General features: G+C 37.7%; 6 protein-coding genes, 1 long non-coding RNA gene and 1 pseudogene across 11 annotated transcripts; 2 read left to right on the forward strand and 6 right to left on the reverse strand.

Moving 5' to 3' along the window:
• The first annotated feature begins 3,385 nt into the window (after window positions 1-3,385).
• Window positions 3,386-6,772, forward strand: LOC138843625 (uncharacterized). Its single transcript, XR_011378578.1, has 3 exons — window positions 3,386-3,526; window positions 4,332-4,445; window positions 6,537-6,772. It is a non-coding gene; the product is annotated as an uncharacterized lncRNA (long non-coding RNA).
• A 12,283-nt stretch (window positions 6,773-19,055) lies between these two features.
• On the forward strand, window positions 19,056-30,083 carry LOC103349040 (natural killer cells antigen CD94). 2 transcript variants are annotated; one of them, XM_017343376.3, is made up of 7 exons: window positions 19,056-19,349; window positions 20,850-20,930; window positions 22,559-22,654; window positions 23,380-23,451; window positions 24,113-24,264; window positions 26,165-26,292; window positions 29,676-30,083. In XM_017343376.3, the coding sequence occupies exons 2-7, from the start codon at window positions 20,852-20,854 to the stop codon at window positions 29,818-29,820; spliced, it is 672 nt and encodes a 223-aa protein (XP_017198865.2). In that variant the 5' UTR covers window positions 19,056-19,349; window positions 20,850-20,851; the 3' UTR covers window positions 29,821-30,083. The 2 variants fall into 2 exon arrangements, with proteins under 2 accessions (XP_017198865.2, XP_069904553.1); XM_070048452.1 differs by lacking the exon at window positions 26,165-26,292 and having other exon boundaries at window positions 19,215-19,349; window positions 29,676-29,864.
• A 3,997-nt stretch (window positions 30,084-34,080) lies between these two features.
• Window positions 34,081-44,890, reverse strand: KLRK1 (killer cell lectin like receptor K1). Of its 2 annotated transcripts, none has more exons than XM_051850262.2 (8): window positions 44,766-44,856; window positions 43,714-43,817; window positions 42,359-42,466; window positions 40,309-40,401; window positions 40,062-40,097; window positions 38,970-39,121; window positions 37,973-38,076; window positions 34,081-35,204 (listed from the first exon to the last, which is right to left on the reverse strand). In XM_051850262.2, exons 2-8 carry the CDS (start codon window positions 43,754-43,756, stop codon window positions 35,054-35,056), a joined length of 687 nt encoding a protein of 228 aa, XP_051706222.2. In that variant the 5' UTR covers window positions 43,757-43,817; window positions 44,766-44,856; the 3' UTR covers window positions 34,081-35,053. The 2 variants fall into 2 exon arrangements, with proteins under 2 accessions (XP_051706222.2, XP_051706221.2); XM_051850261.2 differs by having other exon boundaries at window positions 34,906-35,204; window positions 43,714-43,916; window positions 44,766-44,890.
• Window positions 44,891-51,940: 7,050 nt separating this feature from the next.
• Window positions 51,941-60,824, reverse strand: SRPRB (SRP receptor subunit beta). Its single transcript, XM_017343603.3, is given in 2 exon segments — window positions 51,941-52,856; window positions 60,777-60,824. Coding segments are annotated over 2 exon segments (870 nt in total). The 3' UTR covers window positions 51,941-52,034.
• Window positions 60,825-60,960: 136 nt separating this feature from the next.
• On the reverse strand, window positions 60,961-72,474 carry LOC100337728 (NKG2-A/NKG2-B type II integral membrane protein). Of its 3 annotated transcripts, XM_008259642.4 has the most exons (8): window positions 72,318-72,454; window positions 70,091-70,360; window positions 69,261-69,362; window positions 68,596-68,649; window positions 67,918-68,069; window positions 65,879-65,979; window positions 65,056-65,198; window positions 60,961-61,346 (listed from the first exon to the last, which is right to left on the reverse strand). In XM_008259642.4, the coding sequence occupies exons 2-7, from the start codon at window positions 70,275-70,277 to the stop codon at window positions 65,087-65,089; spliced, it is 708 nt and encodes a 235-aa protein (XP_008257864.2). In that variant the 5' UTR covers window positions 70,278-70,360; window positions 72,318-72,454; the 3' UTR covers window positions 60,961-61,346; window positions 65,056-65,086. The 3 variants fall into 3 exon arrangements, with proteins under 3 accessions (XP_008257864.2, XP_017198864.2, XP_051706223.2); XM_017343375.3 differs by lacking the exon at window positions 65,056-65,198 and having other exon boundaries at window positions 72,318-72,474; XM_051850263.2 differs by lacking the exons at window positions 65,056-65,198; window positions 65,879-65,979.
• Window positions 72,475-80,330: 7,856 nt separating this feature from the next.
• LOC127491978 (PWWP domain-containing protein 2A pseudogene) lies at window positions 80,331-93,626 on the reverse strand (annotated as a pseudogene).
• LOC103349039 (killer cell lectin-like receptor subfamily I member 1) lies at window positions 93,033-102,717 on the reverse strand. Its single transcript, XM_070048346.1, has 5 exons — window positions 102,432-102,717; window positions 100,208-100,400; window positions 99,965-100,033; window positions 94,129-94,280; window positions 93,033-93,794 (listed from the first exon to the last, which is right to left on the reverse strand). Exons 1-5 carry the CDS (start codon window positions 102,651-102,653, stop codon window positions 93,687-93,689), a joined length of 744 nt encoding a protein of 247 aa, XP_069904447.1. The 5' UTR covers window positions 102,654-102,717; the 3' UTR covers window positions 93,033-93,686.
• An 18,837-nt stretch (window positions 102,718-121,554) lies between these two features.
• LOC103349038 (C-type lectin domain family 9 member A-like) lies at window positions 121,555-130,779 on the reverse strand. The gene is made up of 8 exons (XM_017343601.3): window positions 130,657-130,779; window positions 130,138-130,260; window positions 127,305-127,400; window positions 126,105-126,206; window positions 125,254-125,325; window positions 124,675-124,826; window positions 123,005-123,111; window positions 121,555-121,675 (listed from the first exon to the last, which is right to left on the reverse strand). Exons 1-8 carry the CDS (start codon window positions 130,688-130,690, stop codon window positions 121,555-121,557), a joined length of 807 nt encoding a protein of 268 aa, XP_017199090.3. The 5' UTR covers window positions 130,691-130,779.
• Window positions 130,780-144,179: the final 13,400 nt, after the last annotated feature.

The raw sequence follows: 144,179 nt of genomic DNA on the forward strand, positions 1-144,179 counted from the left end.
ACAACAAAAACAAAGCTGGAGGCATCACAATACCAGATTTCAGGACATACTACAGGGCAGTTGTAATCAAAACAGCATGGTACTGGTACAGAAACAGATGGATAGACCAATGGAACAGAATTGAAACACCAGAAATCAACCCAAACATCTACAGCCAACTTATATTTGACCAAGGATCTAAAACCAATTCCTGGAACAAGGACAGTCTATTCAATAAATGGTGCTGGGAAAACTGGATTTCCACGTGCAGAAGCATGAAGCAAGACCCCTACCTTACACCTTACACAAAAATCCACTCAACGTGGATTAAAGACCTAAATCTACGTCCTGACACCATCAAGTTATTAGAGAACATTGGAGAAACCCTTCAAGATATTGGCACAGGCAAAGAATTTCTGGAAAAGACCCGGGAGGCACAGGCAGTCAAAACCAAAATCAACTATTGGGATTGCATCAAACTGAGAAGTTTCTGTACTGCAAAAGAAACAGTCAGGAGAGTGAAGAGACAACCGACAGAATGGGAAAAAATATTTGCAAACTATGCAACAGATAAAGGGTTAATAACCAGAATCTACAAAGAGATCAAGAAACTCCACAAAAACAAAACCAACAACCCACTTAAGAGATGGGCCAAGGACCTCAATAGACATTTTTCAAAACAGGAAATCCAAATGGCCAACAGGCACATGAAAAAATGTTCAAGGTCACTAGCAATCAGGGAAATGCAAATCAAAACCACAATGAGGTTTCACCTCATCCCGGTTAGAATGGCTCACATTCAGAAATCTACCAACAACAGATGCTGGCGAGGATGTGGGGAAAAAGGGACACTAACCCACTGTTGGTGGGAATGCAAACTGGTCAAGCCACTATGGAAGTCAGTCTGGAGATTCCTCAGAAACCTGAATATAACCCTACCGTTCGACCCAGCCATCCCACTCCTTGGAATTTACCCAAAGGAGTTTAAATTGATAAAGAAAAAAGCGGTCTGCACCCTAATGTTTATTGCAGCACAATTCACAATAGCCAAGACCTGGAACCAACCTAAATGCCCATCAACGGTAGACTGGATAAAGAAATTATGGGATATGTATTCTTTAGAATACTATACCGCAGTAAGAAACAACGAAATCCAGTCATTTGCAACAAAATGGAGGAATCTGGAACACATCATGATGAGTGAAGTAAGCCAGTCCCAAAGGGACAAATACCATATGTTCTCCCTGATTGGTGACAACTGACTGAATACCAAAAAGGAAACCTGTTGAAGTGAAATGGACACTATGAGAAACGGTGACTTGATCAGCATAGCCCTGACTGTTAATGAACAACTTAATACATTATCCCTCTTAGTATTTTTTTTTGTCTGTTCTACTTAATATGACTGGTTTAATTCTGTAATTAATACACAGTTATTCTTAAGTGTTAAAAATTAACTGAAATGTGATCCCTGTTAAACATAAGAGTGGGAATAAGAGAGGGAAGAGATGTATAATTTGGGACATGCTCAAGCTGACTTGCCCCAAATGGTAGAGTTAGAAACATACCAGGGGATTCCATTCAATCCCATCAAGGTGGCATGTACCAATGCCATCTCACCAGTCCAAGTGATCAATTTCAGTTCACAATTGATCATAATGAAAGGACTAAGAGTCAAAGGGAGCACATAAACAAGTCTAGTACCTGCTAACACTAACCGATAGAATAAATAAAGGGGAGAGTGATCCAACATGGGAAGGGAGATACTCAGCAGACTCATAGAATGGCAGATATCCTAAATAGCACTCTGGCCTCAGAATCAGCCCTAAAGGCATTTGGATCTGGCTGAAAAGCCCATGAGAGTATTTCAGGCATGGAAAGCCAAGACACTCTGGCAAAAAGATCTCTGTGAGTGAGATCCCAGTGGAAAGAACAGGTCTTCAAAGAAGGAGGTACCTTTCTCTGAAGGGAGGAGAGAACCTCCACTTTGACTATGACCTTGTCTAAACAAGATAAGAGTCGGAGAACTCAGAGGGCTTCCTTAGCCTTGGAAACTCATGACTGGAGCATAGGGAGATTACTGATGCCATAGACAGGAGTGTCAATTTGTAAAGTCAACAACAGGAGTCACTGTGCACTTACTCCTCATGTAGGATCTCTGTCCTTAATGTGCTGTACATTGAGATTTAATGCTATAACGAGTACTCAAACAATATATTTCACTTTGTGTTTCTATGGGGGTGCAAACTGTTGAAATCTTTACTTAATGCATACTAAACTGATCTTCTGTAAAAAAAAAAAAAAGAAATTATCAATTCCCAACTTGACTCTCACTGGGATTAAACATGACAATAGGTCTGATCTGATTTCATCATCATTTAAAAAAATCATCTATTATTTTTCACTTTATGTTTCTGTGTGGGAGCAAACTGTTGAAATCCTTACTTAATGTATACTAAGCTGATCTTCTGTATATTAAGATAATCGAAAATGAATCTTGATGTGAATGGAAGGGGAGAGGGAGTGGGAAAGGGGAGGGTTTTGGGTGGGAGGGACGGTATGGGGGGGAAGCCATTGTAATCCATTGGAAATTTATATTCATTAAATAAAAGTTAAAAAAAATGGTAACACTAAAAGGAAAGGTAAGAAACCTCACTGAAAATGAAAGATGCCCTGACATTGCTTGAGGTCATGGAGATGACACACTGGAGCTTCTGGTGTTCTGTCTTGGGACAGGTCATTCAGATGCTCCCTTCTGGCCTCAGAACTGGCTTCTTCCCTGCTTCTCTGTGAGTGCTGTTCTGCCTCTGGTAAGGATGCTTTCATTGGCTTTGTCTATTTGTGTGTCTCTCTTTTCTCTCTGCCTCTTGAATAAATAAAAATAAAGTTTAAAAAAGAGAGGGTAGACAATCAGGGTGCACTTTCTTAGAAAACCCAGAGTTGCGTTGCAAAGTTGGAGATATTAAATTCCATTGAAATTTTGAATGTGAGTGAAGCTATATGTTTTTTTTTTGCATTTGTTTTGGAGGTGAGAGATGAAAAAGAAACACACAAACATTACTTTTAATGCCCTACCTTGTAGAATAGCAATTAAAAGTAGGTTGCAATACTAAATAGTCCCTTGCAGAGAAGTGAAAAAAGGGATGAGAGTGGAGGGACCTACTTTCCTAATGGGCAATACCTGTGCTTCATGAACTCTGAAAACCTATGAATCAAGTGAGACATTTTAATCATTACTGCAAATGTAATAGATATTTATTGTGCGTAAAGTTCAGGCCGGTGAAAGACCTCAAACCTGGTGATATTTTAAGATATTAGAGCTTCCTGTGTGGTTGTATCTTGGGTGATCTTATTCATTCTTGCATTCTGAGCTCACCTTTTTAATTTCCCACATGAGACAGGCTGATGTTAACCTATGCATTTATTGCTTAATCTTTGAAGTCAGTCTTGGATTTTATATCAAGTATTATCCAGAATTCTTAAGTGCCGGCTTCTTTCCAGGAAATACGCATTCCACAAGATCCTTCTGCCTTCCTCTGAAAATCAGGTAGTTATAATTTTCAAGACATTAATTTATTTATTCAAAGCATTATATGTTAAAAAGTTTTCAGTAAAATTGTGTCAATATAGGTTAGATGATGAAAAGTTAGATTTAGAAGTAAGGAAGCATGGATTCAGAGAGAGAGAGAGAGAGAAAGAGATTATCAGTAGAGAAGTAGATGATAAAATGTGGACTTGAATATATTGCACTTATGACAAACCATAGACATGTTTATGAGAAAAAATTGAAAATGAAATCTTAATGTCTTTATGAAGATACTTGAAGAACATAAACAAACCACAAATTCAGGAAACCCACTAGTTGATTTGCACTTTAAGGATTATATCCAGTTGCCATGGACTATTTGGACACTAAATCATTCTCAAATCTTCCTCTGAAACATTTTCAGATTTCTTTGTGGGCTACAATGAACATTTACTTTAATACAAAAATCCAAGAAGAAATAGAACATTGTCTATAGAATTTTAAGAAAAACAAATTGTTGTGAAAGAGTTCTATACTCAGACCTTAGTTATTTATATTCAAAAGCAACAGGAAGACCTTGGATTTATAAGGGACAAAGAAATATACCGATTATTCTAAATACAATTAAAACAATCCCTCCATAGAGACTGGGTTGAATATTCAGAATATATAATTTGAACCTGGGGAAATTGTAACAATATTCTCTAACTTGAAGGAAGTTTGTTCTTCGATAAGAACAATCTCTTTTTATATCATCTATTTCAGGGGAGGCTTCCCTATTATAATAAAGCTTTTGAGTGACCTTAAATTCATTTCTGCTTTTCAGAAATGAGAGGGGGAAGAGTGACATCCTCTGAATTGCAAATTCAGTCTCCATGCCAGCGGCAGAGAACACGTGCAGTGTCTGAAACCAAAGGGAACACCAGTTTTGAACACCGAGGTTCGTGCCTCTCTCATTTTTATTTAATTATTTCACTCCAAATTTAAATTTTAAGAAATTTATTTATCTCTTTTATTTGAAACAGAGATGATAGAGATAGATAGATGGGTAGAAAGAGCTATTCTGTGTGGTGGTTCATTCCCCAAATGCTCATAATAGCTAGGACTGGGCCAGGCTGAAGCCAGGAGCCTGGAACTCAATCCAGGTCTCCCACGTGGGTGGCAGGGGTCCAAGTACTTGGGCCATCTTCTGCTGTCTTCCCAGGTGTGTTATCAAGGAGCTGGATTGGAAGTGGAGCAACCAGGACTCAACCTGTATTCTCATACGAGGTGCCAGCGTTGCAAGCCACAGCTTAAGCTGCTCAGTGACATTGGCCCCTGTTTCAAAGTTTTTCACCTTTAAGTCTCATGTGAAGAAGCTAGGATATGTGAAGTTAAGTGTTTTCCGCAGGATGTGTGAAGTGAAAACCTCTCATGTTCTCAGGTACATTTGGATGGGAACAAACATTAGGTTTTTTTTTTTTTTTTTTTTTGACAGGCAGAGTGGACAGTGAGAGAGAGAGACAGAGAGAAAGGTCTTCCTTTTGCCGTTGGTTCACCCTCCAATGGCCGCCGCGGCCAGCGCGCTGCGGCCGGCGCACCGCGCTGATCCGATGGCAGGAGCCAGGAGCCAGGTGCTTTTCCTGGTCTCCCATGGGGTGCAGGGCCCAAGCACCTGGGCCATCCTCCACTGCACTCCCTGGCCACAGCAGAGGGCTGGCCTGGAAGAGGGGCAACCGGGACAGAATCCGGCGCCCTGACCGGGACTAGAACCCGGTGTGCCGGCGCCGCTAGGCGGAGGATTAGCCTAGTGAGCCGCGGTGCCGGCCAAACATTAGGTTTTCACAGGTCCCACTTGGTACCTGGTACTTGTTCTGTGATAGAGTTGATGATAAAAGTAATACTGAAAGAATTTATCTTTAAAGCTGGCTTTTCTATTGTTGTTAAGTGAGTGGCATTTGCAAGTTGGAAAGCATAGGCAAAGGAAATGTGAAAAATTAGCTTAATCAATAAATCTGCAAAGGAGAGAGCTTCTGCTACTTCCTCTCAGACCTCTCATGAAGTAGAAGCTCGACTTCTATTTCACCTATTTTTGAATTCTACATCTAAGAGAGTCTGGTAATCAGATTGACAAAGAAATACATTTTTGTAAAATGCAGCCCAATAATCCCAGCAGAAAAGGGGATAAATATCTTATGACAGGGATCTGGCTGGAACAGGAGGGGATATTCATATTCACAAGATCAAATTTGGTAGATCAGTAACAAAATTGTTGTTTGCTTATTTATTTTCTTGTTTTGTCTTTAATAGATTTTAGGTCACAGAGACATGGGATGGCTTTTAAAATAAATAGATTTAGATGAAAAATGGGGACTAAAAATGTACTGGATAATGGTTTTTCAGTGTAAACAGAGTGGGATAAATAGCAGAATATACAATATATATTTGCCTGTATTAAAAATTCTTAAAATTTCTATAATAAACTTTTAAAAAGAAGAGCATTCAAGTGGTAAAAGGAAATCAGGTGTATCTGCCAAGGAACTGGTACACTGAATATGTTAAAGCTTCATCAAAGCAAATATGTAATTTTCAAACCCCCAATAAGAAAAATGACAGAAAATTCACAGAACACATAAAATCAGTTAATGTGGTAGCTAAAGAAAAGAGTTCAAATTCAATTGCTGAAGAAAATACAAACTAACACCAAAATGTCAATAGAGTTTGCCATAAAATTTCAAACTCCAAACTTTACCAGATAATGGCAAAAGTTTTATTATGATATTTGGAGTTTTAATTTTTCCTTTCTCATTTGTTAAATTTCAAGAATTATTTCATATAAATATTCTAAGTGGAAACATATTTCATGGTGAAATTTACATTAAGATCATTAATTCCAGAGCAGTTTCACTTAATGAATTTGTAAATGTGCAAAATCACACAGTTGTCATGAAAGGTCTCTATATCTCTTTGGAATTTGATTATGAAATAATTGAAAAAACTGTGAATTAACATACAGACGCTCATGCTGAACAACTTCTCTCTTTTCTGATAGGTACTTGTGCCCCATTATCGCCATGGAAATTAACTGCAGTGGTTCTGTGTCTCATCTGCCTGGGGCTCCTTTTGTCTGTTGGAATCCTAGCCACGCAGTGTAAGTCTCTATGGTAGAAAATGGCTTTTCACTGTTAAGAGAAAGAAATCTCTTGAAGGTTTGTTTGTTACCATTTTCATTTCTTGAGCACAGTTGCATTCTAGTCATGGTCTCAGTTCTAGAGATCATTTTAAGAATCACGCCAAATTACTGTGTCCTATCTTGAACTTTCTTGCTTTAATCCTTAGGATTAGTCATTCTTTCTCATCTACCTGGAATATCTTTCTTTTCTTTTTGAACCCTTTCTTATTTCTTCTTTTGAAAATGTTAGATTATTATTTTCAATTTATTTTATGGATAGAGAGAGAGAGAGAGGGAGATGAAGTTGTTCATCCACTTTTTAACTCTCCAAATGGCTGCAGAAGTTGGGCCTGGCCCATCGTCAGCAGCTTTCCTAGGTGTATTAGCAGGGAGCTGGATAGAAAGCAGAGCTGTTGGGATTTGAATCAACTCTCCAGTGTGGGACGTGGGTGTCTTAATGGTGACTTAAACCTCTAAGCTCCTATGTAGCCTCAGAACTTTTATTATTTTTAAATTTGAGGGTCAGAGGGACAGAAATGTGTGTGTGTGTGTGTGAGAGAGAGAGAGAGAGAGAGAGCAAGCGAGCACAGGTGCAAGAGTGACATCTAGCACTCCAATGTGCTGGTTCACAAATGGCCACAATAGTCAAGTCTGGGCCAGGCTGAAGTCAAGAGCCAGGACTTCCATCGGGGTTTCCCACATGGTACTAGGGGACTGAGTACTTGGGCCACCATCCACTGCCTTTTCCTATGTATTAGCAGGGAGCTGGAGTCAGGAGCCAGAGCTGAATCAAACCAGCCACTATTATATGCAATGCTGGCATCTTAACTGCTAATCCGAATGTCTACTCCAATGTGGAATATGTTTTATTTTACTGCTTTCTGGCCTTTGTCACACAATTAACCTTACATCAGAATTACTTCAGAGAAATCTCCTTCAGAGTTTTCCTTAACAGAATCAATTGCTTAATAATTGATGTTGTTACCTAATATGTTAATTTTCCTGTCAGATTTGTATTATTCTTAGGTTTGTTTGCATATTTTCTCCAATTGCATTGTAATGTTAAGAGATTATTGATAATGTATCGTTATTATTGATGTGCTCATTACAAAGACTGTGTTTTGTGTAGTATCAAATCCTAACCTTCATTGTACAGTTTGTCTCCTGTATATTTTATACTAGCTGGTTCTTTTAGAACATGTCATAGGCAGTTTCAAAAGAGAGCACATAATACATATTCCAGATTTTTAAAATTAAGCGTGAATTCAATCCATTTCCATTAGTTCAAATGTGATGAGACAAACTGATATTTTGATTTGCTTGTTAGATGTCAAGAGAAATTCAAGAAATCTCACTTTCAGCCAGGAAACAAATCAGAAAGGATTGATTTCAGGAAATTCTGGGTTTCAACAGCCATCAACAAAAGGTAAAGGTGATTAAGAACAAGATCATAGGTTTCATAAGTCATAAAATAACTATTTGTATGTGCATTATTTTAGAGGTAAGAGAATTAGTGAATATACAAATGAATGAATTAGTAAATATTACACATCCGTATGGCATTGTGTTAGATATTCAGAAAAAAGTTCTCAAAAATTCATGTAAATTTGGAATTATAGGTAGTGTTGTTATGATAGCAACAATTGTGCTATTGGAATTATTTTGTCACAACTTATATCTTAGCATTTTGAAATGAGTAATCAGAATATATCTTATCCCTTAATTTATATTGTTTTTTCTCATAATTTTAACACCAATAATTTAAACTATAAATGCTGATGCAAGACATTTATGGATCTTCTAACTTCTTTTCCTTAGTTTGGAAATGTCAGCCCTGTGGTGATGGCTGGCAGCAGCACGGGAAGCACTGCTACTCTTTCTCTAGAGAGCAGATTCCGTGGAGCAGTTGTGAACTTCACTGTTCTCCTTTACGTTCAAGTTTTCTTAAGATAAGCACGGAAGGAGAGATGGTAAGGACAAGTATGTATGGCCACATTTTAGTACACTTCTCCAGGAAGCATCTCTGGATTCTATGGCTTCCCTCTTCTGAGATAACCGTGCCCACGCAGGGTACTGTATATACCCATCAGGCTGTGCTGCTCTGTTTCGTAAGACCTGCCCCAGGTCCTGGTGTAAGGCCCCAGTCTGGCAGGGCTCTGCACGGCCGAGCCACAGCTGAACTCTTGCCTGTGTCTCCAGTCTCCTTCCTTACCAATGACGGTGCATCACGTCCAGTCTCCCGCCCACTTCCACGTGTTCCCTTTACATCTTCCTCAAAGGGTAATTCAGTGTGCTCCAGACAGTCTGACTCCCCCTCCAACTTCTGTGAAACCCTCTCTCATACATCCCATTTGTCATAGAACCAGTCCACCCTGCAAAGAGTCTTTGGACCTCGTGACTCTTGTAGGAGCCCTTGCTGAGCCCTGGCTGAGCCCTGGCATTTCATCCTGCACTGGTCTCCTCTGTGACATTTGCTCCCCTAATTGCTTTGCTCTTGGATTCTCAGGTAGCAAGTCTGTTTTCAGTTCAGTACTCAATGCCCAGCACAATGCCTGGAATATCACAATGCTTTCATAATGGTTGTTTGTTGTATAAATATATAATTGGTTACTAGTTGTTGGCAAAGAAATCTCAAGAGCATTTTTAGTATGGTGATATAATTCCAGACAAAATGAAAATTCTCAGTAACTCTTATTACGGAACAATCCCTTAATCTCTGTACGCGTAGCCAGCAAAAGATGTCAGATTTCACTTTTTCTGTTCTTATTTTGTCCAGGAGTTTGTAAAAAGAATGTCAAAGAAGCAGTGTTTTTTGTATGAGGACAAGTTCGGGTTCAGTTTATACTACAATAGCAGCCAAATGAAATGGGTGTGGCTAGATGGTTCAGCTTTTATTCTGGACAAGTAAGTATCCTCCTACTGTCTTAGAGCACCAATTGCAGGATGAGCACGTTACTTAGCTCATTTCATATGATCAGATGTCAAATTCCATGTCTGGTCGTTTCATGATAAGGTAAAAGAGAAATCATTGGATGAGGAGGAAACGTAACAAAGTACAATTATGTCAGCAGCATGCTAAGAAGTTTACTGATGAAATCTAAATAAACGTCCTGTCAAATCTTAAGGGTTTTTAATTATTATTTTTTAGTTTTTGAATAAAGTAAGCTTAGGGGCTGGCGCTGCGGTGTAGTGGGTAAAAACTGCTGCCTGCAGTGCTGGCATCCTATATGGGTGCCGGTTTGGAATCCCCGCTGCTCCATTTCTGATCCAGCTCTCTGCTATGTCCTGGGAAAGCAGTAGAAGATGGCCCAAGTCCCTGAGCCCCTGCACCCACCTAGGGGACCTGGAAGAAGCTCCATGTTCCTGGCTTCAGATTGGCACAGCTCAGGCTGTTGCAGCCAGCTGTGGAGTGAACCAGCGAATGGAAGACACATCTTCCTCTCTCTCTCTTTTTCTCTCTCTCCCCGTCTGCCTCTCTGTAACTTTCTTTCAAATTAACAAATCAGTCTTAAAAAAAAAAGCTTAGATTGTTTTATAAGATTAGAAACCTAGTTTATATCAGAGACAAGTAATACATAAAAATCATCAAAATATCAATTGTTAGGTGACCCACAAAGCAAGGAAGAGTCTTTGAAGATATGAGGCTGTATCTAATGAGACTGAAAACTCAAACAAATAGTTTTTCGATATTTACTCAATATCCAGCTTATGCTTCTAACTAAATGGAAAATTATTTTCTTCTTTTTACCAGAATCATTTGTAAAATTTCTCTGTTTAAATTTTGGCATGGAAAAAGTAGAAGTATATGTATCAAATAGCAAAATTCAGATGGTTACTAATAATTTTTAGCAGCTGAAAGGAATACAGAGATCAAACTTTTGGCAGCTTTTCTCTTAGAAAAATCAGTCATTTCCCCATCAGAATATAATCCAGGAGTGGGCATTTGGCCTAGCCTGGCGTCGTATCCCAGTGCCTGGGTTTGTTTCCCAACACTTGTTCCTAACTCTAGTTTCCTTTCAGTGCCGACCCTGGGAGGCAGTAGCAATGGCTCAGGTGATGGGTTCCTGTGAAATCTGAGTTGAGTTCTCCAATCCTTGCTTTGACCTGGCTCAGCTCTAACTGTTGCTGGTATTCAGGGAATGTTCAGTGGAGAGGAGATCTGTCTGTCTGCCTCTCAAATAATGAATGAATGAATATGTAAATAAATAAAAATTCAAAAACCTAAATACTAAGTTCCTCCTACTATACTATCCATATAATTTGAAAGTTTCCTGCTTTGCCTGACCACATCTAGAGAGTAAAGAGGACTAATGACAACTTTACTATTCTGCTTCCCATAACTGAATGAAATAATTGCTCTCTTACCAATATCCAGGAGCTTCTTTCTCTTTATTACATCCTCTCCTAATTGTTTAAAGTTTTAATTAGACTCTGGAGTTTTGGAAAGTTGTGCTTGAGAGTTTCTGTTAGCTTTGTCAATGGCTTAGAATCGGGATAGCGTTTCAGGACTCCCTTCTCTGCCATCTCCTTCCTTAAATTTGAATGGGACAAATATTCTCTATTATTTATTTATTAATTAATGTGCTGAGAGGCATGTTTTTTAAGTTTCAAGACATGCATTTTAACTTTGCTTTAATGATATTGATCTATGTAGTAAATTTTAATCTGTAATTTAAATTCTTTTCTCTTCTAGGCTTCAGTTAAAGAGACCTAACACACCCAATAATCAATGCAAGTATATTAAAAATGGCCAGCTAATTGATGGGAGCTGTCAAGAGAACAGTCATTGTATATGTAAGAAGACAGCATATGGAGATTAAATTTTAAAATTTTTAAGAAAAAGAAAAATATTGAAACATTTCCAAGATAAATTTCTATCTTAGTCAAGAAAGTCATCTATTTATGTAAAAACACGTCTCTTTAAAGTGTTAAATACCATACAATATTATTTTTAATGAGAATGACATCTTTTTATTTTAGGGATATTAACCAAAAAGATTCTAACATATTGATAGTGAAAGACTTGACATGCAGAACCGCAAGGATGGAGAGAAGGAATCAGCACTGTGGGATGGGTGTTGTGGTACAACTGGCTAAGTTGCCACTTGTGATGTCTGCATCCCATAGCAGAGTGTCTGGTTCCAGGACTGGCTGCTCTAATTCTGCTTCAGTTTCTTGCTGATGCACTTGGGAGGCAGCAGATGATGGCTCAAGTGCTTGGGTCCCTGCCACCTACGTGGGAGACCTGGATGGAGTTCTGTGATCCTAACTCCCTGGCTCCGCCCTGATTGTAGCAGGTACTTTGGGAGTGAACCAGCAGATAGAAGATCTGTGTCTGTCTCTGTTGTTCTGACTCTCAAGTACCTTGAAAATAAAAATAAACAGACAAACAAACAAAAAAACAGAAAAAAATGAAAGAATTGGGTCAATCTCTGATGATTGAAAGGTTAAGTGCTCCAAAAGTTCACTCAAATAAGTTAAGTCACTTTGTCTATATTCTGTGGTCTGGAATACAAGTTTTTGACACTCCTGGATTCTTTCTCTCCTATGTCATGGACTCTTGTGACTTACCAGAAGATTAGAATGAATGTGACCTTCAAAGAATGATCTTTTCCACAACTTTGGAGATTAGTGGCTTGAAGATGTCAAGAACCAAGATAATGTAAAACATTTCTTGGCATAAAAGAATCATGGGAGGTGAGAATGGATAGCTTTTTAGACAATATTTTGTAAATAAATCTTGAATTTTGGAATCATGTGTTTTGCTTCTTAGTAGGACATTTAAGAAGTCAATGACAACCACAAAAATACCAAAATTTTAAAAGAAACTGAAACAAATTAATTTGACTCCATGTCAAATTAGTGACAGACACTACTTCCAAGAAAAAAATAATTATCTCAGGTGACTAAAGCTCAGTGAAGTTTTCTGCATGTTTTGTTTGTTTTTGAAATTTAAATCCAATGAGCTCTATAGAAAAAAACCACTAGCAAGCAGTCTGAAGATGTGCATGGTAGTCTTTTCAGTTGAAGTATTGATAATGTTATTTTGAAATTAATACATGCATGGTGTAGAGAGAATCAAATAAAAATTATGTTAATGGAGCAAGACAATAAGATTTTCAGTGTAAGAAAAGAGAGATCTAATTATAAAAATGAAAGTATTGGGTAAAAGGCCTACCATTTCTTTAAACTTTGAATTGAGGCATAAGCAATTGCCTTTGCTGCTGACTCCAGCTTCCTGCAAATGTGCATCCTGGAAGGCATCTGGTGATGATTCGAATACTTGGATCCTTTCCGCCTACCTGGAAGATCTGGACTGGATTTCTGGCTCCTGGCTTGAGCTCGGTCCAGCCCTGGCTGTTGTGGGCATTTGGGGAGTGTTACAATGGATGGGAGATCGTTGTCTGTTTGTATCACTGTTTCTCAGCCTTTCAAATAAATGAAATAAATGTATAAAGCATTTCAAAAATAAAATTTGAACTGAAGTATAAAATTAAGACTTTAAAAATTCATATGCATTTCATATCTTGAAACCCCAAAGACATAGAAATAATTGCAAACAAGTAGCAGCAGCCATCCAACTACCTAGATTATCATGTCCAAATGTCAACATTCACTAACAGCAAGCAGGATCCTTCGGAGAAAAAAATTAATTTCAAACAGGGTAGGAAGAATTACTCTGCCTGCCCCATGATACACACATGCACAAACACAGACTAATGCATGGCCACCCCACCAGGTTAGCTTCTTGAGCCAGAATCCAAAAGAAACTACAAAACATGGAATTTAGAAGCAGATATTGGTGAAGCCCCTGAAAGACAAAGATATTCCCACTGACAATTTAAAATTTTGAAATGATTAAAATGATAAGCTGAAATAGTGTAAAAATTCCTACAAAAGAAAATAAATAAAATATTTTATTATTTTTAAAGATTATTTATTTGAAAGTCAGAGTTAGAGAGAGAGAGGGAAAGACACACAGACACAGATTTTCCAACTGTTGGTTCACTCCCTATGTGGCTGTATTGGCTTGGGCTGAGCCATGCCAAAGCCAGGAGCCAGAAGCTTCATCCAGGTCTTCCATGTTGGTGAAGTTTGCTAGATATACCTAAGGGTTTATTCGTTATTTATTATATTCATTCTGTATTTATTTATGTGTGAAAACTACTGTAAAATTAAAACAAAATATTAACAAAGAATGAAAGTGAAATAGAGTACAGAGGTGAGGTAGAACTGAGGGAGTTTCCTGCAAAGGACGTTCTTTTAATGAAGCTTCTAAAAGATGTGCACTGAGAAAAGAAATGAAAATAGAAGATTGTGTGGTACAAAAGGAAAATAGTAGTACAATGAGGAAAAATAGTAGTATAATGAGCTCATTTTTATTACCGTTAGATTATTCACATTAAAATTGTTAGTTTTGGGGTAGGCGTGTAGCCAGGTGGATTGCTCTCTCCTGTATCCCTTATTGAAGTTCCTGGGATGGAAACCCAGCTCTAGCTCCTGGCTCCAGCTTCCTGCCATTGCAGACTTGGGAGGCAATGGTGATTGCTAAAGCAAGTGGGCTCCTGGGATGCATGTGGGAAACTGGGTTGGTTCCCATCTTCCAGCTTCAGGCCATCCTAGTCCCAGCCTTTGTGGGCCTTTGAAGAGTGGGTGAGAATGCTTTCTCCATATGTCAACATCTTTCTGCCTCTCATATACATAAATGAAAAAATTTTAAAAATTGTTCCTTTGTGTTACATAAAATTCATTTTAATAAATTATTTTTAAAACTCTGTCGCTCCCCGTTTTCGTGGAGGAACGACACAGGACCCTGCGTTGTTCTTTCGTCTGCTCGGCCCTCCCCGGGTTTGCTGCTGGTTCTTCCCGGGTTGGCTACCGACCCTTCCACCTCCGTGGAAGGGCGGTTCCCCCTAGCCACTTTCCCCACTTCCGCGGGGGAGCGGCACACCGCTGGCCGGCTCTCTCGGGGGCTGCTCAGATGTTCCTCAGGTGTTCCTTCAGATAGATGTTCCCCTTAGATGTTCCTGGTGCATGTTGTCTCTCTCCTCCTTTATAGTCCTTTTCCACCAATCCCAACTCTGCTACCCACACGCCGAGTACGCTGCTCTCCTCCAATCAGGAGCAGGTCCTGCAGCTTGTCAAGTTGGTGAGAGGCAGCTGGGTAGAAGCTGTTTCCTCCTCTCCCAGCGCCATATTGTGGGAGAGCAGATGCATAGAATAAGTCTTAATTCCAGTAACTTAGTCTAGTCCGAGTTGCTCCCAGTTGCTCCCCACAAACTCATTTTTATTTAAAAAGGCAATGAGAAAAACTTAAGGATAACAGAAAGGATATAAGTACAAAATAACAATATGATCAGAAAAACTCTAAATATATATCAATATTAAAAATATTAAAAATATTTAAATTGTGTTAGTTGCCTATTAGAAGATATACTGATAAAATAATTGATGTCCTTCAAAGAAAATATAGATAATTTTTATACTGTAGGAGTATATGCAGTTTAGAAGAGACACAAGAGGCCGGCGCCATGGCTCAATAGGCTAATCCTCCACCTGCGGTGCTGGCACACCGGGTTCTAGTCCTGGTTGGGGCGCCAGATTCTGTCCCGGCTGCTCCTCTTCCAGTCCAGTTCTCTGCTGTGGCCCGGGAGTGCAGTGGAGGATGGCCCAAGTCCTTGGGCCCTGCACCCCATGGGAGACCAGGAGAAGCACCTGGCTCCTGGCTTCGGATCAGCGTGGTGCGCTGGCCGCAGCGGTCATTGGAGGGTGAATCAACGGTAAAGAAAGATCTTTCTCTCTGTCTCTCTCACTGTCCACTCTGCCTGTAAAAAAAAAAAAAGAGAGAGAGAGAGACACAAAATTCAGGAGAACAAGCCAAATCTGAAACATAGTAAGAGGAAACAATATATATCAGGTGCAAACTGACCAAGCAAAAATTTACTTATCTTTACAAATATTGGATGAAATATAATGGGAGACAAAAAACATTATCAGGATGGGAGAATTAATTGTAGCGTTCAAAAATTACAATTAATTTTTTAACAACAAGAAGGCATAGGATTCCTTTTTAAAGCAGTTTATTTAAGGAATACATATTTCGTGCATTTTGTATACACAAATTTAGGAACACAGTGATTCTTCCCACCTGATCTCCCTCCCTCCTGTGATCCCACCCTTCTTCCTCCTCCCTCTTCTATTCCCATTCTTATTTTTTATGAAGATCTATTTTCAGTTAACTTTATACTCATGAGATTAACCTTATACTAAGTAAAGAGTTCAACAAATAGTATGAAGAAAAAAACAAAACAAAACAAAATGAACAAAAAACACTATTCCTCAACAGTCAAGACAGAGCTGTTCAAAATCATTGCATCGCAAAGTATCAATTTCACTCATTTAGATTACCGTTTAGGTACTCTATTAGCTACCACAGATAAGGAAGAACATGTGGTATTTGTTTTTTTTTTGTGACTGGCTTATTTCACTAAATATAATGGTTTCCAGTTGCATCCATTTTGTTGCAAATGATAGGATTTCATTATTTTACTGGTGTGTAGTATTCCATAGTGTGTATATACCATATACACACTTTATCCAGTCTTCAGTTGAAGGGCATCTGGGTTGATTCCATATCTTAGCTACTGTGAATTGAGCTGCAATAAACATGGGGGTGTGGATCACTCTCTCATATGCCGATTTCATTTCCCTTGGATAAATTCCCAGGAGTGGGATGGCTGGGTCATGTGGTAGGTATATATTCAGATTTCTGAGGTATCTCCACACTGTCATCTACAGTGGGCACACCAGTTTACATTCCCACCAACGGTGGTTTAAGGTACCTCTTTCCCCACATCCTCCTCAGCATTCATGTTGATTTCTGTATGAAAGCCATTCTTACTGGAGTGAGGTGAAACCTCATTGTGGTCTTGGTTCGCATTTCCCTGATGACTAGCAATCCTGAGCATTTTTCATGTGTCTGTTGCCCACTTGGATTTTCTCTCTTGAAAAGGACATAGTGTTCTTAATACGTATGTGTCACATAAGAGATAAGACATAAGACTTCAGAATGCATTAAGATGTTGAGAGAAGAACTGAGAAAAATGGAAAAAAATGAAGTCTCTATTTATTTAAAAAATTTATAAGCTATTAAGATAGAAAATGAAAACTTCACAAATAATATAATATTTTAAAGAGAAAATTAACTATCTATTTTATCTATCTATCTATCTATCTATCTGGTTATAAATAATAGGAGAATATTATTGTTCCCCAGCCTCACATAGGAAGAATGTAACTACAGGTAAAGATATAGATATATGCTCACATATGATGAGTATCACAACATCTTTGAAAGATTAAGCACCTATAAGCCATTCTTACAACAATCAAGTTAAGTTAGTTATTAATATGGAGGGCATACATTTTAAAGTCTCCATGTATTATTCAGTACTTGAAGACTAATTTAACAAAAATATGTAATATTTGGAAATGGATGATTGCAAAATTATTAGGTATCAAAATATTGGGAAATTTGTTAAGTAAGAGTCTTTATTTAAAATGGTATCAACTGGGGCAGCTGTTTGGTACAGTGTCTGACATGCCACTTGGGACACCCATATTCCATATCTGAGCACCTGGTTCAAGTCTTCTCTATTCTGTTTCTGATCCAACTTCCTAGTAGCACATACCCTGGGAGACATCAGCTAAAGTAGTCAAATTCCTACTACCCTTGTGGAAGATTTGGATTGAATTCCAAGTTTCTGACTTTGGCCTGGCCCAACCTTGGAAGTTACAGGCATTGGGGATACAATCCAACAGATGAAAAATCAATCTCTCTCTTCTCTTCCCCCACCATCGTGTCTCTGCCTTTTAGATAAAATTAAAATAAATGTAAATAGTTAAAATGATAGCAACTTATGGAGGAAACAACCTCAAATTAAAAAAGGAAGGAGGTAATACATACAAGAAAGAATATGATGATTATTATGTTTCAGGATGAAGTTAGCATTTAAATTGTTAGATTGAGTAAAGTAGACTCCTCCCCAGCCACCAAATAGGGGAGCATCAGCCAATCCATTGAAGACCTGAATTGAAAAAAAATGTAGAGGAAGTAAGAATTTGCTCTCTGGTTGGCTCCATGACTAGACATAAGTCTAGTTCTAGTCTCCTCTCCTCTTTGTGTTGTTTTTATGTAGAACTTTGACAAATGAAGAATTGTGCTGTTAAATTGTTTTAATAATACACAAAAATTGGTATTTGAAGGAAGATTGTGATAAGCTAAAGATACATATTTCCAAACATAGAAATCACTAAACTTAAAAAGAGATAGTAGTGAAGTTACAGATAGGAGTGGAGATGAAACAGAATCCTACAGTATACTCAGTTTACCAAAATGTAGGATGAAGACATACATTAGAATAAAAAAACAGAAGGGCCAAATAGCAAGATAGTAGATATGAACTCACATGCCTAAAACTCAAATTAAAAGGCAAAGATATTTAGTTGAATAAAAAAAATCAATAAACAATATAAGCAAACAGGATAAAAGTGTAAAGTGAATATTAAGTTTTAGCTAACTAAACTAAAACAATGCTGGAATTTTTAAAGTGTTGAATATTTATCACACCAAGAATGAGTTTATTTTGTTAAATTGAGTTTCACATGAACATAAATACATCAATTAATATTTTAATTTTTGTTGATTAGTCACTTATTTATTAGAATGATATTCCTAGAATTGATGGTCAACCCACTAACAACACACCAGGAGGATTTTGAAAAGTCTTATATATATCACCTAATGATGAAGGAAAGAATAGCAACTAGTACTCATAGAAAGTGTTCAGAAAGAGACATTACAAGAGTGACTATATGGAAATTACCAATTAATTGAGTGTGTTTTACACATCTAAAAACAGCCTAAGGGGTTGGCATTGTGGCATAGTAGGTTAAGCCTCTGCCTGTGGCACTGGCATCCCATATGGGTGCTGGGTTCACGTCCTGGCTGCTCCTCTTCCCATCCAACTCCCTGATAATGGCCTGGGAAAATGGTGGAAGATGGCCCAAGTGCTTGGGCCCCTGGAGTCATGTGGGAGACCCAGAAGAAGCTTCTGGCTCTTGGATTTGGATTGGTCCAACTCCACCAATTGCAGCCATTTGGGGAGTGAACCAGCAGATGGAAGACCTCACTCTGTCTCTCCCTCTCTCTGTGTGTAACTCTGCCTCTCAAATAAATAAATAAATCCTAAAAGCAGAATGCTTTAAAAAAGGTACATTAGAAGATTTGAAACTATTTGCTAAATGATTAATGATGTATTCAGTGATGTATTCAACAATGATTTTGACAATGCAAGGAATGTGTGAAACTGAGCATTAGTGCAAATGTACCAGTGTCTTATGTAACTTAAGGTAGGACTGATGAAAGGCCCAGGCTAAAGATGAGCCAGATTGAGCAGCAGTAAAGCAGTTTCCTGTGTGGTTACATCCAGAGCACTCTTCTGCACAGACTAAAGTATTATAAGCCTGTGTGTTTTTATCTTTTATTGTCTTCTTTCCCAGGCTCTTGCTCTACACTAAGAAAAACATCATAATTCTGAAATTCAGACTTCCGCCATAGACATAAGCTCTGCTTCTTCTCAGGATATACACATATACGCAACCCGTGAAGTTCAGACATCTTCTCAAAATCAGGTATTTGTAATTTTCCAGTTATTCAATGTATTTCTTAAGAGTATTTTTCAGAAGTTTGAGAAAAGTTGAATTGAAGAAAATCTAAGTGATATATTCAAATAGATTGATCCATTGATAAACAGGTGTATATACATATATGTATTCTTCTAATTTTATCATATGTTTCTACGTGTCTATATGATTTTGAAATATATTTAGAACAAAGAAAATAAAAGCATAAATGACAGGGTAGGAAAAAAGGACAAAGAAGAGAGAATGACAGGAATTACTGAAAGAAAAAAGGCAATGCTAGATGAGAAATCTGGTGAGATTGAACTATCTTAAATAAGCTAGTCTAATTAACATTGCTTATTTTTATTATTTTAATTTTTTTATTTCATAAAAGGTTTAAATTTACAAGACAAAAATTGTAAGATTTTTTTAATAATTTAACTTATTACTATCATCATGTTTAAATACTTGATGTCAGACTTTGTAATATCTAAAAAGTTATGTTTTGAAATGAATTTAAATAAAAAAACAAAGGGAATACAAAATTCAACTGAGATAATGCATAATTAATTCCTCATAGCCTTGTTTTGACTCTAAAGAACTTGAACATATAATTTTCTAGTTCAGCAGTAAAAATTTTTCACATTAATTCCTTTAGATGTGTTTAACTTGTTTAATGAAACAGAATTTTCAAATTTTTCTTGAAATATTTTATTTACTTTCCAAAACATTAGTCTTATAGCTTAATTGAATTGAGTTTTATATTGCATAATGAAATCTAATAAACAATTATGGCAGTAAGAAGGAGATATTAAGGAATTCAAAATATGGGGAGACACTAAGGAAATCAAAATGAGAAGCTAATGAATGGAATGATGGTAATTAAAAATATTGAAAAAGTTAGAAGAGATTGTTATTGAAGGGTTTGGCATTCAGCGTATCATTGAAGGAGGTGGAACTAGATTTATAGATTGAATAACCTAGAATTATAATGAGCCAATGTAGGAGGAAAATGTATCCTATAAGGAAGAATTTGAACAAATAATGAAGGCTGGAGAAGTGCTTATGCCACTTCGAAAAAGCATTACCAGTGGAATAATCGGACAATGGAGGTATGTGGGAGTGGAAGAGGATGCAATAAAGAAGGCAGAAGCAGGTGCATCCAAGGAGGAACTCAAAGACCACACTGCTCTGAGAGACCAATTCCATTCTGCAGAATGCTGTGAACTCTTTAGATCAGTCATGTGCTGCATTTTTACTTACCAGCAAATGATATTTGTAGATTTTAATTGTAATTGGAAACTAGGAAAGGAACCAAAAATGGTATAGTACCTCAACTCACTAAGTAAAAAATATTATACTTAAAATGTGCTTATGTTTGTGATTATATCCAAATTACTTATAATCTGAGCACAAACTCAATGTTATTTTATTCAACATCAATTTTAGTTATTGGTTTCACCACTTATATGAATTAAAATCTATTTTTACTTTACCTTTGCCCTCCAGTAATGCGTGAAGAGGGAGTAATTTATTCTAATGTGCGACCTCAGCAGAGAAGGCGAAGGCCTGAAACTCGCCAAAGCAAAGGTCAGTCCTATTTTAGACATTAGGACTTGGGCCATCTTCTACTGCTTTCCTAGGCCATAGCAAAAAGCTCATCAGAAGTGGAGCAGTGGGGACACAAACCAGTGTCCATACGGCATGCCGACATTGCAGGCGGTGGCTTTACCTGCTATACCACAGCGCTGGCCCCCAATTTATTTTTATGTTTCAGATGTTACTATTGATCAGATCTATGGTTTTCTACCATTCTGTAGATTGTCTTTCAACTGCTTATTTTTTGTTGTTTTTGCTGTGCAGAAGCTTTTTAGTTTGGTACAATTATACTTCTTTATTTTTACTATCGTAGCCTGTGCTTTTGCTATCACATTCCACAACTGTTGTAAAAATAAAGATCAACATCAAGAACCAAAGAGAGGGGTGGGCATTTGGGGTGCCTGCATCTCAGATGAGAGTGTAGAGGCTCAACTCCTGGCTGGGCTACAATTCCAACTTCCTGCTAATGCACAACTGTGTGTGGCTTAAGTGGTCATGTCCCTGCCACATACATGGATACCAGGATTGAGTTCTGGGCTCCTAACTTTGATTTGGTATGTGAGGAGTGAACCAGTGAAAGGGAGATTTCTCTTTGTCTTTGTCTCTCTCTCCCTTTCTCCAGTAGAGTGAAAGTGGGCTCCTGTTACATTCAACACAAAACTCACCTGGTTAAATAAATGGTGTAATCTTACATGTAGAAAACCTTAAAGCTAAAAAAACCTGTTAAAACTGGTAAACAAAATTTGTGGGATGTAATTATCAACATAAAAATCAGTTGTGTTATTCAGTCCTAATAATAAACTATTTAAAAAGCAATTAAGAAAATTTTACTTATAATAGTATTAAAAGCATAACATAGCAATAAACTTAAAGAGATGAAAGACTTGTACACTGGAAATCATGAGCCATTGATTAAATTAAGGAATGCATACATGGAAGGATAGTAAAATGGTTAAAATGTTCATACTATTCACAGTGGTCTACGGATTCATTGCAGACTCTATCAACATCCCAAAGGCATTTATTATACAGAGAAATAATTCTAAAATCATATGGAACCAAGAAGGCAGCAGATAGCCATAGCAATCATGAGCGAGAACAGCAAAGGTAGAGACAGTACCTTTCCTGACTTCCAAATATATATCAGAGCTACCATAATCAAAACAATATGAGTGGCATAAACAGACATTTAGAACAGAACAAAATAAAAGATTTCAGAAATAATTCACACATTTTCCAAAACAACGCTGTGACCAAAAATACAATGGGGAAAGAAGTCTCTTCAAGAAATGATGATGGGAAACTGTCAACCAGCGGTAGAGTGAAAGTGGATTTCTGTTACATGCAGCACAAAACTCACCTGGAAATAGATGAAAGACTTTAGTACAGGACCTCAAACCATCTAACTACCAGAAGAAACATAGCAGAAAAGCACTTGGTTGTTTTTTGAATTCAGGAGTCTAATTCACACAAATGAGTTATGATTTTGCTTTGTCCCTATTTTTGGAGTGTGAGCCATCTGTGTCATTTAGCACATTGAAGGACAAAGCAGGACTCCGAATACTCCGAATAAATGTTCGCAAGTTGATGTGATACGGTTAACTCATCTTTCCCTATAGATATTTCTTCTCCTTCTCCATGGAAAATTGTGGCAGTGATTCTGTGGATCATTTGCCTCATCCTGCTTCTGTCAGTAGGAGTTCTAGCCGCAAAGTGTAAGTAACAATGTGAAACAGAAGCCCACTTTCCCAGTCCTCGTAGGGGGAAACTATTGAGGTTAACATATTTGTTAGTTGATTGAATTTCTTGATCATGTGTTATGTTCTTAGTATAGAACTGGAGATATTTTCTTTCAGACTTATCCAATCATTGCACATTTTCTAAGTAAATCATGAACCTTACTTAATGACTTAATACTTCATCTCATGCTTCGTTTTCCTACTGTGCTTTTGGTTTAATTCTTATTTTTGTGCCTCCCTTATTTAATTTCAATTCTTTGAAGCAAGTGATATTTTAATCATTTTTGCATTTCCAAAGTTAATACAGTGTCTTGCACATAGAAATGTCTAATGATTTTTCTATGTGAATTTAAAACTGACAATTCTGGAGGCTGGAGTTTGGCACAGCAGTTAAGATGACACTTGGGTTACCCACATCCCGTGTTGGAACACTTGGATTGAAGTTCTGGCTGTGGTCCTCATTATAGCTTCCTGTAGGCAGATGCTGGAAGGCATCAAGTAATGGCTCCAGCCTTTGGGTCTCTGCCACTTCCATGGGAGAACTAAATCAAATTCTGAGCTCCTGTCTTTGGCCTGGAACAGTCCTGGCTATTGTGGGTATTTGGATTATATGTATGTGACCTATCTCTATCTCTTTCCCTTTCAAAATAAAATATGTCAATAAATAAAAATCAAAACTGATTGTATGAAATTCTCTTCAGTGAATCAGAACTTATTTCAAGCAGAAGAATACCCAACAAATATTTCTTCTGACGAGGCAGAAAATGAAACAGGTAATTTTAAAGAGTCTCTGATCCATAACTATTTTCAGGAAAGAGGAGAGAATTAACTGTGTTTTAGCTATTTTGCCTTATATCTGTAACTGGATACATGTAAGTATATATAAATCAAATCCACTTGTATGTAAAAGAGTTCTTTTCTTGTAGTCTTATGAATATGTTAGCTACCTGGTCAAATAATGGCATTATCAAATGCAGACCCAAGGATGAATATAGTTTTGTGGTTTACATTGAGTAGGCACCTATTTATGATTTCATTTATGTATTGCTCATCTAGCTCTTTAAGATTACAGATTTTTCTTCTAATAGACATATATGTTATTAAAGTATTGAACATATATAAAATTATATTGATAATGTTTAACAGTTATTATAATGGATAAATTTCCTTATAAGTTGCTACTTTTATAATTTTTGAGAGAAGTACTTTGTTTCCCTATATGAATTTTATGAATCTAGAGATGAAAATATTATCAAAGAGGGGAATTATGAATTTAATACAAACCTAATACTAAGTTTAAGTGTATATACCTGTAACATAAAATTCAAGTGCTATTTTTATTATTATATGGTAAAATTGCTACGTGGATGTATTGGATATAAACTTGCGTTGATGGAAGGAAATCTGTTATATTCTTTAATTTTCTTTGCATAGTTTGGGAATGTCCTATTTGTCCAGTCAACTGGCATCAGTATGGAGAAAACTGTTACCATGTTTCAAGAAAAGAGCTTCGTTGGAAAGAATGTTCTCAACATTGCATTGGTTCAGGTTCAAGTTTTCTCAGATTGGATATTGAAGAAGAGATGGTAAAGACAATGTTTTGTATTTTAAATTCTTGGGGTTTTAAGTGTCAGAAAATGTTATATTTTTTAGCAATTGTTCACATTTTATATTCTTCTAAAGTACTTTTTTTTATTTGACAGAGTTATAGACAGAGAGAGAAAGACAGAGAGAGAAAGGTCTTCCTTCCATTGGTTCACCCCCCAAATGGCTGCTACGGCCGGCTCTGTGCCGATCCGAAGCCAGGAGCCAGGTGCTTCTTCCTGGTCTCCCATGTGGGTACAGGGGCCCAAGCACTTGGGCCATCCTCTGCTGCCCTCTTGGGCCACAGCAGAGAGCTGGACTGGAAAAGAAGCAGCCAGGACTAGAATCTGGCACCCATATGGGATGCTGGCACTGCAGGCGGAGGATTAACCTAGTGAGCCATGGCGCCAGCCCCCTAAAGTACTTTTTATACTGAAATCATGGAAATCATTTCACTTTGTAATGTTGAATGTGTAATTTAATAATATATATGTTGCTTTCCTTAACATTTGGGATAAAGCACAAAAAACTTGTGCATAAGGCCATCTGCAACCTGATTTCTACCTACGTTTTTGACCTCCTCCACTCTAAATAGCTCCGTTACACTGTTCCAAGGGAAGCAAGCCAGAGTCTCCATGAAACTTCCTTAAACTGACACGACTTCCCTGTACTCTATCTGTCCATGCTTTGCTAATACTGTCTCATTTGCTTTGACAGATTTATTTACTTATTTTGGAAAGATTTATTTACTTATTTTGAAAGGCAAAGTTAGAGAGAGAGAGAGAGAGACAGAGAGAGAAAGGGAATCTGCCATCTGTTGGTTCACTTCTCCAATGGCTGCAATAGCCGGAGCTGGGCCAGGCCAACGCCAGGAGCCTGGAACTTCAAGTGGGTCTCCTCTGTGGACGGCAGAGATCCATGCATCTTTTACTGCTTTTCCAGGCACATTGGCAAGGAGGTGGATCACAAGTGGAGCACACAGGACTTGAACTCATGCTCATCTAGGATGCTAATCTCACAGGCAGTCGCCTAATCCTCTGTGACACAGTGTTGGCCCCAGTGGTAGATTTTTATCTCCTTCACCTGCCCTCTCCCAAACTGTATTATCATATTTAATGCATTCTCATTTTTAAAGATTTTGGCTTATTGGACAATCCCCTTGGAAAATATTCTTTGTTAAAATCACCTTTGTGGGCATTGTGGCACAGTGAGTTTAGCCACAAATTGGGACACTTACACCTTATATTAACGTGCTGCTTTAGTCTTGGATGTTCCACCTCTGACCCAGCTCCATGCTAATGTGCCTGGGAAGCAGCAATGAATGCCCAAGACTTGAGCTCCTGCCACCCAGGTGGGAGACCTGAACCAGATTCCTGGCTCCTGGCTTCAGCCTGGGCCAACCTGACTGTTGTGGCCATTTGAGGAGTGAACTAGCAGATGGAAGATCTCTCTCTCTCTCTCTCTCTGTCTCTCTCTCTCTCTTTCAAGTAAGTAAGTGATAATAAAAATCTCCTTCTAAGTCTTTTCCTTCACTTCCTTTCTTGTAGTATGTGTACTACTGATTACAAAGGCTCAATTGATGTCTTTCCATTTTTTGGGTGCTTAATCTTGTCTAAGCAACTGTAGTAATCAGGCATATTTTCTCATACAACCCATCACCTAACAAAATGTGCAGGTTTAATGTGGACTAAGAATAATTGCTCAGTGAATACATGAGTCATTGATAATTCTTATGCAGCTATGACTCAAGGATCTAGGTCAATTGCTCCATGTTTTGTTCAATATTACAGGACAGAGAATACAAAGTGGAAGCTGTAAATGACATATACATATTTAAATCGTTATATTCTTCTGTTTCATGTAAAGTTCTAGTATCTGATTTGTTTCCTTATCACTCTGCAGAATTTTGTAAAAAATTTGTCAAAGATGGAATGTGGCTTAGAGCAAGAAAACTTTTGGATCAGTTTATATTACAATAACAAAAAACTGATATGGGTTTGGCTAGATGGCACAGCTCTTACTTTGGACAAGTAAGTCTTTTGATGTGTTAAAAGTTCTATCCAGAATAGTATTATTTTCATGCAAATATAAATAATTAATATGGATATGGATAGTTGTATTTTTTTTAAAGATTCATTTTATTTAGTTAAAAGACAGACTTACAAAGAGAGGTAGCAACAGAGAGGTCTTCCATCTGCTGGTTCAATCCCCAAATGGCCACAACAACTGGGGCTGAGCCAGGCTGAAGCCAGGAGCCAGAAGCTTCTTCCAGGTCTCTCACGTGGGTGCAGGGTCCCAAAGGCTTGGGCCATCTTCCACTGCTTTCCCAGGTGCATTGACAGGGAGCTGGATAGGAAGTGGAGCAGCTGGGACTCAGTGCCTGTATGGGATGCTGGCACTGCAGGCCAGGGATTTAACCCGCTGAGCCACAGTGCCAGCACCTCGATGCTGTATTTTATGGTATGTATTTATAATACATTGCTCAGGAAAAACATAGATGCAAAAGAAGAGAGTAAAATAGTTGCTGTACTATTTTACTCATCATTTTACTTTTATAATTCATTTAAATTGTTCTATGACTGAAGTATTAGCATTCTACATTTTATTAAATGATAATTGAATAAATAAATTTGTATAAGATTATACACCGAGTACATTTCATAGTTGGAATTTTAATTTTAATGTGGTTTATTTTACTCTAAGCTATGGATGCATCACATTTTTTTAAAAAAATTTATTTATTTATTTGAAAGTCATGATTACACACAGAATGAAGGAGAGGCAGAGAGAGAGAGAGGTCTTTTATCCACTGGTTCACTCCCCAATTGGCCACAACAGCCAGACCTGTGCCGATCCGAAGCCAGGAGCCATGAGCCTCTTCCAGGTCTCCCACATGGGTGCAGGGGCCCAAGTCCTTTGGCCGTCTTCCATTGCCTTCCCAGGCCATAGCAGAGAGCTGGATCAGAAGTGAGCAGTTGGGACTTGAACTGGCATCCATGTGGGATGTTGGCACTGTAGGCAGTGGCTTTACCCATTATGCCACAGTGCTAGTGCATCAAGTTTTTAAAGAATGATTTACTTATTTGAAAGGCCAAAGTAGAAAGAGGGAGAGATAGGAAGAAAGAAATCTTCCATCCACTGGTTCATTTACCAAATGGTGGCAATGGCTGGAGCTGGCCCAGTCTGAAGCCAGGAACCAGGAGCTGTATGAGAGCCATTACTTTCTATGTACTCTTTTAGTTATCACAGATCAGGGAAAACATGTATTATCTAATATGTGGGACTGGCTTATTTCACTGACTGGTTTCCAGTTACATCACTTTGTTGCAAAAGATAGGATTTCATTTTTTTTACTGCTAAATATTATTCCACAGTGTATATATGTCATAATTTATTTGACCAGTCATCTGTTATGGGCATCTGGGTTGATTTAATATCTCAGTTATTGTGAATCGAGCTGCGATGAACATGGAGATACAGGTAAGTCTTTCAACAACTTTCATTTTGTTTGAGTAAAATCCCCAGAGTGGAACTACTGGGTCATATGATAGATCTATTTTTAGATTTCTTATGTATATCTACACTGTTTTCTTTCTTTCTTTTTTTTAAAGATTTATTTATTTATTATTTGAAAGGCAGAGCTGCAGAGAGGCAGAAAGAGAGAGAGCCTGCTTCCTGTGGGTGCTGCACTGGGGGTTTGAGCCCCAGAGCCTGTGATACCTTGAGCAGCTGGGGGCACCTCACAGTCCTGTGTGGGTGTCCAGACCCCTGTCAATCCTCCCAGCTAGTCTTAAAGTCAGCGTGGAACACAGATTTTTCTCTCTTCTAGAATCTCTGGATCACATGCATGCACATGAGCTGCCAGCCGCAACCTTTACTCATTTCACAGTGTCGCCTTCTCCCTGACAGTTGCTGGCTATGCACACCTGAACTGCTGACAACCTGCTGGGCATATGTGCCCGAGTTTCCGCTGCTGCTGTTTATGCCCACAATAGTGCTTGCCCTTTCTCAGTTACAGGAGGCTGTTGTGGGGGGAAAGGGAGAGAGAAACATGCCCCACATTTTTTTCCCACTGGGTTAGCGTGTACTGTATCCCCCTTAGGGCTCCAGGCCAGATTCACACCAAGCTTTCCCTCCAGACACAGCACCAGACCCCGGGGCTGCTGCAGTCTCATCTCACCTCATTCTCCAAAGCTGGCTCTTGGCTTCTGGGGTCTTGTGTTGTGGCTGCGCTTGTGCTGATATTCGCAATTCCACACTGATGCATGGTGTTTCTCTGCCTTCTGTAGAGTTTCCACTGCGGTTTCTCCCTAATGCTCCCTGAGAATGTACTTTTAAATTTTTTTTTTTTTACTATTTACCCCTAGCCTATAGCCGTCTTCCCTTCCCTATTCTGCCATCTTAGAATGTCTGATTCATCTAGGCTCCTAAGTCATTTTCTATTTGTTGCTAATTACTCCACTTAATGTAGCAGAAAAATACTTAAAAATTAGAAAAAAATGGAATTAGAAAATGTTTATTTTGCTAAAAAATGTTTGAAAGCCAAGCATATGAGAAGGATTCAAAAAGTTCATAGAAAATACATATAAAAATCTATTCATGGATTTAAAAATAAATGTATCTTTTAATTTCAATTTTTCATAAACTTTTGGAGGCAGTCTTATGGATGTATGCCCACCTTCAGGAATTTTAATGAAATATTTCCTGAATTGTTTGGTCCTCATTATATGAAATATATAATTGTTTGAAATTATTATGTATACTTTCTAGTATGAACATCCAATCTCTAATTTGGAAGAAGGAAAGTAGACATTTCCAAAGAAGAATTAGTTGTTACTTATGATTATCCACAATTTATTGTACTGTGTATACTGCAGAACCTATTATTAAAAATTCCAACTTAAAGGAGCCTGTGTTTATCCTAGCAGTTGATACCTTCGTCACACATCACAGTACCTGCTCAGCTCCAGTTTCCTGCTAATGCAGACTCAGGAAGAACTCAAGTTATTGGGTTCCTACCACTCATGTGGGAGGCCTGGATTGACTTTTCAGCTCCTTGTTCTGTTCGTAGCCCAGCTCTGGCCATTCTGGGCACTGGGGAGTAAACCAGTACATGTGAGCTCACTCTCTCTTCCTCTCCTCAAAAGTGGAAAGAAAATAGTGTAAATGCCAAGTAAAATTCTGAGTTGAGATCACAGAGATGGTAGCCAGAGTTAAAGGTGATGTTGACATTTTGAATTCCAGATTTTAATGTTGGATACTGCTTAATACAGCCTTCATTACTTGTGTTGTTAGAACCTGAGAAAATGACTTGTCTGCTTCTTTATAACCAATTCAACATGTAAAGGACTTAAAAATATGATTTATGTATCAAGTATATTTGGAATTTAATGGAACGTATATTCTTTTCCAGGCTTCAACTTCCAGAAAATGAGAATGTCAGTAATAAATGCATGCTTATAAAATATGGCCAGATAATTGCTGAAGACTGTCAAAATACTGGCTATTGTATTTGTAAGAAGACACCATATTCAAATGTGTTCAAATATAGTTATTGAAATGAAAATCATTTCGAATAAACACTTGAAATTTTTCAGTGTGAGGACTTCGACTATATGAACTATGGTTATAATAAGATGTTATTAAACACTGAAGATCATATAAGATGATTACTTTTTTAAACTTTAATTCTCAGTATGTAACAGGATAAATGTAATAAACAATATATTAGCAGCAAAAATAATACAAAGAAAGTAAGTAATAACAAGTAAGTAATAACAAAATTTATTTTCATAGACCTATTAAATAAAATCCTAGTGGATCCACGTTTTAGACTTTCTGGCGTTGTAGTACTTTTTTTTTTTTCTTTTTGACAGGCAGAGTGGACAGTGAGAGAGAGAGAGACAGAGAAAGATCTTCCTTTGCCATTGGTTCACCCTCCAATGGCCGCCATGGATGGCATGCTGTGGCCGGTGCATCACGCTGATCCGAAGCCAGGAGCCGGGTACTTCTGGTCTCCCACGTAGGTGCAGGGCCCAAGGACTTGGGTCATCCTCCACTGCATTCCTGGGCCATAGCAGAGAGCTGGCCTGGAAGAGGGGCAACCGGGACAGAATCCGGCGCCCCTACTGGGACTAGAACCCGGTGTGCTGTTGCCGCAGGCAGAGGATTAGCCTAGTGAGCCATGGCGCCGGCCTGTTGTAGTACTTTTATCATCATAGTTTCATATTCATGTACAGGTTTATATAAAACAGCAATATTTTTTTGCCTCTCTATGGTCTTCCATGACAGGAGTGAATGGTCAGGGTCAGAAGAGAAAATTGCCTGATAAAGTAAACCTCAAAAAAAAATACATTTTAGCTAAGATACAAAATAATGCTTTAAAAGAGAGTTTAGAGATCCAGGAGATAGCATAACTTTTTTTTTTTTTTTAAGCTACCTAAGGGGCAAGGAGTGTGAAAATCTATTGTTTCTACTGGTATTTAACTCATTCAAGGAGAATATTTTCCTGTCATTGGTCAGACACTGAATTTTAAATGTGGAGATTTACAGTTGTACACATCAAAGAACTATGTCTATTTTCAAACTGGAGAGGAAGGCAGACATTAATAAAGTCTGTTAATAAATGCGCAATTGCAAATAAGTTCTCATCAAAGAGGACAGGATGATTATGAGATTTAGCAAAGAACCTGATCTGGGCTGAAGATGTCCCCGTTATAGTAATGTTTATGGAAAGACGTGAGAAACTGATAGTTTCACCAACAATATAGGAAAGGGGTTCATAAGGTAAGAAAGCTTTAAATAGAAAAGCAGGCAGATAAGCGCCAGGAGGCAGGCCTGAGCTGCGGTGAAGGTCGCGGTGGCGGGATCCCACAGCTGTTAGAGGAAAACCATGTGATACTGACCAGGAGAGGAAAGCAGAGATCTTGGAAAACTCTGACAAAGGCTTGTACTTCCTTGGGGTCCTGAGACTCCTTGAACTCACCCAAACAGATATACAGTAAAATGAAAGCATCCAGCTACTTCCTGTACACAAATCCCAAACAGAGTGATTGAAACTAAAAGATCATGTGGGGTTACAGAATTCCAGCTTCTTACTAATTCACACCCTAGGAGACAGCAGGTGATGACTCAAGGACTTGTGTCTCAGCCACTCCTGTCAGAGACCTGGATTGAGTTTCAGGCTTCCAACTTCAGCCCTAGTTCAGGCATGGCTATTGTGGGCATTTGGGGAGTGAATCAGCAGTCGGAAGATCTCTGTCTCTCTCTTCCTTTCAAATAAATAAAAATAAATGCATAAAAAGTTAAGAGATAGTAGCCAGGGAAAGAGAAATAAAACACCAATATACTAGGAAAAAATATTCTAGGAAGCTAAATTCTTTTTTTTTTTTTTTTAAGAGTTATACAGAGAGAAGGAGAGGCAGAGAGAGAGAGAGAGGTCTTCTATCTGTTGGTTCACTCTCCAGTTGGCCGCAACGGTCTGAGCTGTGCAGATCTGAAACCAGAAACAGGAGCTTCTTCCAGGTCTTCCCACGCAGGTGCAGAGGCCCAAGGATGTGGGCCATCTTCTGCTGCTTTCTCATGCCATAGCAGAGAGCTGGATCGGAAGTGAGCAGCCGGGACTTGAACTAGCACCTGAATGGGATGCCGGCACTGCGGGCAGTGGCTTTACCTGCTGTGCCACAGCGCCGGCCCCGGAAGCTAACGTCTTAACTGAAACAAGAGAAGTCAGTATTCAATGGTATTTAGCTTTCTGTGTGACAAAATTAACTCTCAAAAAAGATACTCAGTAGAAATATCCTTCAAAGATTAAGGTAAAATAAAAGTATTTCACAAAAATTAAAAATTATTCAATTCACCAGAAACACAAGCTTGTCAGCAAAGAAGGTGGTGATGAGAAATAGACTCTGGGCTTGTGTGTGTGTGTGTGTGTGTGTGTGTGTGACTTGGATTTGCTGGAATATTAGGCACAGTGTATAAGAGAGAAAGATGCTTCAAAACTGATTCCAGTTGTTTATTTTAGCTCTTAATTTCAACAAAATTTCAGACTAAACAAAATCCTGAAAGAAATGACTATAGATGACTACTGGTCCTTTACTCACATTACTTAAATGTTAAAATAAATTAAAATAAAAAAATTAAAATTAATTAAAAAATTAAAATAAAATAAAAAGTAAAATGTTAAAATAGTGCTCTCTCTTCTTTTTTTCTCTCTTTTGCTTTCTCTGTTTTATGATTTTTGCCATTGTGTTCATCAAATTTGGAAGGTTATTTGTCAAAATTCTTTTAAGATTCAGGCTAGTGGGGGCTGGCACAGTGACATAGCAGGTAAAGCTGCCACCTACAGTGCTGGTACTGGTTTGAATCCCAGTTGCTCCACTTCCAATCCAGCTCTCTGCTGTGGCCTGGGAAAGCAGTAGAAGGTGGCCCAAGTCCTTGGGCCTCTGCACCGGGGTGAGAGACCCAGAGGAAGCTCCTGGCTCCTGGCTGCTGGCTTCAGCCCTGACAGTTGCAGCCATCTGGAGAGTGAACCAGCAGGTGGAAGACCTCTCTCTCTCTCTCTGCCTCTGCCTCTCTGTAATTCTGCCTTTCAAATAAATAAATAAATAAATACATCTTAAAAAAATATCTGGGCTAGAGTTATTTTTCCTTCTGAAAGTGTTGGTATAGTTAACAGTCAGACCATTATTAACTTTGAATTACTTCACATAAACTTTTGACCACAATACTTTTGTACTTCAATTTTTGACTGACTGGCCTGTAAATTTAAATGAGGGCTCATTTGTGGTTAAAAATGTTCCATGAGGTTTTCATTTCTGTCTTCATCTCATCAAAGGTAAAGATTCTTTGTAACTATTTCCTGAACTGTTGGTTTTCTTGATTCTTTGTATGAACTTGTATCTTAGAGGAAATCCCAATATTAGAAGTGTAACTTGTATTTAACCCTTCATTTTAGTGATCCTTAAGCTGTATCTTATGTTTTTCTATTGCTCTATGGCAACTATCAAAACAGAAATTCTCCGTGGTTATTAGAAACCTCCAGAGTAAAGGCAAGTGTTGTGGTTGCTTTTCTGTTTTCTCTCTATATTGACTCATTTCTGAGAGTCTACAGATTTTTGTCTGCTTTTTGGTTGGCAATGTTTTCCCCAAGTGTTGGGACATTCTACAATAATATTATAAAATATATTTTGCTATTTTCAGTGGGACCTAATGTTATTCTATTTCCTCCACCTATGTTGGTCCATTTGGGTTACCATAAGAAAGTACCATAGACTGAGTAGTTTATAAATTATAAGAATTTATTTCTCATGGTCTTGGAGGTTGAAAGTCAGAGACCAGGGTGCCAGAATGCCTTGGTTCTGGTGAGGCCCCCTCCAGGTAGCAGGCTCAATTTGTTTTCTCATTTGGTAGAAAAAAGGCTGAAGTGTTCTCTGGGGGTCCTTTTTCTTTTTTTTTTTATTTTTTATTTATTTTTTATTTTTTTGACAGGCAGAGTGGACAGTGAGAGAGAGAGACAGAGAGAAAGGTCTTCCTTTGCCGTTGGTTTACCCTCCAATGGCTGCCGCGGCCGGCGCGCTGCGGCCAGCGCACCGCGCTGATCCGATGGCAGGAGCCAGGAGCCAGGTGCTTTTCCTGGTCTCCCAAGGGGTGCAGGGCCCAAGCACCTGGGCCATCCTCCACTGCACTCCCTGGCCACAGCAGAGGGCTGGCCTGGAAGAGGGGCAACCGGGACAGAATCCGGCGCCCCGACCGGGACTAGAACCCGGGGTGCCGGCGCCGCTAGGCGGAGGATTAGCCTAGTGAGCCGCGGCGCCGGCCATGGGGGTCCTTTTTCAAAGGCATAAATTCCACTAAGAGGGCTCTACCCTCATGGCCTAAATTACCTCCAAAGTCCTACTTCCTAATACCATAATATTGATGGATAGAATTTCAAATAGGAATATTGGAAGGACACAAGTATAATCAGTCTGTCTCTTCCTAGCCCTCCAAATTCACGTCATTCTCTCACGGAAAATGCATTCATGATATCCCAACAACCTCAAAGACTTTAACTCCTTCCAGCAACAACTATAAAGTCTAAAGTATAAAATCTCATATAAATATCATCTAAATAAGATACGGTTAATATCCAGGGAAATTTATTTTGAGACCATATTATTTTCTAGCTATGAATATGTGAAACAAAGCAATTCATGCATTTCCAAAATGCAATGGAGAAACTGGTATGGGATAGGTATTGCCATTAAAAAGAAAGATATAGGGAAGGAGGAAAGATGAGTCCCCATGCCAAAACCCAGCACAGCACATTCTGTGAGATCTTAAGTCTCAAAGATAATTCTCTCTGACTTCATACTTTTCCCTCCAGGTGTCCTGGAGCAGCAGTCCTGTCTTTTAGATTTATTGAGGTGATAACCTCAGCCCCACAGCTGGGCAAAGCTCTGCCTAGCTTGTGGCTCTCTACTGAGGACCCACTCATGTGGCAGTTTCCTATGGAGATAGGGTGTAGCCCCTCAGGGTCCGTAGGGCTGACCTTCCCTCACAGCTCTCCTGGGTGTTGGCCTCGCCCTTTGAAATTAAGGCTCTTCCCCTCCATCAGCTCAAACATTCCAGTGGGAGTGGTAGCCTTCATGACAGGTACTCTTGTCTTTCCTAATGTCACATGTTCACAGCAGATGAATAATTCCATAATATGGTCCTAGATGTTCAAAGTCTGACAGTCTTCTTTCCTTTAGGTCCATTTTCTCTGCTTCAGTTGCAGCTGGTGGTGTTTCTACTGATTTAATTTCTTTTCTATCCACTTTTGTGGAGTGGTTGATTGGTTCCTTGCACAATCCTCTGCATACAGATGTATGTGTTTGGAGTTGAACAGTCTTCTGTATAACCTTTAAAGCTTGAGCCGTAGACTGCACAGCTTCCATTTTGCATTTCAATAATTGGTAGTCTACATTAAAGAGAATTATGTATTACTTTCATGTCTTTATTAATGTAGGAACATAAAATGAAATCATTATATTTAACTTCAGATAGAGGAATTTAAATAACATCATTTTAGGGCCACGCTTACACTTTTAATTCATAGATACTAAAAATGTAGTCAACTCAGATAATAAAGGCAAAAATAACATTTTAGTATAAATTATTATTTTTCATATACTGAAAATTAGTCAATTCTGAAGTCTAAAATTTCTTCATTTATGTACCTAAATGAAACCAATGTTTTAAAATATTTACTTAAAAACAAATATTTAGGATAGAAATGAACTCAGAATTCAATTTTGAAATCAACAAATGCATTTTATGTAAAAATAAATAATCTTTTCTCACATATATATAGTTGTTGTTGCAAATAAGTTAAAATAAACTGTAAAAGTCTCGTGTGTGTGTGTGTGTGTGTGTATTTCATGTGGTGATATCTATCTACTGATGTATTTTAACCCAAGATTTTGTGTATTTTGGAGGTATCTGATTAATAAAATAAATGGTGAATATTTTTCTTATTGAATAGGTGGAGAATATAAGATTAAGATGATGTGACTTCCATGTGAAATTACAAACAATCTGGTCTACTGTTATCTGTAGGTTTAAGGAAAAAGATACAAAAAAATCCATTTGAATTGTAAGGAGTAGCGTATATCTATCATTAGAGTCCAATGTCTTAATATTTTAATTATTATTAAATAATTATGAAATAGTTAACATAAGTAAACAAATTTATAAGCAAAACATGGTAGACAGGAATTAGGCAGGAAATGGAAGACTTGAGGAGTACTAACAGCCAACTTGACATAAGTGATGTTTATGGAACACTCACCCAGGAATGACAGAAAACATGTTCTGCTCAAATGCACATAGAACACTTCTAAACATAGACTGTAGTTTACTTCCTAAAAACCATCACAATATGTTTAAGATGTTTTAAGCCATATAAAGTATGTCCTTTGATAAAAATAGGACTACATTTAAAATTTACAACCAAGTATCTCCAAAATCTTTAAATGTTGAAAACTAATGATATACTTCTGAATAATCAATACCAATTGACAAAGAGTGCAAAAGGGAATTTGGAAGCTATTTTTAACTGCATATAAATGAAAACACAGTACCAAGATATTCAGGGAAGTTTCCAAATTACCTCATATATTGATAGCAAGAAAATTTATTAGAAAAGAAGGAAGTTTTCAAATCACTATCTCAACTTTCATCATAAGAAATTAGAAAAAAGAAAGCAAATTTAATTCAGAATAAGAAAAATAGGATCAGAGCAGAAATCAGTGAATTAGAACATTTAAAAATGATATGCACAAAGGATGATTCTCAGCCTCATTAGTCAGTAGAGAAATGCAAGTGAAAACCACAATGAGATGCCAATTTACATCTATTAGAATGTCTAAATGTAAAAGACTGCTTATATCAAGGGTAGACCAGGATGTGCAGCCACTAGAGCTCTCACATGCTGTTGGAAGGAGTGTAACATTTGCAAAATTTCATGACCACTTTGGATAAGATTGACATTTTCTTAAAACGCTAAGCTTTTGTCTATTTTTTTTTTTTGACAGGCAGAGTGGACAGTGAGAGAGAGAAAGAGGCAGAGAGAAAGGTCTTCCTTTTGCCATTGGTTCACCCTCCAATGGCTGCTGCGGCTGGTGCGCTGCGGCCGGCGCACTGCGCTGATCCCAAGCCAGGAGCCAGGTGCTTCTCCTGGTCTCCCATGGGGTGCAGGGCCCGAGGACTTGGGCCATCCTCCACTGCACTCTCAGGCCATAGCAGAGAGCTGGCCTGGAAGAGGGGCAACGGGGACAGAATCCGGCGCCCCAACTGGGACTAGAACCCCGTGTGCCGGCGCCGCTAGGCAGAGGATTAGCCTATTGAGCCGCGGAGCCAGCCGCTTTTGTCTATTTTATGATACAGACATTCTATTCTCTGGAATCAGTATAAGAGAAAGGAAATTCATGTTCATACACATACTTGCCGTAAATGTTCACAGCAAGCACCTTTATTTGCAATAGTCAGCAAGGAGGAACTATTTAAATATATACCAAAGAAAAAAGATAAACAAACTGCGCTATATCCATATGGAATACTTATCAAGAATAAAAATAATTAACTCTTTACTCACACTGTGAGGTGGTTAAATCTCAAGGTAATTATGCCAAGTTAAAAAAAAGACATTCAAATATATTCTTTAGGCTCCATTTATATTAAAATGTATTAGTGGAAACTTAATCTATAATTACAGAAAACAGATTAGTTACCTGGAAAGAAAAGAGGAATGAAGGGAAGAGCACAAAAGAAACTTACAAAAGCTCACAAGGGAAGGTTTGCAGGTAATATATTAATTTTCATGATGTTGTTAATTGTATTATGGATACATCATTTGTCAAAACTTATCAATACATGTCAATCGTATCTCAAAGAATCTGGTAATAAATACCAAAAAGTGCATGTGATACTTAGGTCTACTACTTTAACTTCCTAATCTATGAAACGGACATCTATCTTGCAAGAGACTTAGTAGGCAGTAAACAATTTATGCTACTCATTGTTATTCAGATCAGCTACTCTGCAACACTTTCTCTTAAGTTTGGGAACTAAGCATTTTTTTACTAAACCTACTAGTATATGGGGGTCTCCTGCAAAAGAAGATGTATTAGATGAGTGATCCTGGGATAACACAGAAACAAATCCACAACTACTGGCCCAGAGACTTACATGTCAGTTGAGAGAATCGAGCCATCTTCCCACTGCCACGATCCATTTGTTGGGATTTGTACTAGTCCCATCCAATGATATGACTTGATCAATTTTAAAAAATCCTATTTGAAACCACAAATAACCTACATGTTAAATCAGTGCTCAGAATGTTAGTAAACACAAGGCCACAACATTTAATCAATTTTATTGCTCCTGGGAAAAATGTATTCTGTCTCTAGTTACCGTAAGTGACTCATACACCAGCATCTATGATTTCTGTGCTTTCTTATTTTTAATGCAGAAATATTTGGGTGTTATATTAAAATATCTAAATCTGAGTGCCATTCATATGTTCCAGGCTCATATTCCAATGAGTTACCTTATATTTTTTTTAACTTTTATTTAATGAATATAGATTTCCAAAGTACAGCTGATGGACTACATTGGCATCACCCCCCCTCCATGACTTCCCTCCCACCCGCAACCCTCCCCTTTCCCACTCTCTCTCCCCTTCCATTCATATCAAGATTCATTTTAAATTTTCTATATATACAGAAGATCAGTTTAGTATACATTAAGTAAAGATTTCAACAGTTTGCACCCACATAGAAACACAAAGTGAAATATACTGTTTGAGTACTCGTTATAGCATTAAGCCTCAATGTACAGCACATTAAGGACAGAGATCCTACATGAGGAGTAAGTGCACAGTGACTCCTGTTGTTGACTTTACAAATTGACACTCCTGTTTATGGCATCAGTAATCTCCCTATGCCCCAGTCATGAGTTTCCAAGGCTATGGAAGCCTTTTGAGTTCTCCGACTCTTATCTTATTTAGACAAGGTCATAGTCAAAGTGGAGTTTTTCTCCTCCCTTCAGAGAAAGGTACCTCCTTCTTTGAAGACCTGTTCTTTCCACTGGGATTTCACTCACAGAGATCTTTCATTTAGGTCTTTTTTTTTTCCATACCTTATATGTTAAGATTAAATATAGGAAAGGGAATTAAATACTCAACCTGGTCCACTCTACTGTATATCTTCAGAAGGCTGGAATTTTGATATATACAAGAAGCTTGGCTCTGGTACCAGCTTTTGCGCTCATTAGAAAACCAGTAGCAACTATTTCTATAATATATCCAGTCTTTAGAACATGGGCCACAGTAACTTTCTAGGAGAGAATATATTATTGATTTTATACATATGAACATTATAGCAGATTTTTGTCTAGACGAAGTAAATATCATCCTCATTCCAATTCTAAAATTCCAAGTAATTAAACCATTATGGTCTTATACAGGGATACATGTGTACAGACACATTCATAGACAGGGAGATGTCAAAACTAAATACCATCTACTTTTTACAAGTGCTCCCTCAATATTTAAAAAACAGTTAAATATGGACAAGGGGCATGTTTTTTCAGCTTCCCTGTTTATTGTCAATGGGTACACACATCATAGCACATGTACAGTCATGTGTCACTTAAAAGTGGAAACAAGTTCTGAGAAATGTGTCCTTAGGCATTTTTTCATTGTGTTAACATTACATAGCATTAACATTTGTGCCAGTATATTATACACTTAAGGTAAACTCACAGTCAGTATGGCTAGGGTCATGATGGACAAAACAACCCAAGATTAAATCAAGCACAAGAGAAAATGATGCAATCAAGAGATGCATTAAACATGAGAGTATAAGGCTGCTGCTGGTGTAACGCAGTAAGCTCTGCAGTAATCTATTTTCTCATGTAAGAACTAGTGTACTTTAAAGTAAGGATTAAAAGAATAATAAGCTGACAAGCAACATAGTCATTTAGTGTCAGTATCGGGTATTATACACTGCACATAACATATGTGCTACAAATTTGTATAACTGGCAGCACAGCAGGTGTGCTTACAGCAGCAGAACCACAATCTGGTTAATGTGTAGTGCCAGACATTATGAAGGCTATGACATCACAGGTGATATAGATCTTTCATTTCTGTAGTAGGTTTTTGGGACTGTCATGGTATACACACTCTGTCATTGGCTGAAACACATTTATGCTGCACGGGACTTTCAACGCATACAAGGGTGCTTCAAAATATCACTTCAAAATAATCACTTACCATTAGAAGAAACTGGAACTTCTTTGTTCAATAATTCTATTAAGAAAAACATAATCATTAAAAAGGTTTGTGTTGTTTGCCACTCATAAGCCAAGCAAAAATAGCCTACACATGTCTAGACTAATAAGGAAAATATAAGGACACATTCAATATTGTTAGTTTATGTTTTTCTGCTTCTGACTTCTGATTAAGGGAATGCATTACAGGTGTTATATCAACAATGTGGTGCTATATATCTGTTACTTACCACTCATGAATATAGCACTCCATATTGTTACCATTACAATGAAACGGATCCCCATGGCTACAGCAACAAAATGGGCCAAAATAATTGAAGGTGCTGTCAAAGAAAAACAGCAAGAAAAAGATCATAAAGAGAAAGATAAACAATCCAGGCATCCTTGTGTGTAACATAAACACTGGGGTGTTTTATATGAGGAGAAAATGTAAGTATTTCTGCTTTTCTCAGAAAAGGTAACATAGGTTTCTGTAAATGATTAAAAAAATGAAAGTACGAAGATGTAGCATATCCTCCTGAGCTTCTCCAAGTCACTCCAGAGAATAAATCACCTTCATCATTTTAACATTTTCTATGTTGATATGATAATAAATACAGACAGCCCCTCTGAGCCACATTTTAAAAATATGTATTCAAGAGATCATATAAAGTATCTGTGGATTGGTTTTCATTTAATACAATAACCCAGTAATTATTTCCAGGCATAAATAACTACATTGTATTTTATCCAGAAAAATCTAATTATTGATAGACATAATTTTTCCAATGAATTTTTAAGTTGTTAGTTTTTGCTGTTAGAAATAATGGCATATTTCCTACATATTTGTGCATAGTTTTGAATTTTTTGTTTCAAAGATTTATTCATTTGAAAGGCAGGGTGACAGAGAGAGAGAGGGAGAGAGAGAAAAAAGAGAGAGAAAAGAGATAGAAGGAGAGAGAATCTTCTATCTGCTGGTTCATCCCCCAAATGGCAGCAATGGTCAAGGCTGGGCAAGGCTGAAGCCAGGAGTAAGAACTCCACCTGGGACTCCCTAAGGATAAATGTCCCAGTACTTGGGTTGTCTTTTCTTGCTTTCCTAGGTACGTTATCAGAGAGGTGGATCAAAAGCAGAGCAGCTGGAACTCAAACTGATGCCCATATGAGACGCTGGTGTTGCAGGTGGTGACTTAACCCACTATGTCAAGGCTCTGGGCTCTTCTGGGTCCTCTTTTAGAAGGAATCTCCATTGTGGTAGTTGCTAGGTGAAGGGCAGGTGCATTTAAAATTTGTGTAATGACTGACAATTTCAATCTGAAGAGGTTATACAAATTTACATAATGCCAAAATAAATGTTTGAGCCTATCACATCTTCCTCAGTAGTAAATATTACCCATATTTTTAAAGTATAAATTTAATGGCAATGTTTTTAATTTTATTTATGTTATGAATAATAGTGAGCTTATTTTACTTTATTTAAATTGTTTTTGTTTAATTCTCTCAGACTTTTCTTGATTTTATTAAAGCATTTTTCCATTCATTATATACAATTTCCCTAGCTTTACATAATGTTTGAATATTTAATGATGCCTATACTAATATAGCAAATTTATTTTTCATAGTACTTTGAGTTATTACAATATATTTGTACCTAAGAAATTTTAAAGTGAACTTTTCAAGAACATAGCCCCTTCTGAAATATGGTGCATTAGTCTCTAACAGAATCACATTAAACCCTGAGATATTCAGACATAATTCATGCCTATAAAATGTTTTTTTTTTTTTTTTTTTGACAGGCAGAGTGGACAGTGAGAGAGACAGAAAGAAAGGTCTTCCTTCCTTCCTTGGTTCACCCCCGAAAGGCTGCTGTGGCCGGCGCACCACACTGATCCGAAGCCAGGAGCCAGATGCTTCCTCCTGGTCTCCCATGGGGTGCAGGGCCCAAGCACTTGGGCCATCCTCCACTGCCCTCCGGGGCCATAGCAGAGAGCTGGACTGGAAGAGGAGCAACCGGGACAGAATCCGGTGCCCCGACTGGGACTAGAACCTGGGGTGCTGGCGCCACAGGTGGAGGATTAGCCTATTGAGCCGCGGCGCCTTCCAAAGTATTTTTTTATACAAAATAATTTCATCATTTTTGTTACCTAATCATAGTATGCATTCCAATATTCTATTAGAGTGAATGCCTTTGATTTCCTCGTGAAGCTCAAATAAACTGAATAATTGTCACGGATTTAGTCTTACAGTTTCCAAATTTCACTTCAGCACACCGAGAGACGGCAAATGGAACACAGGACTCACAGTTTTCTCTCCATTTGCTTGTGATCGGTGTAAATCTTCGCCTTTTCCGTCGTTTAGAAGTATCACGTTTTGCCAGATAAAAATCACAACTATGGAGTTCACTCATCTCTGGAGATAAACAATTCGAGACAGTACAAGTAATAGCCTTTCTGTCATGTGGAGCACAGATTTTAAAAATTCAACATGCCATTTCCACGGATCTACACCTCAGGAACGGATGATTTAAAGCATAACATGGCTGTACTTTTGTTTTATATTTCTTCATTATTATGTTTGTGCATTTTATGTAAATAAAATGATATTTTTCATAATAAGCTATTCTTAGAAAATCCTCAGTTAATTCATAACTTATAGTATGAAAAAAATCTAACATTAAAATATGGACATGATATAGTAAGAAAATTTAACTTTTGCATTTTAGTTTCCTAACTTAAAAAATAAAAAGCATAGCAAAAGGAAAAGAATATATGTTTACCATTTAATATGTACATTTGAAATGAATTAAAATATAATAAATCTAGTGCAATAGTGTCAATCGTGTGGTGAATATTAGGTGAGCATTAATGTACCCTAGTCTCTATATAGTGAAAGACACACAAAGGTTTTAAGATAAAAAATAAATACATAATCTTGCCTTTGAACAAAACAAGTAAAAATAATTTCACTTTCTTCTTAAAATATTAATCATTTAAGTCTTTTAGTAATGAAATAATACTATTATATTTTAGACCTAAAATTTAAACATTTACTACATATAGCATGTAATTCAATTATTAACTACATGAAGGAAAGAGAAGGTATTTTATGGATGAAGAAATTGAATTTAAGAGACTGTCAAAATCATATGCTCATTAAACACAGTGTTACCAACCACAAGTCATTTATAACACTCTTTGGATGAGAAATACGTTCAAATATATGTCTTTTGACTTACTCTTACAGAAATCCACCAAGGTAAATATGACTTGTTTTATATTTCAGAAAGGAAAAATAAAAAAATAATAATAACAACAACAAAACAGAACCCTAAAGGGCATGGAGGCTGTGGATTGTCTCTGTCTCAAAACTAGAGTGGTAAAAGTTTGATTAAAATTTAATTTTTCTGACTCCAAATCCTAACATCATTTCATTATTTCAAGTTACTTCAAATTCTGAGTGATTTCACACAGGTAGTTAATGAATTAAAGGGAAAAAAGCCTTCCAAGTGTTAAAGATTTGATTTGAAATATAAAAGAAACAGAACATGAAATGAACAGAAAGTGAAGCTTTCCTATGACTTATATAATTAAGTAAGATTCCAGCTATCGTAAAATGATCCAGAAGCAAAACTTCACATTGATATAGAAAACACATACCCGAGCTATGATGAGACCTCTGGTCACGTATCAACCCCATCATATAATTATGACTGTACTTCTACCCAAAGAGGAATCCACAGCCTTCAATTCACAAAGATTTTCTGAATAAAATAAAATTTGACATTTATGTTTTGTGTTCTTGTATGCTGACGTATTTTTATTGGATAAGTAAAATATAGAAAAATTTCCCCAATGCAAATCTGAAAGAAAAAGATGAAAGAATGGAAAGTCTATTCATAGAAAGATAAAATTAGTTTTCTAAATTTCTCTAAGTTGTAAAATAATTGTTATTTTAAAATGTCATAAAAATATAATCAGTATGTTTAGTTCATTTACATTAAGATATTTATAGAAATATTTCACATCACTGAAATTGGATAATGACACACATGGTTTTTCTGTTTGTAGTTATTTTATTGATAATCTTTGAAAACTAAATTTAGGTATAATATATGAATTTTTGTTGAATTTCTTCCCAGTACATTCAAGTTCAATCTCTGTTCATGCCATCATCATTAAAAATTAATCTCACACTTGTTTATATACTAATATCTTATAGTATCTAGCAGAGTTCTCAGGAAGTTATTTAATAAAAATGTATAACAGATATATATTAAAAGTAAAGTTATTTTTATATTTAATCGTGATATTAAGGAATTGATATAATTTGTTTTTTCTTGAACATAAATTTTATATCAAAGAAAAATAAGTGCCTTCCAAAGATCAGAAAATCCTAAAATATGAGAAGTAAATTGAAATTAAATTATTCCGATACACAATGTGAAGATTCATTCTGTTAGTTTTGCTTATAGGCAAGTCTTCTTACTGCAATATTATAACTTTTGATTCTTGCATAAGTATGTCCTAATGAACTATCATAGGATACAGTGATAAAGACAATACCATAGCAATGATAAGCATTCCTGTCCTCAGCAATCACATTCCATCATTCAAAAACAATTATAATTACATTATAGCATAACTATTTTTAGGGACTTTTTGTAGTTGAAATATACTGCCTCAATTCACACACACACACACACACACACCTGATAGGAGAAGGAAGATCCTGATTCTTGTGGATAAAAGCCTTCTATACAACTGGATGATTTAGACATGCACTGAGTTTTAATTTAGAATTAAAAGCAGAGATGCCAGTCAGTTTTGATCCCTGAGAAATGTATGACAAATATTATTCTAATCTTGCCTTCCTGTGAAGAGACAACACAAACCACAGTACTTCCGCCTTATCTACACAGATAATGTTGCTAATTTGGTGGATGAGATGTGGCCATCCACTAATGGATAAATGCTAGGTTCCACCAACATTTCAGCATTTGAAAATGATGAATTCAGTGATAAGAAGTAGCATGGTTTTGATAAACAAATGATGGGGTTATACAGTCTTTCTAAATCAAAAGTGGAAAGTAACCATAAAATATGATTGTAAGAACTGTGCAGGGCCGGCGCCGCGGCTCACTAGGCTAATCCTCCGCCTTGCGGCACCGGCACACCGGGTTCTAGTCCCGGTTGGGGTGCCGGATTCTGTCCCGGTTGCCCCTCTTCTCTGTCCCTCTCTCTCACTGTCCACTCTGCCTGTCCAAAAAAAAAAAAAAAAAAAAAAAAAAAAAAAAAAAAAAAAGAACTGTGCAGAAATAAGCAAAGACTGAAATTAAATAAACTTCTTAAACACTCTGTGTACAAGTTGAAGTGGAATCAACTATGCTGCTTCACATAGGTTGAAATTTCTCTTTTTAAAAAGATTTTATTTATTTATTTGAGAGGCAGAGTTAGAGAGGGAGAGACAGAGGAAAGGAATCTGCTGGTTCACTCCCTAAATGGCTGTAAAGGCCTGAACTGTGCCAATCTGAAGTCAGGAGCCAGGAGCTTCTTCTGGGTGCAGGGGCCCAAGCACTTGGGCTATCTTTTGCTGATTTTTCAGGCCACAGCAGAGAGCTGGATTAGAAGAGGAGCAGCCGGGACTTCATCTGGTGCCCATGTGGGATGCTGGTGCTGCAGGCAGAGGCTTAGTCTATTAGCAACAGTGCTGGGCCCTGTGTTTGTGTGTGTTTGTGTGCGTGTGTGTGTGTGTGTTTATGGTCTTTTTCAACCACATCCTTACAAATATTTGGTGTAAAGAAAATTAATAGATGCTTAAATGTGGGATTTTAAGTGGGAAAATCTAAATCATATTTACCTGAAAAACTATTTTTATATTAGTGACTTTAGATTTAATTGAGATTATTTGTCACTTAAATGCAAGATTGAGAAATAGAGATAGGAATAGAATCTAAACAGCATTTGAAAATATCTTACCCATTTTATTTGGTGCAAATGCCAACATGACAGCCTGTGGGAAGTCACAAAAACACACCTACAGAGTTATCTGAGGTAAATACCAGGATCAAGGTAAACACAGGGAGTTCCAGGGTCTAAATAAAGACCCCTTAGCAAAATGGATTAAGTGTGGAAAAGATTATTAAAGAGGAAAACTTCAGGCTGATTCCTGGATAGTGATTTAAAAAATTTTTTTCTTAGATAAAGAAATAGTATGTTCAAAGAGACTCTCATTTCTTTCTCAGTGCTGAGTTTGAGTTTGCTCACTCTGCAGCTATCATCATGGAAGACTGATTGGGGATTTGCTAAGCATCACCAGTAGTGTTTGCTATTAGGAATTGCAGAAGAACATGGAGTACTTCAGAAAACATCTTCTGATATGAAATCAACAAGAATGAACTCATGCAGAAATAGTGACTACAAAAGTGTGTGTATAAGGCTTCTTATGGCATATATGTTTGAATCCTCAGAGACTATTTTGTGGAAGAAAAGTTACAATGTTGTGCAAATAGCTGTGCTCAAATTATCTGAGGCAAGCAGCCTCACAACAAAATATTAAGAAATTACTTTCGCTGGTGGAGAATAACCACAAGACTTTATCCACCTGCCTTCTTGGCTAGTGAGCTGCAGTCTGGCTTACATTGCTGGGTGGGTGTTAGGCCTTTCCTGTGTACCCCAAGAGGAAGAGGTGCTGAGGCCACAGAGGGACTTGTGGTGAGAAACTGCTCTGACAGGATGCTCTCTTTAAGCTGTTACTAAAATGGATGTTGTCAGAGGTGTTTTCTGGATAGTTCCTCAGAAATGAAAGTGTAAGATGTGTGATTATGGCCAAGTGAAATTTTTGTAGTCTTGATTTTTCTTAAGTGTATTGGAGTTGATAAAATACATATCAAATTAGACAAATACAGAAATTCACAAACAGTGAGGTAAGTAAAAGAAATTGGGAGACACAGAGCTGACTTTTTGAATATGCATGATATTTCCAGGCAGAAATTAAATGCAACATAAAAGTAAAACAAACAAAAGATACTTGAAGATTTATTTATTTAGAGCCTATTAGGTATTCAGGAAGACGTTATGTACAAGACCATGTGCATATAATGTCAACTAGTATATTGTAATTGGGTGAATCCCAGATGGAAATTCTATAAATCTTGAATGTATACCCTGGGGGAGAAGGGGAAGCATTTCATCAGCTTGGCAACTAATTTGTATCCTTGGAAAATGTTTTGTGACTTTTTAAAAATTTACTTTACAAGAGTAAAGATGAACAAATTTCATTTGATTATTGTTCATAGCCCTTGTCTGTTTTCTTGTTGGGCTATACTCTTTTTACCTTTTACTGATGAACTCTTTATGTAGTAGATCTATTTAGTGTTTGACTATAAGGTAAACTAAAAACTATTTCATTTCAGAAAAAAATTAATCAAGCAATGACTAAATAATGTGAAGCAATTTCAAAATAATTTTTGGCACACAAAAGTCAAAATGTTCTATAGTTCTAAAAATAAATAATTTTGTTAATAAGTCTTTTTTTCTTTTTAAAATTTTTAGATTTAAAATTTTTGTTAATATAAAGGGACCAGATTTCATGTATTTCATAGGTACAGTTCTAGAGGATAACTATGCTTCCCTCCCTCCCCCATCTTTAAGCCCTCTCCTGTTTTCTTTTCTGTTTGTCTTTATTTTTTGCAAAGAGATGATTTCAATGTGCTCTATAGTCACAGGCTTAATTCACACTAACAACAGTATTCAACAAGTAAAAAGTAAGAAGACCACAGAGTATAAACAAGGGCTAAAAACAATTATATCACAAGATGTCTGCTTAATTCCTCGATATTTCTTTGCATTCTATATTAAATGCCACATATCAGAAAAACATATGTCATTTGTCTTTTTAGGACTGGCTTATTTCTCTAAGCATAATGGTTTCTAGTTCCATACATTTAGTTGCAAATGACAGGATTTAATTTTATTTATGGCTGAGTAGTATATATATCACATTGAATGTATATATACCACATATAGTATATATACCACAGGTAGTATGTGTGTGTGTGTGTGTGTGTGTATGTGCATATATATATATGTATATACATACATACATATATATCACATTTTCTTCATCCAGTCATCAGTTGATGGACATCTGGTTAATTCCATAGCTGAGCTATTGTGAATCAAACTGCAACGAACATGGGGGTACAGACAACATTTCATATGCTGATTTCATTCTATTTGGGTAAATTACCAGGAGTGGCATGGCTAAGTTATATGGCAGACCTATTTTCATATTTCTGAGCAATCTACATACTGTCTTCCATAATATTGGCTATACTAGTTTACATTCCTATCAAGAGTGTATTAGAGTACCTTCTCCCCACATCCTAGCCAGGATTTATTGTTTTCTGGTTTTTGGATGACAGCCATTCTAAATGGGGTGAGGTAAAACTGCATTGTGGTTTACATTTACATTTCCCTGAGGCTAGTGATCCTGAACATTTTTTCTCATGTGTCTGTTGGCCATTTGAATTTCATCCTTTGAAAAATGCCTGTTCATGACCTTTGCCATTTTTTAACTGGATTATTTGTTTTGTTGCTGCTGAGTTTCTTGTGCTCTTTATAGATTCTGGATATTAATCCTTTATCAGTTGCATAATTTGCAATTGTTTTCTCCCATTCTGTCAGTTGCCTCTTCATTTTGCTGAGTGCAGAAGCTTGTTAGCTTGATATAATTCCATTTGTCAATTTTTGTTTTCGTTGCCTGTGCTTCTGGGGTATTTTCCAAGAAGTCTTTACCTATGCTAATGTCTTGCAGAGTTTCCTTGATGTTTCCCTTGATAATTTTATGGTATCAGGCCATAGAGTTAGATCCTTGATCTATTTTTAGTTTAATTTTGTATACGATGTAAGGTAAGAGTTTTGTTTCATGCTTCTGTTTGCACAGATACAATCTTCCCAGCACAGTTTGTTGAAGAGGCTGTCCCTTCTCCAGGGATTGATTTTAGCTCCTTTGTCAAAGATTAGTTGGTTGTAGATGTGTGGATTAATTTCAGGAGTTTCTTTTCTGTTCCATTTATCTACATGTCTGTTTTTGTGCCAGTACTGGGCTGTTTTGATTATAACTGTCCTGTACTATGTTTGAAATCTAGTATTGTGGTGTCTCCAGCTTTGTTTTGCTGTTGAAGATTGCTATAGCTATTCAGAATTTTCTGTGTTTCTATATGAATTCTAGCTTCATTTTTTTTTTCTAGATTTAAGAAGAAAGTCCTTGGTATCTTGATTGGAATCACATGGAATCTATATATTGCTTTTGGTAATACAGACATCTTGATGACATTAATACTTCCAGTCCATAAACATGGAAGATTTTCCCATTTTTTGTGCCTTCTTTTAATTTTTTCATTAATGTTTTATAATTTTCATTATAGAGAGCTTTCATATTCTGCTGGGTGTGACAAGTCAGTGCTTTAGTGTAGGGCAAGAGTCCAGCATGACACCAAGTTGGACATGGTAGGTCTTCTCTATTGTCAACAATGGGGAGGGTATGATCATGTTAGCTGTGGTGATCACAGCCTCACCTCCTCTCTGCCAAGGTGATCATTGTCCTGGGTGAGCTCACAGAGGCTACACACCCACCAATGCAGGTTCATGAAATACACAGTGGATCCACATAATCCTCTGTGTGAGCACGGAACCCTCTGCAATGACTCAAGTCTTCAGGGATCTCTGAGCCTCCATAGCCAGACACAGCGACTGCCCAAAGATCCAGCCACATCCCATGCCCTATCAGGCCATCTCAGAAATTCAGTCATAGAGCACAGGAATCTAACAGTCATAGGGATCAGGGGATCCCCTCTCAGCCCTGTAAGATTGCCCCATCCTTGGAGACAGCAGAGGCATTCCTAAAACCAGCTGCCTGTTGGTGTTCCACTTGGGCAACTTGAGTCCAGGAGCCTGCGATGGAGCAAGGAGAGGGGAGCCTTTTCCAGGCTTATGTAGGTGCCCCACTCCCTGCCAAGTCTCTAGGTTAGACTCAGCATTGTTGGGGACTACATAGTTATCCCCCCAATAAAATTCCCTCCCCTCATGCAGTAGCCTCTACTTGACTTATTAAGATGGTGCTTCCTCCTTGCTGGTCATCCGGTGAACTTGTGGGGAGATGGGAAGATAGCGATGTGCTTTTCCTTCACAGGGTAAGGTGGGCAGTCTGCCCCCGATGAGTGCTCCAGAGAGACTCAAAGTCAGTGTGGTCCCCCAGATTCTCCCTCAGGCATTATTACCAGTGGCATGGGGTGCTGCACACTTCTTTCACCTTGCTCCAAGATGGCACCTCTTCAGCTCTTAGCTACAAGAGTTATTGGTGGTGTCTCTACTCACTGCTGCATGTTTGTGCTGTCCTTGCTTCTCCAAGGCATTTATCTTTCTGTAGAATTTCTACTGCAAACTTCAACTCTCCCCTGAGAATGTACTTCCTCCATTTTTCTTCTGTTATCTTCCAGTGGTCAGATTAGCTACCTATTCAGCCATCTTGGATCTCTCAGGGTGTCTTTTCTTTAATGAAAAGTATTTTCAGTGTAGTAATTCTGCACATGATAAAATACTTCATTTTTTGTTTAAACACACCCTTTCTACATGGTATAATGTGACAGAAGTATTCCTCCCACCTGTGGTATTATCTTTACATTGTGAATAAGTAGTCACAAATAGTGATTGTTTTTCAAAATTACTCTCAAGTAAGTCACATGTATTTCTTTTTTCTTTTTTTTGACAGGCAGAGTGGATAGTGAGAGAGAGAGAGACAGAGAGAAAGGTCTTCCTTTACCGTTGGTTCACCCCACAATGGCTGCTGCGGCCGGTGCACCGCGCTGATCCGAAGCCAGGCTGGTGCTTCTCCTGGTCTCCCATGCGGGTGCAGGGCTCAAGGACCTGGGCCATCCTCCACTGCACTCCCGGGCCACAGCAGAGAGCTGGACTAGAAGAGGAGCAACAGGGACAGAATCTGTGTCCCAACTGGGACTAGAATCCAGGGTGCTGGCGCCGCAGGTGGAGGATTAGCCTATTGAGCCGCGGTGCTGGCCCACATGTATTTCAATAGACAAAAACATACCAAAAAGACACATTCTTTTTTTTTTTCACTTTGAAAGACTTTTTTTTGGTAAGCATCAGTGAATATATAATTGGAAAACCTGCAGAGAACTTTCCCATGCTGTACCTGCTCCACAGCATTCCAGCTATGGGTACAAAACTGGAGCTGAGGGAGCAGCACAGGCAGGCAGCCCATAGCAGAACAGGGTTCACATCTCCACACGGCCCCAAACAACACTAGAACACACTTGACCCTTGGCAGCTGGGGAGTTAGCATCTGTGGCTCTGCCACCTGGGAATGACTCCAAGGGCTCCTGAGTGCTGAGGCTGGAGTATGGCCAAGTCGCCGAGCTGATGAACATCCTGTCAGCCCAGCCCTGCTGTTCTGTACCTGTCTTCACACGTGGGCAGACTAGACTACCTATGAATCTGAGAACAAGGGACAAGAGGATGCACTGCCCAGAACGGGAGGGGCAAGTGGAAATCCACTGATCATAAATAGGGTTCCTTCCAGGGAAAGCACAAGATCAAAGCACAGAAGCAGCAAATAAGTCTTCGGGAATAACCCTGACTCTAGTGACAGTGTCCTTCCTGTATGTGGCCTGCTTGTTATGTCACAGAGACTGACCCTGCATCCAGCATTCACTAAGGGGATGTCGCACACACCTTACCAACAGTGAGAGTTAAACAGAAGTCATTTGTTTGAAAGGGAGCAATAGGGAGGACTGAACTTGAGAAAGAAAAGTTCCAGGTAGGCTTCAGCGGGAACTGGTGTCCAGAACAAGGAAATGTTTCCAGCCACATTTTATACCTCTTCTTTATCAACTCCAGACTACCACAGCCAACTGTCACTCACACGGTCCCCACCCCGACCAGTGCTTCAGAGCTGTCACTCAGGCGATTTTAGCAAGCCACTTCTCCAGGTCCTGGATGTCAGCGGAGCCGGGGTCCCCTCTCCCACCCTTGGCACTACACTCCAGGAACTCCACTTTGAGGGGCAACTGCGAGAATTCAAATTCTTTGCCTTTCTTTCCCAGTTGAGCAGGGGCAGTGCTGGAACTGTCCAGTGTACTGGGTGCAGCAGAACGGGTAACTCATAAGGTGTTAAGTTCTTTCTCAAGCTGTTGCTGAATTAACTTTGCTGATTTTGCCATTGCAATATCTTGCTTGTTGCAGGCTATTAGGAACGATGGTGTGTTCTTCAGACTCATGCTGTCAATGAGGACTTGATACAGAAACTCAGCCACATCTTTTACCTCTCTCTGGAATGCTGCACTATCCACGACAAACACAACAGCCCTGGCTGAAGTCTTAAACCGCTCTAAGAACTGAAGCCGCAAGCTCTCATGGCCAGGGAGGTCAATCAAGGTCAGACTATTGCCCCTATTATTGTTGACTCTGTATGTGGCAGAGCTGTCTGTAATGGACGTCTGGGTGTCTCTGTAATGGCCTGTTAACAACCTGACGAACAGCAATGTCTTTCCGGAGTCGCAAAGGCCGAGCAGCAGCACCGCTCTCTGGCTGCTCCTTCTGCTGCGGACGAGCTTCCAGAACACCAGCGTCAGCAACACCGCGAGAAGCGCCACCACTACTGACAGCACCATCCGGTCCCTCTGCTGCAGCTCCTGCCGCAAGGAGTCTAGGTAGGGCTGGAAAGCGCCCCCGGCACCGTCGCCGTCCCCCAGCCGCCGGGAGTCCGCCCAAAAAGACACATTCTAAAACTCACATGACTTTCAGGCCAGATGATTTAAAATTTTTATTAGAATTTTTATTATTTCTTATTTTTTGTGATTTAACCTTACATGTTTCATAATGGTTATCTCTACATTCATGATTGAGATGATACCTTTCCATACTCCTGCATTTTGTATCCCAATGGATTTTATATTTACCTCAGTGCTTCAAATGTTGTAGAATCCTAGGCCTTTGAAGAAGTCACATAATTTGGACATTGCTATTCCCGGGCATCTAGCAAAACAGATCCAGGCATTATTTTTCCAAATAAAAATACCTCATTACTTACACATCTGGGTGGAGCCAAGAAACAACTCTTTTTTTTCTATTATGCGTCTAATAGCAGGTTATCAAATTTTAATCAACTTATTTTTTCTTGTTTTATCCTCATTAAATTCATTTATGTACACAGGAATTTAAAAATGCATTTGGTTCATTTGGCTTAAACTCTGCAAGTCTTATATCACCTGTTTGGATATTGTGAGAATAGCTACTAAAAACTTGCAATGTTCTTTCTGGAGTTTTAGCTGAAGGCCCTGGAGACTCCTTATACTTCATTATTTTTTTCTGCATTATTTAACATACAATTTACAACAACATCAAAGCCCAACAAAACTAACTAAATAAGTGCTGATATTGTGGTACAGTAGGTTAAGCCTCTGATTGTAACACCGTCATCCCATACCAGAGATTCCAGTTGGAGACTTGCTCTGCTGCAGATCCAGCTCCTGGCTAATGTGCCTGAAAAGGCAATGGAAGATGAGCCAAGTACTTGTTCCCTGTCACTCATGTGGAAGACCTGGATGGAGTTCCAGGCTCCTGGCTTCTGCCTGACTGAACACTGGCTATTGTGGGCATTTGCAGAATGAACCAGAAGGTACAAAATCTCTCTCTGTCTCACACTCTCTTTCTGTCACTCTGCCTTTCAAATAAATAAAATACATCCTTCTAAAAATAATCAAATAAATTAGAAATTGCTGATATTTTCACTAAGGCCATTTTCTGCGTAATGAACTAGTATCTGTTAAGAATCTCTGTTGCAAGCATATAGTTAGGCAATGTATCTAAAATATTGAATAACATGTTAAGTACAGCCTTTATAATCTAGTTGCTCACAATTTATTCAAAGTATAGACACAAGCGTATGTGATTTGTAGTGGTATATGTGAACACTGAGTGTCATTAAAGATAGTATCATAAGTGACAGTCTCTCAATAGATTGCCAATTTCAACTATGAGAAAAAGGATTTAGGGAAAGTGCCCTGGATTAGGTGGCTTCTGATATTTTTCTAAAAAAATGTTAGCTGCAAATCTGAATGTTGCTGAAACATGCAAAGAATTGAAGATAAAATGTCAAACATAGAATCAAGAGACAATAAAATGAATACCAGTCTGCCATTGTTTTATTAAGTGGTGCTATGAATAGCTGGAATTAAGGATGGAGCCTCGAATAGCCTGGAACCATAATAATTGGGAGTGAATGAGGATAGGAAATATTCATAATGTAAGCTATGGTGTTTGAGTCGCACCAAGTAGCCAACAAAATCTTTTGAGGACTTTAAGCAAGACAATGGATTTGATTCTTACAGGAGATAAAAGAAAACACAAACTTAAACAATGTAGCCTGGAGTAGAAGTAAACTATATGTTTACCTGAAACATATTTTTTTATTTTCATTTTACCTGAAGAGAAAGAGAGAGAGAGAGAGAGAGAGAGAGAGAGAGATATTCCACCCTCTGTCACTTCCCAAATATCTACAAGAGACTGGATGGAGTTGTGTGCAAATTAACCTAGCAGTATCTAGTCCACACTACTTTCCCACAATCCAGATCTGCATGGACACTATTTCAGATTGGCATGGTGATGACATCAGTCTGATAGAAGAATAGGAAGCTCAAGGGCCTCATTCTCCCAAGGAAACAACATAACTAAATAAGAACTGAATTGCCTTTGTTAGAACTCCAGACAACAGTTATGGATTGGCTGCATACTTAGTTAGTGCAAAACCAAGAAAAGCAAGAAAAAACAAGAACTAGAAAATATGCTGCATTTATCTGCCATAATCCCTTGCTCTGTCAGCCGCAGGGATAAGCAATCAGGAGACAACCCCAGCTTCAATCCTCTTACTTGGAAAGAAAAGAGAAGAGTGAGATGTGTGTCTGACATTCTGACTTTTGTGGGGGATCTGCCAAAGGTGACTTTTGGGGGGCTGTCAAAGAGGACGTTTTGGAGGACACTATAGGGGGAGACCAGTTTATTTCGCTCCTGGCTCAGAGCAATAAAGTAAACAGTGGCATATGCTAGATGCCTGGGAACTGCTGAGAACAAAGGCAAGCATGCTGGGCTACTACAGCACTGGGGGAGACTGCAAACACTTCAGGGAATCACAAGGGGGAGCAAGAGAGTAAGAGTTCTATGAACAGGGGCAAATTTCTTTAACTGGGAAGTTACACACACACAAAGCAACTCTTCCAGTAAGGTTCAGAGTCTCTAGCTGAGATGAATGGTGAAGAAATTCCCAGTACAAAGTCAGTCTCCTACGAGTGGGAAAGGTAGGTGGTCTTTCGAAAAACCAAATCTAAATGAGAACTGCAAGGCATACAAAGAAACAGGACAACATGGTCCAGTGACAGAAACAAAATGAAAGAAATGAAACAGAAACATGGAGAGCTATTATTTATTTGATAAACTATTAAAATAATTATGTTAAACATAGGTAATAATCTTAAATGAAAGAGAACAATTAAATAGACAACTGAACAAAAGCAGGAAAGCAATACAGGACCCAAAAATAAAATCCAAAGAGATTCACAATGGAGCATTATTTCCTAACTAGCAAAGTTAGCAATTTCAAAGGAAAATGACCCATTATGCATGTGGGAGCTCCCATAAGATTATTACTGGATGTTTCAGCAGAAACCATACAGACAAGTAAGAATTGGGGTGATATATTAAAAGTGCTGAAAGAAAAGTAAATCAACTAAGAATACTGCATCTGGCAAACATGTTGATGAAAATGAAGATGAAATTAAGACTTTCCCAGATGTGGGCAATTGTGTGATGCTGCCTACCTAGCCCTCGCCCAAACAGCCTCACTGCTGGCAGGCAGTGGGAGCCCCAGGTACATTTTTCCCCACCCCCACCTTTTGCCAATCAGGTAAACTGCTCCTGGGTGTGGCCTAAGCTCATTAAGTTCACCTGGGAAGCACCTGACCTTCAAGCTAATTTGAGAGGTATATTGGCACCAGTACTGGTTCTGTCAGTGTTCCCCTGAGTTAGTTACGCCCCCTTCTACCTGCTCTTTAAAAGCCTACGTTACTGTTAATAAACCCAGACATGTTCATCGAAGCCTGTCCCCGGTTTCTTTTTGTGGGAAAAGGACATTGCTACCTTGCTTTTCTCAACAGTGTGGCTTTGCAGGTCAAAGCTGCACCCGGATAAACAGAGACTAAAAAAATTTGTCACCACTGAAATTACCATACAAGAAATACTAAAAAACATTTCTTTAATGTGGAACAAAAGGACACTAAACAACCACATAAAAGAATATGAATGTATAAATCTCAAATAAAAATATATATCAATATAAAATATTGTAATGTTATATAAGTTACTTTTAATTCTTATATAGAATATTTTTTTGACAGGCAAAGTTAGACAGTGAAAGAGAGAGACAGAGAGAAAGGTCTTCCTTTTCCGTTGGTTCACCTCCCAAATGGCCGCCACTGTTGGTGGGCTGCGCCAATCTGAAGCCAGCAGCCAGGTGCTTCCTCCTGGTCTCTCATGCAGGTGCAGGGCCCAGGCACTTGGGCCATCCTCCACTGCCTTCCCGGGCCACAGCAGAGAGCTGGACTGGAAGAGGTGCAACTGGGACAGAACTGGCGCCCCTACCAGGACTAGAACCCGGGGTGCCGGCACCGCAGAAGGAGGATTAGCCTAGTGAGCCGCGGTGCCAGTCTCTCATATAGAATTTAAAAGGCAAATATTAAAAAAAACTCTGTTGGGGCCGGCTCTGTGGTGTAGTAGGTAAAGCTGCCACCTGCACTGCCAGCATCCCATATGTGCGCCGGTTCAAGTCCCAGCTGATCCACTTCTGATGCAGCTCTCTGCTATGGCCTGGGAAAGCAGTAGAAGATGACCCAAGTCCTTGGGCCCCTGCACCCACGTGGGAGACCAGAAGAAGCTCCAGGCTCCTGGCTTCAGGTTGGCACAGCTTCGGCTGTTGCGGCCAATTGGGCAGTGAACCATTGGATGGAAGACCTCTTTCTCTCTTTGCCTCTCCTTTTCTCTGTGTAACTCTGACTTTCAAGTAAGTAAGTAAATCTTAAAAAACTAAAACAGAAAAAAAATCTGTTAATGTATTTATACAATGAGAAGATTTACCTTTGACATCAATAACATAAAGTGGAGGTGGTGGACCTGAAAAGAAATAGAGGTTTTTGTATAAAATTTGTTAAGTTGCTATCATCTAAAAATTGGGTAGGGTGGGAAAAGTCACTATGTTTCTAAATTTTTATTTATGAAATGCATGAAGCTTGTGTACCTTAAATGAAAAAAATATAAAAATAAATAAAATTGAAGTTCCTGAGAAACATTTTGAGAGTTTAATTCCACATAGATTCTTTCCAGTTCAGTTGCTGAAATGGAGCTTTGGGGCCCTGAGGTTTCTTTTTGTGCTTGTTTGGGACCCTGACTTGATTCTTTCTGGGTAGGTTACTCTGATTACTCACCTCTGCAGAGGAATGATGTCAAGGCCTGTGCTGTGGAATAACTTCTTGAGAAGTTCAGAAATGGTTTATACAACAAGAGGACCCCCAGGGTAGCCATTCTGGTGTGTGTGATAATACTGCTTACCTGACATTAAAGATTCTAAACATCTATCCGTTTCTAATATTATTAGAGCTGTAATAATGATTCATGGTGAAATAAGCAATTTAAATAAAATATCCTACATTTGATAAAATAGTATCAGTTGGTAATTGAAAAGCAAAAAATGAGACAGAGACAAGAATAATGGTCATGAATAAAAATACCTTTATTAAATGAGAGGAATATCCCACAAAATATTTTAACTATAGCATAATATCTACATTAGAAATTAATACAATTATTGAAAAATGATGTAGGGATTTTTATGATACTTTTGAAATCCAACAATGGTTAAAGATTGAATGCTCCAAAGTAGGGGAATAGTAACATTAGTACATGGTAATTTATTGCACCAAAGTACTTTTCTTTAGTGACTTATATTTATTTGTTAGAAGGGGTTGAGATGCTATCAAATGACCTTCTATGTTGAATGCATAAAAAATTCTGGGAAAGTAATGCATATGTTATATGTTAGAAACTGGTAGAAGACCCACTAAACTTATATATAAATTAAACAAAAAAATTTAAACCTGCTTATCAAAGTCATTGATAATTGACTTAATGGCTCAAATATGCAAACAGAGAATAATAAATTAATGTGTTCACTTTTATCAAAAAGACTGCTTGAACTACCAGAAAATCTCTATGGCTGTACAATTCAGTGAGGGTTTGCTTAAGTGACATTGATTCTAAGAATTCAGACAACTTAATTTAATAATTCAATCAATAGTTTCTGGATTCAGTGAGATCTAGATTTGCTCTCGCTTTGAGATTTATGTGTGGACTTTGAGAATTTACTTAGTGTCTAACCTCATTCACTGATCTGGAAAGGGGATGAGAATTTATGAAATATAGAGCATGTAAAACACCACTTTATCTGGCATTTTAAATCTTTCAATAAATATTAGTTACTTTAATCAGTTTAACATAATTGTTGTATTATTTCTGGTTCATATTACTTAGATTATGTAAAAGAAATTACTAGACAGACATCTCTTACGCCAGTGCAGCATATCTACTTTTACTGCATTGTGTTCAAATTTTTAAGCCTTTGTTTTATAAACTTGGATTAGCATTTTAAGGAAGCCAACTCATCTTTTTTTTTTTTTTTTTACTAAAATCAGCTTTTTTTGTTTATTTAATCAAACTATACAAGAGAGATTCTTTGACCTTCATGATTTGATGGGTTCATTTAAAAAATCTATTTCTATTTTTTTATTTCTATAGATGAGGCCAAATATACAATATTATTTTGTAATAAGAATTTTATGTTCATTGTCATGATGCTCATGGGATTAAATTTTAAATTATATTGATTATGAAATCCAAATATCTTGTGTGAGAAGACTACTTTTCCATTGTCAATAACTTTGGTATTTCAAGAATGAAGATTTGCTTTTTCCTTGACTTGTTTAAATCAAGGCTGCAGTGTTCTGTTTTGATTTTCCTACATAGTTATTGCACTTTCACTGCATCATGTCGAGTGTGTGCAGCCCTTCCCCGAGTCAGGTGGGCAGGTGTAGAGCCCAGAGTGTGGCACCCCTTAGTAGGGAGGGAGGCCAGATTACCCTCACGCACAGATCAGTGCAGTCTGTGGGCTCCACACACTTCCCTGCGCAGAGTGTCAAGAGAGGAATGAGCAGATTACTCACCCATTGTTGCTCCCCCTCTTCGTGGAGGAGCAACACTAAACCCTGCCTAGGCTTCATATCCGAGTCACGGCACCATTATGTCCCTCCCCCTCTTCGCGGAGGAACGACACAGGACCCTGCGTTGTTCTTTCGTCTGCTCGGCCCTCCCCGGGTTTGCTGCTGGTTCTTCCCGGGTTGGCTACTGTCCCTTCCACCTCCGTGGAAGAGTGGTTCCCCCTGCCACTTTCCCCACTTCTGCGGGGGAGCGGCACACCGCCGGCCGGCTCTCTCGGGGGCTGCACAGGTGTTCCTTCAGATAGATGTTCCTTGGTGCATGTTGTCTCTCTCCTCCTTTATAGTCCTCTTCCACCAATCCCAACTCTACTACCCACACGCCGAGTACGCTGCTCTCCTCCAATCAGGAGCAGGTCCTGCTGTTTATTGGTTGAACTGGAAGCAGCTGTGTAGAAGCTGTTTCCTCCTCTCCCAGCGCCATATTGTGGGAGAGCAGATGCATAAAATAAGTCTTAATTCGAGTAACAGTCTAGTCCCAGTTGCTCCCCACACCCATCACTTCAGGTTTGAATAGGGAAATCTCACACTTGGGGACGAAAATTGCATTAAATCAATTTTTCTCATGCATCTCCAGAGCATAGGAGACTTTGTTCCTGGGGTTTCCTTTAGTTTGTCCATTTTCCAGTGTTTTGGAGGAATTGCTCCATTTTTCACAAGTTATGGGGAAGGGGAGGGCAAATGCTTGATCACCCATGCAGTTAAATTATTTTAATTTCATTAATGGACACCCACAATTCAGCCCTATGGGGAGTATTTTAATATGGCTAAGTTTTACTTTTATACAACATTGTTAAATCTTGTTTTACACACTTCTTTTCCTTATACACTTTCTTTCCTTATACACTTACTATAGCATTGCTATTAGGATGAGGAAAAGAATAAAATAATAATACTGTTGTTGATATGTATTTAATGATATTTATCACTAATTATTATGGGGAGTTACTACATTTATTGTAACTTTAGTGTAACTTGAATCAATTTCCAAAATTATCTTTTTAAAATTTCTACCTTAATTCTTCAAATTCCTGAATTTTATTTTATTCATTGTAAGTAATACACTGTCACCATGCTAGAGACTTAAATTTTAAATAATGATTCACGTTGTTCATAAATTTGTCCTCCAATTATTTGTTGAAGAATTTTGTTGTAAATGACAAAATCCCAAGGCAAACTATGTAGGTGGGTAAAGAAAATAATATAGAAAAAGTTGCATAGCCCCAAAGTGGAAAAGATAGAAAGAGTAGATTTTCAGAGCACAAGTTAAATGACACACAATGGGTAGGCATTTGTTCTAGCACTTAGATTGCCTTGTGACGCCAATACTCCATACTGGAGCGCGTCCATTCCTGGCTTCAATCCTAATTCCATCATCTTGCTAGTGCACACCTTCAGAGGAAGCTCACGCTTTGGCCTGACCCAGTCCTGGATGTTGTGGGCATTTGGGGAGTGAATCAGCAAACAGAAGATACCTCCCCCTCTGTTTTTCTACCTTTCAAATAAATACACATTTTTTTAAAAAAAGATTTTATTTATTTATTTGAAATGAAGAGTTACACACACAGAGAGGGAGAGACATGGAGGGAGGGAGGGAAGAAGGGAGGGAGGGAGAGAGAGAGATCGATTGATCAATTTTCCATCCACTGGTTTACTCCCCAAATGGCCACAAAGACTAGAGCCAGACTGGTTTGACGTTTGAAGCCAGGAGCTAGGAGCTTCTTCCATTTCTCCTACATGGGTGCAGGGGCCCAAGCACTGGGTCATCCTCTGCTGCTTTCCCAGGCACATTAGCAGGGAGTTTCATTGGAAGTGTAGCATCTGGGAATCAAACTGGTTCACATATGGGATGCTGGTGCTGCAGGCAGAAGCTTTACTGGCTATGCTGCAACGCTGGCCCTGATACAAAAATTTTAAGAGATAGATATTTTTAAAAAAATGACATATGTACATCAAGGGAAACAAAAATTTAAATTATGTGGTTAGTTTCAAATGGAATATTTTAAATGTTCTCATAAATATATTAAATTATTAAAATAAAAAATAAATGAAATGAAAGAAGAAGGAATGTTTTTAATCTGTCAGTCCAAAGGATACTGACTTCCATGCTACCACTAGGAGATTGAGTACAGGCAAACACAAATCTATAGCTTTCTAAATTCTAGAAGAATGGAATTTAAATCCATAGTGTAGCCCTGGAATCTGGGCTATGATTGAGCATTCCATCACAATGGCTAATGTTGGCTAGTTGTGTACATATTTCTATTAATTACATTTCATTAAATTTTTATAAATAAATAATCATGTACATAGTATGTGCATGAAATATGTACTCATATTTCTAATTGTTGGAATTAAATTTATTTCTATTTATATATCAATGTTTTATAAACTAAATAATGATCTTTTCTCACATATAAATAGAAGAATAATGTAATTCATTAAAGATGTCAAATAATGTAACATTCACTAATTTTTTTTTTACATTTGAAGTAGCTCTGTCCACTATTCCTATAATATTCACTTGTTACTTTCATTTAAACAATGTCACATGCCAGCTTTTTATTATATATGATATTATGGAATTTTAAATTTTTTGATATGTAACTTCATGAAAGCTAGGGTACAAAAAAGATAAAAATATACAGGCAGAACAAAATTAATAATAGTAGCTAGAGTTTTTTTATATTTTTAATTTTTTTTAGTCCACTCTATAAACAGAGGTTTAATGAACCACTAACCATAATATTCAACAACTAAAAAGAATAAAGATCACAGTTTCACCATAGTATAAACAAGGACTAAACACAACAACTATATCACAGTATGTCCATTTCATTCCTATATTTTTTTGTGTTCTATGCTAACTACTTCATTTAAAAGAAAATATATGTTATGATATTTGTCTTTTTGGGACTGGCTTATTTCACTAAGCATAATGGTTTTCAATTGCATCCATTTTGTTGAAGTAGAGTTTATTCTTAAATCATGAAAATGCACAAATATAGACATCTATACGTACATGTACAAGGGTACTCTAAAAAGTTGTGGACAGATTATATTGAAAGATGCTTATCCTTTTCCTGATTTTTGAAATACACTCATATATAAACGTGTGTGTATGGAGAGAGAAAAAGAACCAAAATGCATATTATTGTGATTATTTCTAATCATGGCAGTTCGAAATATCCTAAGAGAAACGGGTAAATTGGAGATCAATAATAAATAAAAATTATTTTAAAAATGATTGCAAAATAAATTAATTTCCAATAATTTTTTAAATGGAGGGTCCTGTGTTGTGGTGTAGTGGGTTGAGCCTCTGCTTGTGACATTGGCATCACCCATCAGAAGGCTGCTTTGAGGCCAGGTTACTCTGCTTTCAATCCAGCTTTCTGCTAATGAACCTGGGAAGGCACCAAATGACAGTCCAAATGCCTGACCCCTGTCATCCACATCATTATTCCTCTCAGTAACTGCTTTTGCTTTATTTATGACAATATATTAACTTTCTATTGGTTTGTGTTGTATAGTATATTGTATTCTATAGTCTATTTTTCTTAGTTGTACTTTAATCTTTCTTTGTGTTCATGATAAAGAGTGTCTTTTTAAGACAGTGAACAATGATTTTTAAAATATAACTATTCTTCATATTTCGAGACATTGCGTGGGATGCCAGTCTGCCATTGGAGAGCCTGGGCTGGAGGCCAGGCTCCTCTTTCAGTTCCAGCTCCCTGCAATGTGCACCCTGGAGGCAGCAGGTAACGGCACAAGTATTTCATTTCCTGCCATCCACTTGAGAGATCCTGATTAGCGCCTGGATCCTGCCTTCAGACTGGCGCAGCCTCAGCTGCTGCGGACACTTGGGGAGTTCACAAGGGAACTTTCTCTTTCACAAGGTCTCTCTCTCTCTCTCCCTCTCTCTGTCTGTCTCTGACAAATGAGAAAAATAGATTTGTGATTACTTATAGATAAAATAACAACTTATTGAGGAAAATCAAGAATAATCCAGATGAGATCAGCATGCAATCCTTGATAATATTTCTCCTTACAACAACAAACATTACAAAGAAAAACTTCAAATAAGGATGCTATTTACAAGGCATGAAGGTAAAATATTTATACTTCCATAAAATGTCACAAAAAAATAAAATATAGTAGAAATTAAAGAAAACCCAATAGTTGGGCCGGTGCCGCGGCTCACTAGGCTAATCCTCCGCCTTACGGTGCCGGCACACCGGGTTCTAGTCCCGGTCGGGGCGCCGGATTCTGTCCCGGTTGCCCCTCTTCCAGGCCAGCTCTCTGCTGTGGCCCGGGAGTGCAGTGGAGGATAGCCCAAGTGCTTGGGCCCTGCACCCCATGGGAGACCAGGATAAGTACCTGGCTCCTGCCATCGGATCAGCGCGGTGCGCCGGCCGTGGCAGCCATTGGAGGGTGAACCAACGGCAAAAAGGAAGACCTGTCTCTCTGTCTCTCTCTCTCTCTCACTGTCCACTCTGCCTGAAAAAAAAAAAAAAAAAAAGAAAACCCAAAAGTTGAAGGACATAGCATGCTATTGGTGTAATATATATCAATATTGTCAATATGACTAGACTCTTAAAAAACTTAATATTTTATTTATTATATTTTTGAGATAATATGTTTTTAATTTACATTATAGTCAAATGCTTAATGGCTCTACTAAAGAAAGAGTTTAACCAATAAAAATACATTGGTCCAGCAGAAAAACAGATAAGGACTTTTCACCCCTGTAAAGTAAATTTTAAAATAGTCATGAAATCATTAATACTATAGTAGTATATAATTCCTATCAATTTTAGAACAAATATTTAAAGCAAAGTTTGACAAAACACTTATTTTCAGCAAAACTAATATCCATGGGCATTTCTCTTAAAAATTTTTTTATCTCCCACATATAAGGGAGAACATACAATATTTATCTTTCTGTGTATGGCTCATTTCATTCAACATGATGTTTTAGTTACAATCCTTTTACTGCAAATGATAGACTTTCATTTAGCTGCATAATATTCCATTGTGTATATTTGTTTATACATATCACATTTCTTTATTCATTCATCTGATGACTAGACTTTAAATAAAAATTACTTGAAAAATTAAGATTAAATGAAATGCCAAGCATAATACCATGGAAGTTTTTTTTTTTTTTAAAAAAACAGCTGTGCTGAAGTATAATGTAATATAGAGTAAAATCCATATTATATAAATCCATGATTTTTGATATGGTCACAGAATGAAAACTATTAACAGGACTGTTCAAATTCAGAGAGTTTTTAACATCTCTAAAAGAAGCACTGTGTTGACTAATGGGCAGGTTCTAGTCCGCTGTCTCCTTGGCCCTCAGCAACCCCTAATCCACTCTCCATGTGTTTGCCTATTCTTGATATTTCACATAAATGGATTCAATGATCTTTTAGAAAACCTGAATGACTCAAATATAATGTTGAGTCAGACACAAAAAACATGAATTTTTGGTGAGAATATTGTACTTTAATGACTGTTCCAAGAAATTTCATTGTTAGTACTGTATAATTCACTTTAAGACTTTTCAATCATAATATTATTTCCATTTCATGAAATATGAAATTACCTGGCAGACTCCAAATTCCAGTGTGTTACTTCTAGAGCTTATGCTTACAGTTATATGTTTTTAAAGATTTGCAACTGTCTGATTGAAGGCCAGATAAGGATAACATAGCACAGTTATGTTCACCATATGACAGTTCTTTTATTCTGCAAGGGTTAAAAATGCTTAATTCAGTTTTATTTTATAGGGACAATCTATGAAACAGAAGCATTTCTCATGTAATTGTAAAATAAGAAATCATGAAAGTGAATAATGACATTTTTATATACTACTAGGGCATTTAGTTATTATGAAAAATGAGCAGACTCTTCTTATACTCATATCAGCATTTCACTAACTTACTTTTTATTTATCTATTTTCACCTTGAAAGACACAGACAGAAAAGAGAGACAGGAAGAAAAGAAGAGAGAGAGGGAGAGAGAGAGAGACAGAGAGAGAGAGGGAGGGAGAGAGAGAGAGGGAGAGAGAGATCTCCCATCTGCTGGTTCACTTTCTGAATGCCCAGGAGCCTGAAACTCCCTCTGGGCCTCTCACATGGGAGCCAGGGACCCAAGCACTTGAACCAAGATCTTCCACTTCCCAGAGAGCATTATCAGGAATCTGGGTCAGGTGCAGAGAAGACGGGACTCAAACCAGGCACTCTGATGGGGGATGTGGGTGTCCCAAGCAGTGGGTTAACTCATTGAGCCATGCCTGCCTCCTTCACTGATTTCCACTATTTTTCTCCATGTGTAAAATTCAACTTACACTTATGAGTGGTATTCTCCTTAGTTTTCCATTTTTATATTTTTCTTCAATTATATGTCAGCATCCAAAACCACTTACTTTAGTTTGAAAGTTGAGCCATTTACTGATATCCATGAATCATGAGAGTGCTTACGAAAGACTCCAATCCATGATAGAAATGAGTGGGAACTTAGAAATTTCTATCAGAAAAAAAGAATTTCATTTAAATAATCACTTGTAAACTTTTATTATTCTTTAAAAAATGCAGGTAGTTAATTCTTCCATAGGATCTTTAATGTTCAAAATAAAATGAATAGACTATAAAATGATCAAAAACCACTTTTTCATTGCCAATATTTTCCACAAATATTTGTAATTTTAAGTTAAAAATAACTCAAATATTTACGGTTTCAATTTCACTCTTTTCTGTATCTTAATAAGAAATATTTGATTTGTGTAACTTAATAGTTACCCATGTTAACAAAAGAGAGATAACATGGACTTAGAGATGTTTCCAGATCTTAAACATTCATTTCTCCAGTTACTGTGACCAAATCAATGGGTTTTTTTTATTATCTTTCTTAAGAGTCTGGGTTTTGAAAAGAAATTAAGAATTCAAGAAATAAGTGACATAAAAGCAAAAAATGTGGTTTCCTGGGCACCACATCATTCTTGAACAGCCCGCACTGTTTCCTGTATTTTGTTATTGATGTTGGTGGTGGTGGAATATGAATGGTTCAGCGTGGCATAAACATGTTTCTCTCTCATGAACACATTTATAAACTCTGGAACTGATGAAAGACAGCCACGGAAATCCTGAAAAGTGTAAAGCAAAAGGCAAAGTGGGTTGGCCCCTGGATTAGGGAGCAACAGAAGTTGGTGCATCAGATGTCCCCACCCAACAGAAGAGAATTTGAAGTTTCCCAGCACCCATTCTAGCAATAAGAGGGGACTCATGAAAGCTCACACCCCTTGTGTTTTGGGAGGGAATCCTGCCAGTGACACAGGCAAGGCTGGAACCACTGGCGAGGATGGTTTATCAAGAGACCTGCTGAGTACAAGCACATGCCTCTCGCTCCCACCAAGAGACACAGGGCATGGGAGGTATGGAGGGTCAGCAAAGGGAATTCCACAATGACAAGTGCTCTACCCAAAAATTGTCCCTGACAACATGAGACCCAGTTTTTACATCCAGGGAATCCAGATAGAATGGATTTGAAAGTGCTGTATTTACACAACGCAGCAGAGAAAATTAGCAAAGTAGGTAAATGAAATAATATGGATGAATTTCCCAAATATTAGGTGAAACTGAATTGACATACATGCTGCAACATTTCATTGATACAAAGTTCACCAAGGCAATGTAGTATTAAAGGTAAGGATAATGGATTAAGGAGGGGAGCCATGAGAATGTACACAGGGACAGGGTTGCTACTGGCTGCAAACTTCTACATAGTGATCTGACCTGTGGTAACATCAGTCTATTCACTTTGTGATCAATATGCATAATCATGAAATGCTTAGTTTTCTTTAGATATGATAAGATCAAAAAGCAAAATTATCTTGAAAAAAGTATATGCATTAGCACAGCATTCCAAGAAAAGCAAAAACTGGAAATACTTAAATGTACATTGGCAGTATACAAACACAAATACGATGTTGTAAAGCCAAGAAACAATATAATATCATATAGACTTGAAAATAAGCTAAAATATGCACAGGAATGTGAATGAATTATTCAAATATTATGTTGTATGAAATAGCTTTTAAAAATGCATGAAAAAGGGGCCAGCTCTGTGGAGTAGCGGGTAAAGCCGCCGCTTGCAGTGCCGGCATCCCATATGGGTGCCGGTTCGAGACCTGGCTGCTGGACTTCCAATCCAGCTTTCTGCTATGGCCTGGGAAAATAGTAGAAGATGGTCCAAGTCCTTGGGCCCCTGCACCTACATAGGAGACCTGGAAGAAGCTCCTGGCTCCTGGCTTTGGATCGGCGCAGCTCCCAGCTGCCATCTGGGGAGTGAACCAGCGGATGGAAGACCTTTTTATTTCTCTCTCTGCCTCTCCTCTCACTGTGTAACTATGATTTTCAAATAAATAATTAAATCTTTAAAAAATGCATGAAACATTTAGAATCTTACCACTTCTTCCTCATGATCTATATAGAGCAGATTTGAGTTCTTAGAAGCACAGGCCATCACACTGTCATTCCAAGTTTTTTTTTCCATGCTAGTATAATAACAACTGTTGGAATATATTAACCACTCCTTTGGACAATGATGACAATGCAATGCTGAAGAAAGATTGGGGATTACTATCCAGAAACAACATGAATTTTTGAATAGTTAAAATGAATTTACATAGGTATAAATACATACATACGTAACATATCTGTGCATCCCACAGGCTTACACATTGGAAACAAAGCAGAAACACTCATACAGAGAAGCACAGAAAAGAGTCAGCTTCTTAGCCCCCAATTTATCTGCCAATATCTAGCAAACAAACAATGAAACCAAAAGCATCCAGTATATGCATGTTCTGAAAGTCAGTGAACAACCCACTTTCTTAGAATAGTAAACTTATCTCTTATTATATTATTGAATTAGGAAATTTGAGCTGACAAAAAGACTGCACAGTGCTTTTAAATTATTATTTCTACATGTTGTGGGACAAACAGAAATACCCTATCTGTGTTTATGAATATTTGGTGCACATTTTTTAGTTTAATTTTATTTATCTAAACTAACCAAATTTTGCATGGCTTTATTACAAGCAGAATCTCTACAAATACCAGAACTTTGAAAATAATCAAATACCTTTCTGGGTTCTTCTTATATGAGAAGAATTGTTCTGTTCCTGTATTGCAGTAGCTAGAGGAAGTAATTAATATAAAATTAATATGTAAGTAAGTCATAGTAATTTGAGCTCCTTAGATCAAAATTTTGTATGTTGTTGAGAATTAGAATAAAATTGTTTTTCTAAGAGAAATTGATAAAGTAATGAAGGCTTATGGGAGGATCATTTCAAAAGCCTAGAAAGGAGCAAATGTTGTGATTTCTTCATTTCAACATTTGATTATGACTACTTGCACAGTTCATTTGTATTTCTCAGTAAGGGTTTTCACTCTCCAATATATATATATATGTATATGTAAAATATATATGTATACACATATATTTAAAAGTTATTTCCACAATACTTTTGACAAATGCATAATAACCATCCACATTTAGTAAAAATATATACAAGGGGTCTTCAAAAACTTTATGGAATATCTATATTACAAAAAAAAACTGTCAATGGATTTCCAAATGCTTGGAACTCTAATAAACTTATATTTAATTCTATTTTCCCAAGAAATTTTTGAACTATCCTTGCAAATCAAAATGAAAACTCTGCCCCTGATATTATTGTACAGGGTCACTTTCAATCATCAAAGTGGAAAGTTTCTTTCTAATGTTTCAAAAATATACATACATACAGGGAATAGCAATTGTCATTGTTACCACCACAGTGACCATTAAGACAAAGCAGATGACTCCCAGGATCCCAGAAATGATCTTCTCTGGAGGGAGAGTTGAATCTACAGGGAGAGAAATGGAAACGCTCAGATAGGAAGATGGAGACAGAAGAATGACATACAAGAGAATGCACCTGTGCCAGGAATGATGCAGATGAATTTGCACTACAAATCCACATGTACTATTGTAATCGGTCTCTGGAATATACCACTATGTTTTCAGTAAACAGAGTGCTCCATGAGTTCTGGGCTAAAATTGAGCAAAATCTGAATAAAATTCGTCTTCAGATTTCATATTAGAATAACTTACCCAACATCCTGTTCTGATCCTCACAAACAAAAAACATCACTTTTTTATTATTATTTTTGACAGGCAGAGTGGACAGTGAGAGAGAGAGACAGAGAGAAAGGTCTTCCTTTTGCCATTGGTTCACCCTCCAATGGCCGCCGCGGCCGGCGCATCGTGCTGATCCGAAGCCCGGAGCCAGGTGCTTCTCCTGGTCTCCCATGGGGTGCAGGGCCCAAGGACTTGGGCCATCCTCCACTGCACTCCTGGGCCACAGCAGAGAGCTGGCCTGGAAGAGGGGTAACCGGGACAGAATCCGGCGCCCCGACTGGGACTAGAACCCGGTGTGCCAGTGCCGCAAGGCTGAGGATTAGCCTATTGAACCACGGCGCCGGCCAAAACATCATTTTTCATGTCATGAGTTCCCCACTCTTTCCCCACATCTCTGCAACCCAACTGCACGTTCCAGACCAGCTAGATATATAGAGGAGCAGTTAAATGTTACCTTTGCAACGGCCATTCTTGTCATTCCCTTGACGTTCTTGAGAAACGTTTTGAAGGTTTAATTCCACATAGGTTATTTCCTCTTCAGTGTCTGAAATGGAGATTTTAGTGCCCTTTGGTCTCCTTTGCTGCTTCTTTGGGCCCTTGGTCAGATTCAACTCCGAGTAGACTACTCTTTGGTTATTCATCTCTGAGCTGAATGACGTCTGGCACTGTGCTCTGATAATTCTACTGAAGAGGCTAATAAATGGTGCATGTGATGAGAAGATCCCTGGTACAGCAAAGAATGGGCAGGGCGGAGCGTGAGAATTGGTGCTTATTTTGTGACTGGGGAACTAAGAGTTTCCTTAGAGCACTGAACACGTGTCTTACATCAAAATATATATTTTTAAAAATTCTTTTTTTAAAAAAATATTTATTTATTTATTTGAGAGACAGAGTACAGAGAGAGATAGACAGACAGAAAGAAAAGTTTTCGATCAGTTGGTTCACTCCCCAAATGGCTGCAACAACTGAAGCAGGGGTGATCCAAAGCCTGGAGCAAAGAGTTTCTTCTGGGTCTGCCACATGGGCTCAGGGGCCCAAGTACTTGGGCCATCTTCCACTGCCTTCCCAGGCCATAGCAGAGAGCTGGACTGAAAAGAAGCAGCAGGAACATGAACTGGCAGCCATATGGGATATTGGCGCCTCATGCACTGCAGGCGGAGGCTTAGCCTACTACACTACACCACAATGCCAGCCTCAAAGATTTTTTATCAAGGTATAATTGTTGGGTCTATAACAAACAAATTAGGAAAAAATAAAGATGATCATGAATAAGGTCAAGATTGTACAGAAATTTTACCATCATTAGAATATTTGTATTAAAATAATAATTTTGTAATGGAAAAATATGAATCAATTTTATAATAATTTTTAAATCCAATAATGGTTAAAGACTAAGTATTCTAAACATTAAGACTACAATGGTGGACATACATATTGATTTCTTGCATTACATTATATTATATTTATTAGTACTTTATTATTTATCTACTACATGGCTTAGGCATTATTAAATTGTCTTTTATTTTGAACAATTGAGGTGTTCTGAGAAGTTAAAAATTTAAGAATATTTTATATTTTAGAAAATTTTATGTAATAGAATTAACTGATGCATATCCTAAACAATATTGGAAACATTACAAAAAATAAATATAACAAAAGTAATCGACACTTTACTTAATGGCTAAAATATGAAATAACAAATTGATAAATAGAAATGTAGACCATTTATTGAAGAAAACTGTAGGTTGAAACATCCTGAAATATTTTATAGTTGTCAAAATCAGTGAGGGTTATTTTAGTTGTGTATTTATAGTAATTCAGATAATACAATTTAATAATTCAGTTGATGGGCCCTGGAGTCAGTGAGATCTAGAGTTAGTTCCAGCTTTGAAACTTACAATATGTGATCTTTAAAAAGTAACTTAGTGTCTAATAATCTAGTTTATTCATCCAAAACCACTGAGTATTTATAGAATATAATAAATTTAAAAATCACTCATGCTGATACTTAAAGCTCTTAATAAATGTTAATTATTTTAAATTATTTTATTAACCAAAATGCTATATTAATGTTTCTATCAGACCATTGAAAGAAATCATTAGAGAAAGCTCTTTTATAATCAGTGTAGTATATCTACTTTTGAATATCCCGATGAATTTATAAAAAGTTTTTTATTGTTGAGTTAAATTTAGCACTATAAACCATCTCATTCTGCTTTTTATTAAAGAAAAAATTGCTTTTGTTTAATCTAAGCAGGTGTCTGAGAATCATATGGTCTTTACCATACAATGAAATTCCTTATGAGTTTATTTATAATTACTGGGCTAAATATTAATTAAGATTATTCAAAGGCATGATATACTGATTTCAACTTCAAAATTCATTACACATGGTCATGAGTCAAATGTATTTCATTTTAAAATACATTAATTAACAAACCCAAATATGTATGTGTGTACTTGACTAATTCCCCATAGGCAATGATTTGAATATTTTAAGAAATTCTCCAGCATACTTTGCATTATAAGTTTTTACTCTGAATAAGCGAATAAAGACATCAGTGTTCTGCTTTTATTTTATTATATAATTAATTGTACTTTGGCTGCATTATATCTAGCTTTTGTAATCTTCCATTCACTATGGTGAGCTAGTAGAGAGACAGATTAGTAGCGCCACATACCTTCTGTTGCCAGAAAGTCGTGCCTCCATTAGTAGGGCAGCCTGGTTACTCTCCTAAGGAGACCTGCATAGCTGAGTAACCAAAGGTGAAATTTAAAGACATAAATCCCAGACAAGAACAATGTCTCTGATCTTCACAGACTGTTCTGTAAAGACTCAGAGTGAGTCAAGAGTGGAAAAAGTAGATTTCTCATCAATGTGTCACTTAAGGTTTGAACAGGAAATTCTCACATTTTGGCAACTTTAAAATTAGTTTATTTCCTCACACACCTCCAGAATATAGGAGACTTTTTTTTCTGGTAGAAAAACAAACTGTTGAAATCTTTACTTAATGTATGCTAAACTGATCTTCTGTATATAAAGAGAATTGAAAGTGAATCCTCATGTGAATGGAAGGGGAGAGGGAATGGGAAAGGGGAGGGTTGCGGGTGGGAGGGATGTTATGGGGGGGAAGCCATTGTAATCCATAAGCCGTACTTTTGGAAATTTATATTCATTATTCATTAAATAAAAGTTAAAAAAAAAACAAACTGGACCTCTAGGTGTGCATTGAGTTTTTCCATTTCCAAGTACCTCTGAACAACTGTTTTCTTATTCCATAATATATAGGCGGATAGAAACTTGACTACTCATGCAGTTTGTTTCCATCTCAGTCACAAAAATTGCCAATTTTGTTGTTTAAGATACACTTAAGAAGTATATCTTAAATGTTTAAGTACTACTTTTAGATCAGGTTGCAAAATTTTAGCATTATATACTTACTTTCCTCATATCATTATTATGCAATTTCTATTATGATGAAAAATTCTAAAATTCATAGTAAAATTATCAATAGATATATAATATTTGTCACTATTTATACTAAGGAATTACCAGATCAAATTTTTGTATTAGTACAAAAATCATCATTAACAAGCTTGTCTTCTTAATTTCTCTACTTTAATTCTTGAAATTCCTGCATTTCATTTTACTTTAAAAAATGAGTCCTTTAGTCTTTTAGATTTACCATGATAAAAATAAATATATCTTAAAAGGGGAAAACACTTGGGCTGGCGCTGTGGCACAGTGGGTTAATACTCTGGCCTGAAGTACTGGCATCCCATATGGATGCTGGTTCGAGACCTGGCTGCTCTGCTTCCGATCCAGCTCTCTGCTATGGCCTGGGAAAGCAGTAGAAGATGGCCCAAGTCCTTAGGCCCCTGCACCCACGTGGAAGACCTGGAGGAAGCTCCCGGCTCCTGGCTTTGGATCGGCACAGCTCCGGCTGTTGCGGCCATCTGGGGACTGAACCAGCGGATGGAAGACCTCTTTCTCTCTCTCTCTCTGCCTCTCCTCTCTCTGTGTAACTGACTTTCAAATAAATAAATAAACCTTTAAAAGGAAAAAAAGGAGAAAACATTAATGGTATCAAATGATGTCAGCATGCCAGAGATTAAAACAGTACATAACTGCTTATGCTACTCATTCACCCGTTTTCCATCACGACTAATTATATTTCAATAAGAATATTTTGTTGTAATGGACAAAACCCAAGTCACTCAGTCCTGTTAGTCATTGGTTCGGCAACCAAAACCATCCACCAACAAGCCCAGGAGGAGTCGTACAAACCAATACTTTCATAGCCAGGTTTGTGGACCTGTCTCCACTGCAGACTCTGAGAGAACTCTTGGTTCCTGCCCCTCTAAGTTGCATTCTGAGTTCATTCTTGACCACAGGAAACTTCTGGATACATATCTCTGTTGTTTCCAGGACAGGCTTACCAACCTCAGTCCCAAAGCAGGTACAGAAATGAAAGATGTGGTTTATGTGTGCCAAGACTCATGTTGAAAAAGTAACTGTGAAATTTGTAAAAAAAATTGTAAAAAAATTATAAAAAAGTATTTATTTATTTAAAAGGCAAAGTGACAGAGGAAGAGAGGAGAGATACACATCGCTGGTTCACTACCCAAATGGCCACAACAGCCAGGGTTGGGCCAGGCTGAAGCCACGAGCCCAGAACCCTATCCAGGTCTCCCACATGAAAGGCAAGAGAGATGCAAGCACTTGGGCCATCATCCACTGCCTTCCCAGGAAGCCAGATGGGAAGCACAGCAGTACAGACTTTAACCATCACTCTGACGTGAGATGTGGGCAGCCCACTGGGGGATTGGGGTAGCAAGTGGGAAGTAAATGGGTAATAGGAGCTCCAGCTTCATGAAAGCATTAATGTTGCCTCCATGAGGCTGAATGAGTTACTGAAGAACAAGCTGTTCTAAAGTGTGTCAGTATCCTTGGCTTGCTCGCTTGCTTTGTTTCTTTCAGTGTGAGCTCCTCACTTCCGCACATACTTCTTGCTCCTTCCCTCCATGCAAGGAGCAGCAAAGGGCAACCGTCAGAAGCCAAGCCAATGACAACACCAGAACCATGAGCTTTTCTTTTCTTTATAAATTAGCCAACCTCAGTTATTTTCTTATAGAAACAGAACGCAACAAGGACAGGCCTAGAATCTGGGCTCCTGCCTGTCTCAGCTGCAGATTGACAGCACAGTAAGCACACAGAAGGAGACACAATGATTAGTTCTTCTGTAGTGTGATCTGTTGAACTTGATCCCACGGTGGGTCCTGAAATGGCCCTGTAATTTGGTATGAGTCATTCTCTATCTCAGTCTGAAAGTAGGTCTGCCCACCAGGAGTCTTCCCATGACTCCAGAAATAGACATGGTTTTAGCTGTGAAGAAGCCCTGTGAGTCAGTCAGAGACCTCTCTTAGTCATGGATTAGGGCAATGCTGTCTCTCAAGGATGGACCCAGGGATCCAGTGGGAGCTGTCCCAGGTACCTAGAAAAGTCACACCCGCTCCACATACCTAGTTAAAGGTTTATTATCTGCATATCCTGAAGTGGACCCTCATCCTTGCACCAGCCCTGTGGATCAAGGAGTTGAAGATAGTCCTGTTTTTGCAGGGAACAGACAGCCATGATATCCAAACCCCTAAAGCCCTTGACTTAGCTCTTATTCCATTCAGTGTTCTCTTGGGGATAATATCATCAGAATAGAAATATAAGAGGAAGATCTTAACCTACTGAAACCAGTCTGTAAAGACTGGAGAGGTGTTGCTCCTTTGAGGGCACATACAAGTTCATTTGGATAATGACGAATCAGGCAAACATGATGTCATCAAAAGAATACAATAATGCTCTAAAACTAAGTAAAGTGCCTGAGTTTGAATTCCAGCTCTGGATCCTAATTCTGTCTTTTTGTTAATGTATACTCTCTGAGGCAGCAGGTGGCTCAGCTGGTTGAGTCTCTGCCACTAGTGTGGAAGTCTTGGGTTGAGTTTCAGATCCTGGCTTCATTCTGGTCCACGTCCAGCTGCTCTAAGCATTTGTAAAGTTAATCAGTGGATAAGAGATCTGTCTTTTTGTCTCTCTGTCTCTCTCTTTTCCTGGTTCTCTGCCCTTCAAGTAAATGAATAATGAATGAATACATTTTTATAAAAAAGTTCTAACAACCAACCCCAAAGAAATAGAGATGTACAAATTACTTGAATGAAAATTTAAAATAATTATCTTAAAGAAAATCAAATGGATATAAGAACCATATATAGACAACTAATGAAATTAAGAGAACAATACATGAATGTATTGAGAAATTTAATAAAGTGAAGAACTGCTGTATTTTTATCATATAAAATATACTTTAACTCAAAAAGGCTCTTGTGGCCATTTGGGGGTGTGAACCAACAGAAGAAAGATCTTTCACACTGTCTCTCCTTCTCTCTCTGTAAATCTGTCATTCAAATTAATAAATAAATCTTAAGAATTCTAAATCTATTATAGGGAGATGTTGACAGTAAAGGTAGAGAATATCAGAACTCTACTTTCAACAGTGGAGAGAACATCCAGACATTGGACTTTATCAAGTAGAAATGACCACAATGGTATAAAACCAGGAAGTGATAGCAGAAAGAAAACAGGAAGATTCATCAATATACAATGATTAAATGGTATGCTCCTAAATAACTGATAAGTCACAGAAGAAATCAAAAGGGGAGTCAAAAATATCTTAACACAAATAAAAAATTGAAGTATAACAGAATATTAGGCAGGATAACTAAGAGAAGAGATAGAGTATTATAATAAATAAATCCAGAAATGAAAACAGATGCATTATACTGATAGAACAGAAATACAAGTAATCACACATGACCAAATTAACAATATGTGTCAAGAAATTATATAACATAGAAGAAATGAATAAATACTTAGAAACATTCAATCTGCAAACATTGAAACTTGAAGAAATAGAAAATTCAAATGGACAAATAGAAGGGAGTTTGAGTCAATACTTGAAAATATCCCATCAAATAAAAGCCCACTCCTCATGGCTTTAATACTGAATTCTTCCATTTAAAGAACTAAAACTTATGTTTTCCCCAAATACAAAACAAGAAGAGAAAGAGGCAGTTAAAAATTTATTTAAAAAGCCAATGTTACTCTAACATTGTCCAGACAAGGATATCATAAGAAAAAAAAATTGCAGTGGAATAAACCTTACAAGCATAGATTGAAAAAAGAAAAAAAAAGTCAGTAAAATATCAGCAAAGGGAATGAAACAACACATTAAAATTGTTAACCACTTCAAGAATGATTAATTATTGGGATAAAAAGATGTTTCCACATATTCAAATCAAAAAATTTGATGCGGCCGGCGCCGTGGCTCAATAGGCTAATCCTCCACCTTGCGGCGCCGGCACACCGGGTTCTAGTCCCGGTCGGGGCGCCGGATTCTGTCCCGGTTGCCCCTCTTCCAGGCCAGCTCTCTGCTATGGCCAGGGAGTGCAGTGGAGGATGGCCCAGGTGCTTGGGCCCTGCACCCCATGGGAGACCAGGAAAAGCACCTGGATCCTGGCTCCTGCCATCGGATCAGCGCGGTGCGCCGGCTGCAGCGGCGGCCATTGGAGGGTGAACCAACGGCAAAGGAAGACCTTTCTCTCTCTGTCTCTCTCTCTCACTGTCCACTCTGCCTGCCAAAAAAAAAAAAAAAAAAAAAAAAAAATTTGATGCACCAATTAACAGAATTAATACAAAGACCATAAGATATATCATTGAGGACAGAAAGAGTGCTGGACGTTATTCAACATCTTTCCATGACAAAATCTTTCTATAAATTTTGTATAAAAGAAATACATGTCAATACAGTCATGGTCATATATGATAAGCCCACAGCTAATACATTCAATAGTAAATGATTGAAAGCTTTTACTCTAAATTCAGGAACAACACAAGGCAGACACTTTTATCACTTTTATCCAATATATGAGCAAATTAATTAAGAGATTAAAAACAGTCAAGAGGTAAAGGGCATCAAACTCAGGAAAGGGGGAGTTAAATGGTCTCTCCATAGGTTATTGATTTTGCATACATCTATAAAAAGTATAAAGACTCTATGGCTGGCGCCACAGCTCACTAGGCTAAACCTCCACTTGCAGCACCAGCACTCCAGGTTCTAGTCCCGGTTGGGGCACCAGATTCTGTCCTGGTTGCTCCTCTTCCAATCCAGCTCTCTGCTGTGGCTCAGGAAGGCAGTGGAAGATGGCCCAAGTGCTTGGGCCCTGCACCCACATGGGAGACCAGGAAGAAGCACCTGGCTCCTGGCTTTGGATCAGCGCAGATTTACTGCAAAGTAAACATTCAGTAAAATCAAGAGGTAACTGACAGAATGGGAGAAAATATTTGCAAATTGTGAAAGTGATAAAGTATTAATATCCAGGATCTATAAAGAGCTCAAGAAACTCAACACAAAACAAAGAATCCAGTTAAGAAATGAGCAAAGGTCTTGAATAGGCATTTTTCACAAAAAGGAAATTCAAGTGGCTAACAGGCACATGAAGAAATGCTCAGGATCATTAACCATCAGGGAAATGCAAAACAAAACAAAAACAACCAAAACACAATGAGGTTTCAGCTCAACCCAGTTAGAATTTCTTCCATACAGAAATCAATAAACAATGAATGATGGCAAAGATGTGGGGAAATGTACCCTAATCCCCAATAGATGGGAATATAAAGTAGTACAGCCATTGTGGAAAACGGTATGTAGATTCATCACAAATCTCAAAATAGATCTAATATTTAACCCAGCCATACCACTCCTGGGAATTTATCAAATGAAATAAAATCAGCATATGAAAGAGTTATCTGTACCTGTATGTTTTTTTCAGCTCAATCCACAATAGCTAAGATATGGAATCAACCCAGATGCCCATCAACTAATGACTGGATAAAGAAATAGTGGCATCTATATGGTATGGACTACCACTCAGTTGTAAAAATGGATGAAATCCTTTTTTTTGCCAACCAAATGGATGCAACTGGAAACTATTAGACTTAGTGAAATAATCAGTCTCAAAAAGAAAAATATCATATGTGTTTCCTCTGATATATGGTAGTTTGGAACAGAACACAAAAAAGCACATAACACTGAAACAAACATCTTGTGATATGATTGTTTTTAACCCTTGTTTATATGCCTGTGGAACTGTGGTCTTCCTACTTTTTACATGCTGAATATTAGGGTTACTGGAGCATTATGCCTATGATTATAGGGTGAACTGAAATTATATTTTTTGCAATATACTATGGTCCAAACGGACCCAACTTCTATCTACAGAATCTTTTATCCCACAGTTCAAGAATACACATCCTTTTCATCAGTGCATGGAATGTTTTTTAGGATAGACCATATGTTAGGCCACAAAGCAAGTCTCAGCATATTTAAAACAATAGAAATCATGTATCTTTTCTGACCACAATGGAATGAAGCTGGAAACGAACAACTTAAAAATCTCTAGAAAATATGCAAACACACGGAGACTGAACAGCACGCTCCTGAATGAACCTTGCGTCATAGAAGAAACAAAAAGGGAAATAAAATAGTATATACAGGAAATTATTTTTTAAATTATAGCTAAGCAAAAGCTTTACCAAGTAGTGAAAGTACATGGGACTATACTGTCTTTTATGTACTTTAAAGGAAGTATAAATTGGTATCACACTTTGGAAAGTTTGGTGTAGTCCTCTAAAGATGGGCAAGTCTCAGCAATTCTAGTCATAAGTGTGTATCTAAGAAATACTGTGAGCTGGATTGGAAGTGGAGCAACCAGGACTCCAACCTCCAACCTGAGCTTTATAGGCGATGCAGGAGTCACAGGCAGCAGCTTAACTGCTATGCCACAGCACTGGTCTCTCTCCCCAGAGTCTTGATTTGCATTCACCTGATCTTCAATGAGCTTAGGATCTTTCCTTTTTCACTGGATTTCCATGCTTGCTTTTATGTGAAACATGTTTTTTATTTTCCCCATCTTTTCTTTTCTGTTTCTTCCCTTCCCTCCCTCCCTTCCTTTCTCCCTCCTGTCCTACCTCCCTCCATCTTTTCCCAAAATACAGCCCTGTTGAATTCAAGAAAGAAAAGATCCGTGTCTTGTTGGTGGGGTGGGTTGCGGTAGGCTGGGGCACTTTGCCATTCTCTCTATGTTGAACCACTCTTCCTGCTGTTTCTAGTGACACGGAAGGAAACATTGATCTTAGCAAATGTGGCTATTGCTGTTTCACAGTAGAGCCATTTGAGAAATATCTTTGCTCCTGTATGAACTGACCTAAACCTTGGAGAAAGCACAAAGTTCAAGTATGAAAAATACTTCAACATCTGCATCATCCCGTGCCTTGAAATTGTACTGACAGGAATTTCACATCCTTCATACACAGAGTGCAGTGGAGTTGTTGTGTGTATTTCACATTGCTTTTCTCCTCATCTCTCCCGTAATTCACTGCAATAGTTTGTTATAAAGTATTCCCTAATACCTTTTCTTTGTCTTAACATAGCACAATCTGCAAGTGACCCCTTACAGACTGTTGGTTTTAACCTCTGCCATGACATTGACTTCGAAGAGCAGCACAGAAACCTCCAGTTTCATTCAGTCCTGATGCTCTGGTCTTCTCTGTCATTGTGGCACAGGTCCACGAGACCGGCAGCCTGCTACTGGCTCTGTGCTGCCCTGTTCACTGTTAGCTTCAGTGCTCCCAGTCTGAATCCACAGTGGTCAGAGCTGTAGGGGCTCACCGTGGTCTGATGTTAGAGCTGCGAATTGTTGAGACCTGCTGAGTGGGTGGCGGTGCAGCCAGGCTGGGGTGTAGGTGCCTTCTTGTCCTCTGCATTTTGCCAAAATCCTGGCTACAAAGAGTAATTTTCTTTGCTCCTCTTCCTTTGTGGTTTTAAAGGAACCCTGGGAGAAAAGGAACCTGATCTAGGGTTCTGATACCGACCTTGAAATGGATTTTTGAATGTGCCCTTGGAAGCAGAGATTTCACTTTGCTTCTTCCGTGCCTTTTCTAGGGCAGTTGTCAGCACTTTCTCGTGATCCTTGTTCTTACTCTGGAGCACTTTAGTACTTAGTTGAGCTTTTGCTGCATTTCCCTGAACAGAAACTTTTACTACTCTGCCTCTGCTGTGAGCAATATTTGAAATTTTAACCATGGAATTTCTTTTCTGCTCTTCATTTTGGGTTTTCCCGGCCACTGTATGGTTAGTTTTCAGTTTTTTTATTCACAGTAGTTACACTTTCATTTCTCTGCTCTTTGTCCTCAGATTTTGAAGAATCACTTACGTCACTACCTTTTTAAGTTTCATTTTCTCAGCAATGACACTGCTTTTACATGTATCATGTAAGACTTGTCTGGGGCATATTTAATAGCATTCATTTTTGATGTGGGTTCTTTTATGTATTTTTTTGCTTGAGTTGTTCAATTTTCTGAAATTATATATCTCCATATTTGAGGCTTGTTTTTTCTTATTTTTAAGGTATGTTTTGATGAAGATTTGTAATTGTAAGGTAGCCATCTTTGCCCATTTTTTTTAATACCTGGAGATTTTTATGTCTTTAATTAGATGTACATCAGCGCCCCCCCCCCCCATTTTTGACATCTGTCACTGAGTCACAAAGATGTGGAAGATTCATTGCTTCTCTGCATAGTGGAAAAATTAGTCCCCATTCTGTTTGTTATAGGTGTGTTGGAAGTTGAATATAACCAGTACCTGATGAGAGTCTCCTGTAGATAAAAAGTTATCCTTGATGTTATGTGTAGTGCTAGTAATTCTCATTTTTTCACAAAACTTCATCAATCACAAATAAAATACAGTTTTAGGGTTGTATTATAAAAAAAGATCATAGACATAATTGGAAATGGCTGGATGGCTCAAAACTTTCCAAGAACCTGTAGCATTGCATTTCATATTCTCCTTCCTCAGGTTTTCTAATAATTGATTCATAGATAACAGGCCAATACCCGAAAAGATGATCGGAGACTTAGAGAAATGTCCTTAATTCTATTTGAAACCAATTGTTAGATGACAACCAAATGCAAATCCTAGAGCTCTAAATAATCAGACCCAAAGGCATTATTTCTTTCCATGTTCTTTAATGGGAGGTCTTTCCAAACATAGTAAAATAGCAAGTTTCGCTGATACAGGTAGTGTTGGCAGGTGTGGATTGAGGAGAGGGAAAAAAAAATTGTGCCAAAATCTAGCTGTTCCTCTGTCAGAACATAAGAAAGTCCAGGCAAACAGGCTGAATAATGTGTATAAAAGTGTAAAGTTATACTGTTATCTGTTCTAGTCCTGGTCGGGGCGCCGGATTCTGTCTTGGTTGCTCATCTTTCAGTCCAGCTCTTTGCTGTGGCCCAGGAGTGCAGTGGAGGATGGCCCAAGTCCTTGGACCCTGCACCCGCATGGGAGACCAGGAGAAGCACCTGGCTCTGGGCTTCGGATCATCACGGTGCACCGTCCGCAGTGGCCTTTGGAGGGTGAACCAACGGAAAAAGGAGGACCTTTTTCTCTCTCTCTCTCTCTCACTGTCCACTCTGCCTGTCCAAAAAAAAAAAAAAAAAAAAAAGAAAAGAAAAAAAAAGAAAGAAAGAAACAAAAGAAAAGAAAAAAATAGCACAAATTTGTTGGAAATGGCTAAATACACTTATTATCATTAAACATAAGTAATCTGGGGCAGACAATATGAAGACTACGAACTGTTTACCACACTGTTTATTGACTGCTCATTAGGTGCTGTGCATTTACTAGGAGTGGAAACTATAGCAATTAATAAAAGATACCAAAATATCTCTTTATATGTATGAAATGTCTTCTTTATAATATATATGTATACACACATACCGGGTATGTGTGTGTGTGTGTGTGTGTGTGTTTTGTGTATAATCCAAGGGTAGTAGTGGTGGTGGAGACAACAAGACACATAAAGTAAGGACTTGAACACCAGAAAATGATAAATTCTATGAGGTACTCTGTAAGTTCTCACTTTCTTAAGGGGTGCCTGTGTGTGTGTGTGTGTGTGTGTGTTTCAGGGCGAGGAGGGAATTAGAGGAAGAGCTTTCACTGCTTTAAATGGCGGTCAGGAACAATCTCCATGGAATGGTGGTATTTGTACAAAGACTTACAGGAGGTGAGTGAGTGATCTAAGAGTTCTCTGATGGGGTAGCACCCTGGAAGGAAACTAGTTGATGTGAAGAGGGGAGTGCATTTGATTTGCTTGGGGAAACAGCAAAAGGACCTGTGGTGCTGGAGCAAAGTGAATAACGAGAGAGAAGAAGGTCAGAGAAGTAAGAAGGATGAGCTCATACAGTAATTATAAGCTATTGTAAGATTTTTGGTTTCTTAAGTGAGAGAAGCTTCTGGAGGGGTTTTGTGCAGGGAAATGATGAGAGCACGTGTCTTCTTTGAAAGGGTCACTCTGAACACTCCACTGGTATTAGACAGTGTATAGGGGATATAGAGAGGAAGTGGAGAGTCAAGTTGAGAGTCTGTTGGGGTCATCCCAGTGAGAGATGATGGCAGTTTGATCAAGAGAGTTAGGACTGGTGCTGGGGAAAAGTGCCCAGATTCCAGACCTAACCATGCAAATGTGTGAGGGAAAGAGAAGTCACGATCTCTGGCCCACTGTTATTAAGGACTGAGCCATAGATCACTCTCACAGGGAGCGTCTGGTGTTCAGTTTTAGATTCAAGCTTGATAAAACTAGTGGACATTTGGATTCTGTGCGGATGTCACACAGATATTTTGGTACATGATTATCAAGTTCAGTTAAGAGGTCTGTTGTGTAAGTCACTAATCACAGTGTTAACAATCTGAGGCAATATTGTGGGGTTTGTGATCGCCAGGTAAGCAAAGGCCCGAATCTTAAGAGAATAAAATATTGTGGGGATGAGTACAATCACAAAATGTTTCCTAGAAAAACGGTAAAAGAAAAGGGAGAATAACCATGAAGGAGCAGTTCAGGATAACAGGATACATAACAAAGGGCATTACTGAAACAACATGCAGAAATTAAATGGTTGGTGACTTCTTACCAATGATAGTTTTTGTTAGTTGAAGTAATTATTATCAGTTAGACTCATATATCTAGTGAAAATTCCAATTATATCAGAGCCCACTTATGTAATTTAAAATATACATTGGCTATTCTCATTGTTAAATTGCACAAACTGCTAGTGCCCTGTTTTGTGGACAAGAAATTAGCTCAGAGGAAACAGGGTCTCTTAGTGTGTGAAATGCTAGCTACCTCTAGGAGGCAGGAGCTGTGGCCTCCTGCCATCTGCACATTAATCTGAGTCATAGGAAACTGGAGACACTTAAGAATTTCTTGAAAGAATGTGCCCTTCTACATCCTGCCTTTAGTGCCCTTTCTACCTCTTCCCCATCTGTAATCATTCATTGGCATGACTGTCCCTTCATTTTAGAAAAAGTCACACCTTATGATTTAAAACCTCTACATCTATCACAGGATTTTTGTGTTTACTGAATCATCACACATATATTTTTAAGTTGTGATAATGAAATTTTGTCTAAGAAATGACATTTGAAAATTAGTATCTTCTTCGACACATAAATACTCTAACAGTAAATGCTAATAATGTTGATTGTGCAAGAAAATGTTACATTTATAAAAAGAATATTACCAGCCATGCTGATCAACATAATTACTAAAATCAAAGTATTGATGTTTTCATCCTTCAATGGCTGTTAGTGAATACAACAATAACTTAGGGTATTTACCCAAATCAGTCAACTATGCTTGATTGATGAAGGCTTATTATTATCAAATGTGGCGGAATGAGGAAGTGAAAAGTTCATGCCAAGATGTCCGCTAAGGTGAAAAGTTCATGCCAAGATGTCTGCTAAGGTGAAAAGGTCATGCCAAGATGGCTGCTTACAACAGAAACTGCCTGGCAACAGGCTGTGATTGGATGGCTTTGGAACCTGCCTGGCAACAGGCTGTGATTGGTTAGGTCATAGACTGCCCCTTGACTGGATTGGCTGCCTTGGCTATATAAGCAGCTGTAGCAACTAAAATAAATGAGTCTGCAGGCTGCTCGCCTCAGGCCTGCTTTCACCCAACTCCTGGGGTCTGTGTGGTGACTCCGCGCCTCTTGCTCCCACCATGCTCCTCCTCTCAGAAGAAGTCAACCTCAACAATTGATGTCTTCATCCTTCAATGGCTGGTAGTGAGTACAACAACAACTTAGGTACTTACCCAAATCAGTCAACTATGCTTGATTCACGAAGGCTTATTATCTATCATACTTTCTTGGGAAAGGATGAATCAAGAAATTTTCTGTATAGCAAAATAAATAAATCTAGGAAATATTCAAAACCAAAAAAGAGAACATGAAGGATGGATGGTTATTTGATGTAATAGCTAAGACACCTCTTGAAATGCCCACATTCTGTATTGAAGTTTCTGGGTTCAATTTCTGCCTCTGCTTCCAATTTTGGTTTCCTGCTGATGTGTATCCGGGATGGCAGTGTGTGATATCTCAAGTTCTTGTGTCCCTGCCAACCATATTGGAGACCAGATTGGGTTCTAAGCTCCTAGCTTTGGCCTGACCAGGCTCTGTTATTGAGGGTGTTTGGAGAGTGAGCCAGTAGATGAAAGATCTCTCTCTGTCTCTCTCTGTCTCTATAACTTTGAAATAAATAGAAGTAACCAAATTAATAATAAAGTGAACATGAAGCAAATGGATTTTGATTTGGTAAATGACTATTTTTCATAATTATAGATTAAAATTTATTTGGGTAGGTAAGTAATATTGAAGTGAGGACAGAAAAATAGACCAGTGGACAGAAAAGAAGCAAAACAATGCATGAGATGGAATTGCCAAATAAAATGAGGGGAGCATTGGCACCAACCAAGCAGCATAGACTCTGGACATAACTAACGCTGTATCTTTAACTCCTTCTGGGGAGACCTATTTTTAAAATAAGCTTTATATCTTATAATGTATATAGAATAAACTACACATGCTTAGAATGTTTATTTGAAAAGATTTGACCAATGTATATGCCTATGAAATCATAGGTACAATAAGTATAGAAATATATTTATCACTTCCAAAAATTTGCTTATGCCCCCTTGTAATCTGTTCTGTTCAGACCTTGTGCCCACTTCCATTCCCAAGTAATCTCTGGTCTGTGACTATAGATTTGGTTGAATTTTCCAGAATTTTGAATGACGAGAAATACACAGGGAGGACTCTTTTTTTTCTTGACTTTAACTTAGCATAATTGCTGTCATTTAGGGTTGTCGTGTATCAACAGTTGATGACTACTTGTTGCTGAACAGCACCATTTATCTACTCATCTGCTGGTATGCATTTGGGATTATTGCCAATGTTTATTTATTTATTTATTTATTTATTGACAGGCAGAGTGGATAGTGAGAGAGACAGAGAGAAAGGTCTTCCTTTGCCGTTGGTTCACCCTCCAATGGCCACCGCGGCTGGCGTGCTGCGGCCAGCGCACCACGCTGATCAGAAGCCAGGAGCCAGGTGCTTCTCCTGGTCTCCCATGGGGTGCAGGGCCCAAGCACTTGGGCCATCCTTCACTGCCTTCCAGGCCACAGCAGAGAGCTGGCCTGGAGGAGGGGCAACCGGGACAGAATCTGGCGCCCCGACCGGGACTAGAACCCGGGGTGCCGGTGCCGCTAGGTGGAGGATTAGCCTATTGAGCTGCGGCGCAGGCCTTCCAATGTTTAAATTAAGCTTCCACGACCATGAATGAACAGTTATTTACATAAACCCATATTTCCTTTTTGAGGGGTAAATACCTGAGACAGGGATAGTTGAGCCATATGGTAGACACATGTTTGAATTTTTAAGAAACCCATTAACTTTCTTAAGTAACTGTGCCACTTTACATTTCCTCCAGTAGTACATGACATGCCAGTTCTACCATATTCTTTCCAATGTATGATACAAACAGTTTTTCAAAGTTCAGGCCATTCTCTTAAGTAGTGTTATCTCATTGTGAGTTTTGTGTGCATTTTCCTAATGGCTAATGATGATGAGTGTCTTTTTCATGTGTTCATTTGCCATTCTTATGTATTTATTGAAATCACTGCTTTATTATTATTATTAAATATAAACATTTAAGGGTTGCAGTGTGATTAGCCAACACATGTATTCAGTTTCTCTCCTCTCTTCGCACACCAAATATTCTACTTCAAAAATTTCTTTAGGGTCTGCCTAGAGTTCAGCAAACACATTTACAACTAATACAAGTCCACTTTTAAACAACACTATGCCCTCTCACAGTTAGTGCAAGTATTTTGTCAGAGTACTCCCAGTTTCTTTTCCCTCCTTAATAACATTCTTGCCATTGACATTACTTATGCATAAGATATGGTAACTAAATATGTTGTTGTTACCTGCATTTTGCACAAACTTGTGTTTGTTAAGTCAATGAAGAATAAGAAATCTAAAATCACCTTTTCTTTATGCAAATTTTATTTTCTGATCTATATAATTTTCCTTCTCGATCAATAACTTCATTACATATCTTGCAAGGTAATTGTACTAGCCACAATTTCCTCTCCTTTTTTGTTTGTTTGAAAAAGTCTTACTTTCTTTCCTTTGTGAGTGATAATTTCACTGAGTGCAGAATTGTAAGTGGACATTCTTTCTTTTCATTCCACATCTAAAAACTTTTATCCATTGTCTTCTTTCATGGTTTCTGCAAAAAAAATTTCAGTCTTCTATAGGTAAAGTAATTCCCCTCCCCCATCTGTAGTTTCTCTCAAATTTTTCTTTGATTTTCTGAGGTTTGAATATGGTATATGTGGGTTTAATTTTTTTCTTATTTATTCTGTTTGATGTTGTCTGAGCTTCTTGTATCTGTGGTTTCTTGTTGGTATTTACTTTTGGAGAATTCTCTCCTTTCTCTTTCTGGAATCCCCATTATGTATACTCTATACCTTTTGTAATCATCTCATAGCTCTAAGCTATTCTGTTCCAACTTTTAAATTCTTTTTTCTCTGGGTGTTTCAGCTTTGAAAGTTTCTATTTGCCTTTTTAAAAGGTCATATATTCTTTCCTTGGTCATATATAGTTTAATATTGAACCCGTTAAAAGCATTCTTAATTTCTGTACCATACTTTTTATTTATAATATTTCACTTGTTTCTTAAGGCTTATACTTCTGTGCTTACATTATCTAATAGTTCTTGCATGTTATCTATTTTTCTCACTTGTGCCCTTAACTTACAATCATAGTTGTTTTAAATCTTAGTCTTATATTGCCAAGATATCTGCCATACCTAATTCTGGTTCTGATGTTTTCTCTGTTTCTTCAAACTGTGTTTTTGCCTTTTAGTTTCTCTTACAATTCTTATTCAAATCTTTATATGATATATGAACTCAATGGAACGAAGGCAAATAGAACTTCAGTGTAAGGCTTTTGTTATTTGACCAGGAATCAGGCTTTCACTGTTTTCTATAGCTGTATGTGTGTGAAGTTAATATGTTGTCTGGTGTCCTTGTTTTTTCTTTAATCTTCACTGTGTCTTTTAGTGGCCCTAGAGATTCCTTAAATATGGTCTAAGGTTTTCAATCTTTTCAGTTTGATCTTTTGTCATCATGCAGGAGCCTGCTAATGTGCATGTTGGGGACAGCCTTTCATAGCTCAATAGAGGTCATCTTTTAATGATGTTACCTTCAAAAATATTTCTCTGTCTCCTCTCCTTCTCCAGTGAGACAGGAAGTTTAGGCAGATCTGGGAATGGAGCAAGCTGGAGATTGGAGTTACTCCATTCTCAGGTTGGTTAAGCACTAGTAAAATAAACCCAGTTAGGATCTGGGGTGGCAGGCATGTCTTGTTAAGAATGTGTCCTGCCAGTATTTCAAGGACGCTTCTTTTCCCTCCCCTGGCAGAAACACCATGGGTTTTTTTCCCTCTAGCTCCCACTGTGAGAACAAGTAGGGCTCCTGGAGGTAAGACTCATGAAAGTCTGGGCAACTGAAAAGATTTGTGAGTAAGTGGTTTTTCCTTTTATTCATCCTTCTTCAGGTTTGCTGAGTTTCTTGGATTTTTGGGAAAGTCATATTTTTATAACTACATTTGAAAATTTTTCAGACACTTTCTTCATAAATGTGAAATATTAGAAGTTTTCATTTCTTTTTTAACTTTTATTTAATGAATATAAATTTCCAAAGTACAGCTTATGGATTACAATGGCTTCCTCCACCCCATAACTTCCCTCCCACCCGCAACCCTCCCCTTTCCTTCTACCTCTCCCCTTCCATTCACATCAAGATTCATTTTCAGTTCTCTTTATATACAGAAGATCAGTTTATTATATATTAAGTAAAGATTTCAACAGTTTACACCCACACAGAAACACAAAGTGAAAAATACTGTTTGAGTACTAGTTATAGCATTAAATCACAATGTACAGCACACTAAGGACAGAGATGCTACATGAGGAGTAAGTGCACAGTGACTCCTGTTGTTGACTTAACAAATTGACACTCTTGTTTATGGCATCAGAAATCACCCTAGGCTCTTGTCATGAGTTGCCAAGGCTATGGAAGCCTCGTGAGTTCACCAACTCTGATCATATTTAGACAAGGTCATAGTCAAAGTAGAAGTTCTCTCCTCCCTTTCATTTCAATGATAATATCTTTAATTCTAAAATTTTCTTTTGATTTTCAGCTGTAGTCTTTACTTCTCAGCTAAGACTTCATACCTGGTCACTCATTAAACACGTTTGCTCTGCAGGCATTGAATGCCCCTGTAATAGCTGCCCTAAAGATCTTTTATCTGAGAAAATCAGAGCAACTTTTTTCTTGACCTTTTAAATGTTTGCTAATTGGTTACTGTGGCATGCTAAAAAAAATCCATGCAAAGATATCAGGTCCTAAACCAGGACACTAAATATTACCTTATGTGAAAAAGGATTGAGTAATTAAGAATAATCTTAAAATGTGGAGATTATCATGGAATATCCAAGAGGTGCCTGAGGCAATCACTTCTATCCTTCTAAGAGGAAGAAGGAGGGAGAGTTCACACAGCAAATGATATGAAGATACAGTACAGAGAGATTTGAAGATGCTGGTCTTGAATGTTGAAGTGATGCATCCCCACCACAAGGGATCCTGGAAGCTTCCTGTAGATGCCGGGAGACACAGGGAGCAGATTCTACCCTGGGACCTCTGAAAGAACTGTGACCCTGTCATCACTCTGACTTTAGTACAGTGATGACAAATTCTGAACTTCTGGTCTCCAGAACTGTGACTGTATCAGTCATATTTTCATTATTAAAACTAAAATAGTTGAGAGTAGTTAACTGATAAAGGAAACAGTTTATTTTCTTTCATGGTTTTTAAGGTTCATAGTCCAAATCCAGGCAGGTGCATTAGTTTGCCAGTCCAGCTAGGCCAAGGAATGGCAGAGAAATGATCAAATGTGAACCAGGAAGCACATAGAGAATAGCTGGATGCAACTTAGTCTTATATAACTGGCTGTCAAGTGAGAATTAAATTCTGAAAACATTCCCCCAATGACCCTAGGACCTTTCCCTAGGCCTACAGAATAGATGCAACAATGAGATTAAGCCTCTATTCTGTTGGTACCAACAATCCATGACTTTGGAACTTAAATTTCCTCAAGAGTTGGGGAATCAAATCATGTTTAAAAAATAGCAATAAGGCGGTGCCGTGGCTCACTAGGCTAATCCTCCGCCTTGTGACGCCGGCACACGGGGTTCTAGTCCGGGTCAGGGTGCCAGATTCTGTCCCGGTTGCCCCTCTTCCAGGCCAGCTCTCTGCTGTGGCCAGGGAGTGCAGTGGAGGATGGCCCAAGTACTTGAGCCCTGCACCCCATGGGAGACCAGGAGAAGCACCTGGCTCCTGGCTTCTGATCAGCGTGGTGTGCTGGCCGCAGCGTGCCGGCCGCGGTGGCCATTGGAGGGTGAACCAATGGCAAAAAGGAAGACCTTTCTCTCTGTCTCTCTCACTATCCACTCTGCCTGTCAAAAAAAAAAAAAAATAGCAATAATAGATTAGATTTATATTGCTAAAAGCATCAAGTTTATGGCCAATTGGCTACAACAGCTATTAGAAACAAAGTCACATTTTCTGACTCATAACCCTATATAATAATTTTTATTGTTATCTAAGGTCTTGTGAATGATATAGCATGGAAACTCTAAATTCAGTTATGGGCTCCAGTGTGTCACAGACAATGATATCCTCCTTCAAAGGCAATATCATCTTATTGACTTAGGACAAGAGAATAGGATAAATAGTAGCTTGCTTTACAGATAATTGTTTAAAATAGGATCAATGTCTTTAAATGAACATCTCCTGCATCAGATTGCACTTAAAGTTGTCTTTGCAAGAAGTCATCCAACAAAAATCAGTCCAATGGTCAGAACAAGAAATCCTTTTGTTTTTCACTTAATTTAACCACAGTGAATAATGGGTGGCATGTTCTTCAGAGTCATGGCATAATCTCAGTAAGTTGGGTAGACTTTGAATAAGAAAAGAATGTGAATTACTTCTGAGAGTCGAGATTCTGGGATTTTCATACAAGTTAGATTTTTATAATAACATTTGAAACATTTGCAGACACTCTCCCTCAAATGTTTGAAATATTAGAAGTTTTCATTCCAAATTTGATTCCCTTAATTCTAAAAGTTTCCTTTGATTTTCACTGATAGTTTCCTTCTACAGTGAATCCATTGCAGAAGACACTCTCATTAAAAACCCGGACAATGTGGCCAGGCCACTTTATGGATTTCCTCTAGCCTTTTGAACTTCAGGACAGTAAACAAGGAATCAAAGAAGACTTGCTGTCAGGTTTGTGTGATTGCACTCATTAACATGTAGATACTGGGCTGCTTCTACACAATGTGAATAAAGAAAATCATGCCTGGAATACAAGTGATTCACTCAGAACTTTCTAGTACTCATTTGGTCAATAAGATTCAATGGGTAACTAGGGTAATACTCTGCAGGTAGGGTTTTTGATGGTGGGCAACACATTCTGGTTCACATCACAGATAACTTAGCTAAGCAGGAAAAAGAAACACGGAATAGGTAATGAAGAAGGAAATTATGATGATCAGGTTTGGTCTCATAACTGGTTACACAGTCAGGGACTATGCACAGTATCTGCTTCCCCAGCTTTTCTCTTCTTTCTTGTTTAAAGAGAAAGTGGGGGCTTGACTGAGCTAATATTACTCCATTGTAATGCTGGCTGAAGAACCCTTGTTGCTCCCTACCATTGGAGATGAGAGAAGTTGTTTCTATATGAAGGGCAACAATGCCTGCAAAGTAGCAAAACCAGGTAGAACCTGTTGGCTGTTCTTGGTTAGTAACATTTCACTTCTAATCGATTTTCCATCATTTGCTTCTCTGCTCCCCAAGCTTGCCTTGCTATCTGGCTACATGGAAGAGTTGGCCTATGGACAGCATAGAGAAATAGGAGGGAAAGTACCAGATTATTTGCATGAATTGCCTTAGTGCAAGGCAACCTTGGTCCATTTCAACTCACCAACATGAGGTCACAAAAGCTGAATTGAGAAGTGCTCTTCAGCTTCAATGTAACATTCAATGTAACAGTGCCAATGCTTGGCACTGGTAATGGATTCTCACTGTTGCTAGTGGATGAGTATCCTAATTTTGTTAGTCTTAAATTTTATTTGTAATTGCTTTTTTTCTATTAAACCTGTCGTACGTTCATTACAAGCTTGAACAACATAAAATGATGTCTCATGCCAGAAACCTAATTGATACAGAAGCCTTCCTTATCAATTTAGTGCTGGGGTTTTGTAAAGTTTTTTAATGAATAGAAGCACTGGCTAACTTGATTAATGAAAAATATTTGTTAAAGATTTATTTATTTATTTGTGAGGCAGAATAACAGAGAGAGGGAGAAATAGAGAGGGATCTTCTGTTTGCTGGTTCACTCCCTAAATGGGCCGATCCGAAGCCAGGAGCCAAGAACTTCTTCCATGTCTGCCATGTGTGTGCAGGAACCTAAGCACCTGGGCAATCTTCTACTGCCTTCCCAGGACTTGGGAGAGAGCCGGATCAGAAGAGGAGCAGTTGGGACATGAATCAACACCCATATTGGATGCCAGTGCTGCAATCAGAGGACTATCCTATGCCACAGCTCCAGCTCATGAAAAATAATAACACAGGTGCAATAAGGAGGAGACATACCCCCAATCCATATGTACAGCCAATTTGCCTCCCTCACAATGTAATGGAAGTTCAAATAATTCAAGTAAAATATGTTGAGTACAGTAAAAGTATTGAATAATAAATCAAAGATTTTATCCAATAAACAAATAACAAATATTTTTTAGATATTTTATTAGATTTAATGGCAACGTGTTCAAACAACAGGTGCTATATGAGTATATGACACTCACATATGTAACTTTTTCTAGAGGAGCAATCATCATTATAAATATAATTTCCTCTCGTATATGCACAAAAAAGGTTCTTCCCTTTGTGAAGCATTAATCTGTATAAAAACAAGCACAGCAATAATATTGAAAAACCAATGGATGGTATGTTTGAATGCCAATTTACCTCATTCTTCAAATTTACCAGAACAAATAAGAGCCAAAAATGAACAAATAAGGCAAATTAAAACATGAACAACACAATGTACTCTGAAGATCGAAAACTTTAGTAACAAAACATTAAACTTAACAGAAAAATCAGTGTTTACTCCTATCCTGTTTCTTTAAATAGAATTATGAATCAAATGACAAATGATGAGCATATGATAGAGTTTTATAGATGTATAAACTTATCTAAACCTATAAACAAGTTTCTCTCAAGAATTCAGTAAGGTAAATATGTAAATATCCTAATGATGAGATTGCCTAGAAGGACCTGACCACTGTTTCCCAATGTTTCCCATACAGTGGTCCTCACACACCCTGGATTCTTTTCTTTTTCTTGATTACTTTTTCCATGCTCTACAAAGGTGTCACCTAAAAAACCCACTCAGAAAAGTTGTTCTCCAAACACTGTACTTACTGGCTTTGGGTCACTTCAGTGCCATCTTCCCAGAACCAGCACCCATTTGTCTCATTCATTCTGAGACCTATCCATCCTTCCATTTCCAACACTGATAATATTTCCTGTTGGGAAAGCAGTCATCAGCCAGAGATGTGTGTAGTCTACAATCTATCCCTGCTTTGTTCAAGGGTTAATATTAAAAGATCTAAGGGATTGCACACAGCCACTTAGCCTTCATTGGCTCCTTCTCAAGGTATCTCATTTGTTAAATTGGCTTCCTTGTGGAATTAAGTAGTCTAGTGGTAGAGCTTTTTCTTGAAGAATGCTAAGTCAAAGTAAGCAACTATCATGCACTTTTGAGAACATTCAAGGTTCACTAAATTATGATGCACATCACAAACACACTGAATCAAAACCAGTTTGAGAACAGCAGTCAAGCAGAAGATTCTGCCCCACCTGCTCTTCCTTATTGTCTATCTTCAGAAGATGGGCATTCAGCTCCACACAGGCAGCCTGGCTTTCTGGCCATGTTGTAGACTTATTGAAAACATGATAGTAACTGTTTCCAAACCCAATCCAGTGGTTTGAAGAAAGGTTACAGGAACAGTCTAGGAAATACAACATATTAATAAGGACAACTATTATTAAACTGATGCGTCTGTAATACAGATGGATATTAGATAGGAACATTTAGGCATTTTTTAAATTCTTCTGAGTAATCTTTACACATGCAACCACTATTGATAATTTCTAATTACCCATATTTGGCTCATTTATTTTGAATTTTCCTATTTAAAAATTGCTGGGGCTGGTATTGTGGCACAGTGAGTTAAGCTGTTGCTTGTGACACAGGTATCACTATCAGAGCGCCGCTCAAAGTCCCAGCTACTCTGCTTCCAGTCCAGCTCCCTGCTGATGTGCCTGGGAAGGAACAATTGATGCCCCGGTGCTTGGGCCCCTGTATCCACTTGGGAAACTCAGATTGAATTCTGGGCTCCTGGCTTCAGCCTGGCCCATCCGTTTCGGTTTTGGCCACTTAATGAACCACCAGATGAAAGATATAATTCTCTTTGTTTCTTTTTCTCTCTGTCACTCTGCCTTTCAAATAAATGGCTAAATCTTTAAAAAATTGTTATAAAGTTATAAGGAAGATACATTTAAAATATTATAATTGTGTTTGACATGATTAAAATTATATATGTACATTTAAATGGCTCCATTGAAGCATATGAACAGAAAAATAAATTAGTGAATTATTCCATATACGTTGGAGATTTTTATTATCAATGCTTTTAATATATAGTGTAAAATTCATTAAGTGTTTTAAAATATTTATATTCCAACTATGTAATAGATATATACAATTTGGATACTTTCTAATTATATAATCAAAACACAGTTAAAAGTACTATTTTTTTTTACATAAAATGATTGCATTTTCCTTTTTGAGAAATGGTGGTTGGTAAGGGGCCAGCGCTGTGGTAGTCCTGGCTGCTCCACTTCTGATCCAGCTCTCTGCTATGGCCTGGAAAAGCAGTAGAAGATGGCCCAAGTCCTGGGTCCCCTGCACCCGCATGGGAGACTCTGAAGAGGCTCCTGGCTCCTGGCTTTGGATCTTGCGCAGCTCTGGCTGTTGCAGCTAACTGGGGAGTGAACCATCAGATGGAAGACCTCTCTCTCGTTCTCTCTCTCTCTCTGCCTCTCCTCTCTGTGTAACTTTTCAAATAAATAAATAAATAAATCTTTAAACAAAAAAGAAATGGTGGTTTATATCCATCTCATCAATTTTTTTCAATATCTATATATACTTACAGAGATATAGAATATATTTATATTTTATTAATGTATTGAGATAGTAATATCTTTTTCAATCAACATTATTTTTGCAGATAATGTGCATGTCAAGGAAAGTAGATGAAGAGCAATAATACTGACATATACTTTTACTTGTATAAGGTATTATATAAACCTACATATGCATATTATACATTATTCATGTTCCTAAACTTCTCGTTAACTTTTGTGATTTTTAAAGATTTATTTATTTATTTGAAAGGCAGAAGTACAATGATAGAGGGAGAGATAGAGAGAGAGAGACAGTGATTGAGATATTGATCCTCTCTCTGTTGGTTCACTACCCAAATGGCTGCAACAGCCAGGGCTGAGCCAGACCAAGTCAGGAGACTGGAACTCCATCAGAGTCTCCCACCAGGGTGGCAGGGGCCCAGGCACTTGGGCCATCTTCTGCCACTTTCCAGGTGCATCAGCAGGAGCGGGATTAGAAGCAGAGCCACCTGGACTCAAACAGGTACTTATATGGATTCCATTGTTGCAGGTGACAGCTTAACCTGCTGTGCCACAACGCCAGCCCCAACTTTTAATTTTTTTTACCACTTCAATTAATTTCATAACAAACATCCTGTTACATTTAATCTCCTCAGCTCTAACATTTAAAAATTTTCCTATTTTAAAAAACTCTCCCAATATAATAAAAAACATTTTTAGTTTCTAGTGAACTTGCACCTGTCTTCATCTTTCAAATAATACTTTGAGTTTCTTCTTTAATGATGTCCATATGCTTTTTTCCCACTCTCACTGTGCCAGTTGCTATTTTTCCCTTCCTTTTCTTATCATTCTTGGAGTACTCAAATTCTTGAGTTCTGCAGACCGTACCAATTTGATATGGAGGAAAAAAATACTTGCTAAGGGACTGGCAATGTTTTTTTTTTTTTTCTTTCTGACTCCTGACAGCAAAAATAATAATCAGAACCACAAGACATTATTTTTGTTAATTAAGTTTCTGGGCTCTGTATCACCACTCCTTCTCACTGCCTTGAATTTTGCTCTGCCAAATAAACTGTCTGTACTTTAGTCTTTGCCTCAGCTGATTTGTTAAAACACTGGGCCACATACTCTCTGGTCCCTCTCTAAAATATGCCTGATATTTTCTCCATCAGCTTTCTGGATGCCTACACTGCCACTTCTGATCCATTTGTTCATTTGAAAACCAGCTAGGTTTTATTCCTTTCCTGATACTTCTAATATTTGAATATAGTAACATCTAATTAATGATTCTTATTTCAGCTAAGCAGAATTTTTGACTCCCCCCCGCCCAGGTGCAGTTTAGTATTGGAAGTTATTTTTATATGGGACAAGATGTTGCAACCTAGACATGTGTGTGTGTGTATGTATGTGTGTGTGTGTGTGTTAGATAATCTTTCCCTGTGGTGGCCTCGGGGGCTACCAACCCAGGATCACACAGGAAATGTGACTTTCAGTTGTAGGTATACTGCCTATGAAATGATAGAGAGTTCTTCATTTCCAACTAGAATTGGAGCCAATACAGAAAAGTTTTTTTTTTTTTATTAAACTTCTCTAAGCTAGACACAATAATTCTAAAGATGCATTTATTTATTTGAAAGGTAGAGTGACAGAGAGAAGAGGGGGGAGAGAGAGATGGAGAGAGAGAGAGAGAGAGAGAGCAAGCTCCCATCCACTTGTCCCTCTCCAAATGGCTGCAAGAGTTGGGGCTGGGCCAGGCCAAAGCCACAAGGCTTGAACTCCACCCAGGTATGCCCATGGGTGGCAGGGACCCAAGTAATTAGGCCATCCTCTGCTGCCTTCCAGCAGGAGACTGGATCAGAAGTGGAGCAGCTGGGACTTGAAGCAGTACTTTGATGCAGGATGTGAGTGCCCTCTGCTCTACCTGCTCCTAGAATAATCTAATTTAAAACTCAAGTTAAACGAAAGCTACGTCTTCTGTCTCTCTTGCAGCTGTTCAACACAGACTGTAAAGTTATTAAGATTGAAAATACTCATGGCTGGCGCCGCAGCTCAATAGGCTAATCCTCCGCCTTGTGGCGCAGGCACACCGGGTTCTAGTCCCGGTCGGGGCGCCAGATTCTGTCCCGGTTGCCCTTCTTCCAGGCCAGCTCTCTGCTGTGGCCCAGGAGTGCAGTGGAGGATGGCCCAAGTGCTTGGGAGACCCATGGGAGACCAGGATAAGCACCCCGGCTCCTGCCTTCGGATCAGCGCGGTGCGCCGGCCACGGCGGCGGCCATTGGAGGGTGAACCAACGGCAAAGGAAGACCTTTCTCTCTGTCTCTCTCTCTCACTGTCCACTCTGCCTGTCAAAAAAAAAAATATTCATAAGCAGAGGTAGCTTTAGAGTCAGAACTTCACTGTTGAAACTGAAATGTCTATTTTTGGCCCTTCATACTTTCTTCTTTTCTAAAAAATCAGAGATGTAGATGTAAAATGCAACTAAAAACTAAAAACAAAAACAAACAAACGTACAAAAGTAAAACTAAAAAAATTGTATCCACCCAGGCCTTTGAAGCCAGGAAAGAGACCAAGGGAAGCTGTGCTTCATTGATGTACATTGATGAGCCTGAGCTGGTGAGCCTTGAGCTGTAAGCAGATTAGAGTAGCAACTCTGACTCCTCCCAGCTCTTTCTCCAAGGCTGAGAGAGCTTGTCCTGCATTTAGTAACTCTCAAAGTTAGACAGGCAACTAAAGCAGAAATAAATGAAAACTCATGGACGACGCGTAATATAGAAAAATTGGCAAAAGAAATTCTGTGCAGTTGAACATAGGTGTTCCAGATTTGAGGCAGAAAGCAAACATATTCATGTGGTCATAATGCATGTCAGGGACACAGTGGGAGGAGTTATTGTGTTATTTCCTGACCAATTAAAACTAAAGGACCCACAATCGCAAATGAATAACTCAAGAAATAGTGGCATAAATACATATATTATGTATTTTATTTTTTTCATATAAGGAAGTAGTAAGGAGAAGGTTGGACAGAGAAGAACATTTACCCCTCGGGAGCAAGACTAAGGGAGGAGGAAGAGACAGCAAACCATTTTTAAATACAGTGTTCTGTGTTATTTTTAAGATAACATACTGGGGATATAATTTACCTGTGAAGGAATGGACTAATTTGAAATATACAATTTTGTGAGTGTGAATGAACAAACGTGCCTGTGTAACTACTCTCCTAGTTCAGATTTGGAATATTTCTGTTACCTCAAAAATTCACTCCTGTTCCTTCCCAACTAATGCTCCCAAGCCACCGCCTCACATGAAGCACACATGGGTGGAATTTATGTCATCATGCATTATTTTTTCTTTTTAAACAGCTCATCTAAGTGTAATGCTTCAATAATAAACTCTTTTTCAACTGACTTCCTTCTCTCTGCATGTTTTCAATTTGTTCACGTTATATGTGTACCTCATGCTATTTTATTGCTGAGTAATATTCTGTTATTTGACAAAAAATAATTTTTCAATCTTTCATCGTGCAATATTTTGAATAAAGTGTCTGCATCCATCTGTGGGCAAGTCTGTTGTAGACATATGTTTCCATTTCTCTGGTTTAAATGTGTAGGCGTGGACGTGGATGTGTATGTGTGCTGGGAGCATTTCCTTCACCTCCTTACCATTGGTGCAATCAGTCCTTTCAAGTTTTAACCATTTAAGTGCATGTGAAATGGTAACTCCTTGGGATTTTAATTTATTTCCCCATGATCAATTTCCTACTTGATTGATTTTTATTTTCAAACTAGTTGAATAAATGAAAGATAACATGAGTTGTTTGCATCTGGTGTTTAAAATATTTCAATCTCAATTTCTCCTAAGAATAATAAATTCAAAAATTTAATACGGACCTTCTATTTATAGTACTATGAATATTTTCATATTCTGCTGCATCATCTATTGTTTTTCTCATATCAGTATTTTCCTGACAAGGGATTGATACATCATAAAATTACATTTGTAATATGTGTGAATCAATGAAATTTTGTGAATTTGAGGAATACATCATCTTTAACCCTAAATCAAGAGTATTATGGGGCCGGCTCTGTGGCGTAGTGGGTAAAGCCACCATCTGCAGTGTTGGCATCTCATATGGGTGCTTTGGTTTAAATGACTACCCTTCTCAAAAGCATTATAAATTGAGTTTGAGTCCTGGCTGCTCCACTTCCGATCCAGCTCTCTGCTGTGTCCTGGGAAGGAAATAGAAGATGGCCCAAGTCCTTGGGCCCCTGCACCCATGTGGGGACCAGGAAGAAGCTCCTGGCTCCTGGCTTTGCATTGGCACAGCTCTAGCTGTTGCGGCCAACTGGGAAGTGAACCAGCAGATGGAAGACTGACTGATTTCCCTCTCTCTCTCTCTTCCTCTCTCTTTCTCTCTCTCTGCCTCTCATCTCTGTGTAATTCTGACTTTCAATTAAATAAATAAATCTTAAAGAGTATTGTAAGTGGCCTGGACATAGTTAATACTCACCATCCTTTGTAGAAGGTGGAGTAGGAATAAGTGAGATTTCTCTGTTTTGCTCTTCTCTACTAGAAAATACTGTAACAAAAATTATAGTAGTAATTAGCACACCTTAGGATTCAATTATGAAAGCAATGTGAAAATCAGTCTTGATAGTGACTCACTGAGTATACTGAAAAAAAAAATATATATATATACATCATTTTGCTGATGTGCTGGTTATAAGGGCAAACTACTTCCTTGGTTACTTACAGTTTGCAAGCAAGACACCCAAGGCTGTAATCAAGACCAAACACAGGACCCCCAGGATGCCAGTTATCACTGGCCATATTACCGATCCGGGCTCTGAAAATAACAGGAAAGGAAAGAACGATTGGTTGGACCACTTCTCAGAAGGCAGCAGATACAAGATTGAAGACCATGATGTCTCACTCTCAGAGGCAGCCTTAGGTTTTTGAATCCTGGAAAGTGGTCATCCTGACTACAGCTATTTGTGAGGTATATTGGGAACCATATGTCTTTCCTCCTCAAATTGTCTCACTCCTTGACCTCACGTCAACCCATCCAAATTCAAGTCCAGGATACAACAATACTTTTTAAATTTTATAGAAAATCAAATTGAAAGATAAGTATAATTTGACACAAAAGAGAAATCCATGCCTAGGGTCATAATTTACATTTTCCATATTTTTAAACACTTCCTGTATACCTAGATTTCAATTTCTACCCCAAATGAACAAACTCATCTTTTAATTGCATTAATATGATTTTTTTGAAGTTTTCTCACCTATTATCTGAAACACCTTTCCCAGCATCTTTTACCTATTCTACAAATTACTAACTCTGAATGTTCTTGAATCAAATTATGTATGTTTACAGAAATAGAAATTTTCATGCAAATAAAAATATACTGTACAAATAAAATATTGATTTCTAAATTCCATGTGAGTGACAGCATTAATTTACTAATAATCAATCAATATATTATTGAAGGGGGAAATAACAGTATCTATTTTTCTAAAAGTTGAGTAAAAAAAGAAATGTCGAAATTTTACAAAAAAAGATTCATGTTTCCCTTGTTTTAACCTAGAGATAACTTGAACTGGAAATGCCTCTCTGATCTTTGAAGGAAAGTAGGATTTCATGACTTTTTGAGGTGTATGAGCACAGTGCCTGACACCTAGAGAGGCACTAATGATATTAGTTGAGACCAAGATTGGTGTTTTCATGGAACTGCAATTCTTGCCAGGCTGGAATTCAGAGGACAAAGGAAGGAGTGGAGGTGGAGAAATGGGACAAATACAAGGATAATTTTCCACTTGCACTTTACTTGTCTATTCTTCATTTGGCATATGCTATTTGCTGCTTCTCTCTGGCAATATATATATACATGTATTTTCCTTGGATCTTCCTGTGTTCCCATCTATGTCTCCTTTCTCTGTCATGAAATTTTCACTCCCCTGACCTCAGAATGCAATCTTAATTTTCACATGTGTCTTTCCCAAACTTTTCCAGCAGATCTAACCTCTCAAACTTCTCAAGTCCAATACTGTATAGACATTTTCCCTTAAACTATCAAGAAGCATTCAGATGCTTTATATGCTCTGACTTTTACTGGATTGATCATTGTTGATAGCCTGTTTTCCTAATTATGGGAATAATTACTACTTAGTTGAATCACATCTATTTTTCCATTAAACATGAAGCTTTACAAATTTTACCTCCAAAATATCCCTATTTTTTTTTTTTTAAATTTATTTGACAGGTAGAGTTATAGACAGTGAGAGAGAGACACAGAGAAAGGTCTTCCTTCTGCTGGTTCACTCCCCACGGCCACTTTGGCCAGTGCTGCACCGATCCGAAGCCAGGAGCCAAGTGCTTCCTCCTGGTCTCCCATGAGGGTGCAGGGGCCCGAATACTTGGGCCATCCTCCACTACTTTCCCGGGCCACAGCAGAGAGCTGGACTGGAAGAGGAGCAGCCAGGACTAGGACCTGGCACCCATCTGGTGCCGGTACCCCTATTTTTCTATAATTTCTTTTTTCCTATGAAAAATATTATGTTAGTTCTTTGAAGCTAGTGCACATTCTTCATTCACCTTCTAGGTCCCATGGAAAATTTAGAACCAAACCATGGTTAAATTTCAATGAAGACTTGTGAAACTAAATTAGACCAAATTGAAATGAAAGTTAACATCAAAAAATATTTTTTAAAGTATGGAAAGAAACAGAATTGATGCAATCTCCAGATAATTAAATACACAGTTCCTACAAGTAATAAAATCTGTTGCATTCTGGGTTAATTATACCTCAGAGGGAATACACGAACTATGTAGAGATATTTTATTCCATTGTAGTCTCCTGAAATAATTACAAAATTTGTTGTAAAGATAATTCGTGTAACAATTTATAATGATTTTGAGAAGGGTAGTCATTTAAACCAAAGATCCAGATCTACCTTATAACAAATTATAATACTGTACCTTTTCTTTGATTTCTAACAAGGCATTTTCTGTGGCGGGGGTCAGATGTTTTGTGAAATTTCAGTTCCACGTAATTTACCCGCTCTTCATTTGATATGACAGTACTCTCATCTCTCTTGAATATTCTTTGTGTCTGTTGAGATTTGGAAAATTTAAGATCTCTGTAAATTACAGTTTGTTTGTTTACTTTACTTTTGTTTTGCTTATTCCTGGGCATTTTTGCTCTGAGAGGGCTTGGATTACTCCGGCTCAATCTTGATAAGTTGCTCCTTTTGATCTTTGCTGTCTCTGTAACAAAAAATGTAGAGGAGAAATACATCCATGCTGCATTTGGATTAAGGGGAGAGAGCCTTTAGCCTAGTAGTTAAGACGCTCGCATCTGCATTGGCGTGCCTGGATTTGCCTCCTGGCATCAGCTCCTGGCACCGGCTTCCCCTCCATGGAGACTCTGGGAAGCAGCAGTGATTGCTCAGGGGTTGAGTTCTGGCCGCCCAGGTGGGAGCCTGGATTGAGTTTCTTGCTTCTGGCTCTGGTATTGGCTCAGCTGTTGTGGGTATTTGGAGAGTGAGCCAGCACATGGGAGCAATGTCTCTCTCTCTCTCTGTCTCTCAAACACATAAATAATCTTTAAAAAGAATGTAAATATACTATTGAAGAGGAGAAAAAGGGAGAAAATGCAAGTCTAAATATCTATGACCACAGAGTTTCCCTTTTTCAGAAGAATAACTTCACCCTCTTTTAATAGGGATGTAGCATTTATTTTCTACTTTGAATTAGTTTTGAATTTGTTAAGGTGCTTGTTAAGGTGTATATAACTATTTTTTATTTTCAGCATCTTCCATATAATGAGTAATACTCATCCAATGGTTAACATATAAATCTATTAGTGAAGAATTAAAAATGTAAGTTGCATAAGTCACTTTATTTCAAATCAGATGTGTATGAATTTTATTATGAGTATCTTACATAAACAAAAATACAGTACATGAATCACTATTTCAAATCAGGTGGGTGTGAAGTTTATCATGTATCATCTATAAATGATGTATTATTGAGTGGATTCTGTTATTAATGGAGAGATGAATCATCTATCGCAGAGATTTGGTAAATTCTATATTTTAATATAATCATGCATCTCTCAGTCTGTAAGTCTACCATCTTTTGAAAAGAAAGTACATGTAAATAAATAATTATAAATTTCCAGACACACACAGACAAGGAAAAGAATTAAATCAAACTTTGGATCCATTCTTTGTGTTGATTGTGGAAGGATATTTATCGCATAAAAACCTACTTAAAGACTTTTATGTCACAATTAGTCAAATAAATATGAACAAATAAATGATATATTATTTTTACCTGTAAAATCAGTAAGTATTTATAAACCAAATATACTTGCACAGGGATGGACAGTATGCAGAAAAGAAAGCAGGCACCATTCACATGTGAATTTGGAGAATGTATAAATTGGCACTATCTTTCGGGAAAGAAATTGTCAATAAGTGTCAAAAGTCAAATGATATGTGCATGTATTGATCAATGTTTCAAATTTAAGAGAGAATTTTAACTTATTCAATAAATTAATTTTAGAGAAGAGGCTAAACAATTGGAAATTTAAGACACAGAAAATTTTCAAACAAAAGAAACAGAAGACATAGGTGGGTTCATTCCTGACACTGCTCTATAAAATAAAGACGTACTATATTTTTACAGAAACTATTTTTAATTCCAGCAATCATTTAATGCATTATGAGGTAAGATTTGAATTAATATCCAGAAACAGCAGTTAGTTTTAACTACTTGAAAGAGGCAAGTAAGTGAACATACTGCTACTCACCCATTTGCAGAATCAATCTGAATGTTTTGTAGGAGAATCCTATGTACGAAACAATGTAAAACTGTTGCACTGGAATAATAAAATCATACAGTTGATAATCTGGTTGTAAGAATGTCCGGCAAGATTTTAGGTTAAAAAAATCTAAAATTGTCTGATATTTTGTGAATCAGTTGGTGAAAAACAACAAAGGAAGTTCTCAAGTAACTGCTAACTTGTAGCAGACTTCACCCACAGAACACCTATCAGGGAGGGAAAATGCTGCTTTAGCATGCCACAAACTTTAAACATAGGTCACAAATCGTAGACCTTTCAGTTTAAAATGAACGAGAAACTATTAAGTATCAATTCTAAGGTATTACCTAGAAAGCACCTGAGAATAAAGGTGGCATCCGTTTTACATCGTCCTGATTTTAACAGTATAAACCTTTTTCAGAATTGTTTTTGTTAACAGCATGGCCTATGGGATACTGAGTGGGATTGATATAGGATGTTCAAGTTTGAGACTGATGATCTTACAGATATGTTGTGCTATTTTCCATTTATGACTTACAACAAAGCCTGTTTGAAGAAGCAGAATGGGCATTCTCCTCAGTTTAGAGTTCATTTCGTGGTGGGTTGGATGTTGGTTAATCCTTCTGACTCTGCAGAGTACTTGGAAGGCAGGACCAAGTATCACTTAAGGCAAAGCCATTATACAGTGCTCAGCCTGCAATCATGCTAGTCTGTTTGGAAAAAGTTACTTCTTCCAGAATGTGAAACAAAAAATAGTGAAAATTGAAAGTGGACAGAAGTCCAAAAATAGCAGTCAGTGATTTGGTCAGTTAGGGTTTTTTGAAGTAGGAACACTTCACTTCTGTTTTGTATAGTAGAAAACTACACAATAATTAAATTTTGTGGCAATGCAAAACCGGGCTGGCTAGTGTCATTTTGCTGTTCTCAGCTAAAATGTAGAGTCCCATTGAATACGCTGAGAACATTGGCTATAGAAGAACACAGTCTAGGAAGCAGCAGTCCAGTGTGAAAGGCTAGAGCGATGTCCCACCTCTGGACTTCACCTCTCACTGCGACTGGCCCTGCCCTGGGTTTCACATCTTAACCACTGGGCTCCTGGGGTGGCTTTTTCATTTTTAACTCCTGGCACTTAATGGCTGCTTCAACAAGACTTGTTTTTCTTGTTGGTTTAGTAAATAACCATTTTTAAAAAAACATACAAAAAGAGGTGGCCGGAGCGGTGGCGCAGTAGGTTAATCCTCTGCCTGTGGTGCTGGCATCACATATGGTGCCGGGTTCTAGTCCCAGTTGCTCCTCTTCCAGTCCAGCTCTCTGCTGTGGCCTGGGAAGGCAGTTGAGGATGGCCCAGGTGCTTTGGCCCCTGCACCTGCATGGGAGACCCAGAAGAATCTCCTGGCTCCTTGTTTCGGATCAGCGTAGCTCTGGCAGTAGCGGCCATTTGGGGAGTGAACCAACGGAAGGAAGACCTTTCTCTCTGTCTGTCTCTCTCACTGTCTGTAACTCTACCTTTCAAATAAATAAATAAAAATATTTGATCACTGAACAGAAGTAAAACCTGTTGATATTTTGGTATATAACCGTATAGATTTTTGGATATACCATCATATTTTTATTTGTTTTTCAAAAGTGAAGCCATGCTTTCCATCTTATTTTGTAGCATATTCTTTTCCTATGCATTTATATATTTCTATTAATCTTGTAAAAAAAAGAAAAAAGAACCAAACTGCATGAAACATCAGAAGTTACAGGGAACAACAGTATAACAGAAAGCAAAGAAAGCCATGCTATTTGTTAGACTAGAAATTTTTTTTAGCTTTGTCAGTTGAATCATAATTATTATTGATCAGTGGTAGTGAATATCAAAACTCATTGTATCTTGCTTACATTGTATCACAATATAATATAGTATGGTATCATACAGTGGTCACAAGTTTGTAGAATAAAAATAGTACCTTAGCATAAATTTCCAGGTATGACTTATTAATTTGCACCTGATGATTCAGAACAATAGTATTAAGATCATTCTCTTCAAACCTATTCCATCTTTAGTAGTCCTATTAAAGTTCAGTTTTCTTCTTTTCATTTTGCTTGTATCTTCCTAGGCATTCTCATATTTCATGCATAATCATGATCATGAACCTCAATCTACTTACACATCAGCATCCCTATGCATGATCCTCTTACGTCTGGGACACACAGCTCTTTGTCTTCTCCTTCTCCCCTCCAAATATCTCCTCTAGCACTGTGCCTCAGGCAACCACTGCCATGAGACGGCCCTTTGTCAAAATCATTAAATATTTCTTATCAAAAATGTCTTTTTAAAGTCTGTACATTTTGTCTTCAAAAAGTCATGGAAATGCATATTAACAAAAAAACTATATATGGATTTCTAATTCTGCCAAAATAACCATCTCTCTTTCTTTCTTTTTCTTTTTTTTTTTTTGCTTGTTTGAAAGGCAGAGCAACAGAAGAAAGAGAGAGAGAGACACACAGAGAGACAGAGAGAGAGAGAGAATGAATTTGTTACATGTACTGGTTCTTTCCCTAATTCCTGCAACAGCCAGTGATGTGCCAGGTTAAAGCCAGAAAACAGAAACTCTGTCCTAGTCTCCTACATGCATGTCAGGGATCCAAACTCATTAGTCTTCTGTCTCCCAGGATGTGCATTAGCAGGAAGTGGGGTTAGAAGCAGAGGTGAGACTGGAGACCAGGCACTCTAATATGTGATACAATTGTTCCAACAGGTAGTCTAACATGTTGTACTAGTACATTGAACCCATATTACTTTTTATGAACTTTATGAAGAACCCTTATATGAAGCTTATAATATGAATATTATAATAACACAGCATAATAGAACATAATAATATCTTGATCTTTGTGGTAAAGCTCAAATCATTTATCTCAAAAATGTGCTATTAAAGTTTCCCTTCCCTTGTGGACACCATCACATTTGGAGCTTACTCGTTGCATTTTAATGCTGGAATATTTTTATTATCTGACATAAAATGCAATGATTTCATTAGCATTTTCATCCCTGTATTCATCTCTACTTTTTTCAAATCTATCAGTATGTGTCTTTCTTCACCTTTCTCCTTAATGGTTAATTTCATATGTTATTTCAAACCACTTCTTCCAATCCACCCAAGTTCTTTGATCTTATTTTGGCCCTAGTTGTTCAGCATAATTATAATCCTACATGAAATTTTCTGTTTTCTCTTTCAATGCCTAAGAACTCTACTGCTTATAGAATAAGTCAGATTTACTGCAATATAAATTAGTAGTCACTAATGAGAACTTGTGTTGACATCACTAGGAGTCTTTTATATCTTCCAGGTAACCACTCTTTCACACCCTGTGAAATCAATTTCATCATACTTCCTCAGCTTGTATCAAGTCTCTGGCTGTCCCATATCAGAAGATGACCTACACCACAGAGAAATACACTCTTTGGATCTTAAATCCCAGTATCATCATTCTTTATTACGTGTAAAAAAGAAAGGTTCTCAAAGCTCCGTCATCATTTCATTTCTGTTTCCTGTATTTTACTCTCACTATTCAATCAATTATAACCAGACTTCTCCCTCCATGACTCCACAGAAGCTGCATCTGTTTTGGTCATAAGCAATCTCTGTTTCACTAAAAGGAAACGTTATTTTCCTTCTTTTATTGGCACTTTCAATCATTCAACACCACTCATTCCTCCTTTCTTCAACGCTTCTTGTCTTATTCTGCATTTTCTTAGTATCTTCATTCACATCCCGTGTTTCAAATGGTAAGTATAAGCAAGAGCTCGTAAATGTTCATATGCTGGAAAATATTTCCTCTTTAGGTTTTAGCTCATAGATTTGTTCATCAATTAGCACCTCTCCTTGAATATCCTAAACACTGATTGCTCAGACTCAACACTCCAAAGTGAAGACAAAGAAAACAGTGATATTGTCCTTCTACAGAGAGCCTTTTATTAGTAAAGTTCACCACTTTCCACTTCTTAAAATGCAAAATGAAGACAAACTTTGAAAACTGATTTTGCCAGATAAAAGAAAATGCAATATTTGTAATTTAAATATTCCTAGTGATGTTTAGTTACATGTAGTAAAAGCCTGCAGGGATCATCAGGAAAGACCAACAATCTTCACAAAGGGCATAAATGTGAATAGAAACTTAATGTGCACAATAAAAAACCCTCAATTCATTAAAAAATGTGAAAAGATGTTACTTCTCAATAATAATAATTGAGATGAACTTATGTTAACTAAAGATCTCTCTGATCTGGTAAAATTAATAAACTCATATCAAAAAAGAGTCACACTGTGTAATTAGAATTAATAGATATTAATGAAGTAATGGATGAGAATGAGTAAGGACCTGGGATAATGATAGTATGAAGTAATGATGTGAGTAATGGGTATGAAGATTCAATGAAGTAGTGGATATGAGGAATCAAAATTCATAAAAAGATTCTATTCCTTTTAGAGGAAATAAATTATGTTACTCACATTTACAATTTTTTTTACTTGGATAGTTACATGAAGAGGTGGAAAGATGGAAGCGTAGAATCATAGATAATAAAAATACGTGGTTTTAAAACCAAAAGCTCATCTCTTGTGATCAGAGTGTTGTGAAGACTATGGCTTTGTATGGTATGGGGTCTGTGTTGTGACAGAGCAGGTTAAGCTTTGGTAGCCAGCATCCATTATTGGAGCACCAGAGTCCCAACCACTCTATTCCAGTCCAGTTTCCTGCTAATGCACCTGAAAAAGCAGTGGAAAGGCCCCCAAGTACTTGGCATCCTGACATCCACAGGGAGACCCAGATGGAGTTCCTGGCTCCAGTCCTGGCTGCTGTGGCTGCGTGGTGAGTAAAGCAGTGGATGAAAGACCTCTCTCTCTCTCTCTCTTTCACTCTTCTTGTCAAATAAATACATTTTTTAAAAAGAAAAAAATTTAAAAATGTGAAAAATGCTCATGTAGGCTACAAAAGATAGTGTATTTAATTTTTTAAACAGAAGACATCTGGAGTGCTTTGAGGAATGACACATTAGCAAATATTGTGGCTCTAAAGTTCATAAATAAAAGTCCTCAAGAAGTTCGTGGAAACATATATTTTGGGGAGACTATACATGGTCTTAAAAATTTTTGCATCAAAATATATATCTTTTAATTCCATTTTAAAAAAATTAAAATTAGCTAAGAAATTTTCATAAAGTACAATAATGATGTTAGTTTGGCTAAATATTAAACATTTTCTAAAACGAAATAAAGTTATTTTTAATGTAAGGAGGTCTATTAACAACAAATTAGTAATCAGTACTTATTATTGACTTAATTTATGCTACTACAGAATAGATGGAAAAAAGTACAGACTTTACCATAGTTGAAATAGCATTTCATCAGTAGGGGATTGTTGTTTAGAAATGTATTATTTGTTGCAAAGACAATTAAATAACTTTGGAAATGTCAGTCTATCTATTGATTTTCCTATATCTAAGTATTAAAACATATTCAACTTTTCCCTATGTATTCTGTATTTTGTTCTCGTAAGTGCTGATGTTCTGTGACGAGAAGGTGGTGCTACACAGCTCTTGAAGAAAATACGACAAGAATTATGTCCACAGTCCACACTATATACTGACTGTAGCATGGGTGACACAACACAATATTCTGTCTTCTGGAGGAAAGCTTAATAAATGTTTTTGAAGCAACAGGTTCAAGCTGGATTCATCTCTCCTAAGAGCAGTATTTCATATCTTTTTAGTTCAATTGCTGAAACAACTGGTAATGAAAAATAGTAATAGCACAACCAGAGCTATCCCTTAGCCCAGCTGTTCTGAAGAATACACTGATTGGGCTCCTTTGCTGGAGACCCAGACTGCAAAGCCTCTGCGTTCTACCCCACTCCAGGACTTCACAGGGACCCCAGTACAGACCCACCCACCCATGACCCTGGCACAAGGGCTGGATACGGACAATGGCAGGTGCCTCACTCCCGATCTGTACCAGAGTGACCACGAAAAGCATTTCCTGCTGAAGCCAGTCTGAAAGATATCGTGACTTTTCAAGTGTTCAGACCTCAGGACAAAACTACAAGACTCAAAAAAACTCAAGGCAGCACTAACCTTCAAAGGAAGGCAGTAAATCTCAAAAAAAAGTAATCCTAAAGAAAAAATTCATGAAATTTAATATAATTGTCTCAGCGAATCTTGGTCAGTTACAAAAGAACAAATAAAGACAAAAGAAGTTAGGGGAAAAAAGCATGTTAGAAAATGCTCAACAAATATATTGAAACCACACACACACACACACACACACACACACCAAACAGAAATTATGAAACACAACATCACAATTCCTGAAGTGAAAAATTTCTTTGCGAAACTGTACAGCAGACATGATCAAGCCAAAGAAAGAATCAGAGTGCTCAGAAAGAGGTCATTTGAAGCTATCTAGTCAGAGATACAAAAGAAAAAAGAATGAAAACGAGTACAGGAAGTCTACAAGACATACGAAACACAGCCAGTAAGTATCAGTATGAGAATCCCAGAAAGAGAAGCAAAAGAGGCACAAGTGTTTTGTTTGTTTGTTTTCTTAATGAAGTAACCACTGAAAATTTCTCAAGTCTAGGATAGAAAATGTACACTCAGATTCATGAGCCCCTAAGCATCCACATAATTGGAACCCAAGAGGTATAGCGTGAGTTACATTACAATTCAGTTGTTAAAAGTCAAATACATAGAATAATTTAAAAGAGCATAAAAAATGACTTGTCACCTATCATGGGATTTTCATAGACTATCAGTGTCATTCTCAGTAGAAACCTTGCAGACCAGGAAAAAGTAGGATGATACTGTCAATGAGTTAAAATTAGAAATAAACTGCCAAGCAATATTAAAATCCCTGGAGAATCTGTCTTTTACAAATCGGGAGAGAGAAGCAAACCTGAAGGTGCTAATGGAGCTTCGTGTTAGAACAAAAGGATATTAAACAGTAACACAAAAGTGTATAAAATACAAATCTCACCAGAAGAAGTAAATATATAGACAAACACAGAAGTGTGGAAAGGTGGCTACCAGATGCTGGGAGGAGGTGGAAAGGGGAGGTGGAAGTCAAAGCCAGGAACAAGGTTCCGGTTTTACAAGATAAGTAAATCTTGGAGATCTACCGCACAGCGCAGAGCCTGCAGTTAACAACTCTACCAGAAACTGAAAGATGTGATGAGGGGACGCCTTATGCTTAATGTTCTTGTCACACACGCACACACACACACACACACACACATCCCATACATAGCCACACAAAATAGTAATAATAAATATCTAACCTCAGAGGCTGAGAATTCACTCTATTCAAACTTGGAGTTTTAAAACAAAAAAGCATCCTTTCTTTTCATGGTTGGGTAATGATCCATCATGTATTTATGCCACATTTTTTCATCTGTTCTTCTATCAGTGGGCACCTTGATTGATTCTACCACTTGGTCATTGTAAATAGTGCTGAAAGAGACATGGGGGTATGGATTCCTGTTCCACATGTTGATTTAATTTATTTCAGAAATTGTAATAGTTAATAATAATAATAATAATTACCATTATGTATAAAAATAGTAGTGTTAGAGGGCAGGAGGAGACACTCAGAGGTGATGGTGAGATTTATAGCAGAGATTGTGGTGCTGGTTTCCTGGGGACTCAGCAAGTTAATGCATTACATGTACATGGATGGGACTGGCTGCTGTGATGTAGAGGGTAAAGCCACTGCCTGCAGTGCTGGCATCCCAAATGGGCGTGGGTTCGAGACCTGGCTGCTCCACTTCTGATCCAGCTCTCTGTTATGGCCTGGGAAATCAGTAGAAGATGGCCCAAGTTCTTGGGAGGATTGGAAGAAGCTCCTGGCTCCTTGCTTCAGGTCAGCTCAGTTCTGGCCACTGCAGCCATTTGGGGAGTGAACTAATGGATTGAAGACCTCTCTCTCTCTCTGGCTCTACCTCTATCTGTAACTCTGTGTTTCAAATAAATAAAATAAACCTTTAAAGAAAAGAGTACATTCCCTGAAAAAAAATAATCACATAAACTTAGACTACTTAAGAATAGAATATATAATAAAGCAGCTTCATTAAATTCCATAGACAATGGAAGCTTGTTGGGTTGTGTAAAGCTTCTGATACTGATAATTCACATTTTAAATACATAAGTGGTTGCTGTAGAGAATGGAATTGACACTTAAGAAGAACCTGGAAGATTGAAAGGAGATCACTACAAAGCACCAAGCGAAGTTTAGGAAACACATAATAAGGGTTTTGATAAAGGACATCATGATGGGAATGTGAAACATAGGAGAGAGCAATGATAATGATCAATAATTATAAAACAGGCTTAGTTGTGATGCAGCCAGGGCTTGATGGATAAATGGACTTCAGGAGATTAAAGAGAATGGAAAGAGGAAATTTCAAGCAACATCAGCATTTTCTTAGGGACTGACATGGCTTATTCAGTATTTTATGTGTTCAACACCAGGTGCCTATCCTCAGAGGCTGAGAATTCACTCTACTCAAACTTGGAGTTTTAAAACAAAAAAGCATCCTTTCATTTTATGGTTTGATAATGATCCATCGTGTATTTATGCCACATTTTTCCATCCATTCTTCTCTCAGTGGGCATCTTGATTGATTCTACAACTTGGTCATTGTAAATAGTGCTGACAGAGACATGGGGGTATAGATTCCTGTTCCACATGTTGACTTAATTTCTTTCAGCTATCTACTCAGAAGTGGGATAGCTGGGCCTTATAGTAGCTCTGTTTTTATAGTCTTTTAGGAGCCTTCATGTAGGTACTACATGTTAATTTAAAAAAGGCTTCAAATGATAAGAGTGGGCCCAGTCTGTCACACACAAAACAGATGGGGTGTCATGACAAGCACCTCGGGTGATTACTGACGTCATAATTAAGAGTGTCAATTGTTAAATCAAAAACAAGCAAACAACAACAACAAAAAACCCAGATGGGGTGCATCTCTGACAAAAACACTCATTTTTGACCTCTATAGATAAAGATTTGAAAATCTTGACTGTAGTCTTAGATCAAATTCTGTTCAGAAGGTTTGATTTAAAATAAGAAGAACAAACTTACCTTTTCTTGTCTTTGTTTTTAAAACAGAAATAAATTTTCTGAGTTAGGATCTTTGCTAACACATATGTATAAATTAATAAAATAAAATAAGTAGATCATTGTTCATATTATTTTAATACAGATCTCAGATCTAAGCCTTTCTAAATTCCACAAAATATTTCATGACGATAAATAGCAAAAAGAAAATAAACAAAAGTTATTTTGAAATTTAAACACAAAGAATAATATGATATGCTATGTTATGTCTATATGCTCTAAGTTATGTCAATATACCCTAAGTCCTACAATACGGTGAATTTACATAATTAAGATTTTCTCCTCTCAAATAATCACCACATAAGAAATATTTCCATAATGAGATTAAATTTAATTGAAATATCTATAGAGTTCAAATTAAACTGTAGTTCATGATCTAAATTTTTCACTTTACTTGGTTTTAGCATAATAAATTCAAAAATAATAAAAAATTATCCTTCCTTTATGATATATTGGATGCTTTATAATATTATAATAGCATACTCATTTTTCATAATATTTTTGTCATTAACATTTATTTCAATATTAAATGGGAATTCAGAATGAATGTGATGTAAAATCTCAAAGTATTTTGCAAAATAAATGCCCTAAAAAGTTTGAAAAAAATATGGTGTCTAGGTAATGTATTACAGACGGACAGTTACCAAAAAAAAAGCACATCCTGAAAATAATCACATGTTGATCAATTCTGGTGTGTGAAAATAAATTTAGCGTCTTCCTCTTGTATTTTTCCATTAATCATTACATAATCACTTTCCTTTTTTCTCTTAACAGATTTTGTGTTTAAGTCTATTTTGTCTGATACTGTTTTTTTCCCATCAGCATGGAATATCTTTTTCCATCATTTCACTTTTAGTCTACATTTATCTTTGTTGGGAAGGTGTTAGCTCCATTTTATAACAATACAACTACTCATTATTGTATTTGTAAGTGTAATCAATGACTTCCCATGAACTCCTGGATATTAATATCGTTTATAACAAAACAGTTTGAATTTTATATAAGCCATATGACATATTCTTAAGCTTTCAGATTCTTATCCACATAATATTTGTATGATCAAACTTTGTTTCCTGATAAGAACGATCTTCTTTTGACCTCTTTTCTAAGTGTTTGTGAGTATCTTTAGGTCATTCTCATTTTCTCACCTCATTGCCCAGAATAGTTCCTTGTTTTTTTTTTTTTTTTGCCCTTTATAAATCGTTTCTGCTGTCAAAAATATATTTGTGGAAATGGTGTGATTTTAGTTTTCCATTAAGCATTTCACACATGATTCTGGCCATTATTTCAGCCAAATAGCCAGCAGCACCTCTGACCATGGTGACGTCACAGGCTGAACCACACATCTTCTGGAAGCCACAGGTGCCACCATAGCCATGGCAACAGATTAGTGCCTTCTGTGCAGATAAAGGTGTGAGAAGTGCCTATTCCACACACTCAACCACACACACACACACACACACACACTCAGTTATGTTTCTACTTACTTTTTAGTGTACATATATATTTGGTTTTTGTACACACTCAACTTTATTGGTCATATTCCATTTTAAGTTCTCTATGAGATAAGAATATAAATGGGATACAGATGACATGGAAGAAATAAAATGTCTTTCATTGGAGTGATGTTTGTGTATATAGAAAATCCTAAAGAATTGATAGGGGGCCGGCGCCATAGCTCACTAGGCTAATCCTCCGCTTTGCGGCGCCGGCACACCGGGTTCTAGTCCCGGTCGGGGCGCCGGATTCTGTCCCGGTTGCCCCTCTTCCAGGCCAGCTCTCTGCTGTGGCCAGGGAGTGCAGTGGAAGATGGCCCAAGTGCTTGGGCCCTGCACCCCATGGGAGACCAGGATAAGCACCTGGCTCCTGCCATCGGATCAGCGCGGTGCGCCGGCCGCAGTGCGCTGGCCGCGGCAGCCATTGGAGGGTGAACCAACGGCAAAGGAAGACCTTCCTCTCTGTCTCTCTCTCTCACTGTCCACTCTGCCTGTCAAAAAAAAAAAAAAGAATTGATAGGGAAGACATTATCCTGAAACTAATAAGAAAATATAGGATGATTACAGGACACAAAGTTTATTTATAAAAACCAATTACCTTCATATATACAACAAAGAAAACTGTAATTTTAAATAACAGTTGTAATTGCATAAAAATACTTAGGTATGTATGTATCTAACAACATACACAGAGACTGTATGTGTAAAGCTAAAAAATTTTGTGAAATATGGAAAATTTAGTGGAGAAGTAGATATATTTATAGAGAGATAGTCTGTGTTCCTTGATCAGAATTCTCAATATTTTTTAGATGTCAATTCAGGGCTGACACTGCGGTGCAGCAGGTTAAACAGCTGGTTGCAACACCAGCTTCCCATATTGGAGTGTAGATTTGAGTCCCAGCTGTTCTGCTTCCAATCCAGTTCCCTGCTAATGCACTTGGGAAGGTATCAGAGGATGGCTCAGGGACTTTGGCCCCTCCTACTGTTTGTTTTAGAGTATTTAAATTATTCTAAAGCATCTTATTATGTTTTTCATGTTAAATGGTGAATTTCTGGGGGCACTTTCATCTGGTTAAGTGTTTCAATTCTGGTTTTCTGTGTCTATCTCAGATGTTTTCATGGAGAGGGAAAATACTATTTGTAACCTGGAGTGATGGTTGGGGTGCTTTGCTGGATTTTTGTATCAACAGTGACCTCTTCTGTCAAGGTGGCACATCATGAGGAAGGGAGAGGAGAAGGGGTGTGTGCGTGTGCGTGTGTGTGCGTGTGTGTGCGTGTGTGTGTTTGTGTTTAAGACTCATTGTGTCCAGAATTATCCTAGCATCTTTTCTCTTACAGATATATAAACTTAGTTCCCTGTCATCCTTTTATTGAACTGTTTTCCCATGTGCTTTTCCCTTCCTCTTTACTCACATCTCCCCAGAGTGGTGTTGTTCCGAGACTGACTCTTATGGGTCCAGAACACATTTCAAGTCCATTCTGTTTACTCTGCAATTGGATATATTTAGCCTTTTTGGGCTTCCACTAAAGAGACTGTCCTTACTTTTTCTGGGATGGACCTCAGTTTTTCTGAAACTACTGGAGCTGCAGGAAAGGTCACTGATAAGCTCCAGGAAAACTCCACAGGATTTGTTTTTATTTCTTTTTTCTCTTAACTTACAAATAATCAGAAGTCTTGCTGTTGTCTGTCTCCTAATCACAACAAAGGCAAAAATTTGTGGGTCTTGTCTTTTCATCAGATCTGCCTAGATTTTAAAGCTATTTTATGAAATTTATATCTAAGCAAGTGCCTCTTCTTTGGGCCAATTTTGTTTAGATGGATATGCAAGCTTCAGTACACTTTTCTGCTCTCTATCCATTTCTGAAATCATGAAGGGACACAGTAACCATGCCTGCCTTGACTTTCCTTACTCTTGGTCTAATTATCTTGAATGAACAACAAAAAGAACGAAGGCAATAACAAAAACCCAGAAGATGAGAGTCGGAGAACTCAAGGGGCTTCCATAGCCTTGGAAACTCATGACTGGTGCATAGGGAGATTACTGATGCCATAAACAGGAGTGTCAATTTGTAAAGTCAACAACAGGAGTCACTGTGCACTTACTCCTCATGTAGGATCTCTGTCCTTAATGTGCTGTACATTGAGACTTAATGCTATAACGAGTACTCAAACAGTATATTTCACTTTGTGTTTCTATGGGGGTGCAAACTGTTGAAATCTTTACTTAATGTATACTAAACTGATCTTCTGTAAAAAAAAAAAAAAAAAAAAAAAAGAAGAAATTAGCAATTCCCAACTTGACTCTCACTGGGATTAAACATGACAATAGGTCTGATCTGATTTCATCATCATTTAAAAAATCATCTATTATTTTTCACTTTATGTTTCTGTGTGGGAGCAAACTGTTGAAATCTTTACTTAATGTATGCTAAACTGATCTTCTGTATATAAAGAGAATCGAAAATGAAAAAAAAAAACCCAGAATATTATCAATAATTTGCATCTCCACAACCTGGTAAATTCAATAAATTCTTTTAATTTCTTATGTCAGAAACTAAAATTCCTGCAGTTTTCATGCATTTCATCAGTGAACAGTAATTATACTATCAAGAATGTATTTTGTAGAGCAATTTTGTAATAGCAAAGACAGAGAATTACAGTTACCCAAGAGAATGTGAAAATCAAATGTTTGATTTGTTTTCAAAACAAAAATAGAAGAAAGCATGAAAAAGCCAAGGGGTTCCCTGAAACAAAATTTCTTTAAACATGCAGTCTCTTCTTTGATGCTGCAAAACATTGTTCATTGCTTTATTTTTCTAATCAACACTTAAGATCATTTAGTACAAATATGGGTATAATTTTTTCCTTCATTTTTTATCTTCTTTACACTGTAATATTATGCATGTAGACAGTGAATTTTATTTTTTTACCCTTTCTGTATCCTCAAACCCTAGATGCAATCCTGGTGTGAAGAAATAATCAATAAATACGAGTTGAATTAATGTAAATTTTATTTTTGAAGCAACGTATATTCTTCAGCTTGGTTGAACAATATGTGTTATGCAAGAGTATCACAAAGGATTCATATAAAATGGAGTTAGAGTAAGTTTATTTTGGCTGAGAAAAAAATTGCAATTGCAATTCATGCATAGGAGGGGTCTTCAAGAAGTTCAAGGAAAATGGGTATCATGAAAAAGTGCATGAATTTCAGTTTTTTGTGCCAAAATATACATCTTTTAATTCCTTTTCCTTAACTTTTAAAATTGTTTTCTTGATGTGAATGGAATGGGAGAGGGAGAGGGAGAGGGGAGGGTTGCAGGTGGGAGGGAAGTTATGGGGGGGAAAAAGCCATTGTAATCCATAAACTGTACTTTGGAAATTTATATTTACTAAATAAAAGTTTTAAAAAATTGCTTTCTTTATTAATTTCTTTTTTTAAACAGTTTTTAACTCTTTGAAAGTCAAAGATAGAGAGAGAGAAGGAGAGAGGGAGAGAGTGAGAGAGAGAGTGGGGGAGACACTGGTTTACTCCCCAAACGGGTATAACAGCCAGAGCTGGGCCGGGCTTACCCAGAGCTTAATCCAAGTCTCCCACATGGGTGGCAGGTTCTGAAGCACGTAGGCCATATTCCGTTGCTTTCCTCAGGCCTTTATTGGGAGTTGTATCAGAAGTGGAGCAGCTGGGACTTGAACCAACACCCATATGAGATGTTGACATTGCAGGTGGCAGCTTTTCCTGTTATTCCCCCCTAAATTACTTTCACTTCTAACTCAGATAAAAAGAAATAGATAAAGAGTATAGTATGTTTTATAAATCTGTTAGTACATTTCCACTTCTCAATTATGTTTGTAAGGAAATTATAAATGTTTAAGGAGATAGGAATACTAATTACCCTGATTTGATCACTATACATCACATATGTGTATGGATATATTAGACTGTATCCCATAAATATGTACAATATTATGTCCTAGCTAAAAATTTAAAATTAAAATAAAAAATAATTAACACAACAAAGAAAATAGGATGCGTCTATACAGTGTTTCTAAAATGGAAGCTTTCCCATATGATTTCTTCTAGGAATTAAATTTAAAAGTTTTACATTCAATGAATCTTTAATCTCTTTTGAATTAATTTGGTGTCCAGTATAAGATAGAGGTCCAATCTCTTCTATTGCATAGAAATAGCCCAACACCATTTGTCAAAGAAACTTGTTTCCCAGGCATGTTCTCTGTATACTTGTTATATATCAATTGATCCTGAGAGTTTATTCTGGGTTCTCTATTTTGTCCCATTGATTGGTGTGTCTGTTCTTATGCCAGTACCATACTGTTTTAATTATTATAGCTTTGGAACATATTTTGGAACCAAGAAGTGTGATGACTCTAGCTTTGTTCTTCCTGTACCATATTTGGGGGTTTTGTGTTTCCATGTGAATTCTAGGATTTGCTATCTCTAAAAAGTTCCATTATGGTTTTGATATAGAATGATTTGAATCTATAAATCTCTTTGGGTTAAGTCCCCACAAAAGTAAAATTAGACAAGTGGGACTGCATGGAACTGCAAAACTCTGAACAGCAAAGGAACAACAGAATGAAAGGAGCAGTAGTTAATTAATAAACATGTTTATACCTAAGACACAACTGTCAAGTATTACAGTTTGGCAACATTTAATACTTATCTGTTCCTGAACTTTCGGTTAATCTGATAAAAGAAGTCTTTAAGTTTTTTTTTTTTTTTCCAAAAGCAAAGTTAAGATGAGTTAACTGGACTTCCAAGAGTTTATATGAGAGTGAACATTCTTCTACTTCCACATGCAGTTCTTCATGATATGCCTTACCACATTATTACCATACCAAAAAGTTGCCAGAGAACATCTTGCTGGTGAATATCTCCATCTCTCTTTAAATTAAAACCTATGAAAATTATTTCAAAATCCATTCATCAGTGTTATTCTACCATCAATCATCCCCTTCCCACAGTTTTGATTGTAGGTTCCTATTTAATTCCTCCCTTTACTGTAAGCTAATAACAATTGAATGAAAAAAAGCACAAATGAGCAGTAGAGGCTAAAAGGAAGTTATATTAAAAAGAGAAGATGTTATGTGTTATGTATAAATGGCATGCGTTTCAATTACCAAAATTTCTACATTGCAACTTGATCATCTGAAATAAGAATTCTTTAAAATTATAGAGCGTTCACAGATTATAGGGTGTTTACATTTTTTCCTGCCTATCTAAAGCAATAGTTGTCACCAAACTAAAACACTTACTGTGACATTTTGAGTATTCTTTAAATGCTTCAGACATACGGTTTTATTTAATCTTCAAACAACTCTGAGTTACTATTCTAATCCCAATCTCATGAGTTAGGAAACTGAGACTCACATGTGAAACCCTCATGCTGAAAAATATTGGGAAAAATTTCAAGAAAAATCTACAACAGAAAACTAAGAATACAGGTCAAGAGTGATAATAAGAAAGCCAAGGATGAACAAAACTATAGAGTTCAAAATAATGCTGTGTGTCCAAAATAACAATAATAATTGTCAAGAAGAACAGAATAGTAGTCTGTAAAATGCGGTTGACCAAGTAACATAACACTTGAAATAGATTGGATTTAAAAATTGTACTTACTGCTAAAACAGAGACAGATACATTAAAAAATACTAAAAATGAATGACTCAGTGACTAGCAAGTGAGTCATTACTGTCGTAAACACAAACAGTCACAGTGAGAGGGAAAAAAGAAGGCAATTAACAGTATTCTGACAAGTGCTTGGAAAGTGAGAGGTATACATCAGAGTACTTCTGTGCTCAAATACAGTTTCTCTGAAGAAACTTCTGGAGGTGAAGGTCTTAGATGAAGATGTGCATTTAAGGTGATGGATGGCAATATATGGATCTATTCCAGTCTTACAGATAACGGACTTTTGAATGGAAGTGGATGCCTGTATGTGAGAGAGGTCATTAACTGAATAAAAATTTAAACAATGGGAAAAAGGATCCAAAACATATCAAAAGCAGCCTCTGAAGGAAAGATATCAACCATTTTCCCTGCTATGTGAAGCAGGGAATTGGAGATGTGGATAAACTTGATGTATTTGCAATGTCCTAGAAAAACTTCTTCAAGAACCTGGTAAGATGGGTGACTTCAGAAATTTGTCTTAAGTAAATTTTATTTTTTATTATTTTCTGTTTTTATTAATATTGATGTCTTTGTCATTTAACACTTAAATTTTTATTAGATTTTCTCTATTTTCAGTGTCACCATTCTAAACAAAAATATTTTGAAGTATAAAGAATATCCATCCAAGAAGTCTAAGTACTCACAACAAATGATAAGTTTATTAGTTCAATTAATTATTTCTCACAAAATCAATGAGGTTATGAAATTTCTAAGTTTTCTAGGCTACCCTGTCTGTTTTCCCTATAATACTATTCCCTATCTCTATCTAACAGATATCACAAAATCAGTTACCAGCATCTGTCATGGAAAATAAAGATTTATATATTTTATGAAATAATAACAACAATACAGGCAGGTGGATCATGAATTGGGAATATTTTTTAGATGTGAGCCTCATGGCTTTTTCCTAAACTTCTTCTGGCTGTCAGCAAATTGCTTTCTCACATATGCATGAAGAGGTTGTGTTGCAGTCATCAGCACCAATGGTGTCCGCTTTCAGATATGCACATTTCCCCTGGTACTCCACACTTGGTTCTGGTAAACCCCTGAGAAATTTAGAACACAACAAAGAGGCACTGGTCACATTCAGTTTGATCCAATGATGTCATATTTACCCAAGTTCTTACTCTGAGATGCTGTGGGGAACACAAGTCTGTAACCCTAGCCTGTCTTTAAAAAAAAAAAAAAACCTCATATATTTATAAAAGAGATGTAACAGGCATATATGAAAATAACAAACTATATAAAATTGTGATAACAATCCAAAGGTGGGGAAACGTACTTGTATACAGAGGAAGGGAATTGTCTAGTTGAAAAATTACAGCAATAGCAAAAAAGGTGGGACACAGGATCCAATTGTAAACGTAGGTTTAATTACAGATTGGTATGAGAGATGCCCTTCATCTCTGCATGGAAGCTTACAAGGGAAGATGTCTATTTCACCTGTAAATGGATTGCTTTAAATACAAAGGTGAAATGAAATTTAGAATATTATATACACGTCTAATGGAGTGACTCTGGAGGGAAATTTAATAACAGGCACTTTTTACAAAAAAAGGTCTACATGTTTTGAGTGAAGAATAATAGTTTATATTTCTTCTCAAGAAAAATGACAGATATCCTAAACTTCAAATCATATTTACTCCATATATTGATCGTCAAAAAAGGAGATAACTTCCACCTTGACTATGACCTTGTCTAAATATGATCAGAGTTGGTGAACTCAGGGGGCTTCCATAGCCTTGGCAGCTCATGACAAGAGCCTAGGGTGATTACTGAGGCCATAAACAAGAGTGTCAATTTGTTAAGTCAACAACAGGAGTCACTGTGCACTTACTCCTCATGTAGGATCTCTGTCCTTAATGTGCTGTACATTGTGATTTAAAGCTATAACTAGTACTCAAACAGTATTTTTCACTTTGTGTTTCTATGTGGGTGCAAACTGTTGAAATCTTCACTTAATATATGCTAAACTGATCTTCTGTATATAAAGAGAACTGAAAATGAATCTTGATGTGAATGGAAGGGGAGAGGTAGAAGGAAAGGGGAGGGTTGCGGGTGGGAGGGACGTTATGGGGGGGAAGCCATTGTAATCCATAAGATGTACTTTGGAAATTTATATTCATTAAATAAAAGTTAAAAAAATTGTAATCAAATAATCTAATCATAGATGCATTTTACATGGATTATAACATATCTATGTGAATTTATGATTTATAAAATTGCTGACAGCATAAGATAGCAATGCAAATAATAAAATGACCTAAATCTTGTCCTCAAGAATCTTCTCTATTTTTCCTCCCCAGCACATTCAGCAAAATACATTGAGAGACTGTGAAAGGACCGTGGGATTGGGCCATGCATTAGAAACTCACAGATCAGGAGAAGCAGTAGAGCCATCTTCCCATTTCCATTCGTTGGCCTCCTGCTTGTAAGACAGGCCAAGCCAAGCATGACTCACCGAAAGTAATGGCATGATGTTCTGCATGAAGACATAAGACACTAAAGATGATTACTTAATAGTAAAAGTGCATAACAGACAAAAATTATGGGACTTGTGTGAAGTGAGAAGGAACAAAATCATAAAAGTGATGAAGTCTATATAGACCCACTAACAAATGAAACATAAAAACAATTCTCCATTTCAAACTCTGCATTTTGTGAACTATGAATTAAATATAAAAATGAGAGAAGTAACATAAAGTTTGATGTTCAAGACGACACTATGCCACAATGTGACTGATTTTGTAAATGTTAATTTTCATTTCATTTGAAAGAGAGAGAGAGAGAGACAGGCAGAGAGAGATCCTTCACTCCCCAAACATCCACAATAACCACAATGGCCAAGATGAAGCCAGGAGCCAGGAATTCTATCCAGGTCTTCCACACTGTGGCAGGGACCAAAGTACTTGGGCCATCACCTGCTGCCCCCCCACGATAGGCACAGGCAAGGAGCTGGATCAGAAGCAGGGAAGCCAGCACTGGAATCAAACTCTCTGATATGGGATATGGGCATCCCAAGCAGCAATTTAACTGCTGTGCCAAACACTCTCCATGAATCACATTCTTTGTAAAACTCACTTTACCTATTATTGAGCTCTGTGCCCCTGTTTTGAGCTTGAGATATATCACTGAACAAAAATGACAAAAATCTCTGCTTCTGAGGTATTCAGGCGGATAAATACAAACAACATATATGTTAAATAAGTAGTATGTAAGAATGGGATACATGCTATGAAAAATTCAAGCAGGGTGGAGAGTACCATGGAGGGTGTCTCGGGGACACCGACACATGGGTGCCAATATTAGCCAGGGTGTTAGGCCAGGCCTCATTAAGGAATTGGTAACTGGTAAGTAGTTGAGGACATGGGGTATTAGCGATGGTCATATCTGAGAGGACACTAAATACAGACTGGATGGTGAATGTAAATGCCCCACCTGAGGGCTTGCTTGGCGTTTATAGGAAGAGAAAGCCGTGCATAGCGGAACTCTCAGGGAAAGATCATCACAGCACAAAGCAAAAGTCTACCTTTCGGGGGCTGGCACTGTGGCACAGCGGTTATAGCCCTGGCCTGAAGCACAGGCATCCCATATGGGCACCGGTTCTAGTCCTGGCTGTTCCACTTCCGATCCAGCTCTCTGCTATGGCCTGGGTAGAAGTAGAAGATGGCCCAAGTCCTTGGGCCCCTGCACCTGTGTGGGAGACCTGGAAGAAGCTCCTGGCTCCTAGCTTTGGATTGGCACAGCTCCAGCTATTGTGGCCATCTGGGGAGTGAACCAGCAGATGGAAGACCTCTCTCTGTGTCTCTCTCTACCTTTCTGTAATTCTGTCTTTCAAATAAATAAAATAAATCTTAAAAAAAAAAGTCTCCCTTTCCCTTGTTTTAGAGTTGCAGGTGAGTTCTTCCTGTGACTGATCCTTTGTGTGTGTGTGTATGTGTGTGTACACACATATAGACATATATGATATATATTTATACATAAAGGATATATATTTATATAGATAAATCAATATTCAGAAGGAAAGAATGAAATTCAACCTCACCATCAATGTGCTCCTTTCTGTCTTTAAAAACGTAGCATTCACAGTGCTGCAAAGATAAGGACATTGGAACCAAGAAACTGTTTCCGTGGTTTGGTTGTAGCAGTGGTCTCTGTGCTGTATCCAGTGGTTTACAGAAGGTCCAGGTCTGTTTGCTAAGAAAGAAAATGCTTATAACCCAGAGCCCACTGAACCACACACACCTGCAATTTTGACCCCACCATCAAGTTTTGATATGGGTTCCCTCTTTAATCCTGTCCCTTAACTGAAAGTTAACATAATTGAATGAAAACAAAAATAAAGATGCAGAAAGGAGCAATAGACAATAAAGGGTGTTAGATGGAATAATGAAGGGGTTAATGTGATATATATAAAAGGCATGCATTTCAATCACCAAAATTTTGACATTGTACCATGATCATTTGTAATAAGAATGCTTTAAAATTATATAGACATATAGATATCGCAGATTGTAAGGTGCTTATGTATTTTCTGCTCATCTAAAGAGAGTTATAAAGTATGTGAAGAATAACTGATCCCAAGAACCACCACCAGGTCAGAATTATCTCACTTCCGAATTACCTTCTTTCCATCTGAGCTCTTGTAGAATGTCCATGAGAAGCATGTTCTGGGTTTGGAGCCCCTCTAGGGTTTCTGTGGGGGACAATAAGACTTAACACTAGATGAGGATGTACATTGTACTTGCTTTTTGTAGTTTTTCAAAAATCATATGCTATCACATGATTAAAATATTGAAATACACAAATAATTTTATTCCAGTCCCTTTCCTTAACTACATTAGTTTGATTTCTGCCTGAAAAGATGTGATTGGTAACTTAGAATCACACCTTTTACCCTGATTAAAGGACTAAAGGTAAAGGACTCCAGAAAGGTTGATTTAAAAGCAGACACTTCAGTGCAAGGTCTTTGTCAAACACTTTTCATGAATGCAGACGATCCTCACGTTAGAATTTAATTAGCATAAAGGAGATGTATGGTTGCTCAGGTATGTTAAATTTGTCTCCTTAAGGAGGAATTTAGGAACTATGAAAACACCATCTTTCAGAACATCTTGCACCTACTCTTCTTACACACCTGACCTTTGTTTTATTTCTATGTCTTTCTGTAAGACTCCAAAGGATAAAGTAAACATTGTATTTGAGACACCTGCATTGATTATCGACCTAGTGTTTGGCATGCGGTATGCTTTGAATAAATGTGAATTAATAAGTGAGTGAATGTGCAAATTGACTTGGGAACTACATCTGATCATTGTGAGACTTGTTTTGAGAAGAAAACATGAGGAACTAAAAGTGGCAAAAGCTATCATGTTGCTATCATGTTGCTATATTGTGTAATGATACCTATTAGAACTGCTACAAGAAAACAATCCAGCAATCTGTAAAGATGGTGCATACCAACTCTAATATTACCTTTATTTTGGTCAACAACATTTTGGATCTGAAGAAATTTTTCTTCATTGTTTTGAATCCATTGGTTAAGGCTCTGCATCATGCTCTCTGAGGCCTGAACGTCTAAGAACAAGAATTCACAACACGGACGTAATAATGCTCAACTATTAATCAAGTAGTTTGAAGATTATTAAGTTTAATTTTTATAATTGTTTTCTTTAGAAGAACTTTGCAAAACTATAAAAAGATACTTGATTAAGAATGCCTTAATGTACCCACTATTATCCCTAAAATAAATCTGTTTCTGAAATGAAAGTGTCATCTCAATTTCTTATAAGACTGAGTTCTGGAGCCAGCACTGTGGCATACTAGGTTAAGTCTCTGTCTGTGATGCCAGTATCCCATATGGACTCTGGTTTGTGTCCTGGCTGCTCCTCTTCTGATCCAACTCTCTGCTGATGGCCCAGGGGAGCAGTGGAAGATGGCTCAAGTGCTTGAGCTCCTGCAGCTGTGTGGGAGTCCTGGAGGAAGCTCCTGGTTACTGGCTTTGGATTGGCACAGCTCCAGTTGTTGCGGCCATTTGGGGAATGAACCAGCTAATGAAAGACCTCTCTCTATCTCTCTCCTTTTCTCTGTCTTTAACTCTACCTCTCAAATAAATAATTAAATCTTTAAAAAAATTGGATTTAACTTAATAAAACAAACAACAGAAAGCAAGTCTCCCAAAAAATCTGTTGGCATCATAACCGATTCACTGATTTTTATGTATATAATGTAACTTAATATTTAAAGTTCTAGAATTTTGAGTTTCAAACTGATTTTATCACTAAAAACTACTATTTATACATTAAAATGTTGCTGGAGGCATGGACTGCTTGAATCACTTATAAATTATTTTCTATTGTCAAAGTAAATTTGTCAAGCTAAATTTCTTAATAACCTGTAACTTCTAAAATAATAATAATTACTAATTATTTTCAATATTATCTATATAAATTAAAAATCTATAACTTCCCTTGGTAAAATCTGTGATTACTAATAGCCCACAAGGTCAAGTTCATCTAGGAAAAAGCTGTGAGTTACATGTTACTGTTTGTTTCCTGTTCTCTATTAATTGTGGAAATAAGACAGCTATCATAAAATAATATCTGCAATGTTTAAATAAATATGATAACCTGACAAAGAATCATGCCTTATTTTTACTCAGTTGATCAGACTTACACTGATATCCAAAGAATCCACACAATCCCAAGAGGAGCAGGCTGAGAACTCCCAGGATCACAGGAGTAATTGCATGTAGACACCGTGAAAAAGAAGCTGAGAAGCAGAAAGAATGCTCATCAGAAATGTGAATTCCTGCTACTTGAAAGATCAATATTAATATTTTCCATCCCATATGCTTCTCAAAATATCTGAAATTTTCTGAAAGATAATGTTCAGTGGTGAATTACTGAATGAGAAAAAATAAAATGATTTAATTTTGTGTAGGAGTGGGCATTTGGCCTGGTCATTAAGATGTCACTTGAGACACCTGCATCCTATACTGGAGTCCTGGTTCTGGCTCCTGATTTCAGCTTCCTGCTGATATACACCCTGGAAGGCAGTGTGATGGTTCAAGTGTTTAGGTTCCTGGTAGCTACATGGAAGACTTGGACTGAGCTCCTGACTCCTGGCTTTTGAGAAGTGAATAAGCAAATGGGAGCCTCTCTCTCTACCTCTCAGATCAATACATTTTTTTAAAAAAAAATAAGAAGTGTATGGCCTACATTGTGGTATAACAGGTAAAGCAAGCATCCTCTATGGGTTCGTGTCCCTGTGATGATGGCATCGCACATTGGCACCAGTTTGTGACCTGGCTGCTCCACTTCTGATCCAGTTCCCTGCTAATGGCCTTGGAAAAGCAGTAGAAAATGGTCCAACTGTCTGTGGGGAGAGAGTATTCTATCTGCTGGCTCACCTCCCAGATGGCCACAATGGCCAGGGTTGAGCTAGGCTGAAGCCAGGAGCCAGGAGCTTCAACCATGTGTGCAGTGACCCAAACACTTGGGCCATACTGCTTTTCCCAGGCCATTAGCAGGGAGCTGGATCAGAAGTGGAGCAGCTGGGACATGAACTGGTGCCCATGTCGGATGCCCACTTCTCAAGCAGAAACTTTACCCTCTGTGCCACAATACTGGTTCCTAAATAAAAAAAAAAATACAGTGAAATTCTAGATGGCTATGCACATGAAACCTCAGATGGAAGCAGTTTCTGCAAGCTGGCACTGCGTCCCCCCGTAGAATCTACCTGCTGGAACCGGTCTTGACTGCAATTCCCAGTTCTACCCCTTTTCAGTATGAGGTAGCTAGAATGGTCATCAGTCACTGCCCAGTTTCCCTAACAGAAGTTAGGGTCCATCCTTCTGGGGGAGGGAATGTGAGGAGTCAGTGGGGTTAATAGGCAATCAGTGATTATCAACTATGGAAAATTTTTGCAGCCCAGCTCACTGCTGTAAATATCTGGACATTTTTCATATCATAGCTGAGGGGGCTGATGCTACTGGTATCTAATGGTCAGAAATCAGGGAGTAATCTTGAACATAGTGTAATTACAGAAAAGCCTTCCATAACAAAGAGTTATTCATGCCAATGTCACAATACTGAAGTTAAGAAACCCTGCTCTAACTAGATGATATTGTTTGTGATCAAAAGGAAGCAAACATGTAGTAGTGCTCTTGATTTTTTTTCGATTTTTACAAATTTGCTGAATTTTAAACCTTGATCATCTTGCTTAAAATTCTGATTTTTTGTATAAGGAAACAAGTCTAAATTTAGACAAATGGCTTCTTCCTTATTTATTTATTTTTTGACAGGCAGAGTGGACAGTGAGAGAGAGAGACAGGTCTTCCTTTTGCTGTCGGTTCATCCTCCAATGGCCACCGCAGCCGGTGCACTGCGCTGATCCGAAGGCAGGAGCCAGGTGCTTCTCCTGGTCTCCCATGGGGTGCAGGGCCCAAGCACCTGGGCCATCCTCCACTGCACTCCCTGGCCACAGCAGAGAGCTGGCCTGGAAGAGGGGCAACCAGGACAGAATCCGGCGCCCCAACCGGGACTAGAACCCGGTGTGGCGGCGCCGCAGGCAGAGGATTAGCCTATTGTGCTGCAGCGCTGGCCTTCCTTATTTTTAAATGTTTCTTTTCTATGTGAAATTTTCAAACATTTCCCTTTGTTGTACTTCCATATGTTTGGAAATAATACACTGAGGCTGGTGTTGTGGTGCAGTGAGTCAAGCTGCCATTTGTGAAGCTGGCAGCTCATATTGGAGTCCTGGTTGCTCCGCTTCTGATCCATCTTCCTGCTTATGTGCCTGGGAAAGCAGCACATTGATGACCTAAAAATTTGGACTGTGCCATCCTCGTAGAAGACCTAGATGGAGTTTTACACTCCTGGCTTCTGTTTGGCCCAGCTCTGGCCATTGGGGTCATTCAGGAAGTAAACTAGGAGATGAAAAATCTCTCTGTTTTTCCTTCTCTCAATCATTTTGCCTTTTAAATAAATAAATAGGGGCTGGTGCTGTGGCACAGTGGGTTAACGCCCTGGCCTGAAGTGCCGAAAATCCTTAGGGCCACAGGTTGGAGACCCGGTTGCTCCACCTCTGATCCAGCTCTCTGCTATGGCCTGGGAAGCAGTAGAAGATGGCCCAAGTCCTTGGGCCCCTGCACCCATGTGGGAGACCCAGAGGAAGCTCCTGGCTCCTTGCTTCGAATTGGCACAGCTCTGGCCATTGCGGCCATTTGTGGAGTGAACCATTGGATGGAAGACCTCACTGTCTCTCTCTGCCTCTCCTCTCTCTGTGTAACTCTTACTTTCAAATAAACAAATAAATATTTAATAAATAAATAAATCTTAAAAAATAAAATATTCTAATCTTTATATTTTGTCTAAATACAAAAATTCCTAATAGTAGTAACTTGAAAATAGTAAAATAACAAAATGAACCTTACTACTCAAAAAGAAATACTGCAAGCTAATAAAATCTTATATATATACATATATCTATATATAATATATTTTACCATTCACATTGGTGGTATTAGGAATTGGGATCCATTCATCCTCTGGAGGGGGAGGGAGGGGAAGATCCGACTTTGGCTCCAGCTCCACGATAGGAATTGTCTCTGTCTTGTCTGCAATTTCTTCTAGCATAGAACATATATAATTAAGCCAACATAAAAATTGAATACATAATTAATATAAAACAAATGAGATTAAAATTATGTCTAACATTCTTATTTTGAAAGATCTTTTGAAATATAGTACAAATACAATAGTGGAAGATAAATCAGAAAATCACATTTCAACCCAGTAGCCCATTTAGCCCTCCTAAAATGATTTAAGCTGATTAAATTTACTTTTTGAATAGCCAGGGAATAGATTAGTTGGTGTTAATTGTATTAAAGGCACTCTCAGATATTTCTAAGAAATATTTTTAGATAGACCTCTATTAAAATCATAACTAGCAAAGATGACAAAGACAATTAAGTAAAATTTTACTTTCATTAAAAAGCCTTAGGACATTCGGATTAAAAACATACCTGGAGGTTGTTCACAGTCTGGAGCATCTGACATTATGAGAATTGTTTTTGACTTCTTTTTCCAGTGGTGAAGAAGAGCCTGTGACGGTGTTGGCAGGTGAATGAGGTGATATTTCCACCTACTATGCTCCTAGAGTGGATAAAAGTCCAGAGCCAACCCAATGTGAGGCAGTGACTTTCAGTTGTACAGTACAAACCACAGAGGAAATGTGAATTTATAGCTGAAACATATTTCTAACAGTCTTACAAAAGCTAAAATTGTCACTATTTAGCTAAATTATGTGCAAGCTTTCTAAGAGCAGCTGGCTTGTACAAGTACCCTTTATTTTGCTGGAAATTTAAAAAATTAATTAAGAAAATCTCCTGTCTTCAAAAAATTATAATCAAAAGATCTAGAGGGAAAATTTCCATGAATTAGTATAGTGTAGGAAAACATAGACATGCAGAAAACAAGGAATTATTTTCCAGAAGAACAAAAAAATGAATAATATTGGAAATAGCAGATAATTTGTTAATCAAAGGTAGAAATCACATGTTAAAATCTATCCATACAATGACAGGTAGGCTTAGGTTTCTTGATGACTCCCCCCCCAACCTTTTTTTTCAATTAAGGGTGAGTTCTATTTATAGAAATATGACTGGGCAACCACAAAAAAAACCTATCTTTATTATTTATTTTATACATATAAGCAAAGTTCAATATTTATAGTGAATAGAAATAGATATTGCATCCAAACAAAAATAGATATATGGCTTTCTCATTGGGGTTATAACCTCAGAGAAGTTAATTCGTGTTTGAGCTAGTCTGGCTGAAACCACATGAGATACTTCAGATAAGGGCAATTTCCCATCCTTCCATGTATAGTTCAAAAGTCTTACAAGAAATCCTAAAAATATATCCTATCTTATGTTTTCATGTATGAAAAAAACCCTGATTGATTATAAAAGATTATAACTTTGCAATATACCAAAAAGTTTCCATAGTGTCAGATGTGAGAGGAGTCTTAATTTTTAAAATATGAATTATCGGTTTTCTGCTTATATTGCAACTGATTTTTTTCTTTTCACTTTTTGATCTGACTCAAAATTTTAAACTCTGATTTGATTGTTTTGAAGATGCAGGGCCTGTGGTGGCTCCATGTGCGCTAAATGTGTGTGCGATGGGATCAAGCATGCCTTTCTTTTTAAGGAGCAGAAAATCACCGTGAATGTTTTGAAGCTATAAGCACAGAGTCAGAAAGCTAAATTAAAAATATGAAGTTTCTGGGGGTCAGTGTTGTGGAGTATTAGGTAAAGCTGTTGCCTGCAATGTTGGCATCCCTTAAGAGAGCCTGTTCACGTCCTGGTTGATCCACTTCCAACCCAACTGCCTGTTGATGGTCTGGGAGACAACAGAGGATGGTCCAACTGTTTGGGCTCCTGTACCTACACGATGAATCTCCTGGCTCCTGACTTTGGCCTGGCCCTGGCCTTTACTTCCATTTGGATAGTGAATCAGCGATGGAAGGTCTCTTTCCCCCTTTCTCTCTGTAACTCTGAAGTTCAACTAACTAACTAAATAAATAAATAAAAATTTTTGGGTAATTAAAAAATGTTAAGTCAGATTCAGATAACCATTGATAACAAGGAGGAAAAAGTATCAATAATCAATACTTAATGATCACTTATAATAAGAAAATACAAAAAATAACATGATGTCTACATTATTCTACATTACCCATCTGTAGACAAATCCATTTCATTTGAATGAAATGATTTTATTCATGATAAGGTTAACCACCTCTCCACTTGGGTAGTTATATACATTTTAAAGAGGGAATAAAGAATGAGTTAGAAGGCTAGTTCTTTATGATTTGTAGTTTAGGAGTAAAATGCAAATTGCATGCTAATAGGCACTTAAAATACAATATAAAAAAGTAAAAGAAGAAAGAAGATGAAAAGCAACAATTAATAAATTGCTTATTAATTTTATGAGAAAATTGTTGACATTGGCCATTCTGCAAGTGGAGATATTAAGGGAGAAACAAATATTATTAAGGTTTGCTTCCTTGTTAGGCACCGTGTTATTCATTGTTTTATAATTATTTTCTTTTTTATTTTTCTTTTTTATTTTTTTAAATTTATTTGACAGGTAGAGTTAGACAGTGAGAGAGAGAGAGAGACAGAGACAAAGGTCTTCCTTCCATTGGTTCACCCCCCAAATGGCTGCTATGGCCGGAGCTATGCTGATCCAAAGTCAGGAGCCAGGTGCTTCCTCCTGGTCTCTCATGTGGGTGCAGGTGCCCAAGCACTTGGGCCATCCTCCACTGCCTTCCTGGGCACAGGAGAGCTGGACTGGAAGAGGAGCAGCCGGGACTAGAACCAGCGCCCATATGGGATGCCTGTGCCACAGGTGGAAAATTACCCAAGTGAGCCACAGTGCCAGCCCCAATTATTTTGTTTTATTATATTTTATTGTTTTATTGTGTTTTAAAGGAAACTCTTCCCAGTTGTCTGCTTCTCAAAGGACATGGGCAGTTGGTGTGGCCTCCATTCTTCCATGTAAGGAGGGCACCATGAGGGGTGACAGAGGCCATGGTCGTGGTGGGTAATTTGGTTCCAGGGTGGGCTGGGGAAAGGTTCAGGCCCTTTGTGTCACATCTCCCATTTAATTTCAGTTTTGTGAAATGGCTTTCTCCTGGGTCAAGCCAGCTCCTGATAAAACTTCCTTCAGTGCAGCTTTGCTGACAAGAAATCAGGACGACCTGGCTTGCTACCAATTCTGCTGCAGAGGTCTCTTTCCTTTCTTTAGTGACAAAAATAAAAAAAAAAAAGTGATTGACACTTTGTTAGTGGCTCCAGGGACATTTGAAGTGCAAATGGAAGAATTTCAACAGGTAGGATCTTATAAAAAGGGAATAGTGATTACAGGAAGCAATGTGGCTGACCTGGTGGGCACACGGAAGATTCTGCCAGCATTGGAAGCTGGTGCTGCCCTGGAGAGCTAAGTCGTTGAAAGCACAGGATCCTTGGAAAATTCAGTTCTTCTGATACCAATAAAAAGATGAAAAGATATGAAAATGACGTAAACAACAGTTCTGGAACCGAAAGTAGAATAAATAGGATGGAAAATTAAGTAGAGAGACTCTACAGTAGATATGAACAGGCAGAAGAAACAACTAACAAACTTTAAAATAAGACTGCTAAGATTAGAGAGTCTGAAGAATACAATGACAAAGAAGGAAGGAAAGTGAACAATACTTACTAAGATGTGTGATCAAGATTAAGAGGATAATAATACACATTAAGGGAATCCCAGAGAGCAAAGAAAAGAAGAAAAGGTGTTCAGAGATTATTTGAAGAAATAGAAAACTTTTCAGATTTGGTGAAAGACATTAATCTAAAATCCAAGATACTAAAAGTTATAGGTAGATACTTAAAAGAACCCCTAGAATCAAACTGGTAAAAGCCAGAGTCAAGGGGATGATCTTGAAAACAGAAAGAAGGAAGCAACTCATTTTACATAGGGTTTTTTCATAAAATTGTCACCCAACTTTTTATCAGAAACCTCAGAGACCACAGGCAGCCAAATGATATATCTAAAATGCTAAAAATAGAAAAAGTCCACGGTCTCCTTTTGCAGGGGATTATATACTTGGCAAATCCACTCTTCAAGAAGGAGGAACAGCTAAGTGAAAGCTAAGGGAGTTCATTACTAATCCATAAGCAATGCTAATGTGGTGCTTCATGGATAAATAAAGGAGGGAAGACAGCCAAAGTCTTAAGAAGAAATAAATATTTCTTGTAAAGGTAAATAAAGCAAATATAAAAGCCAGTATTACTGTGATATTGGTTTACAACTTCACTTTTTAGATTTTCTATGTGCTGCAAAACAAAACTCCTCACAAAATTTAGAAATTTGTTACTGAGCACATAATCTGTGAAAAAATGATTGTGACATCCATAGCATTAAGGGAGCAGGAGTTAGTAGGAACATAATTTTTGCATACTATTGAAGTTAGTATCCATTCAAAGTAGGAATAAGCCAATTAAAATTAAACACTTTGAACCAAAATGATAAATATGTAAAGGCAAGGACTATTGCTTAAGGAGATTAAAACATAGGAAAGGTACCCCATAATTATGGAGTAGAATAATCAATATTATTAGATTACTAGATTCAATATAACATATATACATATATCAAAATCCTAACATTTGCATTTGCTGAAATAGAACAATTCATCCAGAAATTTATATAAAACTCTAAGACTCTGAGTAGCCAAAAACAAAAGAAAGAAAAAGGAAGAAAGAAAAAGAAAATGAAGCTCTCATACTTTCCGATTTCCAAACTTATTAAAAGCTATAATAAGCCAAGACACTGTGGCATAAAAAAAAAATGACCTAAATGAAAGATCTCTGTGAGTGAGATCCCAGTGGAAAGAACGGGCCATCAAAGAAGGAGGTACCTTTCTCTGAAGGGAGGAGAGAACTTCCACTTTGACTATGGCCTTGTCTAAGTAAGACCGGAGTTTGTGAACTCAAGAGGCTTCCATAGCCTTGGCAGCTCTTGACAAGAGCCTCTGGTGATTACTGACATCATAAATAAGAGTGTCAATTGTTAAATCAACAACGGGAGTCACTGTGCACCTACTCCCCAAGTAGGATCTCTGTCCTTAATGTGTTGTACTATGTGAATTAATGGTACACCTACTACTCAAACAGGACTTTATACTTTGTGTATCTGTGTGGGTGCAAACTGTTGAAATCTTTATTTAGTATATACCAAGTTGATCTTCTATGTATAAAGATAATTAAAAATGAAATTTTTTGTTTTTTGACAGGCAGAGTTAGACAGTGAGAGAGAGAGACAGAGAGAAAGGTCTTCCTTCTGTTAATTCACCCCTCAAATGGCCACCACAGCCAGCGTGCTGCGCTGCTCCGTAGCCAGAAGCCAGGTACTTCTTCCTGGTCTCCCGTGCGGGTGCAGGGCCCAAGGACTTGGGCCATCCTCTACTGCTTTCCCGGGCCAGAGCAGAGAGCTGGACTGGAAGAGGAGCAACCGGGACAGAACTGGTGCCCCAACTGTGACTGACTAGAACCTGGAGTGCAGGCGCAGCAGGTGGAGGATTAGCCTAGTGAGCCAAGACGCCAGCCAAAAATGAATCTCGATGAAGAATGGGATGGGAGAGGGAGTGGGAGATGGGATGGTTGCCGGTGGGAGGGAGGCTATGGGGGGAAAAGCCACTATAATCCAAAAGTTGTACTTTGGAAATTTATATTTATTAAATAAAAGTTGAAAAAAGCTATAATAATCAAAAAAGTGTGATACTGGACTAAATGGAATAGAATAAAAAATCCAGAAATATATCCTAACTTATATGATCTCATTGATTTTAACAAGGGTGCCAAGATAATTCAGTGTGAAAGGATTATTTTTAACATATGGTAATGAGAATGTTTGATAACCACACTTAATAGAATGATGTTAGACCCTTATCTTACATCATTTAAAAAATAACTCAAGGTAGATAAAAGACATGAACATAAGAGCTACAATTATAAAAATTTTAGACAAAAAAATTAGAAAAATCTTTACCAAATTGAATTTCACAATGATTAACCAAAAGCACAGTTGAAAAAAAAAGGAAGGAGAAAAAGAAAATAAATAGAACTTCTATCAAAATTTAAACCTTCTGGGGTGGGTATTTGGCATAGGAGTTTAGACACTGCTTGGCACACCTGCGTCCCATAATGGAGTGTTTGGGTTTGAGTCTCGGCTCTCCTCTCCATTCCAGCTTCTTGTCAATGTGAGAGCGATGCACAAGTGATGACACAGTACTTGAGTCCCTGCTGCCCATGTGGGAGATGCAAAGTGAGTTCCCAGTTCCTGGCTTCAGCATGGCCCAGCCCTGTGTATTGTGGGCATTTAGGAAGTAAACCAGCAGAAAGAAAGAAAATCTCTTCTCTCTCTCTCTCTCTCTCTCTCTCTCTCTCTCTCTCCCTTTAAAACAAATAAACATTTAAAAGTAAATAAATTGTTTAAATTTTTAAACTTTTGTGCAATGAAGGGCACAATAATTAGGGTGAAAAGACAATTCACACAGTGGGAGAAAATATTTTTTAAAATTTTTTATTTGAAGATTTATTTATTTTTTAAAAGCCAGAGTTACAGAGAGAGAGAGAGAGAGAGAGAGAGAGAGAATCTTCCATCCATTGGTTCACTCCACAAATGGTTTCAACAGCCAGGGCAAGGCCAAGCCAAAGCAAGGAGCCAGGGACTCTATTCAGGCATGATCTCCTACGTGGGTGGCAGGAGCCCAAACACCTAGGCCATCTTCTGCCGTTTTCCTAGATGCATTAGCAGGGAGCTGGCTTGGAGAGGGGCAGGCTGGCATTGTAATCAGTGGCTTAATCCACAATACCACATTACCAGCTTTGAGAAAATATTTTCAAATCATCTATCTGATAAAAAAGTACTCCTACAATTCAACAGCAAAAAGCAAAGAACCCAATTAAAAAACAGAGAACTTGTTTACACACTTCTTCAAGGAAGATATAAAATTTTTCAGTAAGCACACAACAATTGAAAATCACAATAGATATCACTTCACACTCATCAAGACAGCAATTACTTAAAACAAAAACAAAACAATGTTAGGAGGAATGTAGAGAAATTGGAACATTCATTGTCCATTTTGGGATTCTATATCAGAATATTTGAGACTGGTTAATTTATGATGAAGAGAAATTTTTGTCTTTCTGTTCTGAAGGCTGAAAAGTCCAAGGTGGGATGGTGTCCACCGTGGGATGGTAGAAGGCAGATGGGTAAGAGACATTTAATCCACTCCCACAAGCCCTTCTTCAAGGTGACGTTAATCCATTTCCTCATGACCTAAACACCTCTCTTGCAATGCCCCAGCTCTCAACCCAGTTACATTAGGAATTAAGTTTCCAATTCATAGGTTCTGAAGGACACATTCAGACCCCAGCCCTTACATTTCTGGTAGGAATATCAAATGGTGCAAGACTAGCGAAAACCATTTGCAAATTCTTCAAAATATTAAAGGTAAAATTACCACAGATCAAACAAGTCTACTCCTAGATACATACTCCCAAATACACCCTGTCGGCAGGGACTCAAGGAGGTACTCACATGCCATCACTGACAGCAGCATTATTCAGAATAACCAAAAGGTGGAAACAACCTAAGTGCCCATGGAACTTCCCACCACTTTAAAAGAATAAACAAAGTAGGACACACATGTGCGTTGGAATATCATTCAGCCTCAAACAGGAATGGAATTCTGTTATATCCTAAATATGAGCATTATCATGCCAAGTGAAGGAAGTCAAATAGGAAGGAACAAATATTGTGTGATTTGTTACACAAGATAACTAAGATTGAAAAATTCATAGACAGAAAATTGAAGTTGTTAGGGAGGATTTTTTTCAAAAATTTATTTATTTACTTGAAAGGCAGAGTTACAGGGAGAGATAAAGAGAGAGAGAGAGAGATTCTCCATCCAGTGCTTCATTCCCCAAATGGCTGCACAGCCTGGGGCTGGGCCAGGCAGAGGCCAAAAGCCACAGGGAGCTTCTTCAGGGTCTCCTACATGGCTGCAATGGCCCGGGGACTTGGATTATCCTCTGCTGCTTTATTAAGCACATTAGCAGAGAGCTGGATCAGAAGTGGAGCACTCAGCATTCAAACCTGTGCCCTCTGGGATGCTGGCACTGCAGGTGGCGACTTTACCTGCTATGTCAGATATTTTCAGATTTTCTGACTGGAATGATTTTAAAACTGTGGAAATGTATAGTCGTGGTAATTGTGCAGCATGGCTATGTGCTTAATTCCATTAAATTATACATTTAAAATGTAGTTAATATGCATACATGTTATGTTTGTAGTTTTTCATAATAAAAAGTAAAAGAATGAGTGAGGGATCCATGAAAAAACACTATGAATTTTAAATATACTTAACTAAATTAAAGAATGGGAAGTATCATTATGCTCTTAAAACTGTATATATGAAATACGGGAAGTTTGTTCCCTTTTTATAAATAAAAATTTAAAAATTAAAAAATATATATTGTGTTGTTCTATTTGCATGATATTCTGCAAAAGGCAAAACGATATGGACAGAGAGCAGAGCAGAGATTGTCCGCAGGTAGGAAAGGTACAAGTTGTTAAATACAAAGGGAGGCACAGGAAAACATGCGTGGTGAAGGACTTACTCTGAATCGTACTGGGGTGTTGCCTCCGAGATCCTGCCTTTGGACAGTCCACTGAACTTAACATCCAGCTTTGTGTACTTTCATGCAGACGAGAACTCACGGACAAAACTGTCAGGATGTCAGAAGCCAGGACTGAGTGGGATCTGTGGCAAATGAATCTAGCTGTGTTACAAATGTGTGACACACCGGGCTGAAGCCCCAGAGAAAAGCAGGAGTTCCACAGACAACTTTCAAAAATGGTGCTTTGACCGGAGATTCTAAGTTAAGACAGAAGAATCCCCAAAGCTATTCCAGGTGGTCAATTTTCTTCTCCAGCTGGCAAGCCTCAAAGCTTCTGAAACTGATTCACATGTAGACCAGGAATGATCCAGTTTGTAACTAGATCCCAACTGGTATAAGAGAAGCTTCACATTTTCAGAGAGAGAAGTTACCAAGAAGGGAAGCGTAGAATATAGCATTGCAGTAAGAAACAACAGTATGAACTCAAGTTTGGCTGATTTTATAATACAAATGGAGAAATACATAAAAGTTATAGATATAGGTAAATATAAGTCTTCATTATATTTTCCAGCTTCGTCCAGTTCGGGTTACAAATAATGAAACCCCAGAAGAAGAAATCATTAAATTCGTCTTCTATTTAAGCCCCAAACGTTGACTTCTTTTACAGAGATTATATTTAGAATCTTAACGTTTGGTGTTGGTAGTGGTCGTGTTGATGATGTTCTTTTTGTTTATTTAAATTTTCAGTGTTTGTTGATTTGGATACTGAACAAAATGAGGATGGCCCTTTAAATGATCTCACTCATTGTTCTTATACAAAAAAACCACACATTTCTAAGTAGTAAAAGAGGCAAATGGAGGAAGTCTGAAGCTTGGATGTGAACTGCTTTCTCACATCTTCAGGTGGAGCTGAAAAATATTGAGGCCTCTTAGGTAACAAGAGCAGCGAAGATACAGCGCCAGGAAGAATCGCTTTGTGTTCCGGTTTGCACACATCTGTTCCCCCTGCACACAGAGCCCTGCCTCTTCTGTTGGGACCAGACTCAGCTGCCAGCAGACCCTCTACCACACTGACACAGGTATTAATTAGCTATTCTGTCTGTCGCTACTGCACTAAGCCTGGCTCTTCCTTACAGTGCCACTTGTTTATTAGGCACAGGGCACAAAGAATAAAATTGTGTTAACCAAATGTATTAATACGGCAAATTATCACACTTAAGAAGGCAGAGTTTGAGGAGTTAAGTAATTCTTTAATCAATTATATGTTTTTATTGTGTACATGATAATATGTTTGTATACTTCATGTTCACACCTAAGCTTGGTAATGAAATTCTTAAAGCCATTATAACATTTCTGTACAATTGTGTTTTCTTATGGAACATTTTCTTGTGGGAAATTATTGAACGCTACTAAGTTAAAATGTATAGAAATGGAGACCTATATAATAACATCATATTATATAACATGCAATGGGGCATAATTCTCTGAGGAAATGAAAATATGTAAAAGGTATGTAATTTGATGAAGTGCAGGCAAACCATTGAGCTCAATAATTCTAAAAATTTTGATGTAATTCTATCCCATGAAATTTCTTCATTTGATTATAAAAATAATATTTAAAATGCTTGAAACCTATGAATTGCCTTTTATAAAAATTTGCAAGTAACATTAATTTTCAAGGAAAATTGTCTTTTCCCCCACAGGAGTATAACTAAGCCAACTTGACTCCTAAGTGTAGGTTTTCTTCAACAGTATCAGGTTGAAAGAAGTAGCATCAAACTCTCAGGAAGTTATGGAAAGGAAATAGTATTTTTGACTCTTTAAAAAAATAATAATGATAAAGTTGACATTAAATAGAAAAACATCAGAAGAACCTTTCTCTCTGTCTCTCTCTCTCACTGTCCACTCTGCCTGTCAAAAAAACAAAACAAAACAAAACAAAACAAAAAAAAAACATCAGAAGAAGCCATAAAGGAGAAAATTTGAACTAGTCCACCATGTAACCCTATGTATTCTTACAAGAGAAATGACTGGTAATAGTTTTCATAATATTTTTTTCCAGACGGGCAATTTTTCAGTGATGTATAAATATTTCACAGATCACAACATTTTACTCTTTTAAAATCAAAATAAAAAAACACAGTTGTAGAATGCCAAGTCATAGCTAAAATAACCAGAGAGCTAAAGAGACATATTGGTAACTGACAATTTTAAGAATAAGAAGAAAGCTTAGTTGTAAAATCTTCCTTGGAATAAAATTTAAGAAGTAAAATTGTAGAAATTAGTGTTTAATTGTTTTGAAATATGTATGTAACTGATTTTATGAGAATTCAGGACTCATGAAACCCAAAATTCTAGTTTTAAAAACTGATAGTATGGCTGTCTTTTAGAACCAAACCTACAGATTTTTCAGAGATGAATGATAAATGCCCAGTATATGAAGAGGTGAGGAATCCCCGTTTCAAGAAGCATCTGCCAAAGGACAGTGAGTATTTTTTTCTCCCCAACTCCTACTGAATCCTGATTATTTTCTGTTCCCTATTAAATAATTTCCCCCAAAAAATTTCATTATAATTTAGCATGTAAGTTGTGTTTAACTCATTTACAATATTTTATCATCTGAAAGGTTTACTGACTAGACTTTGCAAAGTTAGAAGAAAATAGTTGCATACATCTTTATTAGAAATACTCCTGCCATGTGATTTTGTTTCTTGTGTGGTAACAGTCCACATGCTACGCTTTCAGAGAAATGTAGGAATATAAAACAGTATCCACATCTTTGGGAGAAAATAAAGGTGGCTAATTTCCTCAAAAGTGAAGAAAATATCCTTGAAACTCCAATCAGACAACAAAACGAGCTGAATTATTTGAAGTTACAGTTTATAGAGGGCCTAGCTTCACTGTTCTCTAATTTTTTACCTATGTGTATAGGATTAAATTAAGACAGAAGCCACTTTTCTGAATAACTAGCTTGCCCCATTTTGTAAGATTCCTTAAACTATATCCATAAATCTAAATGAAAAAGAAATGTAGAAAGTCATTTAACCAAGTTTAGTATATTCCAGAGAATATTGATATGGTCTGGGTGCAATAAACATCCATTCGTAACTGATCAAAACAAGCAGGCAAATTACTTCCTTTCCATTTGTTCAGAAACCATTGTGAATCTCCATGTCACCACAGACTCATCCTATGAAATTTCAAGAAGTAATAGTTAACAAGCATTGGTTTATTTATATTCATGATTATAATAGAATCTATGCATAACTGGCTATTCCTAATGATGAAGAAGAGAAGTGAAACTCCAATGAGGAAATTGTGGATGTTTGTATTTGTTTGCAAGCATATAGTATTTATAAGATAAATATTTTCTGATCAACAAAGTGATTTATATTAATACTATTCTAGAAATAGCTTTAATTCTTAAAAAAAAGTAAGTCCATATAAGTTATTCCACTTTGTATGCATAAAGCAGTGAAGAGGCTTGGGCATCATTCTGGGAATGTTGGAATGAATGACTTTGCTAGCGGACACATGGGAACAGGGTAGGGAGGAGTGGAACAGATTGGTCAGGATCCTTTCTCTTACAATTTTGACTTGGAAGGCATTCAAGTCAGGGCCTTGAATTTGTGGGAATGTCTCCTTCTAAACCTGCTCTGGGCTGACTGGGGGGTCCAGGCTGCCTAATACTCCTTCCCTACTGGGGTCTTTTTGGTAATATAAATATATCTATATATTAAAAAAAAACACAATCTTTTCTCTCCTGAACTCCTCAGTTTTTTTTTTTTTTTTTCTCTTGGGACAGGGTCTTCAATTCCATTTGCCTGGCGTCTCACCGTGGTGATTCTTGGTGTCTGTTGTTTAATTTTCCTCTTAACAACAGGAGTGTTGGGATTTAAGAGTAAGTGACTAGAATTGTAGCCTTATCCAAGCTCTTATTTTCATTTTACTAGTCTTTCTTTCCCACGAATTAAAGTTATGATCTTGAGTTCTACCCAGGCTGTCCTTCTGTCTCTACCATTAGTGTGATCACTTGGCCATTTTACAAAATTCTTCAAAAGCTTCAGATACCTCTTTTGCTCATAAATAATATTCAGGCTTTTTCTAGGAAAGGCAATGTTTGAGGTTTGGTTCATGGTATATCATGCTGTACATTATTTTTTTTTCTTTCCTGTTTGACACTTTATTTCAAAAGTCCTATTGGTTCTACCTCCATCTTGGAGGTCAAATTTAGCTTTTTTTTGGTAAAAGATTATTTATTTATTTATTAGAAAGTCAGAGTTAATCAGAGAGAGCATAGGCAGAGAGAGAGAGAGAGAGAGAGAGAGAGAGGTCTTCCATACAATGGTTCACTTCCTAATTGGCCGCAATGGCCAGAGCTGCGCTGATCCAAAGCCAGGAGCCAGGAGCTTCTTCCGGGTTTCCCACATGGGTGCAGGGGCCCAAGGACTTGGGCCATCTTCTACTGCTTTCCCAGGCCATTGTAAGAGAAGCAGCCAGGACTAGCACTGGTGCCCATATGTGATGCTGGGCTTCAAGCCAGGGTGTTAACCCGCTGCACCACAGCACCGGCCCAAGATTTATTTATTTCAAAAGGCTGTTATATATATATATATATATATATAGAGAGAGAGAGAGAGAGAGAGAGAGAGAGAATGAATCTTCTGTCTGTCCATTCACTTCTCAAATGCCCCCAATGACCAGGGTTGGGCTACGCCGAAGCTGGGAGCCTGGGACTCCATCTGGGTCTTCTATACAGGTTCAGGTACCCAAATACTTGGGCCATCGTTCACTGTTTCCCCAGGTGCATTAACAGGGAACTGGATCAGAATGAAGCCTGCACTCCAACTAGGTGCTCATATGGGATGCTGGACTTGCAGCTGTGGTTCTACCTGCTTCACCACAATGCTGGCCCCTCACGTTTACTTGTAAATTTTGTTTCGCATAAAGAACTGATATTGGCTAATAATGATTTTCTTCTATACTATTCCAGTCACCTCCTAATTTATATTAGTGTCTGTAGACTATCAAAATCCTGATGAAAATGTCAAATAAATTTCCTAAAATTTATCTCTGATCATGTCATCCAAATTCCCAGAGATCACTAATGTTTTTCCTTTCTCTACTGAACAACATTGAAAGTCATCTACTTATATTTGACTTCATGAATCATAATCTTATTTCAATCAAAGAATTCTGAGTGTTACTTGATATATCCAAATTGGCTTTGAATAACAATTTAAGTCACTTGTTTTCCCCCGCATACTTTCTAAGTTTTTCTCTCCCGACACATCTGCTTCTGCTAT

This window comes from Oryctolagus cuniculus, chromosome 9, assembly GCF_964237555.1.
Source record: "Oryctolagus cuniculus chromosome 9, mOryCun1.1, whole genome shotgun sequence".
NCBI classification, from domain to species: domain Eukaryota; kingdom Metazoa; phylum Chordata; class Mammalia; order Lagomorpha; family Leporidae; genus Oryctolagus; species Oryctolagus cuniculus.

Coding starts and splice junctions, on each gene's coding strand:
- KLRK1 (XM_051850262.2), bottom strand. CDS start 43,756: ATGATGGGGTTGATACGTGACCAGAGGTCTCATCATAGCTCGG. Junction 42,467..43,713: donor GAGGTCTCATCATAGCTCGG/GTATGTGTTTTC, acceptor GTTTATCTCCAG/AGATGAGTGAACTCCATAGT. Junction 39,122..40,061: donor AGTTCCAGTTTCTTCTAATG/GTAAGTGATTAT, acceptor ATTCTCTCCTAG/AAAGTTACTGTGGCCCATGT.
- LOC100337728 (XM_008259642.4), bottom strand. CDS start 70,277: ATGAATAACCAAAGAGTAGTCTACTCGGAGTTGAATCTGACCAAGGGC. Junction 69,363..70,090: donor CAAGAATGGCCGTTGCAAAG/GTAACATTTAAC, acceptor CTCTCCCTGTAG/ATTCAACTCTCCCTCCAGAG. Junction 68,650..69,260: donor AATGACAATTGCTATTCCCT/GTATGTATGTAT, acceptor TACTTCCTCTAG/CTACTGCAATACAGGAACAG.
- LOC103349039 (XM_070048346.1), bottom strand. CDS start 102,653: ATGCCCAGGAATAAGCAAAACAAAAGTAAAGTAAACAAACAAACTGTA. Junction 94,281..99,964: donor TCCACCTTCTACAAAGGATG/GTGAGTATTAAC, acceptor TGTATTTCCTAG/ACTGTTCCTGTAACCTTTCT. Junction 93,795..94,128: donor TAGACAATAAGGAAGAGCAG/GTGGGGCAGAAT, acceptor CTTTCCCAACAG/GAAATATTATCAGTGTTGGA.
- LOC103349040 (XM_017343376.3), top strand. CDS start 20,852: ATGCGTGAAGAGGGAGTAATTTATTCTAATGTGCGACCTCAGCAGAGA. Junction 20,931..22,558: donor TGAAACTCGCCAAAGCAAAG/GTCAGTCCTATT, acceptor CTTTCCCTATAG/ATATTTCTTCTCCTTCTCCA. Junction 24,265..26,164: donor TGGATATTGAAGAAGAGATG/GTAAAGACAATG, acceptor ATCACTCTGCAG/AATTTTGTAAAAAATTTGTC.
- LOC103349038 (XM_017343601.3), bottom strand. CDS start 130,690: ATGTCAGATGCTCCAGACTGTGAACAACCTCCAG. Junction 126,207..127,304: donor TGGATTCTTTGGATATCAGT/GTAAGTCTGATC, acceptor TCTTGTTCTTAG/ACGTTCAGGCCTCAGAGAGC. Junction 123,112..124,674: donor CAGAAAGGAGCACATTGATG/GTGAGGTTGAAT, acceptor GTCTTCATGCAG/AACATCATGCCATTACTTTC.